At 52.0% G+C, this 143,666-nt stretch overlaps 2 protein-coding genes across 5 annotated transcripts; one reads left to right on the plus strand and one right to left on the minus strand.

The window, feature by feature from the left end:
• Positions 1 to 1,040: 1,040 nt before the first annotated feature.
• Positions 1,041 to 18,152, plus strand: LOC140197880 (uncharacterized). 4 transcript variants are annotated; one of them, XM_072258434.1, is made up of 8 exons: positions 1,041 to 1,416; positions 5,590 to 5,658; positions 8,499 to 8,570; positions 9,486 to 9,604; positions 11,840 to 11,912; positions 12,157 to 12,322; positions 12,775 to 12,972; positions 15,405 to 18,152. In XM_072258434.1, the coding sequence occupies exons 1-8, from the start codon at positions 1,399 to 1,401 to the stop codon at positions 15,533 to 15,535; spliced, it is 846 nt and encodes a 281-aa protein (XP_072114535.1). In that variant the 5' UTR covers positions 1,041 to 1,398; the 3' UTR covers positions 15,536 to 18,152. The 4 variants fall into 4 exon arrangements, with proteins under 4 accessions (XP_072114535.1, XP_072114536.1, XP_072114538.1 ...); XM_072258435.1 differs by having other exon boundaries at positions 11,840 to 11,900; XM_072258437.1 differs by lacking the exon at positions 12,157 to 12,322 and having other exon boundaries at positions 12,783 to 12,972.
• Positions 18,153 to 29,528: 11,376 nt separating this feature from the next.
• Positions 29,529 to 54,044, minus strand: LOC140197881 (low density lipoprotein receptor adapter protein 1). Its single transcript, XM_072258438.1, has 3 exons — positions 54,024 to 54,044; positions 40,643 to 41,284; positions 29,529 to 29,757 (listed from the first exon to the last, which is right to left on the minus strand). Exons 2-3 carry the CDS (start codon positions 41,220 to 41,222, stop codon positions 29,552 to 29,554), a joined length of 786 nt encoding a protein of 261 aa, XP_072114539.1. The 5' UTR covers positions 41,223 to 41,284; positions 54,024 to 54,044; the 3' UTR covers positions 29,529 to 29,551.
• Positions 54,045 to 143,666: the final 89,622 nt, after the last annotated feature.

A 143,666-nucleotide genomic window follows, 5' to 3' on the forward strand; every position in this document is an offset into this window, starting at 1 on the left:
GTTAGCATGCTTTATGGTACCAGTGACCTGGGTTCAATTCCTGTCATTGTCTGTAAGGAGTCTGTACATTCTCCCCGTGACTGTGTGGGTTTCCTCCCACAGTCCAAAGACATACTGAGCGGTAGGTTAATTGGTCATTGTAGATTGTCCTGGGATTTGGCTAGGGTTAAATCAGGGGTTGCTGGGCAGGAAGCTCGAAGGGCCAGAAGGGAGTACTCCACAGTGTATCTCAATAAATAAATACTGTTGGAATCTTGCAACCCAAAATGCCGAACATTTCCTTCACACAGAAAGCCCGGCGTGTGTTGCTAGGGGGCAGTGATGGGAACTATCAGATAGCGTCTCAATATTTGAAAGGCATTCAGACAGGCAGGGAATGGACGGATACGGACTATGCCAGATACTGCAAGAAACTGCAGAGAGGTGTGGACACAGTTCAGCTCATCACAGAAACCAGCCTCCTCCCATGGACTCTGTCTACACTTCTCACTGCTTTGGTAAAACTCAAACACCCAGCCACTCCAGACATTTCTCTCTTGCCCTGCAGCCCCCCCCCCCCCCCGCAATTAGGCAGAAGATACAGTGGCCTGAAAGTATGTACCTCCAGGCTCAAGGACAGTCTACTCTGCTGTTATAAAACTATTAAACGGTTCCCTGGTACAATCACATGGACTCTCATTATCTGCCTGCACCGCATTTTCTCTGTAATACTTTATTCTACCTTCCTCTTTTTATTTTGCCTGCAATGACTTGATCTGTATGAACAGAATGCAAGGCAAGTCTTTCACTGTACCTGGCTACATGTGACAATAATTAACCGATTTGCCAAATTACCTGCAGTTTAAATTAGCACTGTGCTCGGCAGCACTTACAAGGTTGAAAGGCTGGTCTGGAATTATATTGCCAGTGCTTCGATGTAGTCCTCCCAACCTGTAGGGGGAGATATTTCAGGCAATCGCCAGTAATTTTGGGTGTCGGCCACGCTACCATCAAGTTAGGGACATCTTGCCCACGCTGTCGCCTCCAGCCGTTGCCTCGTCGGTCCGAATGCGGTTGCTAGGAGCGACGTCATTCCTTATCGCCGGGCGGGTTACCGCTTAGCAAATAACACCCAGCAAGAATTAACGTCCAGTGCGAAACATTAGCAGGAAATTGTGTAATCCTGAGGCAAATGACAGGAAAATCACTTGCAAATATGATATATTTATAAATATTATGTGAAGGAAAGAGATTTAAATTAAAGAAAATGTCCCATTTGTAATAAGGACAACAAAAAAATCTCGATAAAGCACTCTGTTTAAAAGTAATGAAATAATGCGATAACAGATGCATTTATTCCGCTCATTCAAACTGATTGCAGTCTAATTTATTGCGTTGATTTGGGAGCCAGCGGTTAGAATGAGCTCAGCCGCAGAGGTAAGTCATTTTTAAAATTTTTGCTTTAACATGTTCTTTTTTTTTAATCTTTCCACTTTTGCGTTGAGGATTTAGTAACAAATTCCGAGGCAGCCAATGAAATTGGTCTGAAGTGCGATCGCCGTGGTAACGGAGGTTATTGTCCTTTTGGGCATAGTAAGATCCCACAGAGAGCGTGCAGGTCGTGGCATCACGAGTGGAGACCGAGGGAAGGAGGGCATGCTGTGGGCATGGCTTCGTCGGCCGGGGCATTGGGTGTAGACGTTGGGAAATTGTTTTGTGGCTGAACAAACCTTTATGAAGCCACATTTGGCATCCACTGTGTAGTGCAGCCATTGGAGGGGATGCTGCCCGAATTAGAGGGTATGTGCTATCAGGGGAAAGGTCAGATAAACTTGGGTTGCTTTCTCTGGAGTGGCAGAGGTTGAAGGAGGACTTGATAGAAATTTGTAAAATTGTGAGAGGGCTTTCTCCCAAGGCACTACATTTTATAACAACAATTAACTGAGAGTGTATCAATCATAAGTGCATTTATTTTTCTCACTGCAGGGGAAGACTAGCACAGCACATGAGCTGGTGATAGATTTGATAAAACAGACAACATAGTCAACCCTTTATACAGAAGTATAGCTTCAGTGTAAAGACATTTCTTTACGTCTGCTTAATCAGTGTACTTGAAATTCTTCCAGTAATCAAATCTGCTGGTCTGCAGTTTGTCAAGGACTTGGGTTCTATCAGTATTATGTTGCATGAACGCTATTAACAAAGCACTCTGGGACAATACAGGTTCCACTTTGTTACAGACAAAGAATGCCATTTTATTGCTACAAGTAAAGTACATTTCCACAGTAGAGATGTTCAATACTAGAAGTCATATCTTATAGCTGGATGGTGGGATGGAGATAACATCTACAAAAGTTAGATGTGAGGTGCTCCTTCCCTCCGTTAGCCTGTAGGTCACCCTTGGGGAAGGTGTAGCACCTGCTTAGCTCCCCCTGATCAGGGTCAGGTGAGGCCATGGGATCTGGTGGTGGATGGTCGTACGAGCAGCCGGTGCACATCACAAGTCCTGGTTATGCGACTATTGACACCAGGCAGACAATCTCTGAATAGTATCTCTGGGGGTCACCCGTCTTGTGAAGGCACTGCCCAGAAGAAGGCAATGGCAAACCACTTCTGTAGAAAAATTGCCAAGAACAGTCATGGCCAAAGACCACGATCGCCCATATCATATGACATGGCTCATAATGATGATGACGTCCCCATCTACATCAATGGAACTGTAGTGGAGCGTGTATCAAGCTTCAAATTCCTTGGTGTCCATATTTCCGAGGATCTCACCTGGTCCCTGAACTCCTCCATCCTGATCAAAAAGGCACAACAGCACCTTTATTTCCTGTGGAGCATCAAGAAAGCTCACCTCTGTCCCAGGATAATGACAGACTTTTACCATTGTACCATTGAGAGCATACTCACCAACTGCATCTCAGTGCGGTATGGCAATTGTCCCGTATCGGACCACAAAGCACTCCAGTGTGTGGTGAAAACTGCCCAGTGGATTATCGGCACCCAATTGCCCACCATTGAGAACATCTACCATAAATGCTGCCTGGGCAGGGCGAAAAGCATTATCAAGGATGCATCTCACCCTAACCATGGACTTTTTACTCTCCTCCCATCCGGTAGGCGCTACAGGAGCCTCTGCTCCCACAGCAGCAGGCACAGGAAGAGCTTCTTCCCTGAGGCTGTGACCCTGCTGAACCTTACATCACAGCGCTAAGCAGTATTGCATCCATATTGTACTGTCTCAGTACTTTTATATTTTTGTGTTGTATCACTTTTTTTATTCGCAGTTATTTTGTAAATCAGTGGTCCCCAACCACCGGGCCGCAAGGCATGCGCTACCGGGCCACAAGGAAACAATACGATTTGGCGATAGGAGTCAGCTGCACCTTTCCTCATTCCCTGTCATGCCCACTGTTGAGCCATTATGCACGCGAGGTCATTACCCGCGCGTCATCCATGTCAGCGCGGGAAGGAGATCAACTCCTCAAGGTTGCAAATGACGACGGGCTGAAAAGTATGTTTGACATAACATCTCTGCCCGCATTCCGGATCAAAGTCAAGGCTGAATATCCTGAGATAGCCACGAAAGCACTGAAAATGTTGCTTTCATTTCCAACATTTTTCTGCGAAGCGGAGTTTTCTGCAATGAATGCAATGAAAACTAAGTTGCGGAATAGACTGGACACAAGGTACCCCCTTCGAGTATCGCTGTCTCCCATCACCCCTCGATAGGACCGTCTCGTTGCAGGGAAACAAGGCCAGGGCTCCCACTGATTCAGCGATACTGGTGTGTTGCAATGATTTTATATGTTCATACGGGGAAAATATGTGCTGTGTGTTTAATATCCAAACGTTACTTAAAATGTTATGATGCTATTGACTTATAAGTGACCTATATAACCATGTAACAATTACAGCACGGAAACAGGCCATCTCGCCCCTTCTAGTCCGTGCCGAACGCTACTCTCACCTAGTCCCACCTACCTGCACTCAGCCCATAACCCTTCATTCCTTTCCTGTCCATATACCCATCTAATTTTTCTTTAAATGATAATATTGAACCTGCCTCTGCCACTTCTACTGGAAGTTTGTTCAACACTTACTTCAAGCTCCCCTGTCCTCCCCTGATAATTGATTTATCGCTATATTCATGCGAGGAAAATATGCACTGTGTGTTTAATATTAAATTCATTAGATAAACCCTTTTAGGAACAAAATTGAGTGTATTACCACTTATCACCTATATTCCGGTAGTGATTAACACCAACCCCCACGAACAGAATCGCCAAAAAGGATTTTCTTGGGGGCGGGGGAGGAATGGGCAGCTCACGACGCACATGCACATTGGTGCCCACGCAAGGCTTCATGGTCATTGTAGTCTTTTGGGTAAACAATGCATTTGACTGCTACTCTTGTTCGTTGGCAACCCTACCACCACCCCCCCCCCGCCCCCCGGTCGGCCGGTCCGCAAGAATATTGTCAATATTAAACCGGTCCGCAGTGCAAAAAAGGTTGGGGACTCCTGATGTAAATAACACTATTCTTTGCATTTCTGGTCAGATGCTAAATGCATTTCATTGGCTTTGTATCTGTACTTGGCACAATGGCAATAAAGTTGAATCTAATCTAATCTTTACAGATAGCCTACAAAAGGACGTTTTCACTGTACCTCGGTACACATGACAATAATAAGCCAATAACTTTTAAGGTGAGAAGAGGAAAGTTTAAAAGGTGACTTGAGGGGCAAGCCCTGGAACGGGCTGCCAGGGGTTGTGGTGGAAGCAGATAGGTTAGTGGCTATGAGGTAGATGTGTGGAACATGCTGCCAGAGGTACTGATGGGGCAGATACATTGGGAATATTTAAAATACTCTTGGTCGGGCAAAATTGAGGGGATTGTGGGACTGAAGGGTCAGATTGATTTTAAGAGTAATTTAAAAGGTAGTCACAGTATTGTGGGCTGAAGGGCCTGTTCTGTTCTATGGTATTTGAGGCTGCTGGCTAGACATGAGAATATGCAGGGAATGGAGGAGTATGGTTTATCTACAGGCAGGAGAGATTTAAGTTCGAAGTATGTGTACTATACACAGCCCTGAGATTCATCTCCTTATAGGCAGCCACAAAACAAAGAAACCCATTTAAAAAAACACCGCCTACCCCCAGCGTGCAGAGAAAAAGAAAGCAAATAGTGCAGACAATGGAAGAAAATTAATAGCATTCAGAATGGAAGCTTATAAAAGTGAGTCCACAGCTGCAGCCGATTCAGGAGCCCGTTAGCTGCAGGCCACAGCCACAGTGCAGCACAGAGACAAGTAAACCTTTCGGAACAGCAAGCTGAGCCAGCCTGAGCCCTCTCCTCTAGCCTCAGCACCCTGATCTTGCCCAGCGTCCAAACCGTGAGTCAATCCTTGCTCTCAGGCCTGGGCCCCGCTGTCTCGATTCAGGCCATGCCTGACCTTTCAGCACAGATATTGTGGGCCAAAGGGCCTGTTACCTTTTATTATCTGACCCAATGCCTGTATATGATTTTATGGTGTCCCCTGTTCACCATTGCTTCTCTGCTCCTGAGTCTAACACTGCTGACTGGGATCTTTTGTTGTCTCTCTAGGACTCAACAAAATCAGTGCAGCAACTTCAGGATTTCCTCGGAGATTTATTGATCCTGGGATCACTCCAGGTAAAGTGGGTCTGTAATTAGTGAGCTAAGCTGGTGGGGAAATAATGCTGCGCTTGTTTAAGGCCCAGGAAGGGAGTCTCCTAAGTCTCAGACATTACTGGGAATTACCTGGAAATAAAAGTTCAAGTAAATTTTATTATCAAAGTACATATGTGTCACCACATACAACCCTGAGATTCATTTTCTTGTGGGCATACTCAGCAATCTATAGAATAGTAACTGTAACAGGATCAATGAAAGATCAACCAGAGTGCAGACTGTGAAAATGCAAATATAAATAAATAGCAATAAATAATGAGAATATGAGTAAGTGAGATCATCCGTTGTGGGAGCATTTCAATGATGGGGCAAGTGAGTGTAGTTATCCCCTTTGGTTCAAGAGCCTGATGGTTGAGGGGTAATAACTGTTCTTGAACCTGGTAGTGCAAGTCCAGAGGCTGTTGTGCCTTCTACCCGTTGGCAGCAGCAAGAAAAGAACATGGCCTGGGTGGTGGTAATCTCTGATGATGGATGCTGCTTTCCTATGACAGCATTTCATGTGCTCAGCAGTTGGGAGGGCTTTGTACGTGATGTACTGGGCCAAATCCATTACCTTTAAAGGATTTATAGTTCAAAGGCATTAGTGTTCCCATAATAGGCAGTAATGCATTCAGTCAATTTTCTCTTCACTACACATCTATAGAAGTTTGTCAAAGTTTTAGTTGTCATGCCAAATCTCCACAGACTCCTAAGGAAGTAGGGGAGCTACCGTGCTTTCTTTGCAGTTGCACGCGTGCTGAAGTGGAAGGCTATGCAGGAGGGAAGGGTGAGATTGATCTTAGACTAGTTTAAAAGGATGGCACAATATTATGGGCTGAAGGGCCTGTATCATGCTGTTCCATTACTGCCATTGTGGGGGGGGGGGGGGTGCAGGAGCCAGAAGACACACTCTCAACGATTCAGGAACAGCTTCTTCCCATCTGTCGTCAGATTTCTAAACAGACCGTGAACCCATGAGCACTACCTCACTGTTCCTCTTTTAGACGATTTGTTTATTTTGTAATTTATTGTGATTTTATGTCTTTGCACACTACTGCTGTTGCAAAACACAGCTCACGTCATATAAGCTGTGGGCCTATACTGACTGGAATTCTGAAGAATGAGGGGAGACCTCATTGAAACCTATCGAATGGGGAAAGGCCTCGATAGAGTGGATGTGGAGAGGATGTTTCCTGTGGTGGGAGAGTCTTAAGACCAGAGGACACAGCCTCAGAATAGAGGGACTTCCATCTAGAATGGAGATGAGGAATTTCTTTAGCCAGAAAGTGGTGAAACTGTGGAATGCATTGCCACAGGCTGCTTTGGAGGCCAAGTCATAGGAGATATTTAAGGTGGAGGTTGATAGGTTTAGATTTAGATTATTTAGATTTAGGTTCTTGATTAGTTAGGGCATGAAGGGATATGGGAAGAAGGCAGGAGATTGGGGTTGAGAGGGAAAATCAGGACTTCGTGAAGAAATGGTGGAGCAGATTCGATGAGCCAAATGGCCTAATTCTCCTATATCTTATGGTTTTATGGTCTTAAGACAATGATAATAAAGCTGAGGCCAATTCTGACCTATTGGTAACTATTTATATTGTCAGGTGTCCCGATATACAGTGAAAAGGTTTTAGTTTGCATGCCATCCAGACAGATCATTCCGTACTTCTGGGGCGTCACGGTAGCATAGCAGTTAGCCTGACATTGTTAATATCGTCAGGTCTAATACCGCCACTGTCTGTAAGTTCTCCCCATGGTTTCCTCCCAGTGCTCTGGTTTCCTCCCAAATACCTGTGGGTTAATTGGTCACATGGGTGTCAGTGGGCAGTACGAGCCCGTTGGGCTGGATGGGCCTGCTACTGTGCTGTATCTCTAAATAAACAGAAGTGTGGGACTGACCAAAAGTCTTAGGCACATACTCTATATATAACTAGGCTGCCCTAAGACATTTGCACAATACTGTGTTTGTCAACACAGAGCGAGTTTGTAAATCTGGCGGGAGCAAAGGATGTTGGGAATGGTGATGGTGGAGAGCCACGTTAGGGGTGTGGGTCAGGTGGCAGAGGTGTGCAGGGATGGGGGGGTGCGGGTGCAGACACACCCACCCCCGAGACACCAGGCAAGATCCAAACAATTGATCTATTGATCATTACAGAATGTCTCTCTGGCGCTCCCTCCTCTCCCCTCTCGCTTCCCATTTTCCCAACCATGGTTCCCCTCTCCCTGCTCCCTTCTCACTCTCAGTGCACAACAGAGAACCAGATCAGAATCAGGTTTATCATCATTCACATATGTCTCGAAACCTGTGCCAAAGTCTTGAGCACCCCAGCTGTAAATATGTGCCTAAGACTTTTGCATGGTACTGTACATCAAGGTGGTAAAAAGGAAAACAGGAATTCAGAATTAATTGTTACAGTTACTGAGAAAGTGCAGCGCAGGCTGACACATAAAGTGTCTCGATATATAGATTGGGAGTTCAAGTCCTGAAGAAGGGTCTCGGCCCAAAATGTCAACTGTTTATTCAGTTCCATAGATGCTGCCTGACCTGCTGAGTTCCTCCTGCATTTTGTGTGTGTTACCTTGGGAGATTAAGAGTTCATCGTATGCTAGGTCCATCTTGGAGTGTGATAATGGTGGGATAAGGCAGCACAGTCGCATATCGATCGCTTTACAGAACCAATGATCACTGATCAGGGTTTAATTCTCGTGGCTGTCTGTAAGGAGTTTGTACGTCCTCCCCATGACCACGTGGGTTTCCTCCGGATTTGAATTTGACTGCTTGCATCCACCCAGCCAACTATTTTGGTTTCTTCTCTCCTCAGGGTTTCCGATACTTCCAGACCTGGCTACGTGGCCGCGAGGAACTGCTGCTGTCTGTGGTAAACAAGGATCTCGTAAGTATTCCAATGGGAGTTGCCTACTCCTCCCATCCTCCTCGCCACTGAAGTCCAGCCGGTTTCTGTAGCACCTTTTCACCACCTCAGGACAGCCCAAGGGTCCACCTGACTGCGTCCTTAAATTGCCCATCCTGTCCTTCATCCTCCTCTTGTGAAGGAGAACCTTCGGCCCATCAAGACTAGACTGAGGCAGCAGGAAGTATCGATGGAGTCCATGGAGGGGAGGATTATTTCTGTGACGTGCTGAGCTCTGCTCTCAATTCTCGGCAGTTTTTATGGTCACATGCAGAGCTATTCCTCCAAGAGGACCACAACCTTGTCGTAGGGTTTGGAGGCTTGTGCGCCTCATTGACCCGGAGCTATGTTGGCTGGGGTCAGCGCTTTATGTTTTGGCTCTTGGTAGGGTCACCCAAGCCAAACAGGTCAAAGGCTAGAGGCCAGACTAAGAGTGGTCCACCAGTCCTTCAGGTTTGGGGGTTCAGCTCAGGGCTAACAACTCTGACTGATCAAACAAAACTGTTACAGAAACAGCAATGAAGAACCCTTGTACATCTGAGTGTGAGTCTCCACCTGGGACTTGCATGACCGAGAGGAAGCTACAGTCACCATGAACACCACCAGAGATGGAGGACCTTCACTGCTGCCCCCTCACCAGTGGTGTAATGGGCAGTAAGTAAGTGAGCAGAGCAATAGGCATCCCGAGCTGGGAGGCGTCAGATAGGATGCTTCCTATGGTGCATCGATAAAAATTGCTGAGGTTCCATGGGGACTTGCCAAATTTCTTTAGCCTCCGGAGGAAGTAGGGGAGCTGGTGAGCCATGGTGCCTATGTGATTGGACCAGGACATGCTGTTGGTGCTGTGATTTCTGTCTTACTGTGAATCATAGTAACTGTCCTCCCTGTCCGTGACAGAGCTGGAAAATAGTGCATGGTGCGAGGGTCCCCATCGCCTCTCCCACCGAGAGCCATGGATTCGGACAGACGCCGCCGGGCGACCTCTCTCCGCTGATGCCCCTGCGATTGCAGAAGAGGTAACGTCAACTCCCCAGCTTCTCCCCCCCCCCCCCCACAACATTTATGCTGAGAATCTCATGAGCTGGAGGGGGGTGTGGGGGGCAAAAACAGCCCAAACCAGAAGGAGCAAACCACACCAGTGACCACCCCCCCCCCCCCCGCAATGGACTCTGGAGAACTGAGATTTTGAATGGGAGAGGTAAAGTTCAGCATCCAGAGAGAGAGAGAGTGGGAGAACAGGTTAGCAATGTATTGGGGTCTAAGAGACCATTTGGTCCCTCAAGCCTGTTCCACTGTTCTGAAAGATCTGATTGTAATTCCAACAATGAACAGGCCCTTCAGCCCACCATATCTTTGCCAGTCATGACACCAATCCAAAGTAATCCCATCAGTCTGCGTACAGTCCACATCCCTCCATTTTGTTTGTGTACCTGTCTAAGCACCTCCTACATATTGTATCTGTTGCCACAACCTCTTCCCGTTGCCTCATCTGGGCACCCAACTCTCTTTAAAAAAAAATACTCACTCCACACATCCCCTTTAAAGTTTCCCCACTTACCTTAAAGCTGTGCCCTGTGGTAATTGGTATTTCTACTCTGAGAACAAGAATCTGACTGTCAGCCCCTATCAATGCCTCTCATAGTTTTATTAAACTCCTGTCAGGCCTCTGCCGCTCCATAGAAAACAACCAAGTTGGTGCAGTCTCTCCTTTTAGCTGTTGCTCTCTAATCCAGGCAGCATCCTGGTGAGCCTCTTCTGCGTCCTCTCCAGAGCCTCCACGTCCTTCCTGTAATGGGGTGACCAGAACTGCACACAATGCACCAAGTGTGGTCTGCCTCTCGGTTTTACACTGCTACAGGATGATCTGTTTATTTTATTCTGCGATACAGCGCAGCGTTGGCCCTTCCAGGCTTCAAGCCAAGCTGCCCCAGTAATCCCGGATTAACTAGTCTCGGGACAATTTATAATGACCAATTGCCCAGTGCATCTTTGGAGTTGGGAGGAAACTGGAGCACCCAGAGGAAAATCCACGCGCTCCATGGGAGGACGTACTGACCGCGCTGCAATTGAACTCTGACCTGCGGAACCCCGCAAGTTGTAATAGCTTTGTGCTAACCGCTACGCTCCTGTGCTGCCCAGTCTGGTGCTCTGTGCCTGGAGCTGTGAAGGCACACCAGCCTTTCCATTAAACCCAGAAGACAGAGTCTGCACCACCATTTGATCAAGAGTACGCCTTGATAGTGGCCACACACATCACCGGGGTGGGAAAGGTAGAGAGGACATGACAAAGATGTTTCCAACAGTGGGAGAGTCTAAAATCAGAAGGCACAGCCCTCTAGAACAGAGGTGAGAAGGAATTTCTCAACCCCAACCTTTGATACCCTTTCCAATCAAGAACCTATCAACTTCTGTTTTAAATATAATGATTTGGCCTCCACGACTGTCTGTATCTACAAATTCCGCAGATCCACCACCCTCTGGTGAAAGGAATTCCTCCTCATCTCTAGAGGGCTGTGCCCTCAGGTCTTAAACTCTTCCACTCTTGAAAGCACCCTGTCTATGTCCCCTCTACTTTTCCCACCCAGGGGACATGTGTGGCCACTGTCAAGGCGTACTGATCCACAGCCCCCACCCCCCAGTTTGTGAAGGTCACATTTCTGCAGCCAGCTTCTCCTATGAGCATCACAGACCCCTCACCCCCACCCCCATCACGGATCCATGACTGCCTGCTCCCAAGCTCTGGTGACACAGGCCACCATGTCCTTCCTTTGACCCCCGCTTTCTCTTCCGCTGCTAAGCCATTGATTGTCCTGTCTGTGTTGAGCTAGGCAGGACGGAGGGGCACCATGAGGAGGGCACTGTGAACAGAGCGACACCATGGGCAGAGGGTACAGTGGGCAGAGACAACATGGGCAGAGGGTACTGTGGGCAGAGACGCACCATGAGAAGAATCACTCTGGGCAGAGGGGTACCATGGGAAGAAGGGCACTGCAGACAAAGGGGCATTGTGGGCAGAGAGGCACCATGAGAAGAAGCACTCTGGGCAGAGAGACAGTAGCCCTTTGCTGGCATCATTGACTCAACTGGCCACACATTCTGGTTTCAGGTCTCACGATGGTGATGGTTTAACATAATGATGGCAACCTTCCAACCCTGAGCCTTCCTGCCTCCCTCTTTTCTCCTGCTCTCCACTCTTCCTCCCCGTTCCTTCTCTCTTTCCACTGCATTAACGGTCTGTTCTCTGCTCTCAGGACCTCTGGAAATGGACAGGGGGATGTGGGTCTCCCCCCAGCCTCACCCTGTGATCATGAGGTAGTCGTCCCCGTGAGTAACTCTGTGATCCACCCACCGTATTCCAGTGTGTTTACCCATGTCCCAGTATGTTTAAAACCTCTATCCCAGTTTAACCTCAGTGTTTGCATCCTCTGTCCCAGTGCATTCACCCCGTCATGACAGTGTTTACCCCTATCACAGTGTTTACCCTGTCACCTCCCCCTGGGATGACCCATTCTCGGATCCATGGTCGGTGTCTGTGTGAAGCCCACCAGCTCCATGTTTGCCCCTGCAGGGCCCAGACTGCACCCTCTTCCTGCTGACCGGGTACACCAGATACCAGCAGCCGTTGGTCTGGCTCCGCTCTCACCACCCCCACCTGCTCAGGTCTGCAGCCGGCGATGGGGCTGACAACGACATCCCACTACGGCTGGAGTCCACTGCTGGCTGGCACCGAAATGGTAACTGCCCACTATATCTCACTCGCAGTGCCTCACGGCCATATCTCACCTCTCACCAGCCTGTCTCACACCATGTCTCTTCTGCCCCCCCATCTTGCCCCTTGCCTCTCACCTCCCGCCCCCCGTCTTGCCTTTGGCCTCTGGCCTCCCGCTCCCCCCGTCTTGCCTCCCGCCCCCCCCTTGCCTCTCACCTCCCGCCCCCCCGTCTTGCCTCCCACCCCCGGTCTTGCCTCCCGTCTTGCCTCCCACCCCCCGGTCTTGCCTCTCGCCTCCCGCCCCCCCGTCTTGCCTCCCACCCCCCGGTCTTGCCTCCCACCTCCTGCCCCCCCGTCTTGCCTCTCACCTCTCACCGCCCACCCCCCCTCGCCTCCCCCCTCCCTCGTCTTGCCTCTTGCCTCTCGCCCTGCCATCCCCCTCTCTGTGGCTCCCCTCACTCTCTTCCTTTGCCTCAGCTGTGCAGGTCTGGGAGATTGTGTCCGAGCTGGTGTCTCTCTGCACATGGCCTCCTCCCTCTAATCCATTCACCCTGGACTTGCGCCACTTGGAGTCGCTTCCTCTGACTGAGAGGTTCCTCGCTACAGGTGCCCTGACCAGCTTTCTACAGAAACTCGTGATACATGGAGATTGGGAGCAGCCGTACCACAGCAAAGGTGGGTCTGGGGAAGTCCTTGGAAATCCCTGCTTGTCCCAGTGCATGTGGTGGTGGGTGCTGATAGTGCGACTGACATAGCCCCCCACCTCTGAGACACCCATGTTACTTCAATGAATCTGCTTGCCTTTGCTCTTTTGGTGACAGATATACCAGGTTTCTCCCTGGGATTGTAGAATTATTTGAACCACAATGGAGGCCCGTTGGCACAGATACAGCACAGAACCAGACCTTTGGCCCATCTCATCCATGCTGCCTACTTGAGCTCGTCAAATATCCCTCAAAACCTTTCCTATCCTGTTCCTGTCCGAACGTCTTTTAAGTCTCATAGCATCCGCCTCAACCACGACTTCTGATCACCCATTCCACACACCCACTACCGTCTGTGCCCGTCAGATCCCCTTTTCATCTCTCCCCTCTCCCTTCTCACCTGAAGCCTATGTCCTCCAGTTTTACACTCCCCTTCCCTGGGGAAAAGACACATTATCTACTCGCCTCGTAATTTTTATTGTTTATTTATTGAGATACAGCACTGATTCGGCCTGCCTGGCCCTTTGAGCCGTACCGCCCAACAAACCCCCCGATTTAACCCAAACTTACAATGACCAATTAACCTACCAACTGGTGCGCCTTTGCACTGGGGGAGGAAACCCACGCAGTCCCGAGGAGAACGTACAAACTGCTTACAGGCAGCGATGGGAATTGAACCTGGGTCACTGGTACTGTAAAGCATTGTGCTAACCACTACGCTACTGTGCCGCCCTAATTTATAAACTTCTATCAGGTCATCCCTCAGTGTCCTTCGCTCCAGGGAAAAGAAAACTCAGCTATCTCTTCCTGTCTCTCTTTATAACTCGAGGCCTCTAATCCCAGCACCATCATGAATCTTTTAGGCACCCTTTAGATGAATGGTGGTTGAAGAATTGGTGCAAGGGGAAGGGTTTCAAATCTGGGGATCATTGGGGAAGGTATGACCTGTGGCGAGGTGGAGATACGTCTCGATCAAATGGATGTAAAGCACTCCTTCCCTCCGCTAGCCTGCAGGCCACACTTGGGCAAGGCGTAGCACCTGCTTAACTTCCCCCCACCCCGATGAGGGTCATGTGAAGCCATGGGATCAGGTGATGGATGGTGGTATGAGCAGCCGATGCAGATCACAAGTCCTGGTTATGTGACCACTGACACCAGGCAGACAATCTCTGAAGAGTATTGGTAATGACTGGGGTCACCCGTCTTGTAACGACACTACCCAGAAGAAGGCAATGGCAAACCCCTTGGAGGGCTCTGGGCTGTGTAGGAAGGAAGACGTCAGGGGTTCCTTACCCCTTGCTTAATGTGACTGGTCCATGGCATAAAATAGGCTGGGAACTCCTGAGTTAGTTGTCTTGCTGGAGGTGTATAAGATGATAAGAGGCAAACTGGGGTTCAGGTTTATGTACCACATGGACATCAGATATACAGTGAAAGGTGTAATTTGTATTAACAATCAACACACATAGTTCGAGTGGACAGCCAGATATATTTTCCCAGAGCGGAAATGGTTAATACGAGAGGGCATCATTTCAAGGTGAGTAGAAGAAAGTACAGTGGGGGGGGGGGGGGGGATGTTAGAGGTAGGTTCTTACACGTGGAATGGTGAGGAAGTGGAACTCACTGCCAGGGGTGATGGTAGGGATATTTAATGAACTCATAGATGGGATGGAGGGCTGTGCGGGAGGGAAGGGGTAGATTGGGATTAGAGTAGATGAAAAGGTTGGCACAGCACTGAGGGCCGAAAGGCCAGCACTATAAGTTCTAAAAGTATCCCTCCCAACCATTGAGCACATCTGCAGTCAGCACTGTTGTGGAAAAGCAGCATCCATCATCAAAGATCCTCACCACCCAGACCATGCTCTCTTCTCACTTCTGCCATCGGGTAGAAGGTACAAGAGCCTCAGGACTGACACCACCAGGTTCGAGAACAGTTACTACCTCCCAACCTTCAGGCTCTTGAACAAAACGGGATAATGACACTCACTTGCCCATCCATTGAGATGTTCCCACAATCAATGATCTCACTTTAACGACTCTTTATCTTGTTATCTCATGTTCTTGCTATTGCTATTATATTTGCATTTGCAGTTTTTGTTTTGTATCCACTACTTGATCTTTCATTGATCCTGTTATAGTTACTATTCTATAAATTTGCTCTGCCCACAGGGAAAAAAAATCTCAGGGTTGTATATGGTGACATATGTACTTTGATAATAAATTTACTCTGAACTTTGAAGTTTCCTGTCACAGGTGCTCGTACCAGTAGTTGACAACGCACGGCAGGTTTCTGACACTCCCCCCCTTCCATTGCTGAGGTGGGGGTGGGTGGATTCTTCTCCTGGGATTGGATGCTCCCCTGGCCACTTTGCAGCTAACTGGAGGGTGTTTGCTGCCTTTCAGTGCTGGAGGACCTGGAGACTGTAAACAGGCTTCACGTCAAGGCCCTGCTCAAGATGCAGAGGCTGAGGGAGGGAGAAGAGGAGGCAGAAGGCGAGCAGGAGAAAGACAGCATTTTACCCTGCAGCGAGTGAGCGGACAACGGCCCTCTGGCAGAAGCGTAACAGGCAGGAGTCGAAGGAGGAGGCGATAAGAACATAAGGAATGAAGATTTGCTTTATTTGTCACATGTATATTGAAACATACGGTGAAATGAGTTATTGGCATCAACAACCAACACAGTCTGATGATGTCCCTGGGGGCAGCCAATAAGTGTCGCCATGTTTCCAGCCAACTTACTAACCCTACCTGTATGTCTTCAGAGTGTGGGAGGAAACTGGGGATCCCAGGGGAAACCCACGCAGTTACAGGGAGAACATACAGACTCCTTTCCAATAGCAGCAGGAATTAAACCCCAACTGGTCGCACTACAAAGCATTATGTAAACGCTACACGACCGTTCCATGTGGTCAGCCATCCAATAAGATCGTGGCTGATCTGTCCGTGGACTCAGCTCCACCCACCTACCTGTTCCCCAGAACCCTGAATTACCCTGCTTTGTAAAAATGTATCTCACTTTGTCTTAAAATATTTGATCCATTTGCCTCTACTGCTATTCCGGGCAAAGAATTCCACAGGTACATTTCTTTCTAGGAAAAGCAGTTTCTCCTCATCTCTATTCCCCCAAATCTTGAGGCTTTGTCCCCTGGTTCTAGTCTCACCAGTTGAAATGGCTTTCCCTCCTCTCTCTTATCTAAACGTTTCATAAGTTAATGTTTCTATGAGATCCCCTCTCAATTGTCGATGATAGTGTCAGGTGACTCGATATCTCCTCACAGGCAAACCCCATGTGTGGGAGGGTACCCAGGGACCAGAGACACAATGGAAACCTGGACACTGATGAAGTCTGGAGGGAAAAGCTGAACGTTGAAGTCCAAAGCTCGGAGAGTCTGAAGATAAAGGGGCCCAAACTTTGAGTCTGCGAGTTCGGGCCAGGGACTGTAGGTTAGAGGCCCGATGTCTGAGGGTTTAAAAAGGCAAGGAATCTTCAACAGTTTTTGACTCGGAGCAAGAAGGCTGCGAGTGAACGGCTGGTTTTCGGAGCCAAGGCAGTTTTTGCCACTCGGGGTAAAAGAGAAGCAAGACTGCGCAGGCGCGTGACGTCAGCCAGTAGAGTGCGAAAGGTCTTAAAAGAAGACCGCCATATCCAGCAGGCAGTGTTCGGAGTGGGCAGAAGAATGATAGGGCTTAGGTGGTAACGGGGTGAGGCGAGGTAAGTTTGCGGAAAGGAGTAAGTATGTGTGTGAGGCCGGTTTCCTGTGCTCGGTGTCAGATGTGGGAGGTCCTGGAGTCTTCCAGCCTCCTGGACGGCCATATCTGCACCCGGTGTGTCGAGCTGCAGCTCCTGAAAGACGGAGTTAGGGAACTGGAGATGCAGCTCGATGACCTTTGCCTGGTCAGGGAGAGCGAGGAGGTGATAGAGAGGGGTTATAGGCAGGTAGTCACACCGGGGCTACGGGAGACAGACAAGTGGGTCACAGTCAGGAGGGGGAAGGGGAAGAGTCAGGTACTAGAGAGTACCCCTGTGGCTGTACCCCTTGACAACAAGTACTCCTGTTTGAGTACTGTTGGGGGAGGGGGACAGCCTACCTGGGGGAAGCGACAGTGGCCGTGCCTCTGGCACAGAGTCTGGCCCTGTGGCTCAGAAGGGTAGGGAAGGGAAGAGGAAGGCAGTAGTGAGAGGGGACGCTATAGTGAGGGGGTCAGATAGGCGATTCTGTGGATGCAGGAAAGAAACTTGGATGGTAGCTTGCCTCCCAGGTGCCAGGATCCGGGATGTTTCTGATCACATCCAAAATATCCTGCAGTGGGAGGGAGTTTAGCCAGAGGTCGTGGTACATATTGGTACTGTCATGTGTGACGCCAAGCAGAGCTACCAGACGGATGATGCTAATGAGAGAGATAACGGAAAACAATGGTGAAACATTCAAAATGCTAATAAGAGAGAAGACAGAGATTAATGAGAAAGAAACACAATTCAGATATTGACAGACCGTTTGCTTTGAACCTGAACTGTTTGAAGTTTGATGGACAGGTGATACCCCAGCAGGGGGATAAAAAGAGCAAGTTTGCTAAGGCACGGTACTCCACAAGACGCTGGAAAGAGCAGTGTGCCCCCACAAGTTGGTGGAAGTTTGAAGGACCGGTTCACGGGAATTGGTCAGAGGCTCACAGGGTGTAAAGGTACAATTGGTGAGAACCTGGGGTGTGTGTCCGCCCTTGCCTGGGTGCCGGGTTCACCACGGAGGAACGATTGTATCCGGAACGGAGGGGTCACAGTCGGTGACCACAGCGGGATCAGAAGACATCAAGAGGTCTGCCTGAAACCAACTGCATATCTCTATCTATCTATCTATCTATCTATCTATCTCTCTCTCTTTCTCTCTCTCCTACCACCCCCTCTCCCTCCCCTCCCTCCCCCAACAGTACAACAACAGCGACTACTTTGAACTGCACTAAACTGAACTGAACTCTGCTTTACTTAAGACTGATTATTTTATCCCTAGACTGCGATAGAGCTTGGTTGATTCCTATTATCCTAGTTCTGTGTATATGTGTGTATTATCATTGCTAACCTGTTACATTTATATCCTTATGATTAGTGTACTGTATTACTTATTTCTTTAATAAAACTTTATTAGTTCCTAGTGATCACAGACTCCAACGAGCATTCCATTTCTGCTGGTTTGGCAACCCAGTTACTGGGTACGTAACAGTACCAATGACATAGGTAGGAAAAGGGAGGAGGTCCTGAAAACAGACTGCAGGGAGTTAGGAAGGAAGTTGAGAAGAAGGACTGCAAAGGTAGTAATCTCGGGATTACTGCCCATGCCATGTGACAGTGAGAATAGGAATAGAATGAGGTGGAGGATAAATGCGTGGCTGAAGGATTGGAGCAGGGGGCAGAGATTCAGATTTCTGGATCACTGGGACCTCTTTTGGGGCAGGTGTGACCTGTACAAAAAGGATGGTTTGCACTTGAATCCCAGGGGGACCAATATCCTGGCGGGGAGGTTTGCTAAGGCTACTGGGGAGAGTTAAAAGTAGAATTGTTGGGGAGTGGGAACCGAACTGAAGAAACTGGGGAAGAGGAGGTTGGCTCACAAATAGAGAAAGCTTGTAGACAGTGCAAGAGGGAGGATAGGCAGGTGATAGAGAAGGGACGCGCTCAGACCGAAGGTTTGAGATGTGTCTATTTTAATGCAAGGAGTATTATGAACAAAGCCGATGAGCTTAGAGTGTGGATCAGTACTTGGAGATATGATGTGGTGGCCATGACAGAGACTTGGATGGCTCAGGGACAGGAATGGTTACTTCAAGTGCCGGGTTTTAGATGTTTCAGAAAAGTCAAGGAGGGAAGCAAAAGAGGTGGGGGCGTAGAACTGTTGATCAGAGATAGTGTCACGGCTGCTGAAAAGGTGGACATCATGGAGGGACTGTCTATGGAGTCTCTGTGGGTGGAGATTAGGAACAGGAAGTCAGTAACTTTACTGGGTGTTTTTTATAGGCTGCCCAATAGTAACAGTGATATCGAAGAACAGATAGGGAAACAGATCCTGGAAAGGTGTAGTAATAATAACTGAGTTGTCATGATGGGAGATTTTAATTTCCCAAATATCAATTGGCATCTCCCTAGAGCAAGGGGTTTAGGTGGGGTGGAGTTTATGTGTGTTCAGGAAGGTTTCTTGACACAATATGTAGATAAGTCTCCAAGAGGAGAGGCTGTACTTGATTTAGTATTGGGAAATGAACCTGGTCAGGTGTCAGATCTCTCAGTGGGTAGCATTTTGGAGACAGTGATCATAATTCTATCTCCTTTACAATATCATTGAAGAGAGATAGAAACAGACAAGTTAGAAAAGCGTTTAATTGGAATAAGGGGAATTATGAGGCTATTAGGCAGGAAATTGGAAGCTTAAATTGGAAACAGAGGTTCTCAGGGAAAAGTACGGAAGAAATGTGGCAAACGTTCAGGTGATATTTGTGTGGATTCTGCATAGGTACGTTCCAATGAGACAGGGAAGTTATGGTAGGGTACTGGAACCGTGGTGTACAAAGGCTAATAAATCTAGTCAAGAAGAAAGAAAAGCTTACAAAAGTTCAGAGAGCTAGGTAGTGTTAGAGATCTAGAAGATTATAAGGCTAATAGAAGAAAATTAGGAGAGCCAGAAGGGGCCATGAGAAGACCCTGGCGGGCAGGATTAAGGAAAACCCCAAGGCATCTACAAGTACGTGAAGAGCAAGAGGATAAAATGTGAAAGAATAGGACCTATCAAGTGTGACAGTGGGAAAGTGTGTTTGGAATCGGAGGAAATAGCAGAGTTACTTAATGAATACTGTACTGTGGAAAAGGATCTTGGTGATTGTAGTGATGACTTACAGTGGACTGAAAAGCTTGAGCATGTAGATATTAAGAAAGAGGTTGTGCTGGAGCTTTTGGAAAGCATCAAGTTGGATAAGTTGCTGGGACCGGATGAGATGTACCCCAGGCTACTGTGGGAGGCAAGGGAGGAGATTGCTGAGCCTCTGGTAATGATCTTTGCATCATCAATGGGGACGGGAGAGGTTCTGGAGGATTGGAGGGTTGCAGATGTTGTTCTGTTATTCAAGAAAGGGAGTAGAGATAGCCCTGGAAATTATAGACCAGTGAGTCCTACCTCAGTGGTTGATAAGTTGATGGAGAAGATCCTGAGAGGCAGGATTTATGAACATTTGGAGAGGGATATGATTAGGAATAATTAGCATGGCTTTGTCAAGGGCAGGTCGTGCCTTACGAGCCTGGTTGAATTTTTTGAGGATCTGACTAAACACATTGATGAAGGAAGAGCAGTAGATGTAGTGTATATGGATTTCAGCAAGGCATTTGATAAGGTACCCCACAAGGCTTATTGAGAAAGTAAGGAGGCATGGAATCCAAGGAGACATTGCTTTGTGGATCCAGAACTGGCTTGCCCACAGAAGGCAAAGAGTGGTTGTAGATGGGTCATATTCTGCATGGAGGTCGGTCACCAGTGGAGTGCCTCAGGGATCTGTTCTGGGACCCCTACTCTTAGTGATTTTTATAAATGAATCTGGATGAGGAAGTGGAGGGATAGGTTAGTAAGTTTGCTGATGACACAAAGGTTGGAGGTGTTGTGGATAGTGTGGAGGGCTGTTAAGAGGTTACATTGGGACATTGATAGGATGCTAAACTGGGCTGAGAAGTGGCAGATGGAGTTCAACCCAGATAACTGTGAAGTGGTTCATTTTGGTAGGTCAAATATGATGGCAGAATATTGTATTAATGGTAACACTCTTGGCAGTGTGGAGGATCAGAGGGATCTTGGGGTCCAAGTCCATAGGATGCTCAAAGCAGCTGCGCAGGTTGACTCTGTGGTTAAGAAGGCGTACAGTGTAATGGGCTTCATCAATCGTGGAATTGAATTTAGGAGCCGAGAGGTAATGTTGCAGCTGTATAGGACCCTGGTCAGATCCCACTTGGAGTACTGTGCTCAGTTCTGGTCGCCTCACCACAGGAAGGGTGTGGAAGCCATAGAAAGGGTGCAGAGGAGATTTACAAGGATGTTGCCTGGATTGGGGAGCATACCTTATAGGTTGAGTGAACTTGGCCTTTTCTCCTTGGAGTGACGGAGGATGAGAGGTGACCTGGTAGAGGTGTATAAGATGATGAGAGGCATTGATCATGTGGATAGTCGGAGGCTTTTTCCCAGGGCTTAAATGGTTGCCACAAGAGGGCACAGGTTTAAGGTGCTGGGGAGTAGGTACAGAGGAGACGTCAGGGGTAAACTTTTTACTCATAGAGTGGTGAGTGCATGGAATGGGTGCCGGTAACGGTGGTGGAGGCGGATACGATAGGGTCTTTAAAGAGACTTTTGGATAGGTACATGAAGCTTAGGAAAATAGAGGGCTATAGGTAAGCCTAGTAATTTCTAAGGTAGGGACGTGTTGGGCACAACTTTGGGTTGTGCTGTAGGTTTTCTATGTTTCTATGAGTCTGGGACCGAGGCCTGGAGGTGGCCTGGTCTAGGGTTAGACCGCAAGACATAGAAGCAGAATTAGGCCATTCAGCCCATCGAGTCCGCTCCATCATTCCATCATGGCTGACTTATTATCCCTCTCAGCCCCATTCTCCTGCCTTCTCCCCATAACCTTTGATGCCCTGACTAATCAAGAACCTATCAACCACCGCTTTAAATATACGCAATGACTTGGCCTCCACAATCAGCCGTGGCAATGAATTCCACAGATTCACCACACTCTGGCTAAAGAAATTCCTCCTCATCTCTGTTGTAAATGGATGTTCCTCTAGGAGGCTGTGTCCTAGGCTTCCCCACTATTGGAAATTTTGATATTTGATAGGTTTCAATGAGATGCTGCCTTTCTTTGGACTGTGTGTATAGGGTGGGTGGGAAGGTGGTTTGTTCGTTGCTGTTGATGCTGCTTCTCCTGTTGTGCTGAACACTGTGAGCCAGCAATGTTGGCTCCACAATGTGTGGTGACACTTGAGAACTGCCCCCAGCGCACCCTTCGGTCGTGTTGGTCATTAACGCAAACCATGCTTTTCACCGTATGTGACGAATAAATTTAAATCCGAGTCTGAAATCTGAATGTAAGTATGGTCAAAGGGTGAGAGCAGCGGTGGGCCGTGGAGGGTTCTCCCCATGCCAGTGGCCTGCCTGTCTTCCAGGCTCGCGGCCATGCCTGCGGGTGGTCCCTGGAGAAGGACCACATGGCACGATGGGAGATTTTCAGAGGCTTGAGCGCATTCTGTATGGCGGTGAGCCTGTGAGATTTTCAGAATGTAAGTACAATGCATCATGAAGTACTGCACCGTTGTGTTCCTGTGCTACAGTAGACACTGAATAAACAGTCTTTTCAGAGGTACAGATATAAGGGATCTGTGCACTCGCTAACCTTCAGAACTGTCAATGTATTGGATGAGTTACTCTTCGAGGCTTGTCCTGGGAGCACGTTACAGAGGGGCTGGAGGGAGCTGCAAACTGTAAAGAGATAGGGAAACATAGAAACATAGAAAATAGGTGCAGGAGTAGGCCATTCGGCCCTTCGAGCCTGCACCGCCATTTATTATGATCATGGCTGATCATCCAACTCAGAACCCCGCCCCAGCCTTCCCTCCATACCTCCTGACCCCCATAGCCACAAGGGCCATATCTAACTCCCTCTTAAATATAGCCAATGAACTGGCCTCAACTGCTTCGTGTGGCAGAGAATTCCACAGATTCACCACTCTCTGTGTGAAGAAGTTTTTCCTAATCTCGGTCCTAAAAGGCTTCCCCTCTATCCTCAAACTGTGGCCCCTCGTTCTGGACTTCCCCAACATCGGGAACAATCTTCCTGCATCTAGCCTGTCCAATCCCTTTAGGATCATATACGTTTCGATCAGATCCCCCCTCAATCTTCTAAATTCCAACGAGTACAAGCCCAGTTCATCCAGTCTTTCTTCATATGAAAGTCCTGCCATCCCAGGAATCAATCTGGTGAACCTTCTTTGTACTCCCTCTATGGCAAGGATGTCTTTCCTCAGATTAGGGGACCAAAACTGCACACAGTACTCCAGGAGTGGTCTCACCAAGGCCTTGTACAACTGCAGTAGTACCTCCCTGCTCCTGTACTCGAATCCTCTCGCTATAAATGCCAGCATACCATTCGCCTTTTTCACCGCCTGCTGTACCTGCATGCCCACTTTCAATGACTGGTGTACAATGACACCCAGGTCTCGTTGCACCTCCCCTTTTCCTAATCGGCCACCATTCAGATAATAATCTGTTTTCCTATTTTTGCCACCAAAGTGGATTACTTCACATTTATCCACATTAAGTTGCATCTGCCATGAATTTGCCCACTCACCCAACCTATCCAAGTCACCCTGCATCCTCTTAGCATCCTCCTCACAGCTAACACTGCCACCCAGCTTCGTGTCATCCGCAAACTTGGAGATGCTGCATTTAATTCCCTCATCCAAGTCATTAATATATATTGTAAACAACTGGGGTCCCAGCACTGAGCCTTGCGGTACCCCACTAGTCACCGCCTGCCATTCTGAGAAGGTCCCTTTTATTCCCAATCTTTGCTTCCTGTCTGCTAACCAACTCTCCACCCACACCAATACCTTACCCCCAATACCGTGTGCTTTAAGTTTGCACACTAATCTCCTGTGTGGGACCTTGTCAAAAGCCTTCTGCAAATCCAAATATACCACATCCACAGGTTCTCCCCTATCCACTCTACTAGTTACATCCTCAAAAAATTCTGAGATTCGTCAGACATGATTTTCCTTTCACAAATCCATGCTGACTTTGTCCGATGATTTCACCGCTTTCCAAATGTGCTGTTATCACATCCTTGATAACTGACTCCAGCAGTTTCCCCACCACTGACGTTAGGCTAACCGGTCTATAATTCCCCGGTTTCTCTCTCCCTCCTTTTTTAAAAAGTGGAGTTACATTAGCCACCCTCCAATCCTCAGGAACTAGTCCAGAATCTAACGAGTTTTGAAAAATTATCACTAATGCATCCACTATTTCTTGGGCTACTTACTTAAGCACTCTGGGATGCAGACCATCTGGCCCTGGGGATTTATCTGCCTTTAATCCCTTCAATTTACCTAACACCACTTCCCTACTAACATGTATTTCGCTCAGTTCCTCCATCTCACTGGACCCTCCATCCCCTACTATTTCTGGAAGATTATTCATGTCCTCCTTAGTGAAGACAGAACCAAAGTAATTATTCAATTGGTCTGCCATGTCCTTGCTCCCCATAATCAATTCACCTGTTTCTGTCTGCAGGGGACCTACATTTGTCTTTACCAGTCTTCCTTTTTACATATCTATAAAAGCTTTTACAGTCCATTTTTATGTTCCCTGCCAGTTTTCTCTCATAATCTTTTTTCCCCTTCCTAATTCAGGCCTTTGTTCTCCTCTGCTGAACTCTGAATTTCTCCCAGTCCTCAGGTGAGCCACTTTCTCTGGCTAATTTGTATGCTTCTTCTTTGGAATTGATACTATCCCTAATTTCTCTTGTTAGCCACGGGTGCACTACCTTCCTTGATTTATTCTTTTGCCAAACTGGGATGAACAATTGTTGTAGTTCATCCATGCAATCCTTAAATGCTTGCCATTGCATATCCACCGTCAATCCTTTAAGTGTCATTTGCCAGTCTACCTTAGCTAATTCACGTCTCTACCTTCAAAGTTACCCCTCTTTAAGTTCAGAACCTTTGTTTCTGAATTAACTCTGTCACTCTCCATCTTAATGAAGAATTCCACCATAATATGGTCACTCTTACCCAAGGGGCCTCTCACGCCAAGATTGCTAATTAACCCTTCCTCATTGCACAAAACCCAGTCCAGAATAGCCTGCTCTCTAGTTGGTTCCTCGACATGTTGGTTCAAAAAACCATCCCGCATACATTCCAAGAAATCCTCTTCCTCAGCACCTTTACCAATTTGGTTCACTCAATCTACATGTAGATTGAAGTCACCCATTATAACTGCTGTTCCTTTATTGCACACATTTCTAATTTCCTGTTTAATACCATCTCCGACCTCACTACTACTGTTAGGTGGCCTGTACACAACTCCCACCAGCGTCTTCTAAGGAAGGAAGATATGTGCGTGATTTATGGAGAGGTATAGGAAGAAAAGGAAAATGAAAGGGTAGGGAGAGAGAGGAGAGGAACGAGGGATAGAGGAGGGGAAGGAGAGGAGGAGGTAAGAGTGAAAAAGGGAGGGGCATTGAGAAGGGAGAACTGCACTTTGTGTGGGCCGGCGAGGAGGGGGACTGTGCTGTGTATGGGCCAGCGAGGAGGGGGCACTGTGTGTGTGGGCCGGCGAGGGGGGGGGGGGGCCATTGTGTGTGTGTGTGGGCTGCGAGGAGGGGACACGTGTGTGTGGGCCGACGAGGAGGGGGCACTGTGCTGTGTGGGCGGGCTGGCAAGGTGGGGGCAGTGTGTGTGTGGACCAGCGGGGGGGTCACTGTGTGTGTGTGTGTGTGTGTGTGTGTGTGTGTCGGCGAGGGGGGGGCACTGTGCTGTGTGTGTGGGCCGGCGGGGGGGGGGAGGGGGCACTGTGTGTGTGTGTGTGTGTGTGTTGGTGAGGAGGGGGCACTGTGTGTGTGTGTTGGCGAGGGGGGGGCGCTGTGCTGTGTGTGTGGGCCAGCGGGGGGTGGGCACTGTGTGTGTGTGTGTGTGTGGGCCGGCGAGGAGGGGGCACTGTGTGTGTGTGTGTGTGTGTGTGTGTGTGTTGGCGAGGGGGGGGGCGCTGTGCTGTGTGTGTGGGCCGGCGGGGGGGGCACTGTGTGTGTGTGTGTGGGCCGGCGAGGAGGGGGCACTGTGCTGTGTGTGTTGGCGAGGAGGGGGCACTCTGTGTGTGTTGGCGAGGAGGGGGCACTGTGTGTGTGTGTGGGCCGGCGAGGAGGGGGCACTGTGTGTGTGTGAGTGGGCCGGCGAGGAGGGGGCACTGTGTGTGTGTGTGTGTTGGCGAGGAGGGGGCACTGTGTGTGTGTGTGTGTGTGTTGGCGAGGAGGGGGCACTGTGTGTGTGTGTGTGTTGGCGAGGAGGGGGCACTGTGTGTGTGTGTGTGTGTGGGCGAGGAGGGGGCACTGTGTGTGTGTGTTGGCGAGGGGGGGCGCTGTGCTGTGTGTGTGGGCCGGCGGGGGGGGGGGGCACTGTGTGTGTGTGGGCCGGCGAGGAGGGTGCACTGTGTGTGTGTGTGTGTGTGTGTGTGTGTGTGTGTGTTGGCGAGGAGGGGGCACTGTGTGTGTGTGTGTGTGTGTGTGTGTGTGTGTGTGTGTGTGTGTTGGCGAGGAGGGGGCACTGTGTGTGTGTGTGTGTGTTGGCAAGGGGGGGGGCGCTGTGCTGTGTGTGTGGGCCGGCGGGGGGGGCACTGTGTGTGTGTGTGTGTGTGGGCCGGCGAGGAGGGGGCACTGTGCTGTGTGTGTTGGCGAGGAGGGGGCACTCTGTGTGTGTGTGTGTGTGTGTGTTGGCGAGGAGGGGGCACTCTGTGTGTGTGTGTGTATGTGTTGGCGAGGAGGGGGCACTGTGTGTGTGTGGGCCGGTGAGGAGGGGGCACTGTGTGTGTGTGTGTATGGGTGTGTGGGCCGGCGAGGAGGGGGCACTGTGTGTATGTGGGGACCGGCGGGGGGGGGCACTGTGTGTGTGTGTGTGTGTGGGCCGGCGAGGAGGGGGCACTGTGCTGTGTGTGTTGGCGAGGAGGGGGCACTCTGTGTGTGTGTGTGTGTGTGTTGGCGAGGAGGGGGCACTCTGTGTGTGTGTGTATGTGTTGGCGAGGAGGGGGCACTGTGTGTGTGTGGGCCGGTGAGGAGGGGGCACTGTGTGTGTGTGTGTGTATGGGTGTGTGGGCCGGCGAGGAGGGGGCACTGTGTGTATGTGGGGACCGGCAGGGGGGGGGCACTGTGTGTGTGTGTGTGTGTGTGTGTGTGTGTGTGTGTGTGTCGGTCGGCGAGGGGGGGCGCTGTGCTGTGTGTTGGCGAGGAGGGGGCACTGTGTGTGTGTGTGTTGGCGAGGAGGGGGCACTGTGTGTGTGTGTGTTGGCGAGGAGGGGGCACTGTGCTGTGTGTGTTGGCGAGGAGGGGGCACTCTGTGTGTGTGTGTTGGCGAGGAGGGGGCACTGTGTGTGTGTGTGGGCCGGCGAGGAGGGGGCACTGTGTGTGTGTGTGTGTGGGCCGGCAAGGAGGGGGCACTGTGTGTGTGTGTGTGTGTGTGTGTTGGCGAGGAGGGGGCACTGTGTGTGTGTGTGTGTGTGTGTGTGTGTGTGTGTGTGTGTTGGCGAGGAGGGGGCACTGTGTGTGCGTGGGCCGGCGAGGAGGGGGCACTGTGTGTGTGTGTGTTGGTGAGGAGGGGGCACTGTGTGTGTGTGTGGGCCGGCGAGGAGGGGGCACTGTGTGTGTGTGTGTTGGCGAGGAGGGGGCACTGTGTGTGTGTGGGCCGGCGAGGAGGGGGCACTGTGTGTGTGTGTGTATGGGTGTGTGGGCCGGCGAGGAGGGGGCACTGTGTGTATGTGGGGGCCGGCAGGGGGGGGCACTGTGTGTGTGTGTGTGTGTGTGTGTGTGTGTCGGTTGGCCAGGGGGGGGCGCTGTGCTGTGTGTTGGCGAGGAGGGGGCACTGTGTGTGTGTGTGTTGGCGAGGAGGGGGCACTGTGTGTGTGTGTGTGTGTGTGTGTGTGTTGGCGAGGAGGGGGCACTGTGTGTGTGTGTGTTGGCGAGGAGGGGGCACTGTGTGTGTGTGGGCTGGCGAGAAGGGGGCACTGTGTGTGTGTTGGCGAGGAGGGGGCACTGTGTGTGTGTGGGCCGGCGAGGAGGGGGCACTGTGTGTGTGTGTGTGTTGGCAAGGAGGGGGCACTGTGTGTGTGTGTGTTGGCGAGGAGGGGGCACTGTGTGTGTGTGGGCTGGCGAGGAGGGGGCACTGTGTGTGTGTGTGTGAACTGACAAGAGAGAACCGTGCTGAGGGAGAACATGGGTTCCTGGTGCCAAAAGCTAATTTTCATGGTATTTATTGCTGTGTCAATAAATTTGAACTTGAAAGAGTGAGAGTCCTAACAAAGGATCTCAGCCTGAAATGTCGAGTGTCCATTTCCTTCTATAAATTCTCCCTGACCTACTTGAGCTCCTCCACAGTTTAGTTCTTGAATTAAAAAATGTACTGGCAAGTAACATCCTACTGTCTGGAAAAGCCCGCAGCCTGACACCATCCAGGTTGCCGAATGATCAGAATTCTGCCACAACTTTACCTTCTCTCTACTGGGAATGGCAGGGTGCCTAAGACTTTTGCACAGTACTGCTTTTCTCAACGTGCAGCAGACAGCAAGTTTATAGATCTGCCAGGAGCACAGGATGTGGGGAATGGTGAGGGTGGATCGCCATGGGAGGGGCATGGGGCAGGTGGCAGAGGAGTTTCGGAGCAGGGAGCTGGCATGTGTGCAGACACACCCAGCTCTGAGACACCAGGCAAGGTCATTTGATTCCAAACAAATGGTTTATTGATCATTACAGAATGTCTCTCTGGTGCTTCCCGCTCCCTTCCCCTTTTCCCAACCATGTTTCCCCTCTCCCTGACCCCTTCTCACTCTCAGTCCACAATAGAAACTCTGATCAGAATCAGGTTTATCATCACTCACGTCATGAAATTTGATTTTTTTTTGCGGCAGCAGTACAAGGTGATATATAAAATTACTACAATACTGTGCAAATGTCTTAGGCACACTAGCTATACATGTGCCTAAGACTGTTGCACAGTACTGTATGTGACAAATAGAGCTAAGCTTTCATAATCTTTCAACATCTAAAAAACACACTAAGGATTGAAGCGATACAGGCCAATGGGAGTAGCTTAGACTCGTCTGCGTGATTTTGGCCAAAGGGCCTGTTTGTGTGCTGTTTGGCCCCAGGACTCAATTCCCCTGTCACGTCCTTCTCATCCTTCCCAGCAAGATCACTTATAGCACCCCGATTACATCCAGGCTGGGATCCATTCTGAGGTTGGGCAGTGCCAGTCACTGGGTACTATTGGCTCAGACAGTTGTGTATTTTTCAAAGGAGCCACTGCCACACATTGGAGCACAGAAGGTTTATTTGAAAACTGGGCTTTAAAAATCCCAGAGCTTAAAAACGTCTTGCAAGTACACTAAATCCTATATCTCAGACATCAGCGTGGAAGCCTCCTTAACCAGCTTGATCTCCTGTTCGAGACATTTGGGGTGTAGTGTAATGGTTTGCATAATGCTTTACAGCACCTGTGATCTGGGTTCAATTCCTGATACTGACTGTAATGAGTTTGTACGTTCTCCCCATGGCCAAGTGGGTTTCCTCTGGGTGCTCTGGTTTCCTCCCACAGTCCACAGATGCAGGGTTTATAGTTTATAAGCTGTGGGCATGCTATGTTGGTACTGGAATTGTACTGATATTTGCAGACATATCACAGCACATTTTCGGACTGTGTTGGTCATTGCCAGAAACAAATATTTCACTGTATGTTTCGATGTACATGTGTCAAATAAAGTTAATCTTTATTGTTAATCTTCTTGCTGCTCGTCCTCAACCAGTTCCTGCACCAGCGAGACAGCCGTCAGGTCCTCCAGGTCGCTGTAGCCCGTGTCCAGCCGCTCGGGAGCACGGAACGAGGTGGCCCTGCGCAGGAACTCCTGGTGCATCCTCTGCTCCACCTCCTCATCGCTGTCAAGTGCACGGTCTTCCTCCCCTTCTCCACACTGCGGACTCCCTGCCAAAGTGAGAGATCATGAGCATTTCCCGAGGTGGTCTCACTCATTCTGCATCTGCACATTGGCCCCTGCTCTGGGCCATTTCACTGTCTGCTCTGTTGCCTTTGGACTGGGGCAGATCAGGGGGAGTTACATACAGGGGTATGCAAAATTTTGGGCACCCCGGTCAAAATTTCTGTTACTATGAATAGTTAAATGAGTAGATAGAGGATGAACTGACCTCCAAAAGTCAAAGTTAAAGATGAAACATTCTTTTCAACATTTTAAACAAGATTAGTGTATTATTTTTGTTTTGTACAATTTTAGAGTGGAAAAAAGGAAAGGAGCACCACGCAAAAGTTTGGGCACCCCAAGAGATTTGAGCTCTCAGATAACTTTTACCTTGGTCTCAGACCTTAATTAGCTTGTCAGGGCTATGGCTTGTTCACGGTCATCATTAAGAAAGGCCAGGTGATGCAAATTTCAAAGCTTTATAAATACCCTGACTCCAACAAACAGCAGCCATGGGCTTCTCTAAGCAGCTGCCTAGCACTCTGGAAGGAAAAAGGAAATTGCCTTTTAAACTCACGGGAGAGCATAGGCCACCAGCTTTTTGCTGCTGATGTTCCTGTAGCAGGCAATTTCTTTTTTACGAGGTCAAGTTGCTCGCTCAACACTCAACCCAGCACAGATGGAAAGCGTGCCAGGGGAGCCAGCTGGATTCTAACTCGGGAGCCTTTGCTCCAAAGTTCGGCACTGATGCCACTACGCCACCAGCCGGCCCCTAGCACTCTGAAAATTAAAATAAATGATGCCCACAAAGCAGGAAAAGGCTATAGGATAGCAAAGCGTTTTCAGTTAACAGGAACGGTGGAGGTCAAGTTGAGGTCTGGAAGACCAAGAAAACTTTCCGAGAAAACTGCTCATAGGATTTCTAGAAAGGCAAATCGAAACTTCTGTTTGACTGCAAGAGACCTTCAGGAAGATTTAGCAGACTCTGGAGTGGTGATGCACTGTTCTTGTGGAAGAGTCATCAGAAGAAAACCTTTCCTGCGTCCTCATCACAAAATTCGGCGTCAGAAGTCCTGTGGACTGATGAAGTTAAAATAGAACTTTTTGGCCGCAATGAGCAAAGGTATGTTTGGAGAAAAAAAAAGGTGCAGAATTTCATGAAAAGAACCCCTCTCCAACTGTTAAGCACGGGGGTGGATCGATCATGCTTTGAGCTTGTGTTGCAGCCAGTGGCACAGGGAGCATTCACTGAAGAATGAATTCAATTAAATACCAGCAAATTCTGGAAGCAAACATCACACTGTCTGTAAAAAAGCCGAAGATGAAAAGAGGATGGCTTCTACAACAGGATAAAGAACCTAAACACACCTCAAATTCCACAATGGACTACCTCAAGAGCCGCAAGCTGAAGGTTTTGCCATGGCCCTCACAGTCCCCTGACCTAAACATCATCGAGAATCTGTGGATAGACCTCAAAAGAGCAGTGCATGCAAGACGGTCCAAGAATCTCACAGAACTAGAAGCCTTTTGCAAGGAAGAATGGGTAAAAATCCCCCAAACAAGAATTGAAGGACTGTCAGCTGGCTACAGAAAGCGTTTACAAGCTGTGATACTTGCCAAAGGGGTTGTTAATAAGTACTGAACATGCAGGGTGCCCAAACTTTTGCTTCCGGCCATTTTCCTTCTTTGTTATTTTAAAACTGTAAAAGATGGAAATGAAAAAGTAATCTTGCTTAAAATATTAAAGAAATGTGTCATCTTTAACTTCATGCTTTTCGGAAATCAGGCCATCTTTTACTCGTTCAGCTATTCACAGTAACAGAAATGTTGACCAGCGGTGTTCAAACTTTTGCACGCCACTGTATAGACGGGGCAGAATGGGGGGCGGGGTGTGGAGCCACATATAGATTGTGGCAGATCAGGGGGAGTTACACGTAGATGGCGGCACATCGGGGGGAGTTGCACGTAGACGGGGCCAGATCGGGGGGAGTTGCACGTAGACGGGGCCAGATCGGGGGGAGTTGCACGTAGACGGGGCCAGATCGGGGGGAGTTGCACGTAGACGGGGCCAGATCGGGGGGAGTTGCACGTAGACGGGGCCAGATCGGGGGGAGTTGCACGTAGACGGGGCCAGATCGGGGGGAGTTGCACGTAGACGGGGCCAGATCGGGGGGAGTTGCACGTAGACGGGGCCAGATCGGGGGGAGTTGCACGTAGACGGGGCCAGATCGGGGGGAGTTGCACGTAGACGGGGCCAGATCGGGGGGAGTTGCACGTAGACGGGGCCAGATCGGGGGGAGTTGCACGTAGACGGGGCCAGATCGGGGGGAGTTGCACGTAGACGGGGCCAGATCGGGGGGAGTTGCACGTAGACGGGGCCAGATCGGGGGGAGTTGCACGTAGACGGGGCCAGATCGGGGGGAGTTGCACGTAGACGGGGCCAGATCGGGGGGAGTTGCACGTAGACGGGGCCAGATCGGGGGGAGTTGCACGTAGACGGGGCCAGATCGGGGGGAGTTGCACGTAGACGGGGCCAGATCGGGGGGAGTTGCACGTAGACGGGGCCAGATCGGGGGGAGTTGCACGTAGACGGGGCCAGATCGGGGGGAGTTGCACGTAGACGGGGCCAGATCGGGGGGAGTTGCACGTAGACGGGGCCAGATCGGGGGGAGTTGCACGTAGACGGGGCCAGATCGGGGGGAGTTGCACGTAGACGGGGCCAGATCGGGGGGAGTTGCACGTAGACGGGGCCAGATCGGGGGGAGTTGCACGTAGACGGGGCCAGATCGGGGGGAGTTGCACGTAGACGGGGCCAGATCGGGGGGAGTTGCACGTAGACGGGGCCAGATCGGGGGGAGTTGCACGTAGACGGGGCCAGATCGGGGGGAGTTGCACGTAGACGGGGCCAGATCGGGGGGAGTTGCACGTAGACGGGGGCAGATCGGGGGGAGTTGCACGTAGACGGGGGCAGATCGGGGGGAGTTGCACGTAGTCAAGGGCAGATCGGGGGGAGTTGCACGTAGTCAAGGGCAGATCGGGGGGAGTTACACGTGTCCAAGATATCCTGAAGTGGGAGGGTGAGGAGCCAGAGGTCGTGGTACATTTCAGTACCAATGACGTAGGTAGGAAAAGGGAAGAGGTCCTGAAAGGAGAATATAGGGAGCTAGGAAGGGAGTTGAGAAAAAGGACCGCAAAGGTAGTAATCTCGGGATTACTGCCTGTGCCACGCGACAGTGAGAGTAGGAATGCAATGAGGTGGAGGAAAAATGCGTGGCTGAGGGATTGGAGCAGGAGGCAGGAATTCAAGTTTTTGGATCATTGGGACCTCTTTTGGCGCAGGCGTGACCTGTACAAAAAGGACGGGTTGCACTTGAATCCTAGGGGGACCAATATCCTGGCAGGGAGATTAGCAAGGGCTACTGAGGTGACTTTAAACTAGAATGGTTGGGGGGTGGGAATCAAATTGAAGAGGCTAGGCGAGAGGAGGTTAGTTCACAACATGGGGATGGGAACAAGTGCAGAGAGACGGAGGGGTGTAAAATGAGGGTAGAAGCAAAAAGTAGTAAGGTGAAAAGTAAAAGTGGCAGGCCAACAAATCCAGGGCAAGCATCAAAAAGGGCCACTTTTCAACGTAATTGTATAAGGGCTAAGACAGTTGTAAAAGAGCGCCTGAAGGCTTTGTGTGTCAATGCAAGGAGCATTCGTAACAAGGTGGATGAATTGAATGTGCAGATTGTTATTAATGATTATGATATAGTTGGGATCACAGAGACATGGCTCCAGGGTGACCAAGGATGGGAGCTCAACGTTCAGGGATATTCAATATTCAGGAGGGATAGACATGAAAGAAAAGGAGGTGGGGTGGTGTTGCTGGTTAAAGAGGAGATTAACGCAATAGAAAGGAAGGACATAAGCCGGGAGGATGTGGAATCGATATAGGTAGAGCTGCATAACACTAAGGGGCAGAAAACGCTGGTGGGAGTTGTGTACAGGCCACCTAACAGTAGTAGTGAGGTTGAGGATGGTATTAAACAGGAAATTAGAAATGTGTGCAATAAAGGAACAGCAGTTATAATGGGTGACTTCAATTTACATGTAGATTGGGTGAACCAAATTGGTAAAGGTGCTGAGGAAGAGGATTTCTTGGAATGTATGCGGGATGGTTTTTTGAACCAACATGTCGAGGAACCAACTAGAGAGCAGGCTATTCTAGACTGGGTATTGAGCAATGGGGAAGGGTTAATTAGCAATCTTGTCGTAAGAGGCCCCTTGGGTAAGAGTGACCATAATATGGTGGAGTTCTTCATTAAGATGGAGAGTGACAGAGTTAATTCAGAAACAAAGGTTCTGAACTTAAAGAGGGGTAACTTTGAAGGTATGAGACGTGAATTAGCTAAGATAGACTGGCAAATGACACTTAAAGGGTTGACAGTGGATATGCAATGGCAAGCATTTAAAGGTTGCATGGATGAACTACAACAATTGTTCATCCCAGTTTGGCAAAAGAATAAATCAAGGAAGGTAGTGCACCCGTGGCTGACAAGAGAAATTAGGGATAGTATCAATTCCAAAGAAGAAGCATACAAATTAGCCAGAAAAAGTGGCTCACCTGAGGACTGGGAGAAATTCAGAGTTCAGCAGAGGAGGACAAAGGGCTTAATTAGGAAGGGGAAAAAAGATTATGAGAGAAATTGGCAGGGAACATAAAAACTGACTGTAAAAGCTTTTATAGATATGTGAAAAGAAAAAGATTGGTTAAGACAAATGTAGGTCCCCTACAGACAGAAACAGGTGAATTGATTATGGGGAGCAAGGACATGGCAGACCAACTGAATAATTACTTTGGTTCTGTCTTCACTAAGGAGGACATAAATAATCTTCCGGAAATAGTAGGGGACAGAGGGTCCAGTGAGATGGAGGAACTGAGCGAAATACATGTTAGTTGGGAAGTGGTGTTAGGTCAATTGAAGGGATTAAAGGCAGATAAATCCCCAGGGCCAGATGGTCTGCATCCCAGAGTGCTTAAGGAAGTAGCCCAAGAAATAGTGGATGCATTAGTGATAATTTTTCAAAACTCGTTAGATTCTGGACTAGTTCCTGAGGATTGGAGGGTGGCTAATATAACCCCACTTTTTAAAAAAGCAGGGAGAGAGAAACCAGGGAATTATAGACTGGTTAGCCTAACATCGGTGGTGGGGAAACTGCTAGAGTCAGTTATCAAAGATGTGATAACAGCACATTTGGAAAGCGGTGAAATCATCGGACAAAGTCAGCATGGATTTGTGAAAGGAAAATCATGTCTGACGAATCTCATAGAATTTTTTGAGGATGTAACTATTAGAGTGGATAGGGGAGAACCAGTGGATGTGGTATAGTTGGATTTTCAAAAGCTTTTGACAAGGTCCCACACAGGAGATTAGTGTGCAAACTTAAAGCACTCGGTATTGGGGGTAAGGTATTGATGTGGATAGAGAATTGGTTGGCAGACAGGAAGCAAAGAGTGGGAATAAACGGGACCTTTTCAGAATGGCAGGCGGTGACTAGTGGGGTACCGCAAGGCTCAGTGCTGGGACCCCAGTTGTTTACAATATATATTAATGACTTGGATGAGGGAATTAAATGCAGCATCTCCAAGTTTGCGGATGACACGAAGCTGGGCAGCAGTGTTAGCTGTGAGGAGGATGCTAAGAGGATGCAGGGTGACTTGGATAGGTTGGGTGAGTGGGCAAATTCATGGCAGATGCAATTTAATGTGGATAAATGTGAAGTTATCCACTTTGGTGGCAAAAACAGGAAAACAGATTATTATCTGAATACGCAAACAACAGGAGTTCTGCAGATGCTGGAAATTCAAGCAACGCACATCAAAGTTGCTGGTGAACGCAGCAGGTCAGGCAGCATCTGTAGGAAGAGGTGCAGTCGACGTTTCAGGCCGAGACCCTTTGTCAGGACTAACTGAAGGAAGAGTGAGTAAGGGATTTGAAAGTTGGAGGGGGAGGGGGAGATCCAAAATGATGGGAGAAGACAGGAGGCGGAGGGATGGAGCCAAGAGCTGGACAGGTGATTGGCAAAAGGCATACGAGAGGATCATGAGACAGGAGGTTCGGGAAGAAAGACGGGGGGGGGGGAACCCAGAGGATGGGCAAGGGGTATATTCAGAGGGACAGAGGGAGAAAAAGGAGAGTGAGAGAAAGAATGTGTGTATAAAAGTAAGTAACAGATGGGGGAGGTGGGGCATTAGCGGAAGTTTGAGAAGTCGATGTTCATGCCATCAGGTTGGAGGCTACCCAGACGGAATATAAGGTGTTGTTCCTCCAACCTGAGTGTGGCTTCATCTTTACAGTAGAGGAGGCCATGGATAGACATGTCAGAATGGGAATGGGATGTGGAATTATAATGTGTAGCCACTGGGAGATCCTGCTTTCTCTGGCGGACAGAGCGTAGGTGTTCAGCAAAGCGGTCTCCCAGTCTGCGTCAGGTCTCACCAATATATAGAAGGCCGCATCGGGAGCACCGGACGCAGTATATCACCCCGCCGACTCACAGGTGAAATGTCACCTCACCTGGAAGGGCTATTTGGGGCCCTGAATGGTAGTAAGGGAGGAAGTGTAAGGCCATGTGTAGCACTTGTTCCGCTTACACGGATAAGTGCCAGGAGGGAGATCAGTGGGGAGGGATGGGGGGGGACGAATGGACAAGGGAGTCACGTAGGGAACAGTGGATCTCCCATCCACTGCTACCAACCTTATAGTTCTGACACCTCGCACTTCCCGTTTCTACCTCCTACCCAAGATCCACAAACCTGCTTGTCCTGGCTGACCTATTGTCTCAGCTTGCTCCTGCCCCACCGAACTCGTTTCTGCATACCTTGACACGATTTGATCCCCCCTTGTTCAATCCCTTCGTATGTTCGTGACACTTCTCACGCTCTTAAACTTTTCGATAATTTTAAGTTCCCTGGCCCCCACTGCTTTATTTTTACCATGGATGTCCAGTCCCTATATACTTCCATCCCCCATCAGGAAGGTCTCAAAGCTCTACGCTTCTTTTTGGATTCCAAACCTAATCAGTTCCCCTCTACCACCACTCTGCTCCATCTAGCGGAATTAGTCCTTACCTTAATAATTTCTCCTTTGGCTCCTCCCACTTCCTCCAAACTAAAGGTGTAGCTATGGGCGCCCGTATGGGTCCTAGCTATGCCTGCCATTTTGCTGGCTTTGTGGAACAATCTATGTTCCGTGCCTATTCTGGTATCTGTCCCCCACTTTTCCTTCGCTACATCGACGACTGCATTGGTGCTGCTTCCTGCACGCATGCAGAGCTCATTGACTTTATTACCTTTGCCTCCAACTTTCACCCTGCCCTCAAGTTTACCTGGTCCATTTCTGACACCTCCCTCCCCTTTCTAGATCATTCTGTCTCTGTCTCTGGAGACAGCTTATCTACTGATGTCTACTATAAGCCTACTGACTCTCACAGCTATCTGGACTATTCCTCTTCTCACCCTGTCTCTTGCAAAAACACCATCTCCTTCTCGCAATTCCTCCGTCTCCGCCGCATCTGCTCTCAGGATGAGGCTTTTCATTCTTGGGTGAGGGAGATGTCCTCCTTTTTTAAAGAAAGGGGCTTCCCTTCCTCCACTATCAACTCTGCTCTCAAACGCATCTCCCCCATTTCACGTACATCTGCTCTCACTCCATCCTCCCGCCACCCCACTAGGAATAGGGTGCCCCTGGTCCTCACCTACCACCCCACCAGCCTCTAGGTCCAACATATTATTCTCCGTAACTTCCACCACCTCCAACGGGATCCCACCACTAAGCACATCTTTCCCTCCCCGCCCCTCTGCTTTCCACAGGGATCGCTCCCTACACGACTCCCTTGTCCATTCATCCCCCGCATCCCTCCCCACTGATCTCCCTCCTGGCATTTATCCGTGTAAGTGGAACAAGTGCTACACATGCCCTTACACTTCCTCCCTTACCACCATTCAGGGCCCCAAACAGTCCTTCCAGGTGAGGCAACACTTCACCTGTGAGTCGGCTGGGGTGATATACTGCGTCCGTTGCTCCCGATGTGGCCTTCTATATATTGGTGAGACCCGACGCAGACTGGGAGACTGCTTTGCTGAACACCTACGCTCTGTCCGCCAGAGAAAGCAGGATCTCCCAGTGGCCACACATTTTAATTCCACATCCCATTCCCATTCTGACATGTCTATCCATGGCCTCCTCTACTGTAAAGATGAAGCCACACTCAGGTTGGAGGAACAACACCTTATATTCCATCTGGGTAGCCTCCAACCTGATGGCATGAACATTGACTTCTCTAACTTCCGCTAATGCCCCACCTCCCCCTCGTACCCCATCTGTTACTTACTTTTATACACACATTCTTTCTCTCACTCTCCTTTTTCTCCCTCTGTCCCTCTGAATATACCCCTTGCCCATCCTCTGGGTTATCCCCCCCCCCAACTTGTCTTTCTTCCCGGACCTCCTGTCTCATGATCCTCTCGTATCCCTTTTGCCAATCACCTGTCCAGCTCTTGGCTCCATCCCTCCCCCTCCTGTCTTCTCCTATCATTTTGGATCTCCCCCTCCCCCTCCAACTTTCAAATCTCTTACTCACTCTTCCTTCAGTCAGTCCTGACGAAGGGTCTCGGCCTGAAACGTCGACTGCACCTCTTCCTAGAGATGCTGCCTGGCCTGCTGCGTTCACCAGCAACTTTGATGTGTGTTGCTTATTATCTGAATGGTGGCCGATTAGGAAAAGGGGAGGTGCAACGAGACCTGGGTGTCATTATACACAAGTCATTGAAAGTGGGCATGCAGGTACAGCAGGCTGTGAAAAAGGCGAATGGTATGCTGGCATTCATAGCAAGAGGATTTGAGTACAGGAGCAGGGAGATACTACTGCAGTTGTACAAGGCCTTGGTGAGACCACACCTGGAGTATTGTGTGCAGTTTTGGTCCCCTAATCTGAGGAAAGACATCCTTGCCATAGAGGGAGTACAAAGAAGGTTCACCAGATTGATTCCTGGGATGGCAGGACTTTCATATGATGAAAGACTGGATCGACTAGGCTTATACTCGTTGGAATTTAGAAGATTGAGGGGGGATCTGATTGAAACGTATAAAATCCTAAAGGGATTGGACAGGCTAGATGCAGGAAGATTGTTCCCGATGTTGGGGAAGTCCAGAACGAGGGGTCACAGTTTGAGGATAAAGGGGAACCCTTTTCGGACCAAGATTGGTAAAAACTTCTTCACACAGAGAGTGGTGAATCTGTGGAATTCTCTGCCACAGGAAACAGTTGAGACCAGTTCATTGGCTATATTTAAGAGGGAGTTAGATATGGCCCTTGGGGCTAAAGGGATCAGGGGGTATGGGGGGGAAGGCTGGTACAGGGTTCTGAGTTGGATGATCAGCCATGATTGTACTGAATGGCCGTGCAGGCTCCAAGGGCCGAATGGCCTACTCCTGCACCTATTTTCTATGTTTCTAGACGGGGGCAGATTGGAGTGAGTTACACGTAGACGGGAGCAGATCGGGGGGGGGGGGAGTTACACGTAGACGGGAGCAGATCAGGGGGAGTTACACGTAGACGGCGGCAGATCGGGGACAGTTACATACAGACAGGGCAGTTCAGGGGGAGAGTTACATATAGACGGTGGCAGATCAGTGGAGCTACATATAGACGAGGGCAGATTGGGGGGATTACATATAAACTCATATCTACACTTCTTGATGCCTTATTAAAGCATCCCATATAATGGAAGACCCGAACCACTCCAATCATTCACTCTTTTCTCCTTGCCCATCAGGAAGATACAAAAACCCTAAAGTATGTAAACCCAGGCTCAGAGACAGCTTCTATTAACTATTTCTCTATTGCAAAGAGATGGGTCTTGACCTTACAATCTACCTCGTTATGATTTTGTACCCTATTGTCTCTCTGCAAGGCACTTCCCCTGAGCAGTTACACTTTATTCTGCGTTGTTGCACTGTGTAATGATATGATCTGTATGAACAGTGTGCTGTTCACTGTACATGTGACCATAATAAACCAATTCCAGTACATAGACCGGGTCAGATGGTGTTGGTATTGGTTTACCAGGTGAGTTCACCTTATCGTATCAGGGAAAGATTCAATGTCTCTGAGCCTGGTGCTATGTACTTTCAGGCTTTTATATCTCCTGTCTGATGGGAGGGAGGGGAACAGAGAACGTCTGGGGTGGGGTCCCCCATTATACTGGCAGTTTTACTGAGGCTGTGAGAAGCATGAACAGTGCACGGAGGGGAGGCTGGCTCCAGTGATGTGTCCACAACTGGCTGCCATTTCCCATGGTCACCTGCAGAGCCGGTGCATTCAGACAGGCTGGTAAAAATAGGTGAGGGTCAAATGGATTTCATCAGCCTCCTGAGGAAGCAGGGGCACTGGTGAGCTTTCTTGGTCGTGACACCAATGTGGATGGACCAGGACAGGCTGTTGGTGATGTTTACTCTCGGCATGTGTGACTCTCAATCCTTTCAACCTCTGCACTGTTGATATGTACAGGAGCACCTACACCACCCCTCCGAAGTCTGAGAGAGAGTCCTAGTGCGGAGGTCACATGGACCAATCCTGCCTCAAGTTACCTGTGAAGACGAAGTCTGAAGATAAAGGAGGAAAGGGGCTGAGGATTCACTCCTGAGGGGAGAGGTGGGGATAGAGAGATAGGAGGGAGAGAGGGGGTAAGAGGGAAGGGGTGAGTTTAGAAAGAGAGGGAGAGGAAAGAATAGTGGGGCTCCCAATGCTGGCCTGGCAAGAATGCAATTGTGTCCCATCCCCACGGGCGCCACCCGACCTGCCGAGCATTTGCAGGGTCTCCCCGCCGGCTTCCCTCTGACTCACCTGTGCCCAGGGCTGCGGTCCCTGGTTCAGGCTGGGCGCCCGGGGGGAGGGCTGGCAGCGGCGGAGGCGGCGGTTCCTCGCTGCAGGCAGCCCGCCACTGGCAGAAGGCTGCCTCGAAGACCTGCGCCAGGCAGACAGTGATGGCCCGCACCTTCTGCTCGCGGTTGCAGCGGAACACCCGGCACTGCAGCTGCTTCCTGTGCTTGCAGATGTAGAGGAAGACGGTGGGCTGCTGTCGGTCTGGGCCGCAGTAGGCCACGTCGTGCAGGTAGGTCTTGGTGAGCTGCCGCCCGCTAGCTATATCCTTCACCTCCAGGTAGCGTGGCCTGACCACTAGCATGTGGTCCTTGCAGGCCCGGCCCACCACCGCAGGGCCCGGTCCGGGCCCAACCAGCCTCTGCACCACCTCGGACGCCTGCTCCAACCCCAGCGAGTAGATCTGCTCCGTGCCGGCATAGTGCACCGTGAAGGCCGGGTCCCCGTGCGACAGGCTCCGTGCGCGGCCCCGCTGCAGCCTCTGGCGGAGGATGGCAGGGGAGTTCCTCAGGGTGTCGAGGAAAGGCAGGTTGCTGAGTGCCATGCTGTCTCTCCCCTCCCACCGAGGGACTCCCTGCTGCAGGCTACCTTCCCCCCAGCTTCTTCCTGGATCGAAGTGGAGAGGGAAAGGTCTGAGGTTAGTACAGGAATGGCGCTGTTCAGCCCATCCAGTCAATGCAAGCCACTCCCATAGGACCGTCCCATTTCTTCATTTCCCTTTTGAAGGCCAGTCTGCATGGCCCATCTCGCTCTCTCTCTTCCCACCCCTCCATCTCTCCCTCTCACCACGCGCGCTGCCCAACGTGGTGAGTATTTCCAGCATTTTCAGTCAGTTCTCCTCTCGGGAAGAACGGGCCTGTCTCTTCCCAGCCAACGCTGGAGGTGAGATCTCTTGTACCCGAATCTCCTCCCCTCCTCTCTGTAAGACTCCCCCCTCACCTCTCACTGAATCGTGGAGCCACACAGCAGGAAAACAAGCCTTTCAGCCTATTGTCCTTTGCTGACCATCACACCCATCCCCATCTCATTCTCCCTACTCCCCCACCCTCAGATTCTACCCCCACCTCCCCCCCACAGAGTCCTGAAGTAGGGTCTCCACCAGAACATCAGCTGTTTATTCAGTTCCGTGGATGCTGCCTGACATGCCGAATTCCTCCAGTATTTTGGTGTGTTGCTCAGGGGTAATTTACAGCAGCCAATTATCTCACTGACCCCACGTCAGACAAACTGACCTCAGACAATGAACCCAGGTCTCTGGCGTTGAGAAGCAGCGGCTCTACCTACTGTGTTAAGTGCAGTGACTGTAGTTGGTGACAATACTCCTGCTACAGGTTAACCAGCTCCAACATGTATTCCATGGGACAGGCCACTCAGCCCACAATATTGTGCCTATCTGCTGCCAACTTATACTAAATGTCCTCCTCCTCCTCCTGTGTACCAAAGTTCAAAGTACATTCATTATCAAATTATGTGTACATTATACAACCTTGAGATTCGTTTCCTTACACCACAAAACAATGAACCCCAGAAGAACCCATTAAAGAGAAAGACAGTCAAATAGCCAACGTACAGACAGATTTTAAAAAACAAATCATGCAGACGATAAAAGTTAGCAAGTAGCTTTCAGAGCGGAAGCGGGTCCACAGACACGAAGCCCGGAGCAGGCCACAGCCTCAGCTCAGTACCTAGCGGAGTAAATGCCACAGAGCGCCAAACAGAACTGGCACGACCCTCGCCTCTGGTCCTGACACCCTGCCTCTTCAATCCGTCTGGCCTAACATTTAAATCAACCAAGCCCCAGGTCGTTCCTCACTCTTAAGACCCGGGCCACGTCGCCTCGATACATTGCCTCCATATTCCTGCGTACATCTAAAAGCTTCTTAAGCTCCCTGCTTCCAGCAGCATCCATGCTTATCCATTCCAAACACCTACCACCCTCTACGTTTAAAAAAAAGCTTGTCTCTCTCCTTGTCCTTACCCACTCCTCCCCCAGCCTTAAGCATGTCCTCTGGTTTTTGGCCTTCTCACCCTCCCGGATGATTTAAATGTGCACGACGCAGAAAAATAACTCGCAGGAAGGTAAAGTGCAGAGATCACAAAGAAAGACAGATTTGGTGTTAGCCAGGCATAGACAGCCCTTTGGACAGAGACGGTCTTCGGCCAGGCTCTGTGACTAAGGCTGATCCCAGTGGAAGAAGATTTTTAATCCCAGAGTTCACACACAACAGCTCACCGCCTAATTAAACCCTAAATTATTAACTCACTTTCCACTAATTTGTAGAGGTTAATCTCTCCCTAGCAACTGTGTTACCAATGGAGATGGGCCCTGGGGTCAGTGCCATGGCAACAGGGAACTACCCACCCCCCCAGGGGTTTTATCTGGTGCACCGGGGAAGCTATCTTGTCTTCCAATGATGTTACCGTATTGGTGGCACACACAAAATGCTGGAGGAACTAAGCAGGTCGGGCAGCATCTCTGGAAAAGGATCAAGAGTTGACGATTTGGGTTCTGATGAAGGGCCTCAGCCCAGAATATTAACCCTTTATTTCTTTCCATGGATGTTGCCCAACCTGCTGAGTTCCTCCAGTATTTTGTGTGTGTTACTCTGGATTTCCAGCATATGCAGACTCTCGTGTTACCATCTCAGGAACTTTTTGTCTTGTCTGACTATTCCCAATTTGGAATTGGTTAATCATTGTACATGTCCCAAGATACATTGAAAATCTTGTGTTGTAGGCTGTTCATACAGATCAAATCATTACACAGAGTATTGAGGTAGAGCAAGGTAAAACAATAACAGGATTCAGAATGAAGTGTAACAGCTACAGAGAAAGTGCAATGCAGAGGTAAATGATAAAGGGCCAGATCATAACAGGGTGGATTGTGAGGCCAAGAGTCCATCTTATCATACAAGAGGTCCATTGAAGAGTCTGGTAACAGTGGGATGGAAGGTATCCCTGAGTATGGTGGTACGTGCTTTCAGGCTTTTGTAGGGGATGGCAGCAGGGAGAAGAAAGAATATCTAGGATGGGTGGGGTTAGAAACGCACACAGTAACAGCAGAGTGGTGGACTCTGCCCAATACATCCCTCCCCACCATCGGTCATACCTCCAGGACACACTGCCTCAGGGTGGCAGCATCCATCAACACAGATCCCCATCATCCGGGCCACGCCATCTTCTCACAGACACTATCGGGCAGGAGGTACAGAAGCCTGAAGTCCCACACCACCAGGTTCAGGAGCAGCTACTTCCCTTCAAGCATTCAGTTGTTGAACCAACTGGCACAACCCAAATCACCACCTCCGTACAGCAACACTTCGATCACTTCGCACTAGAACAGACTTTGTTTTCATTTTGTTCTGACTGAGTTCTTTTTAACATTTATGAATAACATTTATTTCATTTGGTTTTTTCTTGTGAATGCTGCTGATCAGATGTGACGATGCTACAAGTCATTCATTGCACCTGTGTACTGTTGCAGATGGCAAAAACCCGACTTTGAGATGAAACAAAGCAACCAGAGCTAAGGCGAGTGAGTGTTCAGTGCCATTGGTCTGCGTTTGAACGGTCTCCCTCTCCCCTCCCTCGTTGCTGCTGGAGTCAGGCAAGGTTTAATCGATGCAGGTTGAGGATTGCACTCTATAGTTCACGTTATGATGTGTTTCTGGGTTCTGGTCACTCCTCTTTTTAAATTTTGATCAGGGCACTGCTCTGCGGACAACAAGCGACACAGTGCTAAATTGAACTGGACTAAACTGAACATTCCTGGATTGTTTCAGGGACTCTGTGGTTTGATATTTAATATTCTGTGTGTCATTGGCTGGTTTGTTGCTGTTTGCGCGATTTGTTTTTGTGCATTAGGTGTTTGATGTTTTCTTTGAATGGGTTCCACGGTTTTGTGGCTGTCTGCAGGAAGTCGAACTTTGGCGTTGTATACTGCATGCATACTTCGATAATAACAAATATACTTTTGAATGATACAGTGGCACAGTAGGTCGAGCTGCCGCTTCACAAGAGCACCAGGCACCTAGGTTCATTCCGACGGGGGGTGTACGTGTGTAGAGTTTGTATGCTCCCCCACTACCACTCGCCCAGTGCTCCTACGTCCCAAGGGTATTACTTCCGGCTGTCATTTGCCCTTTGGTTTGAATAGGTGGCAGAAGAACAAAAGTGAATGGCATTCTGGGAGAGTACCGAGAGAATTTATCAGGATGCTGCCGGGTTTAATAGTTTAGGAATTATTCCTTGGAATGTAAAAGACTGAGAGGGAGATTTGATAGAGTTATACAAAGTTATGAGCAGTATTGATCGGGTAAATGCAAGCAGGCTTTTTCCACGGAAGCTAGGTGAGACTACAACTCGAGGTCAAGGTCAAGGGTGAAAGGTGAAATGCTTCAGGAGAATATGCAGGGGAACTTCGCTCAGAGAGGTGAGAGTGTGGAATGAGCTGCCAGCAGGAAAGGGGGGTGTGGGTTTGATTTCAACATTTAAGGGAAATTTGGATAGGTACCTAGCGTCACTTCATGTACATTTAATCAATCTATGTACAGTATATGAGCTATCTTATGTATTTGTATTTATTGTGTTTTTAAATTATTGCATTCTTTATCTTAGTCTGTTTTTTTTATGTACAGAATTGGATCCAGAGTCACAATTATTTCATTCTCCTTTACACTACCATACTGGAAATGACATTAAACCATTCTGAATCTTGAGTGGGTTTGGAGGGCTAGGAAATGGGTGTGGGTTGATGGAACTAGGCAGATTTATTTATTTTTATTGAGATACACCACAGAAAGGACCTTCCAGCCTTTCAAGCCATACCACCCAGTAATCACCCGACGTAACCTTAGCCTAATCATGAGACAATCTACAAAGACCAACTGCCTTACCAACCGGTACGTCTTTGGACTGTGGGGGGAAACCAGAGCACCCGGAGGAAACCCACGCGGTCACGAGAGAACAGACAAACTCTTCTCAGGCAGTGACGGGAATTGAACCTGGGTCACCTGCACTGTAAAGCGTTGTGCTAACCACTACGTCACTGTGCCGCCCCAATTCAGCACAGACTAGATGGGCTGAAGGGCCTGATTCTGAGATCTATGTTTAGGGGAGAATAAGTTGTGAGGAGAGTGGGGCTGAAGGAAATGATCTGCTGGGAGCTAGAACAGACCCATAGATCTAATTATCTCGGTCTCAAATCAGTAGGTAGAATAGAGACACTCCCTCACTTCTGTCTGCCACTGTACGAACAACTAACTAGTATCAGCCTGTTGTATTATGAGAGATCTCAAGATAAGATCAAACAAAATATAAACATACATTGTGTTAAAGAGTAAAACTCCTTCCTATGTCACCACTCCACATGTTGCATCCAGTCTGCCCCAGTGGCAAGTTCCAGATTTGAAATTAGGAATCGGCTGACCTGCTAAAGAATATGTGTGTGTTTAAACAAAAAAAAGCAGAGGGTGGTGAATCTGTAGAATTCACTGCCACAGACAGCTGAGGTGATAATGTCATTGGGTATATTTAAAATGGAGGTTGATAGTTTCTTAATTCATCAGGGTGTCAAAGATTACGGGGAGAAGGCAGGAGAATGGGGTTGAGAGGGATAATAAATCAGCTATGATGGAATGACACAGCAGACTCAATGGGCCGAATGGCCTGACTGCTCCTATGTCTTATGGTCTTATTCTTTGACTGAGTTTGGGTGAGACTAGAACTAGAAGTCATGGGCTAAGGGCAAAAGGTGAAATGTTTAAGGGGAACTTCTTCACTCAGACAGTGTTGAGTGTGTAGAACAAGCTGCCAGTGGAATTGGTGGATACAATTTTGATTTCAATGTTTGAGAGAAGTTTTAGGTAGGTACGTGGATGAGGGGTATGGGGGGCTATGGTTGGGGTGCAGGGTGAGAGGGGTAACAAATTGGCCATGATTGAATGGCAGAGCAGATTTGATAGACCAAATGGTCACACACAAAATACTGGAGGGACTCTGCAGGTTCCCCACTTCCCCACTGATAAAATCATGGCTGTTTTTGACCTCAGGATGTTCCTTCCTATTCGTCTCAGAATCCTCCCCGCACCAACTTGTCTCCACATCTTCAAAGTAAAGAACTTCAAAGGTTCTTGTCCCTCTGGAGAAGAAATTCCACCTGCAGGAACCTCTAATTTTTCAGTTATTGGGTTAAGGAAAGATTTAAGGATGAAGACATTCACAGAATAGCTCACTAGCCATGAGACTAAAACGTTTGCCGAGATCAATTCAGTCAACCTCACCCAGTCTGAACATGGGCATGATTTCAAACCCCAGCAGCATGGTGCACTCTAAATTGCCTTCGACGCACACCAAGTGCTGGAGGAACTCAACGGGTCAGGCAGGTGAGTGGGTGAGCGAGGGGGATGCAGTAAGAAGCTGGCAGGTGAGTGGGTGAGCGAGGGGGATGCAGTAAGACACTGGCAGGTGAGTGGGTGAGCGAGGGGGATGCAGTAAGACGCTGGCAGGTGAGTGGGTGAGCGAGGGGGATGCAGTAAGAAGCTGGCAGGTGAGTGGGTGAGCGAGGGGGATGCAGTAAGACACTGGCAGGTGAGTGGGTGAGCGAGGGGGATGCAGTAAGAAGCTGGCAGGTGAGTGGGTGAGCGAGGGGGATGCAGTAAGAAGCTGGCAGGTGAGTGGGTGAGCGAGGGGGATGCAGTAAGAAGCTGGCAGGTGAGTGGGTGAGCGAGGGGGATACAGTAAGAAGCTGGCAGGTGAGTGGGTGAGCGAGGGGGATGCAGTAAGAAGCTGGCAGGTGAGTGGGTGAGCGAGGGGGATGCAGTAAGAAGCTGGCAGGTGAGTGGGTGAGCGAGGGGGATGCAGTAAGAAGCTGGCAGGTGAGTGGGTGAGCGAGGGGCATGCAGTAAGACGCTGGCAGGTGAGTGGGTGAGCGAGGGGGATGCAGTAAGACGCTGGCAGGTGAGTGGGTGAGCGAGGGGGATGCAGTAAGAAGCTGGCAGGTGAGTGGGTGAGCGAGGGGGATGCAGTAAGACACTGGCAGGTGAGTGGGTGAGTGAGGGGGATGCAGTAAGACACTGGCAGGTGAGTGGGTGAGCGAGGGGGATACAGTAAGAAGCTGGCAGGTGAGTGGGTGAGCGAGGGGGATGCAGTAAGACACTGGCAGGTGAGTGGGTGAGCGAGGGGGATACAGTAAGAAGCTGGCAGGTGAGTGGGTGAGCGAGGGGGATGCAGTAAGACACTGGCAGGTGAGTGGGTGAGCGAGGGGGATGCAGTAAGACACTGGCAGGTGAGTGGGTGAGCGAGGGGGATACAGTAAGAAGCTGGCAGGTGAGTGGGTGAGCGAGGGGGATGCAGTAAGACACTGGCAGGTGAGTGGGTGAGCGAGGGGGATACAGTAAGAAGCTGGCAGGTGAGTGGGTGAGCGAGGGGGATGCAGTAAGAAGCTGGCAGGTGAGTGGGTGAGCGAGGGGGATGCAGTAAGACGCTGGCAGGTGAGTGGGTGAGTGAGGGGGATGCAGTAAGACACTGGCAGGTGAGTGGGTGAGCGAGGGGGATACAGTAAGAAGCTGGCAGGTGAGTGGGTGAGCGAGGGGGATACAGTAAGACGCTGGCAGGTGAGTGGGTGAGCGAGGGGGATGCAGTACGACACTGGCAGGTGAGTGGGTGAGCGAGGGGGATGCAGTACGACACTGGCAGGTGAGTGGGTGAGCGAGGGGGATACAGTAAGAAGCTGGCAGGTGAGTGGGTGAGCGAGGGGGATGCAGTAAGAAGCTGGCAGGTGAGTGGGTGAGCGAGGGGGATACAGTAAGAAGCTGGCAGGTGAGCGGGTGAGCGAGGGGGATGCAGTAAGACACTGGCAGGTGAGTGGGTGAGCGAGGGGGATGCAGTAAGACACTGGCAGGTGAGTGGGTGAGCGAGGGGGATGCAGTAAGAAGCTGGCAGGTGAGTGGGTGAGCGAGGGGGATACAGTAAGAAGCTGGCAGGTGATAGGTGGAAGAGGCAAAGGGCTGAAGGAGGAAGAATCTGGTAGAAGAAGGGACTAGACCAGTAACATTGACTGTTTATTTCCCTTCATAGATGCTGCCTGACCTGCTGTGTTTTAATTTTATTGAGATACAGCATAGGTGAGCCACACCACCCCGCAGTCCCCTGGGATTTAATCCTAGCCTAATCACGGGACAACTTACAATGAACAATTCACCTACCGACTGGTATGTCTTTGGACTATGGGAGGAAACCGGAGCACCCGGAGGAAACCCACATGGTCAACAGGGAGAACGTACAAACTCCTTACAGGCAGAAGCACTGGTACTGTAAAGCGTTATGCTAACGTGCCACACTATTTTCCATTCTGTGAGTGTGGCTCATGCTAGGCTTATTTGCCTGTATCGTGCCATCATTTTCTTATGCCTTGCTATCCACGTACCTGGCCAAGTGCCTTTTAAACGTTGTAACACTTCACAGCACCAGCGATCGGGGTTCAATTCTCACCGCTGCCCGTAAGGAGTTTGTTTGTTCTCCCTGTGACCGCGTGGGTTTCCTCCGACAGTCCAAAAATGTATACGTTAGGGCTCCTGACACACTAAAAGCATGGCGACACTTGCCGGCTGCCCTGCACAATTCTTGTTGATTGGCTTTGACGCAGACTACACACTTCACTGTATATTTTGAGGTACATGTGACAAATAAAGGCAGTCTTCTGAAAATCTTCATTACCAGTGGAAGCTGGCCGGCTAAGGATATGTGACAGGGGAGACCCAGGGGTATAAAGTAGTGACTGGAATAGGAAGGGTCCTTCACACCACACCCCACCATCCGACAGAGCAGGATGTGATGAAGGATTTAAGGGGGTTTGTGAGGCTTAAGTGGAAGGGAGGGGTCCCCACCCCCACCCAGACCTGAAGAAGGGTCTCAACCCGAAACGTCGGCTGTTCGTTCTTTCCCATGGATGCTGCCTGACCTGCTGAGTTCCTCCACAATTCTGCGCACAACCTGAATGAGGTGACGGTGGGACTGAGCTCTGCTGCAGACGACCATGGTCAAGCCAGTCTGAGCAGCCCAGGTTCTGCGCAGGATGGGGTGGGGAAGATCAGGAAAGGGAATTGCCAACGTGGAGTGCTGGGGACATCTGGTTTGTTTCTGTGCCCGAGGGCTATCAGCAGATTAATTTGCAGATTGTTCTCTCAGGTACAGCAATTAGCTGTCAGCTCTGATGATTTGTTTAAACCAATGTTGGTTTAATGTGAATTAGCAGTGATCAGGAACAGCCTGAGGAAAATAGCTGTGGTTTGTGCTTCCAGCAGATTTGCTCCCTCTGCACTGACAGCATAACGCTCCCTTGCTCCCGCCTTTCCATGGCACTCCCCCCACCCCAAAGCGTGGCGCTCCCTCCTCACCGCTACTCCCAGAGCACAGCATTCCCTCATCACCACCCATTTGCTGCTTGGCACTCCCTCCTCACCGCCCCTCCAACAATGAGAAACTCCCTCACCGCCCTTCCCACAGTGTGGAGCTCCCTCACCGCCCCTCCCACAGAATGGAGCTCCCTCACCGCCCCTCCCACAGCGTGGAGCTCTCTCACCGCCCCTCCCACAGCGTGGAGCTCCCTCACCGCCCCTCCCACAGAGCAGTGCTCCTTCCTCACAGCCCGTCCCACAGTTCTCCCACCTCACCATCCCAGAGGTAATATTCGAGATCTCAGTCTATGTCTAGTAGGTAAGATGGCTGGGTCATAGTTACAGAGAGTCAGTCCAGTCTGGGTTGTTTATAATCTGGAACAATTTCCAGTCTGCTTGAGGAACACTGGCTCTGCATGTGGGTGTTAGAGAGGGTGCAGAAGAGGTTGACCAGGATGCTGCCTAGATTAGAGGGCACGTGCTATAAGGAGAGGTTGGACAAACTCGAGCTGTTTTTTTCCTGGAGGCTGAGGGGAGACCTGATAGAGGTTTATACGGTTATGAGAGGCATTGATAGATATCTTCTTCCTCAGATTAAAATGTCTGATACTAGAAGACTTGAGGTGGAGACTAAGATATAAGAGTAGAAATAGGCCATTTGGCCCATCGATTCTTCTGCACCATTTCGTCATTGCTGATCCATTTTCCACTCAACCTCATCCTCCAGGCTTCCCCCCATAATCTTTCACACCTTGGCTAATCAAGAATCTATCAATCTCCACCTTAAAAACACCCAATTACCTGGCCTCCACAGGTGCCAGTGGCAACAAATTCCACAGATTCACCACCACCTGTTTAAAGAAATTTTTACTCATCTCCATTCTAAAGAGACTGCCCTCTATTCTAGAGCTATGCCTTATGGTCCCCACAGGAAACATCCTCTTCACATGCACTCTATCAAAGCTTTTCAACCTTCAACAGGTTTCCATGAGATCCCCCTCATTCTCCTGAACCCCAGTGAGTACAGGCCCAGAGCCAGCAAATGCTCCTCAAAGATCAGCATTTCATTCCCATATTGCTTAAAGGGGGGGACAGGGAAATGTAGGGAGAGAGGAGTGAGGAGAGTGAGCGGGGGAGGGAGGGAGTGAGGGAATGAAATACAGAGAGGGACAGAGATGAGAGGGGTTTCAGTTTGGAGACAGGTGAGTGGAGGGGAGAAATAGAGACAGGGAAAGGAGAGAGGAAAATACAGATAGGGAAAGGAGAGGAGGAGGGGGAAAATGCCGAGACCGAGAAGGGGGGAGAGGAGAGAGGGAGGGAATTACAAATGGAGAGACGGGGAGGGAAGATAGAGAGGGAGGAGAGAAATACAGGGAGAGAGAGAGCACGAGCGTGTGTGTGAGGGGGATAAGAGAGATGAAAAATATAGGGAGAGAGGGGGAGAAACAAAAATCCAGGAGGAGAAATAAGGGGAGAGGGAGGGAGAAAATAAATAAAGGAGAGTATACAGTTTCGTGAGCTAATCCCACCACATCTCTTCATCCAGCCCATCCCACTGAACCACCCAATCCACTGGACCTCCTTCGCACACCCCCTGCATTTCAGCAATTATAAACCCAAGAGGGACAGAGACATTGATTGATTGTTCCAGATCCCTCTCGGACAGTGTTCCCGACTCCACTCAAAAACACAGCACCAGCCCAGTGCAACCCTGTTGCCCACCACTGGTTGACTGTGTAGCCTCACCCTTCCTCCTTCCCCACCTTTTCATTTTCTTTTTCTCTTCCTTTCCTTCTCTGTAAATTACTCCCTCACCTTCCCTCACTCACTCTTCCTGTTATTCTCCCTTTCTCTGGAGTTCTGCCTCTCACACTTCCCATCTCTCCTTGTGTACTTCACTCTCTGTATTTCTCCCTCTCCCTGCGTTTCACTGTTTTTCTCCCCCTCCCAACCCTCTCTCTCTCTCTGCATATTTTTATATATTTTTCCTCTTCCTGTATGTTTCCCTCTCCTCAATACGGTGGTGCTAGAAACTTTGTGAACCCGTAAAAAATAAATACTTGCTCATTTATTTATTGAGAAAAATGATTCAATGCTACATGTCTTTGTTGGAAAAAGTATGTGAACCTTTGCTTCTAGTAACCAGTGTGGCCCCCTGTACAGCAATAACTTCAACCGAACGTTTCCAGTTGATCAGTCCTGCACATCGGCTTGGAGGAAGTTCAGGCCATTCCTCCTTATAAAACTGCTTCAACTTTGGGATGTTGCTGGGCTTGTTTGCATGAATTGCTTGCTTCAAGTATTTCCATAATATTTCTATAGGATTATGGTCAGGACTTTGACTCGGCAATTCAAAACACAAATCTTTTTTTTTTAAACCATTCTGCTGTTGATTTACTCCTGTCTTTCAGATCGTTGTCTTGTAGCATTATCCAACTTCTGTTAAGCTTCAGGTGATGGACTGCTACTCTGACATTCTCCTGTAAAGTAGCTTGATACAATTTTGAATTCATTGTTCCCTCACCGACTGCAAGCTGTCCAGGCCCAGAGGCAGCAAAGCAGCCCCAAACCATGATGCTCCTTCCACCACACTTCACAGTTAGGATGAGGTTTTGCTGTTGTGCTGTAACCTCCTTCCTCCAGACAAACCAGTGTGCATTTCTGCCCAAAATGTTCAACTTTTGTCTCAAATGTCCACAGAACATGGTCTCAGAAGCATTGTAGACCATCCAGGTGGTCTTTTGCAGACTTGAGATGTACAACAACGTTCTCATTTCGGAGAGCAATAGATTCTTCCATGAACACCATTCTTGTTCAGTGTTTTTCTTACAGTGAACACACGAACAGAGACTTTATCAAGTTCTAGAGATTTCTGCTGGTCCTTTGCTGCTACCCTTGGGTTCGTTCCTCCTTCAGCATTGCACGTTGTGCTCTTAGTGTGATCTTGCCAGGATGCTCACTCCTAGGGAGAGTAGCAACAGTACTGAGTTTTCTCCAGCTGGAGATAATTTCTCTTACTGTGGACTGATGAACAGTCTGGTATTTAGAAATGCTTTTGTAGCCTTTTCCAGTTTCATGCACCTCTACAATTCTTCTTCTAAGGTCTTCTGAAAGTTTGTTTTGATCGAGGCACAGTGCACATAGATAGATCTTTCTTGAGAAGAGTAGGCTCTGTCAGTAACCTAACTTTGTCTGTCAAAGTTTTTTACATAAGGGCAGGGCATCTCTGCAACCCGCACCTCAATCTCATCTCATTGACTGGAACCACCTGACTTTTGTAGAAGGGATTGCCCAGAGGTTCACATACTTTTTCCAACAAAGACATGTAATATTGGATCAATTTCCTCAATAAATAAATGAACAAGTATAATGTTTTTGTGGTACTTATTTAATTGGGCTCTCCTTACGTAGTTTTAGGACTTACATGAAGATACGATCACATTTTAGATATTTATGCAGAAACAGAAAATTCATTGGGGTTCATAAACTTTCTAGCACCACTATGTGTCTGTCTGTCTGTCTGTCTCTCTCTCTCCCTCTCTTCCCTCCCCCTTCCCCCTTTCCTACCCCTGTCCTGCCCCCTCCCTCTCTACCTCTTCCCACTCTCATTTTCTTTTTCTGTTCCTGTCCTTCACCCTCTCCTCCATAAATCACTTACTTATCTTCCCTCTCACTCTTCCTGTTATTCTTCCTTTGTTTGTTCCTCTCTCCCGCTCCCTCTCTATTCCTCTCCCCCCTCCTCCTCTGGCACACCTCCAGACCTGCCTGTGTTGCCCTACAGCACAAGGTGAAGATAACAACCCGGCTCCATTCTGTGCGAGGAAAAACAACCCGTATCAGACTGCACCTGAAGTTACACAAACAGGTCCGTGTGGACGAGGGGGGAGGGGAGGGGGAAGAGGGGGTAAGTGGAGGGGAGAGTTGATAAAACAGTTCGGAGGGGCAGTTACCGTAGGCTTCGGGAGTTCTCACGATGTCTCACGTGTGGTCACGGCGACAAGACCTTCCCAGGTGTGGGGTGGGGATCCTCCCGGGACAGCCCCTCCCTCCAGAAGGTCAGACGTTGATGGTTAACCAACACCCCACAGTTAACCCGACACCTCCCTCGGTAAAGCCAGGGACCCTTTAGTAACACCGGTAACCCTTAAATGAACCCTCACAACACTAGATTTACCCCAGTTATCTTCAACAAGACGTCACAGAACCCCGGCTAACTAACCGGCGATCTTTGTAGTTAACCCACAGATAAACACCCTAGTCCCGACGGGTGAATGACAGCCCCCTAATTATCGAGTTACCGACTGAGCCCCGGAATTAACCCTCCAGACTCCTGGTTACCCCGGTCAACCTACCTTCTGCACACGCCCTTCGCCCAGGTGACTACATTGGAAGGGGCGATTCCACACGCCAAGGCTCGGCAAGCAACCACCTCGCTCCAGCCGCGACTGACGAGTACTCCGATTACCAGCGTGAAACTCCACCCGCCCTCCTTTAACCCTTCGCTCACCCCGCCGCTCCCAGTCCTCCGCGGCGGCGTCACGCGAGATTCCGCAGACCCTGGCAACCCAGAGCAACACGCGCAAGATGGTCTGCATCTGTGCAGGGGAATGGACTCACGACGTTTGGGCCGAGACCTTTCATCGGGGTTGGAAAGGAGGGGAGGCAGAAGATAGAATAGGAAGATAGGCAAAGGGAAGAGCTGGCAGGTGATAGGTGAGACCAGGTGAGGGGGGTGGGTGGGTAGAGTTGGATGATGTGAGAAGCTGGGAGGGGGTGGGGAGAGAGAGATAAAGGGCAGAAGAAGAAAGAATCAGATAGGAGAGGACAGCGGGCCATTGGAGAAGGGGAAAGAGGTGGGGAACCAGAGACACAAAATATCGGAGGACCTCAGCAGGTCAGGCAGCATTTATCGTTTGTTTATTCATAATGTGCCCTGTCGTATGATGTGGGTATCCATGACCATGATTGTTCTTGGCAAATTTTTCTGCAGAACTGGTTTGTCATCGCCTTCTTCTGGGCAGTGTCCTTACAAGACGGGTGACCCCGGCCATTATCAATACTCTTCAGAGATTGTCTGCCTGGTGTCAGTGGTCACATAACCAAGATTGTGATCTGCACTGGCTGCTCGTACCACCATCCACCACCCGCTCCCACGGCTTCATATGACCCTGATCGGTGGGTTGCGGGCAGGCTAAGCAGGTGCCACACCTTGCCCAAGGGTAACCTGCAGGCTGGCGGAGGGAAGGAACGTCTTAAACCTCCTTTAGTAGGTTTACATCTCCACCCTGTCACTAGCACCTGTAGGAGATAAATGTTAGATAAATAGACTTTATTTGCTTTATTTGTCACATGCACATCGAAACATGTATTGAAGTGTGCCGCTTGTTTCAACGACCAGCGCAGTCTGAGGAAATGCTGGAAGCAGCCAAAGTATCGCTACACTTCCAAAACCATGACCATCTCTTCAGTAACCCTAACCAGTAACCTTCCAGCACCAGCATAACATGACCATCCTTCAGTAACCCTAACCGGTAACCACCCTAAACCAACATAGCATGACCACCTCTTCAGTAACCCTAACTGGTAACCTCCCTAAACCAACATAGCATGACCACCCCTTCAGTAACCCTAACCGATAACCTTCCTAAACCAACATAACATGACCACCTCTTCAGTAACCCTAACCGGTAACCTTTGGACTGTAGGAGGAAACCAGAGCACCCGGAGGAAACCCACGCGGTCACGGGGAGAATGAACAAACTCCTTACAGACAGCAGTGGATTGAACCCAGGTCGCTGGTATGGTAAAGTGCAGCGTTAACCACTGTGCTACCATGCCATTCATTAGCTTTTCCTCGGTAGACGCTGCCTGACCTGCTGAGTTCTTCCAGCATTTTGCGTGTGTTGCTGTGGACTGCCAGCATTTGCAGAATCTCTTGAGACGGAAGTCATGAGGGTTGGGGAGGGGTGGCTAGAAGGGATGAGTGAGCCATGAGAATGAAGGAAAACTAAACGTGTATGGAGGGGGTCACGGCAGAGTGAGAGGTTACAGGAAGTTGGAGAAATCCACATCCATGCCTCAGAAAGCTTCACAATCCGGCTGAAATATGTGGGTGGGGGGTAGAATTTTACTGGCAATGGTGGTGGGGTGGGGGTTGATGGAATGTGGGGTTTGGTGTAGAATTGTCCCAGAAATTCCTCTCCCGCTCCTTTACGATGGTTCCTTATCTCCTCCCTCTCTGACCAAGCTTAGGAATAACTGCCATGTTTCTCCATAAGTAATCGGCTCTAAATTCTCCCAGATTTCCTGTTACGTTAGGGTCTGAAGCCTGGACACGTTCCTGTGTGTTGTTGGGAGAAGTTCCCTCAGCGTGAGCTGTCGATAAGTGCTCTGGGACCTTGGTGAGCTGGTCATATTGACAGCTTGGTGAGGTCAGAGGGTCAGAAGAAGCCTCATTGAAGAGTTATATATAACTCTAGCCTTTCACGTGGAAGTTGGTTCAAACCACGGGGTTGGGGTCTACTTAGAGGCCGGGTCCTACCTCATACCACCATTTCCGAGGTGTTTATTTTTGTTAGCAGTCACCTTTACAGTCCTCGACCTCCAGGTCGAAGTTTTTGGATGACATATCAGATACCTAACAGCGTGGCCCTCCCACAGCATAGCGCTCCCTCCACAGCACCCCTCCTCACCCCCATCCCATAGTATGGCACTCCCTCCTCACCCCCATCTCACAGCACCTCCTTGCCACCCGTCTCACAGCATGGAGCTCCCTCACCACATTTTCTACGGTGTGGAGCTCCCTCACCACCCCTCCCACAGTGTAGAGCGTCCTCACCACCCCTCCCACAGTGTAGAGCTCCCTCACATCCCCTCCCACAGTGAGTATCTCCCTCACCACCCCTCCCACAGTGTAGAGCTCCCTCACATCCCCTCCCACAGTGAATATCTCCCTCAGCAGCCTCTGCGTGTGTTGGCCTAGCTGAGCGTTTGGTCTCCGCTACGGAGCTTGAACCTGCGACCTTTTGCTTCTGAGACAATAGATAATCATTATGGGGGTCGCTGTGTGGGGGGAAGGTAGCGGGAGATCTGTGGAGGAATGATAAAGAACTATAATAATGCTTCCTGTGGAGTTTACGGCCAGGCGGTCGAGAGGAAACCAGCTTTAATCAATCATCAACACAGGATGTTCCTTTTGTAACTCTCCTGACCCCACAGTTATTTGTTGTTTAGTAACTGGCTGGTTGTTTAGCAACTGCACCAGGATGTTGCCTGGATTAGAGGACTTCAGTTATAGGGAGGCTTCTCTCTGGAGTGTTGTAGACCATCAGACTCAGGAATAGAATTAGTCCAAGCAGCCCATCAAGTTTGCTCTGTCATTCCATCATGACTGATTTATTTTCCCTCTCAACCGCATTTTCCTGCCTTCTCCCCGTATCATTTCATGCCATGACTAATCAAGACCCTATCAACCTCTGCCTTAAATTTCTCGAACTTCCAGTAATGGCTGCACCCCCCTTCACCGTTCCCCATCCCCATTTCTGTCTCTCACCTTATCTCCTTGCCTGCCCATCTCCTCCCTCTGGTGCTCCTCCCCCTTTTCTTTCTCCCATGGCCTTCTGTTCTCTCCTATCAGATTCCCCCTTCTGCACCCCGTATCTCTTTCACCAATCAACTTCCCAGCTCTCTACTTCACCCTTCCCTCCTGGTTTCACCTCTCACCTCATGTTCCTCCCTCCCCTCCCCCCACCTTTTAAATCCACTCCTCATCTTCTTGTCTCCAATCCTGATGAAGGTTCTCAGCGCAAGACGTCGACTGTACTCTTTTCCCTAGGTGCTGCCTGACCTACTGAGTTCCTCCAGAACTTTGTGTGTGTTGCTTGGATTTCCAGCGTTTTCTCTTGTTTGCCTTAAATATACTCAAAGACTTGGCCTCCACAGCCACCTGAGGAAGCAAATTCCACAGATTTACAATTCTCTGGCTAAACAAATTCCTCCTCATTTCTGTTCTAAAATCAAGGGTTTTATGCCATGGACCAACACCATTAAGCAAGGGGTCTGTGGAACCCAGGTTCAGGACCCCTGTTAAGGACATCCTTGTATTCTTGACCAGACTCCCCCACCATAGGAAACATCCTCTCCACCTCCACTCTCTTGATGTTCAGTCGATGTTTTGGGCCAAAACGTCAATTGTACCTCTTCCTAGAGATGCTGCCTGGCCTGCTGTGTTCACCAGCAACTTTTGTGTGTGTTGCTTGAAATTCCAGCATCTGCAGATTTCCTCGTGTTTGCCTTTCAATGTTCGATAGGTTTCAATGAGATCCTCCCTCATTCTTCTGAACTCCAGTGCGTACAGGCCCAGAGCCATCAAACACTCCTCGTTCATTAACCCTTGGGTGAACTGAGAGAGGTGTATAAAATTATGAGCCATATAGACAGGGGTAGATAAAGTCTTTGTCGCAATGTAGGTGGTGGCAGAAAAAGAGGGCACAGGTATAATGCAGAGCGTAGAATGATACAGCTAATAATAGTAATCCCATTTTAGTACAAAACCAAATTAAACTAAATCTCTCCTGCCTGCACATGGCCCATCTCCCTGCATTCCCTGTACACTCATCAGCCTCTTAAACATCACGATCGGATCTGCCTCCACAACCAGCCCTGGCAACATACTCCAGGAACCATCCACTCTCTGTGTAAGAGAAATTGCCCTGTACATCTCCCTTAAATGTTCCCTTTCTACCTTAAATGTCCTCTATTATCAGACATTTTGAACCTGGGGAGAAAGATTCCAACTCTCTACCCCATCCATGCCTCTCATAGTCTTTCAAGCTTCTATCAGGTCTCCCCAGCAGCTTCCAACACTCCAGAGGAAACAACCCAACTTTGTCCAACCTCTCCTTGCATCTCATGCTCTCTAATCCAGGCAGCATCCTGGTGAACCTCTTCTGCGCCCTCTCCAAATCCTCCGCATCCTTCCTGTAATGGGGCAAGCAGAACTGTACACAGTGCGGTCTAACCAAAGTTTCATACATGATTTCCTGACCCTTCTACTCAACACCCCACTCATGATGAGGGCATGCCATGCACCTTCCTGACCTCCCTGTCCACTTGTGTGTGCACATTTTCAGGGAGCTTTGGACGTGGGCCCCAAGATCCCTCGGTACATTGATGGTGTTAAGGGTCCTGCCATTAACTGTGTACCGCCCATTTACACTTGATCTCAAAAAGCACAGCCCCCCCCCACACTTGTCTGTTGAGGAGAGTTTTAACAGGGATCCATGGGAGTCTGTATTTTCTTTTTTTTGGTAATTTATTTTTTATTGAATTTCATCATCAAACAAACATTTCCATAAGATGTATTTCAGATACTGTACATATATATCATATAATCATATTTGTCACAAATCCCCACATAATATTGATCTGAGGTATACACTTATAGAAAGGAGAGGAAAGAAAGAACAATTGAAAGAAGAAAACTATGTACAGAGTAGGGAGTGATTTTTTTTTACAAGATATTCATTGACTTGTGAGAATAAAATCAGGCCTATGAGGTGTTATGTAGTTAAACCATTTTTTTCCAGTATGAATAAAATTGTTGCAACTTATGATTAACAGATACTGTTATCTTCTCCATTAATGTAAATGTCCATTGTAATTTCCATCCATACATTTACAAGTTGGGCTCTCCTGTGATAACCATTTCCTGGTAAGGGTCTTTTTACCAGCCACCAGCAGTACATTCATTAAATATTTATCTCTTTTTAACCATTCTTGAGGTGTATACCCAAAATATATGGTCTTACTCTCTAAGGGTATTTCACATTTAAAGATGTCTTGTAGGGCATTATGTGTCCTACTCCAATAGTCTTTGATAATGGAGCATTCCCAGAAAATATGATAATGGTTTGCATTTCGATTTCCACAATTTCTCCAGCAAACAGGGGGTTACTATCATGATGGGATTTCTGAGACGGTGTAATAAAATATCTTATCAAGTTGGCAATGTGTATTTTCAATGGCACCAAACAGGGACTCCTTTGCTGCATCTTCAGAAACAGCTCTACTTCTATCTTTAATATCTCTATTTTTCCCTTTCAGGGTTCTTTTGAAGACTCTGACCTGGAGTTACATGCTGACTACGGTTCTTTGCTGGTTCTTCTCTCAGGGTTTCACAACTGGCTGTTATTCAGCACGCCAAGGACGCAGCCTAAGGGCTTCGCTCACCTTCAGAGGTCCGAGATTTCGTGACGGGGGGATCGGAGGTCAGTGTTCGGGCAGGAGATCGGTGTGTCATGGGAGTCAGAAGATCTAAGGCAGAGACCTGAGATCTTTGGGCACAGAGCTTGGAAAAAAACGACACAACAGATTTTTAACATTGTAAACTAGCGAGCTATTTGTTATGTCTCCCCTCTCGCTGTGAAAGGGAGACAGCTTTTTCTCCCTTATTAGGGAGAGAGAGAGCCTATGGTTTGTCGAATACTGGGTGAATGAGTAGTCTTTGGAGTACTGCAAGTCTGTGTCTTTGCCATTGCTTTGCTGCACTCCTGAGTGCATGCAGGTGGGTGCCGATGCTCTTTTTGCTGGGGGGGGGGTCGTTGCTTGCTGTTGCTTATGCGCAGGAGGGAGGGGAGCTGGGGGAGACTTTGGGGTTCTAACATTTAACTGTCATTCATTCTTTGGAGTATTGCTTTTTTTTGTGGATGGTTGTGAAGAAAAAGCATTTCAGGATGTATATTGTATACATTTCTCTGACATTAAATGTACCTTTGAAACCTTTGCTATCTGGAATGTGCTGCCAGAGGCGATGGTGCAATCGGGTACATTTCCTATGTTGGACGGGTATTGTCCTAATGGGATAAAGTCTCTCGGACTTGTTGGGCTGCCTTCTGTGCTGTACAAAAGTATGATTCCATAATTGCTGCAAAATCCATCTCAGGCTTCCCCAGGGATCTCCAAGTTGCTTATTTCCAAATCATCTTCAGGCTGAATCTGGAGTATTGTGTTCAGTTTTGGTCACCAAATTACAGGAAGGATATAAATAAGGTTGAAAGAGTGCAGAGAAGGTTTACAAGGATGTTGCTGGGACTTGAGAAACTCAGTTACAGAGAAAGGTTGAATAGGTTAGGACTTTATTCCCTGGAGCGTAGAAGAATGAGGGGAGATTTGATAGAGGTATATAAAATTATGATGGGTATAGATAGAGTGAATGCAAGCAGGCTTTTTCCACTGAGGCAAGGGGAGAAAAAAACCAGAGGACATGGGTTAAGGGTGAGGGGGGAAAAGTTTAAAGGGACCATTAGGGGGGGCTTCTTCACATAGAGAGTGGTGGGAGTATGGAATGAGCTGCCAGATGAGGTGGTAAATGCAGGTTCTTTTTTAACATTTAAGAATGAATTGGACAGATACATGGATGGGAGGTGTATGGAGGGATATGGTCCGTGTGCAGGTCAGTGGGACTAGGCAGAAAATGGTTTGGCACAGCCAAGAAGGGCCAAAAGGCCTGTTTCTGTGCTGTAGTTTCTATGGTTTCTATAGTTTGAGTCTCTGGGCAGGTCCCTTGGAACAGACAGGGCCTGGCGCCATAGAGTGATAAGAGTACTGCAGCCCGTTAAACATTCTCAGCCACCTTTTGAGTGAAGAAGTTCCTCTTCAGATTCCCGGTAAACGTTTCGTCTTTCACCCTTAACCCATGACCTCTAGTTCTAGCCTCACCCAACCTCAGTGGAAAAAGTCTGCTTGCATATACCCTAACTATACCCCTCATAATTTTGTATACCTCTATCAAATCTCTTCTCATTCTCTCATGCTCTAGGGAATACAGTTCTAACCTATTCAAAATTTCCCTGTGACTGAGATCCTCAAATCTGGCAACATTCTTGTAATTGTTTTCTGAACTCTTTCATCTTTCCTGTAGGTAGGTGACAAAACGACACACAATACTCCAAATTAGGACTCAACAACATCTTCAACATAGCATCCCAACTCCTGCATTCAGTACTTTGATGTACGAAGGCCAATGTGCAAAAAGCTCTCTTTCTGGCCCTATCTACTTGTGACGCCACTTTCAAGGAATTATGGACCTGTATTGCCAGATCCTCCTTCTACTGTACAAAATGTGGAACCAGATAATATTACCTGAATTAATCTGAAAGTACCCTAACTGGTTGCATCACAGTCTTGCATGGCAAGTTGAATGTGCAGGAACAGAAGAAGCTGCAGAACCCAAAATATCTCAGGCACACCCCTCCCCACCGTCTGTTGTACCTACAGGAAGAGCTGTCTCAAGAAGCGAACATCCATCATCAAATGTCTCCACCCTCTGGGCCAGGCCATCTTCTCACAGTACGAGGTACAGAAAAGTTCCAGGTAAATTTTATTATCAAAGTACACATACGTCATCACATACAACCCTGAGATTCATTTTCCTGTGAACATAGTCAGCAAATCTACAGAATAGTAACTATAACAGGATCGATGAAAGATCAGCCAGCGTGCAGACGACAACAAACTGTACAAATGAAAATATAAATAAATAGCAATAAATAATGAGAACATGAGATAAGGCAAACACGAGGAATTTTGCAGATGCTGGAAATTCAAGCAACACACATCCAAGTTGCTGGTGAATGCAGCAGGCCAGGCAGCATCTCTAGGAAGAGGTACGTCAACGTTTCAGGCCGAGACCCTTCGTCAGGACTTACTGAAGGAAGATTTTAGTAAGAGATTTGAAAGAGCCATTAAAAGCACTCTACATACATTCAATGACCACTTTTTAGGTACACCTGTACACCTGAGGCTACCGAATTCCCTGCCACCATCCAGACTTGTCACGTATGAAGCACCACTGGCGTTCCACTGTCTACTTTGTAACTTCTGTTGTAAATACACATTATGATTTGTTAATTTATTTGTGATAATATTATTCTGTGTGTTGTGCATGAGTAGAATGTACAGTATTGTGCACCTTGGTCCAGAGGGACACTGTTTCGTTTGGTGGGGGGGGGGGGGTGGAATTCAACCGTGTACAGTTAAAATTACAATAAACTTCAACTTAATTCAAATATCACATCAGCCAATCACATAGCAGCAACTCAATGCAGAAAAGCATGAGGACATGGTCAAGAGGTTCAGTTGCTGTTCAGGCCAAACATCAGACTGGGAAAGGAATGTGATCTAAGTGACTTTGACCGTGGAATGCTGTTGGTGCCAGATGGGGTGGTTTGAGTATCTCAGAAACTGATGATCTCCTGGGATTTTCATGAACAATACTCTCTAGAGTTAACAGAGGGTATTCTGAAAAACAAAAGAAAATCAATGAGCAACAGTTCTGTGGGTAAGAATCAGGTCCCAGGGAGTGTGTCAGGATACACCGGGATTCCACACTGGGGATAGGGGCCCAGGGTGTGTGTCACTATACACCGGGGTTCCAGACTAGGGATAGGGGCCTAGGGAGTGTGTCAGGATACACCAGGGTTCCAGACTAGGGATAGGGGCCCAGGGAGTGTGTCAGTATACACCAGGGTTCCAGACTAGGGATAGGGGCCCAGGGAGTGTGTCAGGATACTCCGGGGTTCCACACTGGGGATAGGGGCCCAGGGTGTGTGTCAGTATACACCAGGGTTCCAGACTAGGGATAGGGGCCCAGGGTGTGTGTCAATATACACCGGGGTTCCAGAATAGGGATAGGGGCCTAGGGAGTGTGTCAGGATGCACCAGGGTTCCAGACTAGGGATAGGGGCCCAGTGAGTGTGTCAGTATACACCAGAGTTCCAGACTAGGGATAGGGGCCCAGGGAGTGTGTCAGTATACACCAGGGTTCCAGACTAGGGATATAGGCCCAGGGAGTGTGTCAGTATACACCAGGGTTCCAGACTAGGGATAGGGGCCCAGGGTGTGTGTCAATATACACCGGGGTTCCAGACTAGGGATAGGGGCCTAGGGAGTGTGTCAGGATACACCAGGGTTCCAGACTAGGGATAGGGGCCCAGGGAGTGTGTCAGTATACACCAGAGTTCCAGACTAGGGATAGGGGCCCAGGGAGTGTGTCAGTATACACCAGGGTTCCAGACTAGGGATATAGGCCCAGGGAGTGTGTCAGTATACACCATTGTTCCAGACTAGGGATAGAGGCCCAGGGAGTCTGTCAATATACACCGGGGTTCCAGACTAGGGATAGGGGCCCAGGGAGCGTGTCAGTATCACCAGGGTTCCAGACTAGCGATAGGGGCCCAGGGAGTGTGTCAGTATACACCGGGGTTCCAGACTAGGGATAGGGGCCCACGGAGTGTGTCAATATACACCAGGGTTCCAGACTAGGGATATGGGCCCAGGGAATGTGTCAGTATACACTGGAGTTCCAGACTAGGGATAGAGGCCCAGGGAGTGTGTCAATATACACCGGAGTTCCAGACTAGGGATAGGGGCCCAGGGAGCGTGTCAGTATACACCAGGGCACCAGACTAGGGATAGGGTCCCAGTGAGCGTGTCAGTATCACCGGGGTTCCAGACTTGGGATAGGGGCCCTGGGAGTGTGTCAGTATACACCAGGGTTCCAGACTTGGGATAGGGGCTCAGGGAGCGTGTCAGTATCACTGGGGTTCCAGACGAGGGATAGGGGCCCCGGGAGTGTGTCAGTATCACCGGGGTTCCAGACTAGGGATAGGGGCCCCGGGAGTGTGTCAGTATACACCGGGGTTCCAGACTTGGGAAAGGCGTCCAGAGTGTGTGTCAGTACACACCAGGGTTCCAGACTAGGGATATAGGCCCAGGGAATGTGTCAGTACACACCTGGGTTCCAGACTAGGGATATAGGCCCAGGAAGTGTGTCAGTATACACCAGGGTTCCAGACTAGGGATAGAGGCCCAGGAAGTGTGTCAGTATACACCAGGGTTCCAGACTAGGGATATGGGCCCAGGGAGTGTGTCAGTATACACCAGGGTTCCAGACTAGGAATAGAGGCCCAGGGAGTATGTCAGTATACACCAGGGTTCCAGACTAGGGATAGGGGCCCAGGGAGTGTGTCAGTATACACCAGGTTTCCAGTCTAGGGATAGAGGCCCAGGAAGTGTGTCAGTATACACCAGGGTTCCAGACTAGGGATATGGGCCCAGGGAATGTGTCAGTATACACTGGAGTTCCAGACTAGGGATAGAGGCCCAGGGAGTGTGTCAGTATACACCGGGGTTCTAGACTAGGGATAGAGGCCCAAGGAGTGTGTCAGTATACACTGGCATTCCAGACTAGGGATAGGGGCCCATGGAATGTGTCAGTATACACCAGGGTTCCAGACAAGGGATAGGGGCCCAGGGAGTGTGTCAGTATACACCAGGGTTCCAGACTAGGGATAGAGGCCCAGGGAGTGTGTCAGTGTACACCAGGGTTCCAGACTAGGGATAAAGGCCAGGGTGTGTGTCAGTATACACCAGGGTTCCAGACTAGGGATAGGGGACCAGGGAGTGTGTCAGCATACACCGGGGTTCCACACTGGGGTTAGGGGCCCAGGGTGTGTGTCAGTATACACCGGGGTTCCAGACTAGGGATAGGGGCCCAGCGTGTGTGTCAATATACACCGGGGTTCCAGACTAGGGATAGGGGCCTAGGGAGTGTGTCAGCACACACCAGGGTTCCAGACTAGGGATAGGGGCCCAGGGAGTGTGTCAGTATACACCAGGGTTCCAGACTAGGGATATAGGCCCAGGGAGTGTGTCAGTATACACCATTGTTCCAGACTAGGGATAGAGGCCCAGGGAGTGTGTCAATATACACCGGGGTTCCAGACTAGGGATAGGGGCCCAGGGTGTGTGTCAGTATACACCGGGGTTCCAGACTAGGGATAGGGGCCCAGGGTGTGTGTCAATATACACCGGGGTTCCAGACTAGGGATAGGGGCCTAGGGAGTGTGTCAGGATACACCAGGGTTCCAGACTAGGGATAGGGGCCCAGGGAGTGTGTCAGTATACACCAGGGTTCCAGACTAGGGATAGGGGCCCAGGGAGTGTGTCAGTAAACACCAGGGTTCCAGACTAGGGATATAGGCCCAGGGAGTGTGTCAGTATACAACATTGTTCCAGACTAGGGATAGAGGCCCACGGAGTGTGTCAATATACACCGGAGTTCCAGACTAGGGATAGGGGCCCAGGGAGCGTGTCAGTATACACCAGGGCACCAGACTAGGGATAGGGTCCCAGTGAGCGTGTCAGTATCACCGGGGTTACAGACTTGGGATAGGGGCCCTGGGAGTGTGTCAGTATACACCAGGGTTCCAGACTAGGGATAGGGGCTCAGGGAGCGTGTCAGTATCACTGGGGTTCCAGACTAGGGATAGGGGCCCCGGGAGTGTGTCAGTATCACCGGGGTTCCAGACTAGGGATAGGGGCCCACGGAGTGTGTCAATATACACCAGGGTTCCAGACTAGGGATAGGGGCTCAGGGAGCGTGTCAGTATCACTGGGGTTCCAGACTAGGGATAGGGGCCCCGGGAGTGTGTCAGTATCACTGGGGTTCCAGACTAGGGATAGGGGCCCCGGGAGTGTGTCAGTATCACCGGGGTTCCAGACTAGGGATAGGGGCCCCGGGAGTGTGTCAGTATACACCAGGGTTCCAGACTAGGGATAGGGGCCCCGGGAGTGTGTCAGTATCACCGGGGTTCCAGACTAGGGATAGGGGCCCCGGGAGTGTGTCAGTATACACCAGGGTTCCAGACTAGGGATAGGGGCCCCGGGAGTGTGTCAGTATCACTGGGGTTCCAGACTAGGGATAGGGGCCCCGGGAGTGTGTCAGTATCACCGGGGTTCCAGACTAGGGATAGGGGCCCCGGGAGTGTGTCAATATACACCAGGGTTCCAGACTAGGGATATGGGCCCAGGGAGTGTGTCAGTATACACTGGAGTTCCAGACTAGGGATAGGGGCCCAGGGAGTGTGTCAGTATACACCTGGGTTCCAGACTAGGGATATAGGCCCAGGAAGTGTGTCAGTATACACCTGGGTTCCAGACTAGGGATAGAGGCCCAGGAAGTGTGTGTCAGTATCACTGGGGTTCCAGACTAGGGATATGGGCCCAGGGAGTGTGTCAGTATACACCGGGGTTCCAGACTAGGGATATGGGCCCAGGGAGTGTGTCAGTATACACCAGGGTTCCAGACTAGGGATAAAGGCCAGAATGTGTGTCAGTATACACCAGGGTTCCAGACTAGGGATAGGGGCCCAGGGAGTGTGTCAGTATACACCAGGGTTCCAGACTAGGGATATAGGCCCAGGAAGTGTGTCAGTATACACCAGGGTTCCAGACTAGGGATAGAGGCCCAGGGAGTGTGTCAGTATACACCAGGGTTCCAGACTAGGAATAGAGGCCCAGGGAGTGTGTCAGTATACACCAGGGTTCCAGACTAGGGATATAGTCCCAGGGAGTGTGTCAGTATACACCAGGGTTCCAGACCAGGGATAGAGGCCCAGGGAAGTGTGTCAGTATACACCAGGGTTCCAGAATAGGGATAGGGGCCCAGGGAGTGTGTCAGTATACACCGGGGTTCTAGACTAGGGATAGAGGCCCAAGGAGTGTGTCAGTATACACTGGCATTCCAGACTAGGGATAGGGGCCAGGGAATGTGTCAGTATACACCAGAGTTCCAGACTAGGGATAGGGGCCCAGGGAGTGTGTCAGTATACACCAGGTTTCCAGACTAGGGATAGAGGCCCAGGGAGTGTGTCAGTGTACACCAGGGTTCCAGACTAGGGATAAAGTCCAGGGTGTGTGTCAGTATACACCAGGGTTCCAGACTAGGGATAGAGGCCCAGTGAGTGTGTCTGTATCACCGGGGTTCCAGACTAGGGCTAGAGGCCCAGGGAGTGTGTCAGTATACACCAGGGTTCCAGACTAGGGATATGGGCCCAGGGAGTGTGTCAGTATACACTGGGGTTCCAGACTATGGATAGAGGCCCAGGGAGTGTGTCAGTATACACCGGGGTTCCAGACTAGGGATAGGCGTCCAGAGTGTGTGTCAGTACACACCTGGGTTCCAGACTAGGGATATAGGCCCAGGGAGTGTGTCAGTATACACCAGGGTTCCAGACTAGGGATATAGGCCCAGGGAGTGTGATGGTATACACCAGGGTTCCAGACTAGGGATATGGGCCCAGGGAATGTGTCAGTATACACTGGGGTTCCAGACTAGGGATAGAGGCCCAGGGAGTGTGTCAGTATACACCGGGGTTCCAGACTAGGGATAGAGGCCCAGGGAGTGTGTCAGTATACACCAGGTTTCCAGACTAGGGATAGGGGCCCAGGGAGTGTGTCAGTATACACCAGGGTTCCAGACTAGGGATAGGGGCCTAGGGAGTGTGTCAGTATACACCAGGTTTCCAGACTAGGGATAGGGGCCCAGCGAGTGTGTCAGTATACACCGGGGTTCCAGACTAGGGATAGGGGCCCAGGGAGTGTGTCAGTATACACCAGGGTTCCAGACTAGGGATAGAGGCCCAGGGAGTGTGTCAGTACACACCAGGGTTCCAGACTAGGGATAGGGGCCCAGGGAGTGTGTCAGTATATACCAGGGTTCCAGGCTAGGGATAGAGGCCCAGGAAGTGTGTCAGTATACACCAGGGTTCCAGACTAGGGATAGAGGCCCAGGGAATGTGTCAGTATACACTGGAGTTCCAGACTAGGGATAGAGGCCCAGGGTGTGTGTGAGTATACACCGGGGTTCCAGACCAGGGATAGAGGCCCAAGGAGTGTTTCAGTATACACTGGCATTCCAGACTAGGAATACGGGCCCATGGAATGTGTCAGTATACACCAGGGTTCCAGACTAGGGATAGGGGCTCAGGGAGCGTGTCAGTATCACCGGGGTTCCAGACTAGGGATAGGGGCCCCGGGAGTGTGTCAGTATACACCAGGGTTCCAGACTAGGGATAGAGGCCCAGGGAGTGTGTCAGTATACACCGGGGTTCCAGACTAGGGATAGGCGTCCAGAGTGTGTGTCAGTACACACCAGGGTTCCAGACTAGGGATATAGGCCCAGGAAGTGTGTCAGTATACACCAGGGTTCCAGACTAGGGATAGAGGCCCAGGGAGTGTGTCAGTATACACCAGGGTTCCAGACTAGGGATAAAGGCCAGGGTGTGTGTCAGTATACACCAGGGTTCCAGACTAGGGATAGGGGCCCAGCAAGTGTGTCAGTATACACCAGGGTTCCAGACTAGGGATAGAGGCCCAGTGAGTGTGTCTGTATCACCGGGGTTCCAGACTAGGGCTAGAGGCCCAGGGAGTGTGTCAGTATACACCAGGGTCCCAGACTAGGGATATGGGCCCAGGGAATGTGTCAGTATACACTGGGGTTCCAGACTATGGATAGAGGCCCAGGGAGTGTGTCAGTATACACCGGGGTTCCAGACTAGGGATAGGCGTCCAGAGTGTGTGTCAGTACACACCTGGGTTCCAGACTAGGGATATAGGCCCAGGGAGTGTGTCAGTATACACCAGGGTTCCAGACTAGGGATATAGGCCCATGGAGTGTGATGGTATACACAAGGGTTCCAGACTAGGGATAGAGGCCCAGGAAGTGTGTCAGTATACACTGGCATTTCAGACTAGGGATAGGGGCCCAGGGAGTGTGTCAGTATACACCGGGGTTCCAGACTAGGGATAGAGGCCCAGGGAGTGTGTCAGTATACAGCAGGGTTCCAGACTAGGGATATGGGCCCAGGGAATGTGTCAGTATACACTGGAGTTCCAGACTAGGGATAGAGGCCCAGAGAGTGTGTCAGTATACACCGGGGTTCCAGACTAGGGATAGGAGCCCATGGAATGTGTCAGTATACACCAGGGTTCCAGACTAGGGATAGAGGCCCAAGGAGTGTGTCAGTATACACCGGGGTTCCAGACTAGGGATAGAGGCCCAGGGAGTGTGTCAGTATACACCGGGGTTCCAGACTAGGGATAGGAGCCCATGGAATGTGTCAGTATACACCAGGGTTCCAGACTAGGGATAGGGGCCCAGGGAGTGTGTCAGTATACACCAGGGTTCCAGACTAGGGATAGAGGCCCAGGGAGTGTGTCAGTATCACCGGGGTTCCAGACTTGGGATAGAGGCCCAGGGAGTGTGTCAGTATACACCAGGGTTCCAGACTAGGGATAGAGGCCCAGGGAGTGTGTCAGTATCACCGGGGTTCCAGACTTGGGATAGAGGCCCAGGGAGTGTGTCAGTATACACCAGGGTTCCAGACTAGGGATATGGGCCCAGGGAATGTGTCAGTATACACTGGGGTTCCAGACTAGGGATAGAGGCCCAGGGAGTGTGTCAGTATACACCAGGGTTCCAGACTAGGGATATGGGCCCAGGGAATGTGTCAGTATACAATGGGGTTCCAGACTAGGGATAGAGGCCCAGGAAGTGTGTCAGTATACACCAGGGTTCCAGACTAGGGATAGGGGCCCAGGGAGTGTGTCAGGATACACCGGGGTTCCACACTGGGGATAGGGGCCCAGGGTGTGTGTCAGTATACACCGGGGTTCCAGACTAGGGATACGGGCCCAGCGTGTGTGTCAATATACACCGGGGTTCCAGACTAGGGATAGGGGCCTAGGGAGTGTGTCAGCACACACCAGGGTTCCAGACTAGGGATAGGGGCCTAGAGAGTGTGTCAGTATACACCAGGGTTCCAGACTAGGGATACGGGCCCAGGAAGTGTGTCAGTATACACCAGGGTTCCAGACTAGGGATAGAGGCCCAGGGAGTGTGTCAGTATCACCGGGGTTCCAGACTAGGGATAGGGGCCCTGGGAGTGTGTCAGTATACACCAGGGTTCCAGACTAGGGATATAGGCCCAGGGAGTGTGTCAGTATACACCAGGGTTCCAGACTAGGGATAGAGGCCCAGGGAGTGTGTCAGTATACACCAGGGTTCCAGACAAGGGATATAGGCCCAGGGAGTGTGTCAGTATACACCAGGGTTCCAGACTAGGGATAAAGGCCAGGGTGTGTGTCAGTATACACCAGGGTTCCAGACTAGGGATAGGGGCCCAGCGAGTGTGTCAGTATACACCAGGGTTCCAGACTAGGGATAGAGGCCCAGGGAGTGTGTCTGTATCACCGGGGTTCCAGACTAGGGATAGAGGCCCAGGGAGTGTGTCAGTATACACCAGGGTTCCAGACTAGGGATAGGGGCCCAGCGAGTGTGTCAGTATACACCAGGGTTCCAGACTAGGGATAGAGGCCCAGGGAGTGTGTCAGTACACACCAGGGTTCCAGACTGGGGATAGAGGCCCAGGGAGTGTGTCAGTATACAATGGGGTTCCAGACTAGGGATAGGGGCCCAGCGAGTGTGTCAGTATACACCAGGGTTCCAGACTAGGGATAGAGGCCCAGGGAGTGTGTCTGTATCACCGGGGTTCCAGACTAGGGATAGAGGCCCAGGGAGTGTGTCAGTATACACCAGGGTTCCAGACTAGAGATATGGGCCCAGGGAATGTGTCAGTATACACCGGGGTTTCAGACTAGGGATAAAGGCCCAGGGAGTGTGTCAGTATACACCGGGGTTCCAGACTAGGGATAGGGGCCCAGGGAGTGTGTCAGTATACACCAGGTTTCCAGTCTAGGGATAGAGGCCCAGGGAGTGTGTCAGTATACACCAGGGTTCCAGACTAGGGATATGGGCCCAGGGAATGTGTCAGTATACACTGGGGTTCCAGACTATGGATAGAGGCCCAGGGAGTGTGTCAGTATACACCGGGGTTCCAGACTAGGGATAGGCGTCCAGAGTGTGTGTCAGTATACACCAGGGTTCCAGACTAGGGATATAGTCCCAGGGAATGTGTCAGTATACACCAGGGTTCCAGACTAGGGATATAGGCCCAGGGAGTGTGATGGTATACACCAGGGTTCCAGACCAGGGATAGAGGCCCAGGGAGCGTGTCAGTATCACCGGGGTTCCAGACTTGGGATAGGGGCCCCGGGAGTGTGTCAGTATACACCAGGGTTCCAGACTAGGGATAGGGGCTCAGGGAGCGTGTCAGTATCACCGGGGTTCCAGACTAGGGATAGGGGCCCCGGGAGTGTGTCAGTATACACCAGGGTTCCAGACTAGGGATAGAGGCCCAGGGAGTGTGTCAGTATCACCGGGGTTCCAGACTAGGGATATGGGCCCAGGAAGTGTGTCAGTATACACCAGGGTTCCAGACTAGGGATAGAGGCCCAGGGAGTGTGTCAGTATACACCAGGGTTCCAGACTAGGGATAGAGGCCCAGGAAGTGTGTCAGTATACACCAGGGTTCCAGACTAGGGATAGAGGCCCAGGGAGTGTGTCAGTATACACCAGGGTTCCAGACTAGGGATAGAGGCCCAGGGAGTGTGTCAGTACACACCAGGGTTCCAGACTAGGGATAGGGGCCCAGGGAGTGTGTCAGTATACACCAGGGTTCCAGACTAGGGATAGAGGCCCAGGAAGTGTGTCAGTGTACACCAGGGTTCCAGACTAGGGATAGGGGCCCAGGGAGTGTGTCAGTATACACCAGGGTTCCAGACTAGGGATAGAGGCCCAGAGAGTGTGTCAGTATACACCGGGGTTCCAGACTAGGGATATGGGCCCAGGGAATGTGTCAGTATACACTGGCATTCCAGACTAGGAATAGGGGCCCATGGAATGTGTCAGTATACACCAGGGTTCCAGACTAGGGATAGGGGCCCAGGGAGTGTGTCAGTATACACCAGGGTTCCAGACTAGGGATAAAGGCCAGAATGTGTGTCAGTATACACCGGGGTTCCAGACTAGGGATAGGGGCCCACGGAGTGTGTCAATATACACCAGGGTTCCAGACTAGGGATATGGGCCCAGGGAATGTGTCAGTATACACTGGAGTTCCAGACTAGGGATAGAGGCCCAGGGAGTGTGTCAATATACACCGGAGTTCCAGACTAGGGATAGGGGCCCAGGGAGCGTGTCAGTATACACCAGGGCACCAGACTAGGGATAGGGTCCCAGTGAGCGTGTCAGTATCACCGGGGTTCCAGACTTGGGATAGGGGCCCTGGGAGTGTGTCAGTATCACTGGGGTTCCAGACTTGGGATAGGGGCTCAGGGAGCGTGTCAGTATCACTGGGGTTCCAGACGAGGGATAGGGGCCCCGGGAGTGTGTCAGTATCACCGGGGTTCCAGACTAGGGATAGAGGCCCCGGGAGTGTGTCAGTATACACCGGGGTTCCAGACTTGGGAAAGGCGTCCAGAGTGTGTGTCAGTACACACCAGGGTTCCAGACTAGGGATATAGGCCCAGGGAATGTGTCAGTATACACCTGGGTTCCAGACTAGGGATATAGGCCCAGGAAGTGTGTCAGTATACACCAGGGTTCCAGACTAGGGATAGAGGCCCAGGAAGTGTGTCAGTATACACCAGGGTTCCAGACTAGGGATAGAGGCCCAGCGAGTGTGTCAGTATACACCAGGGTTCCAGACTAGGGATATGGGCCCAGGGAGTGTGTCAGTATCACCGGGGTTCCAGACTAGGGATATAGGCCCAGGGAGTGTGTCAGGATACACCAGGGTTCCAGACTAGCGATAGGGGCCCAGGGAGTGTGTCAGTATACACTGGAGTTCCAGACTAGGGATAGAGGCCCATGGAATGTGTCAGTATCACCGGGGTTCCAGACTAGGGATAGGGGCCCAGGGAGTGTGTCAGTATACACCAGGGTTCCAGACTAGGAATAGAGGCCCAGGGAGTGTGTCAGTATACACCAGGGTTCCAGACTAGGGATAGGGGCCCAGGGAGTGTGTCAGTATACACCAGGTTTCCAGTCTAGGGATAGAGGCCCAGGAAGTGTGTCAGTATACACCAGGGTTCCAGACTAGGGATATGGGCCCAGGGAATGTGTCAGTATACACTGGAGTTCCAGACTAGGGATAGAGGCCCAGGGAGTGTGTCAGTATACACCGGGGTTCTAGACTAGGGATAGAGGCCCAAGGAGTGTGTCAGTATACACTGGCATTCCAGACTAGGGATAGGGGCCCATGGAATGTGTCAGTATACACCAGGGTTCCAGACAAGGGATAGGGGCCCAGGGAGTGTGTCAGTATACACCAGGGTTCCAGACTAGGGATAGAGGCCCAGGGAGTGTGTCAGTGTACACCAGGGTTCCAGACTAGGGATAAAGGCCAGGGTGTGTGTCAGTATACACCAGGGTTCCAGACTAGGGATAGGGGACCAGGGAGTGTGTCAGCATACACCGGGGTTCCACACTGGGGTTAGGGGCCCAGGGTGTGTGTCAGTATACACCGGGGTTCCAGACTAGGGATAGGGGCCCAGCGTGTGTGTCAATATACACCGGGGTTCCAGACTAGGGATAGGGGCCTAGGGAGTGTGTCAGCACACACCAGGGTTCCAGACTAGGGATAGGGGCCCAGGGAGTGTGTCAGTATACACCAGGGTTCCAGACTAGGGATATAGGCCCAGGGAGTGTGTCAGTATACACCATTGTTCCAGACTAGGGATAGAGGCCCAGGGAGTGTGTCAGTATACACCAGGGTTCCAGACTAGGGATAGGGGCCCAGGGAGTGTGTCAGTATACACCAGGGTTCCAGACTAGGGATAGAGGCCCAGGGAGTGTGTCAGTATACACCAGGGTTCCAGACTAGGGATAGGGGCCCAGGGTGTGTGTCAGTATACACCATTGTTCCAGACTAGGGATAGGGGCCCAGGGTGTGTGTCAATATACACCGGGGTTCCAGACTAGGGATAGGGGCCTAGGGAGTGTGTCAGGATACACCAGGGTTCCAGACTAGGGATAGGGGCCCAGGGAGTGTGTCAGTATACACCAGGGTTCCAGACTAGGGATAGGGGCCCAGGGAGTGTGTCAGTAAACACCAGGGTTCCAGACTAGGGATATAGGCCCAGGGTGTGTGTCAGTATACAACATTGTTCCAGACTAGGGATAGAGGCCCACGGAGTGTGTCAATATACACCGGAGTTCCAGACTAGGGATAGGGGCCCAGGGAGCGTGTCAGTATACACCAGGGCACCAGACTAGGGATAGGGTCCCAGTGAGCGTGTCAGTATCACCGGGGTTACAGACTTGGGATAGGGGCCCTGGGAGTGTGTCAGTATACACCAGGGTTCCAGACTAGGGATAGGGGCTCAGGGAGTGTGTCAGTATACACCAGGGTTCCAGACTAGGGATAGAGGCCCAGGGAGTGTGTCAGTATACACCAGGGTTCCAGACTAGGGATATGGGCCCAGGGAGTGTGTCAGTATCACTGGGGTTCCAGACTAGGGATAGGGGCCCCGGGAGTGTGTCAGTATCACCGGGGTTCCAGACTAGGGATAGGGGCCCCGGGAGTCTGTCAGTATACACCGGGGTTCCAGACTTGGGAAAGGCGTCCAGAGTGTGTGTCAGTACACACCTGGGTTCCAGACTAGGGATAGAGGCCCAGGAAGTGTGTGTCAGTATCACTGGGGTTCCAGACTAGGGATAGGGGCCCAGGGAGTGTGTCAGTATACACCAGGGTTCCAGACTAGGGATATGGGCCCAGGGAATGTGTCAGTATACACCAGGGTTCCAGACTAGGGATAGAGGCCCAGGGAGTGTGTCAGTATACACCGGGGTTCCAGACTAGGGATAGAGGCCCAGGGAGTGTGTCAGTATACACCAGGGTTCCAGACTAGGGATAAAGGCCAGAATGTGTGTCAGTATACACCAGGGTTCCAGACTAGGGATAGGGGCCCAGGGAGTGTGTCAGTATACACCAGGGTTCCAGACTAGGGATATAGGCCCAGGAAGTGTGTCAGTATACACCAGGGTTCCAGACTAGGGATATGGGCCCAGGGAGTGTGTCAGTATACACCAGGGTTCCAGACTAGGAATAGAGGCCCAGGGAGTATGTCAGTAGACACCAGGGTTCCAGACTAGGGATAGGGGCCCAGGGAGTGTGTCAGTATACACCAGGGTTCCAGACTAGGGATATGGGCCCAGGGAGTGTGTCAGTATACACCAGGGTTCCAGACTAGGAATAGAGGCCCAGGGAGTATGTCAGTAGACACCAGGGTTCCAGACTAGGGATAGAGGCCCAGGGAGTGTGTCAGTATCACCGGGGTTCCAGACTAGGAATAGAGGCCCAGGGAGTATGTCAGTAGACACCAGGGTTCCAGACTAGGGATAGGGGCCCAGGGAGTGTGTCAGTATACACCAGGGTTCCAGACTAGGGATAGGGGCCCAGGGAGTGTGTCAGTATACACCGGGGTTCCAGACTAGGGAGAGAGGCCCAAGGAGTGTGTCAGTATACACCAGGTTTCCAGACTAGGGATAGGGGCCCAGGGAGTGTGTCAGTATACACCAGAGTTCCAGACTAGGGATAGGGGCCCAGGGAGTGTGTCAGTATACACCAGGTTTCCAGACTAGGGATAGAGGCCCAGGGAGTGTGTCAGTGTACACCAGGGTTCCAGACTAGGGATAAAGGCCAGGGTGTGTGTCAGTATACACCAGGGTTCCAGACTAGGGATAGAGGCCCAGTGAGTGTGTCTGTATCACCGGGGTTCCAGACTAGGGCTAGAGGCCCAGGGAGTGTGTCAGTATACACCAGGGTTCCAGACTAGGGATATGGGCCCAGGGAGTGTGTCAGTATACACTGGGGTTCCAGACTATGGATAGAGGCCCAGGGAGTGTGTCAGTATACACCGGGGTTCCAGACTAGGGATCGGCGTCCAGAGTGTGTGTCAGTACACACCTGGGTTCCAGACTAGGGATATAGGCCCAGGGAGTGTGTCAGTATACACCAGGGTTCCAGACTAGGGATATAGGCCCAGGGAGTGTGATGGTATACACCAGGGTTCCAGACTAGGGATATGGGCCCAGGGAATGTGTCAGTATACACTGGAGTTCCAGACTAGGGATAGAGGCCCAGGGAGTGTGTCAGTATACACCGGGGTTCCAGACTAGGGATAGAGGCCCAGGGAGTGTGTCAGTATACACCAGGTTTCCAGACTAGGGATAGGGGCCCAGGGAGTGTGTCAGTATACACCAGGGTTCCAGACTAGGGATAGGGGCCTAGGGAGTGTGTCAGTATACACCAGGTTTCCAGACTAGGGATAGGGGCCCAGCGAGTGTGTCAGTATACACCGGGGTTCCAGACTAGGGATAGGGGCCCAGGGAGTGTGTCAGTATACACCAGGGTTCCAGACTAGGGATAGAGGCCCAGGGAGTGTGTCAGTACACACCAGGGTTCCAGACTAGGGATAGGGGCCCAGGGAGTGTGTCAGTATATACCAGGGTTCCAGGCTAGGGATAGAGGCCCAGGAAGTGTGTCAGTATACACCAGGGTTCCAGACTAGGGATAGAGGCCCAGGGAGTGTGTCAGTATACACCAGGGTTCCAGACTAGGGATAGAGGCCCAGGGAATGTGTCAGTATACACTGGAGTTCCAGACTAGGGATAGAGGCCCAGGGTGTGTGTGAGTATACACCGGGGTTCCAGACCAGGGATAGAGGCCCAAGGAGTGTTTCAGTATACACTGGCATTCCAGACTAGGAATACGGGCCCATGGAATGTGTCAGTATACACCAGGGTTCCAGACTAGGGATAGGGGCTCAGGGAGCGTGTCAGTATCACCGGGGTTCCAGACTAGGGATAGGGGCACCGGGAGTGTGTCAGTATACACCAGGGTTCCAGACTAGGGATAGAGGCCCAGAGTGTGTGTCAGTACACACCAGGGTTCCAGACTAGGGATATAGGCCCAGGAAGTGTGTCAGTATACACCAGGGTTCCAGACTAGGGATAGAGGCCCAGGGAGTGTGTCAGTATACACCAGGGTTCCAGACTAGGGATAGAGGCCCAGGGAGTGTGTCAGTATACAGCAGGGTTCCAGACTAGGGATAGGGGCCCAGGGAGTGTGTCAGTATACACCAGGGTTCCAGACTAGGGATAGAGACCCAGGGAGTGTGTCAGTATACACTGGAGTTCCAGACTAGGGATATGGGCCCAGGGAGTGTGTCAGTATACACCAGGGTTCCAGACTAGGGATAAAGGCCAGGGTGTGTGTCAGTATACACCAGGGTTCCAGACTAGGGATAGGGGCCCAGCAAGTGTGTCAGTATACACCAGGGTTCCAGACTAGGGATAGAGGCCCAGTGAGTGTGTCTGTATCACCGGGGTTCCAGACTAGGGCTAGAGGCCCAGGGAATGTGTCAGTATACACTGGGGTTCCAGACTATGGATAGAGGCCCAGGGAGTGTGTCAGTATACACCGGGGTTCCAGACTAGGGATAGGGGCCCAGGGAGTGTGTCAGTATACACCAGGGTTCCAGACTAGGGATAGAGACCCAGGGAGTGTGTCAGTATACACTGGAGTTCCAGACTAGGGATATGGGCCCAGGGAGTGTGTCAGTATACACCAGGGTTCCAGACTAGGGATAAAGGCCAGGGTGTGTGTCAGTATACACCAGGGTTCCAGACTAGGGATAGGGGCCCAGCAAGTGTGTCAGTATACACCAGGGTTCCAGACTAGGGCTAGAGGCCCAGGGAGTGTGTCAGTATACACCAGGGTCCCAGACTAGGGATATGGGCCCAGGGAATGTGTCAGTATACACTGGGGTTCCAGACTATGGATAGAGGCCCAGGGAGTGTGTCAGTATACACCGGGGTTCCAGACTAGGGATAGGCGTCCAGAGTGTGTGTCAGTACACACCTGGGTTCCAGACTAGGGATATAGGCCCAGGGAGTGTGTCAGTATACACCAGGGTTCCAGACTAGGGATATAGGCCCATGGAGTGTGATGGTATACACCAGGGTTCCAGACTAGGGATAGAGGCCCAGGAAGTGTGTCAGTATACACTGGCATTTCAGACTAGGGATAGGGGCCCAGGGAGTGTGTCAGTATACACCGGGGTTCCAGACTAGGGATAGAGGCCCAGGGAGTGTGTCAGTATACAGCAGGGTTCCAGACTAGGGATATGGGCCCAGGGAATATGTCAGTATACACTGGAGTTCCAGACTAGGGATAGAGGCCCAGGGAGTGTGTCAGTATACACCGGGGTTCCAGACTAGGGATAGAGGCCCAGGGAGTGTGTCAGTATACACCGGGGTTCCAGACTAGGGATAGGGGCCCATGGAATGTGTCAGTATACACCAGGTTTCCAGACTAGGGATAGGGGCCCGGGGAGTGTGTCAGTATACACCGGGGTTCCAGACTAGGGATGTGGGCCCAGGGAATGTGTCAGTATACACTGGGGTTCCAGACTAGGGATAGAGGCCCAGGGAGTGTGTCAGTATACACCAGGGTTCCAGACTAGCGTTAGGGGCCCAGGGAGTGTCAATATACACCGGGGTTCCAGACTAGGGATAGGCGTCCAGAGTGTGTGTCAGTATACACCAGGGTTCCAGACTAGGGATAGAGGCCCAGGGAGTGTGTCAGTATACACCAGGGTTCCAGACTAGGGATAGGGGCCCAGGGAGTGTGTCAGTATACACCAGGGTTCCAGACTAGGGATAGAGGCCCAGGAAGTGTGTCAGTATACACCAGGGTTCCAGACTAGGGATATGGGCCCAGGGAATGTGTCAGTATACACTGGAGTTCTAGACTAGGGATAGAGGCCCAGGGTGTGTGTCAGTATACACCGGGGTTCCAGACTACGGTTAGAGGCCCAAGGAGTGTGTCAGTATACACTGGCATTCCACACTAGGAATAGGGGCCCATGGAATCTGTCAGTATACACCAGGGTTCCAGACTAGGGATAGGGGCCCAGGGAGTGTGTCAGTATACACCAGGGTTCCAGACTAGGGATAGAGGCCCAGGGTGTGTGTCAGTATACAATGGGGTTCCAGACTAGGGATAGAGGCCCAGGGAGTGTGTCAGTATACACCAGGGTTCCAGACTAGGGATAGGGGCCCAGGGAGTGTGTCAGGATACACCGGGGTTCCACACTGGGGATAGGGGCCCAGGGTGTGTGTCAGTATACACCGGGGTTCCAGACTAGGGATACGGGCCCAGCGTGTGTGTCAATATACACCGGGGTTCCAGACTAGGGATAGGGGCCTAGGGAGTGTGTCAGGATACACCAGGGTTCCAGACTAGGGATAGGGGCCCAGGGAGTGTGTCAGTATACACCGGGGTTCCAGACTAGGGATAGAGGCCCAGGGAGTGTGTCAGTATACAGCAGGGTTCCAGACTAGGGATATGGGCCCAGGGAATGTGTCAGTATACACTGGAGTTCCAGACTAGGGATAGAGGCCCAGAGAGTGTGTCAGTATACACCGGGGTTCCAGACTAGGGATAGGAGCCCATGGAATGTGTCAGTATACACCAGGGTTCCAGACTAGGGATAGAGGCCCAAGGAGTGTGTCAGTATACACCGGGGTTCCAGACTAGGGATAGAGGCCCAGGGAGTGTGTCAGTATACACCGGGGTTCCAGACTAGGGATAGGAGCCCATGGAATGTGTCAGTATACACCAGGGTTCCAGACTAGGGATAGGGGCCCAGGGAGTGTGTCAGTATACACCAGGGTTCCAGACTAGGGATAGAGGCCCAGGGAGTGTGTCAGTATACACCAGGGTTCCAGACTAGGGATAAAGGCCAGAATGTGTGTCAGTATACACCAGGGTTCCAGACTAGGGATAGGGGCCCAGCGAGTGTGTCAGTATACACCAGGGTTCCAGACTAGGGATAGAGGCCCAGGGAGTGTGTCAGTATCACCGGGGTTCCAGACTAGGGATATGGGCCCAGGGAATGTGTCAGTATACACTGGGGTTCCAGACTAGGGATAGAGGCCCAGGGAGTGTGTCAGTATACACCAGGGTTCCAGACTAGGGATATGGGCCCAGGGAATGTGTCAGTATACAATGGGGTTCCAGACTAGGGATAGAGGCCCAGGAAGTGTGTCAGTATACACCAGGGTTCCAGACTAGGGATAGGGGCCCAGGGAGTGTGTCAGGATACACCGGGGTTCCACACTGGGGATAGGGGCCCAGGGTGTGTGTCAGTATACACCGGGGTTCCAGACTAGGGATACGGGCCCAGCGTGTGTGTCAATATACACCGGGGTTCCAGACTAGGGATAGGGGCCTAGGGAGTGTGTCAGCACACACCAGGGTTCCAGACTAGGGATAGGGGCCTAGAGAGTGTGTCAGGATACACCAGGGTTCCAGACTAGGGATAGGGGCCCAGGGAATGTGTCAGTATACACTGGAGTTCCAGACTAGGGATACGGGCCCAGGAAGTGTGTCAGTATACACCAGGGTTCCAGACTAGGGATAGAGGCCCAGGGAGTGTGTCAGTATCACCGGGGTTCCAGACTAGGGATAGGGGCCCTGGGAGTGTGTCAGTATACACCAGGGTTCCAGACTAGGGATATAGGCCCAGGGAGTGTGTCAGTATACACCAGGGTTCCAGACTAGGGATAGAGGCCCAGGGAGTGTGTCAGTATACACCAGGGTTCCAGACAAGGGATATAGGCCCAGGGAGTGTGTCAGTATACACCAGGGTTCCAGACTAGGGATAAAGGCCAGGGTGTGTGTCAGTATACACCAGGGTTCCAGACTAGGGATAGGGGCCCAGCGAGTGTGTCAGTATACACCAGGGTTCCAGACTAGGGATAGAGGCCCAGGGAGTGTGTCTGTATCACCGGGGTTCCAGACTAGGGATAGAGGCCCAGGGAGTGTGTCAGTATACACCAGGGTTCCAGACTAGGGATAGGGGCCCAGCGAGTGTGTCAGTATACACCAGGGTTCCAGACTAGGGATAGAGGCCCAGGGAGTGTGTCAGTACACACCAGGGTTCCAGACTGGGGATAGAGGCCCAGGGAGTGTGTCAGTATACAATGGGGTTCCAGACTAGGGATAGGGGCCCAGCGAGTGTGTCAGTATACACCAGGGTTCCAGACTAGGGATAGAGGCCCAGGGAGTGTGTCTGTATCACCGGGGTTCCAGACTAGGGATAGAGGCCCAGGGAGTGTGTCAGTATACACCAGGGTTCCAGACTAGAGATATGGGCCCAGGGAATGTGTCAGTATACACCGGGGTTTCAGACTAGGGATAAAGGCCCAGGGAGTGTGTCAGTATACACCGGGGTTCCAGACTAGGGATAGGGGCCCAGGGAGTGTGTCAGTATACACCAGGTTTCCAGTCTAGGGATAGAGGCCCAGGAAGTGTGTCAGTATACACCAGGGTTCCAGACTAGGGATAGAGGCCCAGGAAGTGTGATGGTATACACCAGGGTTCCAGACCAGGGATAGAGGCCCAGGGAGTGTGTCAGTATACACCGGGGTTCCAGACTAGGGATAGGCGTCCAGAGTGTGTGTCAGTACACACCTGGGTTCCAGACTAGGGATAGGGGCCCAGGGAGTGTGTCAATATACACCAGGGTTCCAGACTAGGGATATAGGCCCAGGGAGTGTGTCAGTATACACCAGGGTTCCAGACTAGGGATATAGGCCCAGGGAGTGTGATGGTATACACCAGGGTTCCAGACCAGGGATAGAGGCCCAGGGAGCGTGTCAGTATCACCGGGGTTCCAGACTTGGGATAGGGGCCCCGGGAGTGTGTCAGTATACACCAGGGTTCCAGACTAGGGATAGGGGCTCAGGGAGCGTGTCAGTATCACCGGGGTTCCAGACTAGGGATAGGGGCCCCGGGAGTGTGTCAGTATACACCAGGGTTCCAGACTAGGGATAGAGGCCCAGGGAGTGTGTCAGTATCACCGGGGTTCCAGACTAGGGATATGGGCCCAGGAAGTGTGTCAGTATACACCAGGGTTCCAGACTAGGGATAGAGGCCCAGGGAGTGTGTCAGTATACACCAGGGTTCCAGACTAGGGATAGAGGCCCAGGAAGTGTGTCAGTATACACCAGGGTTCCAGACTAGGGATAGAGGCCCAGGGAGTGTGTCAGTATACACCAGGGTTCCAGACTAGGGATAGGGGCCCAGGGAGTGTGTCAGTATACACCAGGGTTCCAGACTAGGGATAGAGGCCCAGGAAGTGTGTCAGTATACACCAGGGTTCCAGACTAGGGATAGGGGCCCAGGGAGTGTGTCAGTATACACCAGGGTTCCAGACTAGGGATAGAGGCCCAGGGAGTGTGTCAGTACACACCAGGGTTCCAGACTAGGGATAGGGGCCCAGGGAGTGTGTCAGGATACACCAGGGTTCCAGACTAGGGATAGAGGCCCAGGAAGTGTGTCAGTGTACACCAGGGTTCCAGACTAGGGATAGGGGCCCAGGGAGTGTGTCAGTATACACCAGGGTTCCAGACTAGGGATAGAGGCCCAGAGAGTGTGTCAGTATACACCGGGGTTCCAGACTAGGGATATGGGCCCAGGGAATGTGTCAGTATACACTGGCATTCCAGACTAGGAATAGGGGCCCATGGAATGTGTCAGTATACACCAGGGTTCCAGACTAGGGATAGGGGCCCAGGGAGTGTGTCAGTATACACCAGGGTTCCAGACTAGGGATAAAGGCCAGAATGTGTGTCAGTATACACCAGGGTTCCAGACCAGGGATAGAGGCCCAGTGAGTGTGTCAGTATACACCAGGGTTCCAGACTAGGGATATGGGCCCAGGAAGTGTGTCAGTATACACCAGGGTTCCAGACTAGGGATAAAGGCCAGGGTGTGTGTCAGTATACACCAGGGTTCCAGACTAGGGATAGAGGCCCAGGGAATGTGTCAGAATACACTAGGTTTGCAGACTGGGGATAGAGGCCCAGGGAGTGTGTCAGTATACACCAGGGTTCCAGACTAGGGATATGGGCCCAGGGAATGTGTCAGTATACACTGGGGTTCCAGACTAGGGATAGAGGCCCAGGGAGTGTGTCAGTATACACCAGGGTTCCAGACTAGGGATATGGGCCCAGGGAATGTGTCAGTATACAATGGGGTTCCAGACTAGGGATAGAGGCCCAGGGAGTGTGTCAGTATACACCAGGGTTCCAGACTAGCGATAGGGGCCCAGGGAGTGTGTCAGTATACACCAGGGTTCCAGACTAGGGATAAAGGCCAGGGTGTGTGTCAGTATCACCGGGGTTCCAGAATAGGGATAGGGGCCCAGGGAGTGTGTCAGTATACACCAGGGTTCCAGAGCAGGGATAGGGGACCAGGGAGTGTGTCAGGATACACCGGGGTTCCACACTGGGGTTAGGGGCCCAGGGTGTGTGTCAGTATACACCGGGGTTCCAGACTGGGGATAGGGGCCCAGCGTGTGTGTCAATATACACCGGGGTTCCAGACTAGGGATAGGGGCCGAGGGAGTGTGTCAGCACACACCAGGGTTCCAGACTAGGGATAGGGGCCCAGGGAGTGTGTCAGTATACACCAGGGTTCCAGACTAGGGATATAGGCCCAGGGAGTGTGTCAGTATACACCATTGTTCCAGACTAGGGATAGAGGCCCAGGGAGTGTGTCAGTATACACCAGGGTTCCAGACTAGGGATAGGGGCCCAGGGAGTGTGTCAGTATACACCAGGGTTCCAGACTAGGGATATAGGCCCAGGGAGTGTGTCAGTATACACCATTGTTCCAGACTAGGGATATAGGCCCAGGGAGTGTGTCAGTATACAACATTGTTCCAGACTAGGGATAGAGGCCCAGGGAGTGTGTCAATATACACCGGAGTTCCAGACTAGGGATAGGGGCCCAGGGAGCGTGTCAGTATACACCAGGGCACCAGACTAGGGATAGGGTCCCAGTGAGCGTGTCAGTATCACCGGGGTTCCAGACTTGGGATAGGGGCCCTGGGAGTGTGTCAGTATACACCAGGGTTCCAGACTAGGGATAGGGGCTCAGGGAGCGTGTCAGTATCACTGGGGTTCCAGACTAGGGATAGGGGCCCCGGGAGTGTGTCAGTATCACCGGGGTTCCAGACTAGGGATAGGGGCCCCGGGAGTGTGTCAGTATACACCGGGGTTCCAGACCTGTGAAAGGCGTCCAGAGTGTGTGTCAGTACACACCTGGGTTCCAGACTAGGGATATAGGCCCAGGAAGTGTGTCAGTATACACCAGGGTTCCAGACTAGGGATATAGGCCCAGGGAGTGTGATGGTATACACCGGGGTTCCAGACTTGGGATAGGGGCCCTGGGAGTGTGTCAGTATACACCAGGGTTCCAGACTAGGGATAGGGGCTCAGGGAGCGTGTCAGTATCACTGGGGTTCCAGACTAGGGATAGGGGCCCCGGGAGTGTGTCAGTATCACCGGGGTTCCAGACTAGGGATAGGGGCCCCGGGAGTGTGTCAGTATACACCGGGGTTCCAGACCTGTGAAAGGCGTCCAGAGTGTGTGTCAGTATACACCAGGGTTCCAGACTAGGGATAGAGGCCCAGGAAGTGTGTCAGTATACACCAGGGTTCCAGACTAGGGATATAGTCCCAGGGAGTGTGTCAGTATACACCAGGGTTCCAGACTAGGGATAGAGGCCCAGGGAGTGTGTCAGTATACACCAGGGTTCCAGACTAGGGATAGAGGCCCAGGAAGTGTGTCAGTATACACCAGGGTTCCAGACTAGGGATATGGGCCCAGGGAGTGTGTCAGTATACACCAGGGTTCCAGACTAGGAATAGAGGCCCAGGGAGTATGTCAGTATACACCAGGGTTCCAGACTAGGGATAGGGGCCCAGGGAGTGTGTCAGTATACACCAGGTTTCCAGTCTAGGGATAGAGGCCCAGGAAGTGTGTCAGTATACACCAGGGTTCCAGACTAGGGATAGGGGCCAGGGAATGTGTCAGTATACACTGGAGTTCCAGACTAGGGATAGAGGCCCAGGGAGTGTGTCTGTATACACCAGGGTTCCAGACTAGGGATAGAGGCCCAGGAAGTGTGTCAGTATACACCGGGGTTCCAGACTAGGGATAGAGGCCCAGGGAGTGTGTCAGTATACAGCAGGGTTCCAGACTAGGGATATGGGCCCAGGGAATGTGTCAGTATACACTGGAGTTCCAGACCAGGGATAGAGGCCCAGGGAGTGTGTCAGTATACACCGGGGTTCCAGACTAGGGATAGAGGCCCAGGGAGTGTGTCAGTATACACCGGGGTTCCAGACTAGGGATAGGGGCCCATGGAATGTGTCAGTATACACCAGGTTTCCAGACCAGGGATAGGGGCCCAGGGAGTGTGTCAGTATACACCGGGGTTCCAGACTAGGGATATAGGCCCAGGGAGTGTGTCAGTTTACAACATTGTTCCAGACTAGGGATAGAGGCCCAGGGAGTGTGTCAATATACACCGGGGTTCCAGACTAGGGATATGGGCCCAGGGAGCGTGTCAGTATACAACATTGTTCCAGACTAGGGATAGAGGCCCAGGGAGTGTGTCAATATACACCGGAGTTCCAGACTAGGGATAGGGGCCCAGGGAGCGTGTCAGTATACACCAGGGTTCCAGACTAGGGATAGGGTCCCAGTGAGCGTGTCAGTATCACCGGGGTTCCAGACTAGGGATAGGGGCCCAGGAAGTGTGTCAGTATTCACCAGGGTTCCAGACTAGGGATAGGGTCCCAGTGAGCGTGTCAGTATCACTGGGGTTCCAGACTAGGGATAGGGGCCCCGGGAGTGTGTCAGTATCACCGGGGTTCCAGACTAGGGATAGGGGCCCCGGGAGTGTGTCAGTATACACCGGGGTTCCAGACCTGTGAAAGGCGTCCAGAGTGTGTGTCAGTACACACCTGGGTTCCAGACTAGGGATATAGGCCCAGGGAATGTGTCAGTATACACCAGGGTTCCAGACTAGGGATATGGGCCCAGGGAGTGTGTCAGTATACACTGGGGTTCCAGACTATGGATAGAGGCCCAGGGAGTGTGTCAGTATACACCGGGGTTCCAGACTAGGGATAGGCGTCCAGAGTGTGTGTCAGTACACACCTGGGTTCCAGACTAGGGATATAGGCCCAGGGAATGTGTCAGTATACACCTGGGTTCCAGACTAGGGATAGGGGCCCAGGGAGTGTGTCAGTATACACCAGGGTTCCAGACTAGGGATAGAGGCCCAGGAAGTGTGTCAGTATACACCAGGGTTCCAGACTAGGGATAGGGGCCCAGGGAGTGTGTCAGTATACACCAGGTTTCCAGTCTAGGGATAGAGGCCCAGGGAGTGTGTCAGTATACACCAGGGTTCCAGACTAGGGATAGAGGCCCAGGAAGTGTGTCAGTACACACCAGGGTTCCAGACTTGGGATAGGGGCCCTGGGAGTGTGTCAGTATACACCAGGGTTCCAGACTAGGGATATAGGCCCAGGGAGTGTGTCAGTATACAACATTGTTCCAGACTAGGGATAGAGGCCCAGGGAGTGTGTCAATATACACCGGGCTTCCAGACTAGGGATAGGGGCCCAGGGAGCGTGTCAGTATACACCAGGGCACCAGACTAGGGATAGGGTCCCAGTGAGCGTGTCAGTATCACCGGGGTTCCAGACTTGGGATAGGGGCCCTGGGAGTGTGTCAGTATACACCAGGGTTCCAGACTAGGGATAGGGGCTCAGGGAGCGTGTCAGTATACACCAGGGTTCCAGACTTGGGATAGGGGCCCTGGGAGTGTGTCAGTATACACCGGGGTTCCAGACCTGTGAAAGGCGTCCAGAGTGTGTGTCAGTACACACCTGGGTTCCAGACTAGGGATAGAGGCCCAGGAAGTGTGTCAGTATACACCAGGGTTCCAGACTAGGGATAGAGGCCCAGGAAGTGTGTCAGTATACACCAGGGTTCCAGACTAGGGATATGCGCCCAGGGAGTGTGTCAGTATACACCAGGGTTCCAGACTAGGAATAGAGGCCCAGGGAGTATGTCAGTATACACCAGGGTTCCAGACTAGGGATAGGGGCCCAGGGAGTGTGTCAGTATACACCAGGTTTCCAGTCTAGGGATAGAGGCCCAGGAAGTGTGTCAGTATACACCAGGGTTCCAGACCAGGGATATGGGTCCAGGGAATGTGTCAGTATACACTGGAGTTCCAGACTAGGGATAGGGGCCCAGGGAGTGTGTCAGTATACACCAGGGTTCCAGACTAGGGATAGGGGCCCAGGGAGTGTGTCAGTATACACCAGGGTTCCAGACTAGGGATAGAGGCCCAGGGAGTGTGTCAGTTTACACCAGGGTTCCAGACTAGGCATAAAGGCCAGGGTGTGTGTCAGTATACACCAGGGTTCCAGACTAGGGATTGGGGCCCAGCAAGTGTGTCAGTATACACCAAGGTTCCAGACTAGGGATAGAGGCCCAGTGAGTGTGTCTGTATCACCGGGGTTCCAGACTAGGGCTAGAGGCCCAGGGAGTGTGTCAGTATACACTGGGGTTCCAGACTAGGGATAGAGGCCCAGGAAGTGTGTCAGTGTACAGCAGGGTCCCAGACTAGGGATATAGGCCCAGGGAGTGTGTCAGTATACACTGGGGTTCCAGACTATGGATAGAGGCCCAGGGAGTGTGTCAGTATACACCGGGGTTCCAGACTAGGGATAGGGGCCCAGGGAGCGTGTCAGTATACACCAGGGCACCAGACTAGGGATAGGGTCCCAGTGAGCGTGTCAGTATCACCGGGGTTCCAGACTTGGGATAGGGGCCCTGGGAGTGTGTCAGTATACACCAGGGTTCCAGACTAGGGATAGGGGCTCAGGGAGCGTGTCAGTATCACTGGGGTTCCAGACTAGGGATAGGGGCCCCGGGAGTGTGTCAGTATCACCGGGGTTCCAGACTAGGGATAGGGGCCCCGGGAGTGTGTCAGTATACACCGGGGTTCCAGACCTGTGAAAGGCGTCCAGAGTGTGTGTCAGTACACACCTGGGTTCCAGACTAGGGATATAGGCCCAGGAAGTGTGTCAGTATACACCAGGGTTCCAGACTAGGGATATAGGCCCAGGGAGTGTGATGGTATACACCGGGGTTCCAGACTTGGGATAGGGGCCCTGGGAGTGTGTCAGTATACACCAGGGTTCCAGACTAGGGATAGGGGCTCAGGGAGCGTGTCAGTATCACTGGGGTTCCAGACTAGGGATAGGGGCCCCGGGAGTGTGTCAGTATCACCGGGGTTCCAGACTAGGGATAGGGGCCCCGGGAGTGTGTCAGTATACACCGGGGTTCCAGACCTGTGAAAGGCGTCCAGAGTGTGTGTCAGTACACACCTGGGTTCCAGACTAGGGATAGAGGCCCAGGAAGTGTGTCAGTATACACCAGGGTTCCAGACTAGGGATATAGTCCCAGGGAGTGTGTCAGTATACACCAGGGTTCCAGACTAGGGATAGAGGCCCAGGGAGTGTGTCAGTATACACCAGGGTTCCAGACTAGGGATAGAGGCCCAGGAAGTGTGTCAGTATACACCAGGGTTCCAGACTAGGGATATGGGCCCAGGGAGTGTGTCAGTATACACCAGGGTTCCAGACTAGGAATAGAGGCCCAGGGAGTATGTCAGTATACACCAGGGTTCCAGACTAGGGATAGGGGCCCAGGGAGTGTGTCAGTATACACCAGGTTTCCAGTCTAGGGATAGAGGCCCAGGAAGTGTGTCAGTATACACCAGGGTTCCAGACTAGGGATAGGGGCCAGGGAATGTGTCAGTATACACTGGAGTTCCAGACTAGGGATAGAGGCCCAGGGAGTGTGTCTGTATACACCAGGGTTCCAGACTAGGGATATAGGCCCAGGGAGTGTGATGGTATACACCAGGGTTCCAGACTAGGGATAGAGGCCCAGGAAGTGTGTCAGTATACACCGGGGTTCCAGACTAGGGATAGAGGCCCAGGGAGTGTGTCAGTATACAGCAGGGTTCCAGACTAGGGATATGGGCCCAGGGAATGTGTCAGTATACACTGGAGTTCCAGACCAGGGATAGAGGCCCAGGGAGTGTGTCAGTATACACCGGGGTTCCAGACTAGGGATAGAGGCCCAGGGAGTGTGTCAGTATACACCGGGGTTCCAGACTAGGGATAGGGGCCCATGGAATGTGTCAGTATACACCAGGTTTCCAGACCAGGGATAGGGGCCCAGGGAGTGTGTCAGTATACACCGGGGTTCCAGACTAGGGATATAGGCCCAGGGAGTGTGTCAGTTTACAACATTGTTCCAGACTAGGGATAGAGGCCCAGGGAGTGTGTCAATATACACCGGGGTTCCAGACTAGGGATATGGGCCCAGGGAGCGTGTCAGTATACAACATTGTTCCAGACTAGGGATAGAGGCCCAGGGAGTGTGTCAATATACACCGGAGTTCCAGACTAGGGATAGGGGCCCAGGGAGCGTGTCAGTATACACCAGGGTTCCAGACTAGGGATAGGGTCCCAGTGAGCGTGTCAGTATCACCGGGGTTCCAGACTAGGGATAGGGGCCCAGGAAGTGTGTCAGTATTCACCAGGGTTCCAGACTAGGGATAGGGTCCCAGTGAGCGTGTCAGTATCACTGGGGTTCCAGACTAGGGATAGGGGCCCCGGGAGTGTGTCAGTATCACCGGGGTTCCAGACTAGGGATAGGGGCCCCGGGAGTGTGTCAGTATACACCGGGGTTCCAGACCTGTGAAAGGCGTCCAGAGTGTGTGTCAGTACACACCTGGGTTCCAGACTAGGGATATAGGCCCAGGGAATGTGTCAGTATACACCTGGGTTCCAGACTAGGGATAGGGGCCCAGGGAGTGTGTCAGTATACACCAGGGTTCCAGACTAGGGATAGAGGCCCAGGAAGTGTGTCAGTATACACCAGGGTTCCAGACTAGGGATAGGGGCCCAGGGAGTGTGTCAGTATACACCAGGTTTCCAGTCTAGGGATAGAGGCCCAGGGAGTGTGTCAGTATACACCAGGGTTCCAGACTAGGGATAGAGGCCCAGGAAGTGTGTCAGTACACACCAGGGTTCCAGACTTGGGATAGGGGCCCTGGGAGTGTGTCAGTATACACCAGGGTTCCAGACTAGGGATATAGGCCCAGGGAGTGTGTCAGTATACAACATTGTTCCAGACTAGGGATAGAGGCCCAGGGAGTGTGTCAATATACACCGGGCTTCCAGACTAGGGATAGGGGCCCAGGGAGCGTGTCAGTATACACCAGGGCACCAGACTAGGGATAGGGTCCCAGTGAGCGTGTCAGTATCACCGGGGTTCCAGACTTGGGATAGGGGCCCTGGGAGTGTGTCAGTATACACCAGGGTTCCAGACTAGGGATAGGGGCTCAGGGAGCGTGTCAGTATACACCAGGGTTCCAGACTTGGGATAGGGGCCCTGGGAGTGTGTCAGTATACACCGGGGTTCCAGACCTGTGAAAGGCGTCCAGAGTGTGTGTCAGTACACACCTGGGTTCCAGACTAGGGATAGAGGCCCAGGAAGTGTGTCAGTATACACCAGGGTTCCAGACTAGGGATAGAGGCCCAGGAAGTGTGTCAGTATACACCAGGGTTCCAGACTAGGGATATGCGCCCAGGGAGTGTGTCAGTATACACCAGGGTTCCAGACTAGGAATAGAGGCCCAGGGAGTATGTCAGTATACACCAGGGTTCCAGACTAGGGATAGGGGCCCAGGGAGTGTGTCAGTATACACCAGGTTTCCAGTCTAGGGATAGAGGCCCAGGAAGTGTGTCAGTATACACCAGGGTTCCAGACCAGGGATATGGGTCCAGGGAATGTGTCAGTATACACTGGAGTTCCAGACTAGGGATAGGGGCCCAGGGAGTGTGTCAGTATACACCAGGGTTCCAGACTAGGGATAGGGGCCCAGGGAGTGTGTCAGTATACACCAGGGTTCCAGACTAGGGATAGAGGCCCAGGGAGTGTGTCAGTTTACACCAGGGTTCCAGACTAGGCATAAAGGCCAGGGTGTGTGTCAGTATACACCAGGGTTCCAGACTAGGGATTGGGGCCCAGCAAGTGTGTCAGTATACACCAAGGTTCCAGACTAGGGATAGAGGCCCAGTGAGTGTGTCTGTATCACCGGGGTTCCAGACTAGGGCTAGAGGCCCAGGGAGTGTGTCAGTATACACTGGGGTTCCAGACTAGGGATAGAGGCCCAGGAAGTGTGTCAGTGTACAGCAGGGTCCCAGACTAGGGATATAGGCCCAGGGAGTGTGTCAGTATACACTGGGGTTCCAGACTATGGATAGAGGCCCAGGGAGTGTGTCAGTATACACCAGGGTTCCAGACTAGGGATAGAGGCCCAGGGAGTGTGTCAGTATACACCGGGGTTCCAGACTAGGGATAGGCGTCCAGAGTGTGTGTCAGTACACACCTGGGTTCCAGACTAGGGATATAGTCCCAGGGAGTGTGTCAGTATACACCAGGGTTCCAGACTAGGGATAGAGGCCCAGGAAGTGTGTCAGTATACACTGGCATTTCAGACTAGGGATAGGGGCCCAGGGAGTGTGTCAGTATACACCAGGGTTCCAGACTAGGGCTAGAGGCCCAGGGAGTGTGTCAGTATACACCAGGGTTCCAGACTAGGGATATGGGCCCAGGGAATGTGTCAGTATACACTGGCATTTCAGACTAGGGATAGGGGCCCAGGGAGTGTGTCAGTATACACCGGGGTTCCAGACTAGGGATAGAGGCCCAGGGAGTGTGTCAGTATACAGCAGGGTTCCAGACTAGGGATATGGGCCCAGGGAATGTGTCAGTATACACCGGGGTTCCAGACTAGGGATAGAGGCCCAGGGAGTGTGTCAGTATACACCGGGGTTCCAGACTAGGGATAGGGGCCCAGGGAGTGTGTCAGTATACAGCAGGGTTCCAGACTAGGGATATGGGCCCAGGGAATGTGTCAGTATACACTGGAGTTCCAGACTAGGGATAGAGGCCCAGGGAGTGTGTCAGTATACACCGGGGTTCCAGACTAGGGATAGAGGCCCAGGGAGTGTGTCAGTATACACCAGGGTTCCAGACTAGGGCTAGAGGCCCAGGGAGTGTGTCAGTATACACCAGGGTTCCAGACTAGGGATATGGGCCCAGGGAATGTGTCAGTATACACTGGCATTTCAGACTAGGGATAGGGGCCCAGGGAGTGTGTCAGTATACACCGGGGTTCCAGACTAGGGATAGAGGCCCAGGGAGTGTGTCAGTATACAGCAGGGTTCCAGACTAGGGATATGGGCCCAGGGAATGTGTCAGTATACACTGGAGTTCCAGACTAGGGATAGAGGCCCAGGGAGTGTGTCAGTATACACCGGGGTTCCAGACTAGGGATAGAGGCCCAGGGAGTGTGTCAGTATACACCAGGGTTCCAGACTAGGGATGGAGGCCCAGGGAGTGTGTCAGTATACACCAGGGTTCCAGACTAGGGATATGGGCCCAGGGAATGTGTCAGTATACACTGGGGTTCCAGACTAGGGATAGAGGCCCAGGGAGTGTGTCAGTATACACCAGGGTTCCAGACTAGCGTTAGGGGCCCAGGGAGTGTCAATATACACCGGGGTTCCAGACTAGGGATAGGCGTCCAGAGTGTGTGTCAGTATACACCAGGGTTCCAGACTAGGGATATGGGCCCAGGGAGTGTGTCAGTATACACTGGCATTTCAGACTAGGGATAGGGGCCCAGGGAGTGTGTCAGTATACACCGGGGTTCCAGACTAGGGATAGGGGCCCAGGGAGTGTGTCAGTATACAGCAGGGTTCCAGACTAGGGATATGGGCCCAGGGAATGTGTCAGTATACACTGGAGTTCCAGACTAGGGATAGAGGCCCAGGGAGTGTGTCAGTATACACCGGGGTTCCAGACTAGGGATAGAGGCCCAGGGAGTGTGTCAGTATACACCAGGGTTCCAGACTAGGGATGGAGGCCCAGGGAGTGTGTCAGTATACACCAGGGTTCCAGACTAGCGTTAGGGGCCCAGGGAGTGTCAATATACACCGGGGTTCCAGACTAGGGATAGGCGTCCAGAGTGTGTGTCAGTATACACCAGGGTTCCAGACTAGGGATAGAGGCCCAGGGAGTGTGTCAGGATACACCAGGGTTCCAGACTAGGGATAGAGGCCCAGGGAGTGTGTCAGTGTACACCAGGGTTCCAGACTAGGGATAGAGGCCCAGGGAGTGTGTCAGTATACACCAGGGTTCCAGACTAGGCATAAAGGCCAGGGAGTGTGTCAGTGTACACCAGGGTTCCAGACTAGGGATAGGGGCCCAGCGAGTGTGTCAGTATACACCGGGGTTTCAGACTAGGGATAAAGGCCCAGGGAGTGTGTCAGTATACACCAGGGTTCCAGACTAGGGATAGAGGCCCAGGGAGTGTGTCAGTATACACCAGGGTTCCAGACTAGGGATTGGGGCCCAGCAAGTGTGTCAGTATACACCAGGGTTCCAGACTAGGGATAGAGGCCCAGTGAGTGTGTCTGTATCACCGGGGTTCCAGACTAGGGCTAGAGGCCCAGGGAGTGTGTCAGTATACACCAGGGTTCCAGACTAGAGATATGGGCCCACGAAGTGTGTCAGTATACACTGGGGTTCCAGACTATGGATAGAGGCCCAGGGAGTGTGTGTCAGTATACACCAGGGTTCCAGACTAGGGATATAGGCCCAGGGAGTGTGTCAGTATACACCAGGGTTCCAGACTAGGGATATAGGCCCAGGGAGTGTGATGGTATACACCAGGGTTCCAGACTAGGGATAGAGGCCCAGGAAGTGTGTCAGTATACACCAGGGTTCCAGACTAGGGATAGGGGCCCAGGGAGTGTGTCAGTATACACTGGCATTTCAGACTAGGGATAGGGGCCTAGGGAGTGTGTCAGGATACACCAGGGTTCCAGACTAGGGATAGAGGCCGAGGGAGTGTGTCAGTATACACCGGGGTTCCAGACTAGGGATAGAGGCCCAGGGAGTGTGTCAGTATACACCAGGTTTCCAGTCTAGGGATAGAGGCCCAGGAAGTGTGTCAGTATACAGCAGGGTTCCAGACTAGGGATATGGGCCCAGGGAATGTGTCAGTATACACTGGAGTTCCAGACTAGGGATAGAGGCCCAGGAAGTGTGTCAGTATACACCAGGGTTCCAGACTAGGGATATGGGCCCAGGGAATGTGTCAGTATACACTGGGGTTCCAGACTAGGGATAGAGGCCCAGGGAGTGTGTCAGTATACACCAGGGTTCCAGACTAGCGTTAGGGGCCCAGGGAGTGTCAATATACACCGGGGTTCCAGACTAGGGATAGGCGTCCAGAGTGTGTGTCAGTATACACCAGGGTTCCAGACTAGGGATAGAGGCCCAGGAAGTGTGTCAGTATACACCAGGGTTCCAGACTAGGGATAGGGGCCCAGGGAGTGTGTCAGTATACACCAGGGTTCCAGACTAGGGATATGGGCCCAGGGAATGTGTCAGTATACACCGGGGTTCCAGACTAGGGATAGAGGCCCAGGGAGTGTGTCAGTATGCACCAGGGTTCCAGACTAGGGATATGGGCCCAGGGAATGTGTCAGTATACACCGGGGTTCCAGACTAGGGATAGGGGCCCAGGGAGTGTGTCAGTATACACTGGCATTCCAGACTAGGGATATGGGCCCATGGAATGTGTCAGTATACACCAGGGTTCCAGACTAGGGATAGGGGCCCAGGGAGTGTGTCAGTATACACCAGGGTTCCAGACTAGGGATAGAGGCCCAGGGAGTGTGTCAGTATACACCAGGGTTCCAGACTAGGGATAGAGGCCCAGGGAGTGTGTCAGTATACACCAGGGTTCCAGACCAGGGATATGGGCCCAGGGAATGTGTCAGTATACACCAGGGTTCCAGACTAGGGATAGAGGCCCAGGAAGTGTGTCAGTATACACCGGGGTTCCAGACTAGGGATAGGGGCCCAGGGAGTGTGTCAGTATACACCGGGGTTCTAGACTAGGGATAGAGGCCAGAATGTGTATCAGTATACACCAGGGTTCCAGACTAGGGATAGGGGCCCAGCGAGTGTGTCAGTATACACCAGGGTTCCAGACTAGGGATAGAGGCCCAGGGAGTGTGTCAGTATCACCGGGGTTCCAGACTTGGGATAGAGGCCCAGGGAGTGTGTCAGTATACACCAGGGTTCCAGACTAGGGATATGGGCCCAGGGAATGTGTCAGTATACACTGGGGTTCCAGACTAGGGATAGAGGCCCAGGGAGTGTGTCAGTATACACCAGGGTTCCAGACTAGGGATATGGGCCCAGGGAATGTGTCAGTATACAATGGGGTTCCAGACTAGGGATAGAGGCCCAGGGAGTGTGTCAGTATACACCAGGGTTCCAGACTAGGAATAGAGGCCCAGGGAGTATGTCAGTATACACCAGGGTTCCAGACTAGGGATATGGGCCCAGGGAGTGTGTCAGTATACACCAGGGTTCCAGACTAGGAATAGAGGCCCAGGGAGTATGTCAGTATACACCAGGGTTCCAGAGTAGGGATAGGGGCCCAGGGAGTGTGTCAGTATACACTGGGGTTCCAGACTAGGGATAGGGGCCAGGGAATGTGTCAGTATACACTGGAGTTCCAGACTAGGGATAGAGGCCCAGGGAGTGTGTCTGTATACACCAGGGTTCCAGACTAGGGATATAGGCCCAGGGAGTGTGTCAGTATACACCAGGGTTCCAGACTAGGGATAGAGGCCCAGGAAGTGTGTCAGTATACACTGGCATTTCAGACTAGGGATAGGGGCCCAGGGAGTGTGTCAGTATACACCGGGGTTCCAGACTAGGGATAGAGGCCCAGGGAGTGTGTCAGTATACAGCAGGGTTCCAGACTAGGGATATGGGCCCAGGGAATGTGTCAGTATACACTGGAGTTCCAGACCAGGGATAGAGGCCCAGGGAGTGTGTCAGTATACACCGGGGTTCCAGACTAGGGATAGAGGCCCAGGGAGTGTGTCAGTATACACCGGGGTTCCAGACTAGGGATAGGGGCCCATGGAATGTGTCAGTATACACCAGGTTTCCAGACCAGGGATAGGGGCCCAGGGAGTGTGTCAGTATACACCGGGGTTCCAGACTAGGGATAGGGGCCCAGGGAGTGTGTCAGTATACACCAGGGTTCCAGACTAGGGATAGAGGCCCAGGGAGTGTGTCAGTATACACCAGGGTTCCAGACTAGGGATAGGGGCCCAGGGAGTGTGTCAGTATATACCAGGGTTCCAGACTAGGGATAGGGGCCCAGGGAGTGTGTCAGTAAACACCAGGGTTCCAGACTAGGGATATAGGCCCAGGGAGTGTGTCAGTTTACAACATTGTTCCAGACTAGGGATAGAGGCCCAGGGAGTGTGTCAATATACACCGGAGTTCCAGACTAGGGATAGGGGCCCAGGGAGCGTGTCAGTATACACCAGGGCACCAGACTAGGGATAGGGTCCCAGTGAGCGTGTCAGTATCACCGGGGTTCCAGATTTGGGATAGGGGCTCAGGGAGCGTGTCAGTATCACTGGGGTTCCAGACTAGGGATAGGGGCCCCGGGAGTGTGTCAGTATCACCAGGGTTCCAGACTAGGGATAGGGGCCCCGGGAGTGTGTCAGTATACACCAGGGTTCCAGACTAGGGATAGGGGCCCCGGGAGTGTGTCAGTATACACCGGGGTTCCAGACCTGTGAAAGGCGTCCAGAGTGTGTGTCAGTACACACCTGGGTTCCAGCCTAGGGATATAGGCCCAGGAAGTGTGTCAGTATACACCAGGGTTCCAGACTAGGGATAGAGGCCCAGGAAGTGTGTCAGTACACACCAGGGTTCCAGACTAGGGATATAGGCCCAGGGAGTGTGTCAGTATACAACATTGTTCCAGACTAGGGATAGAGGCCCAGGGAGTGTGTCAATATACACCGGAGTTCCAGACTAGGGATATGGGCCCAGGGAGTGTGTCAATATACACCGGGCTTCCAGACTAGGGATAGGGGCCCAGGGAGCGTGTCAGTATACACCAGGGCACCAGACTAGGGATAGGGTCCCAGTGAGCGTGTCAGTATCACCGGGGTTCCAGACTTGGGATAGGGGCCCTGGGAGTGTGTCAGTATACACCAGGGTTCCAGACTAGGGATAGGGGCTCAGGGAGCGTGTCAGTATCACTGGGGTTTCAGACTAGGGATAGGGGCCCCGGGAGTGTGTCAGTATCACCGGGGTTCCAGACTAGGGATAGGGGCCCCGGGAGTGTGTCAGTATACACCGGGGTTCCAGACCTGTGAAAGGCGTCCAGAGTGTGTGTCAGTACACACCTGGGTTCCAGACTAGGGATATAGGCCCAGGAAGTGTGTCAGTATACACCAGGGTTCCAGACTAGGGATAGGGGCCCATGGAATGTGTCAGTATACACCAGGGTTCCAGACTAGGGATAGGGGCCCAGGGAGTGTGTCAGTATACACCAGGGTTCCAGACTAGGGATAGAGGCCCAGGGAGTGTGTCAGTGTACACCAGGGTTCCAGACTAGGGATAGAGGCCCAGGGAGTGTGTCAGTATACACCAGGGTTCCAGACTAGGCATAAAGGCCAGGGTGTGTGTCAGTATACACCAGGGTTCCAGACTAGGGATTGGGGCCCAGCAAGTGTGTCAGTATACACCAGGGTTCCAGACTAGGGATAGAGGCCCAGTGAGTGTGTCTGTATCACCGGGGTTCCAGACTAGGGCTAGAGGCCCAGGGAGTGTGTCAGTATACACCAGGGTCCCAGACTAGGGATATGGGCCCAGGGAATGTGTCAGTATACACTGGGGTTCCAGACTATGGATAGAGGCCCAGGGAGTGTGTCAGTATACACCAGGGTCCCAGACTAGGGATATGGGCCCAGGGAATGTGTCAGTATACACTGGGGTTCCAGACTATGGATAGAGGCCCAGGGAGCGTGTCAGTATACACCGGGGTTCCAGACTAGGGATAGGCGTCCAGAGTGTGTGTCAGTACACACCTGGGTTCCAGACTAGGGATATAGTCCCAGGGAGTGTGTCAGTATACACCAGGGTTCCAGACTAGGGATATAGGCCCAGGGAGTGTGATGGTATACACCAGGGTTCCAGACTAGGGATAGAGGCCCAGGAAGTGTGTCAGTATACACCAGGGTTCCAGACTAGGGATAGAGGCCCAGGGAGTGTGTCAGTATCACCGGGGTTCCAGACTTGGGATAGAGGCCCAGGGAGTGTGTCAGTATACACCAGGGTTCCAGACTAGGGATATGGGCCCAGGGAATGTGTCAGTATACACTGGGGTTCCAGACTAGGGATAGAGGCCCAGGGAGTGTGTCAGTATACACCAGGGTTCCAGACTAGGGATAGGGGCCCAGGGAGTGTGTCAGTATACACCAGGGTTCCAGACTAGGGATATGGGCCCAGGGAGTGTGTCAATATACACCGGGGTTCCACACTGGGGATAGGGGCCCAGGGTGTGTGTCAGTATACACCGGGGTTCCAGACTAGGGATACGGGCCCAGCGTGTGTGTCAATATACACCGGGGTTCCAGACTAGGGATAGGGGCCTAGAGAGTGTGTCAGGATACACCAGGGTTCCAGACTAGGGATAGAGGCCCAGGGAGTGTGTCAGTATACACCAGGGTTCCAGACAAGGGATATAGGCCCAGGGAGTGTGTCAGTATACACCAGGGTTCCAGACTAGGGATAAAGGCCAGGGTGTGTGTCAGTATACACCAGGGTTCCAGACTAGGGATAGGGGCCCAGCGAGTGTGTCAGTATACACCAGGGTTCCAGACTAGGGATAGAGGCCCAGGGAGTGTGTCTGTATCACCGGGGTTCCAGACTAGGGATAGAGGCCCAGGGAGTGTGTCAGTATACACCGGGCTTCCAGACTAGGGATAGGCGTCCAGAGTGTGTGTCAGTATACACCGGGGTTCCAGACTAGGGATAGGGGCCTAGAGAGTGTGTCAGGATACACCAGGGTTCCAGACTAGGGATAGGGGCCTAGAGAGTGTGTCAGGATACACCAGGGTTCCAGACTAGGGATAGAGGCCCAGGGAGTGTGTCAGTATACACCAGGGTTCCAGACAAGGGATATAGGCCCAGGGAGTGTGTCAGTATACACCAGGGTTCCAGACTAGGGATAGAGGCCCAGGGAGTGTGTCAGTATACACCGGGGTTCCAGACTAGGAATAGAGGCCCAGGGAGTATGTCAGTATACACCAGGGTTCCAGACTAGGGATAGGGGCCCAGGGTGTGTGTCAGTATACACCAGGGTTCCAGACTAGGGATTGGGGCCCAGCAAGTGTGTCAGTATACACCAGGGTTCCAGACTAGGGATAGAGGCCCAGTGAGTGTGTCTGTATACACTGGCATTTCAGACTAGGGATAGAGGCCCAGGGTGTGTGTCAGTATACACCGGGGTTCCAGACTAGGGATAGAGGCCCAGGGAGTGTGTCAGTATACAGCAGGGTTCCAGACTAGGGATATGGGCCCAGGGAATGTGTCAGTATACACTGGAGTTCCAGACTAGGGATAGAGGCCCAGGGAGTGTGTCAGTATACACCAGGGTTCCAGACTAGGGATGGAGGCCCAGGGAGTGTGTCAGTATACACCAGGGTTCCAGACTAGGGATATGGGCCCAGGGAATGTGTCAGTATACACTGGGGTTCCAGACTAGGGATAGAGGCCCAGGGAGTGTGTCAGTATACACCAGGGTTCCAGACTAGCGTTAGGGGCCCAGGGAGTGTCAATATACACCGGGGTTCCAGACTAGGGATAGGCGTCCAGAGTGTGTGTCAGTATACACCAGGGTTCTTGACTAGGGATAGAGGCCCAGGGAGTGTGTCAGTATACACCAGGGTTCCAGACTAGGGATAGAGGCCCAGGGAGTGTGTCAGTATACACCAGGGTTCCAGACTAGGGATATGGGCCCAGGGAGTGTGTCAATATACACCGGGGTTCCACACTGGGGATAGGGGCCCAGGGTGTGTGTCAGTATACACCGGGGTTCCAGACTAGGGATACGGGCCCAGCGTGTGTGTCAATATACACCGGGGTTCCAGACTAGGGATAGGGGCCTAGAGAGTGTGTCAGGATACACCAGGGTTCCAGACTAGGCATAAAGGCCAGGGTGTGTGTCAGTATACACCAGGGTTCCAGACTAGGGATTGGGGCCCAGCAAGTGTGTCAGTATACACCGGGGTTCCAGACTAGGGATAGAGGCCCAGGAAGTGTGTCAGTATACACCAGGGTTCCAGACTAGGGATAGAGGCCCAGTGAGTGTGTCTGTATCACCGGGGTTCCAGACTAGGGCTAGAGGCCCAGGGAGTGTGTCAGTATACACCAGGGTGCCAGACTAGGGATATGGGCCCAGGGAATGTGTCAGTATACACTGGGGTTCCAGACTATGGATAGAGGCCCAGGGAGTGTGTCAGTATACACCGGGGTTCCAGACTAGGGATAGGCGTCCAGAGTGTGTGTCAGTACACACCTGGGTTCCAGACTAGGGATATAGTCCCAGGGAGTGTGTCAGTATACACCAGGGTTCCAGACTAGGGATATAGGCCCAGGGAGTGTGATGGTATACACCAGGGTTCCAGACTAGGGATAGAGGCCCAGGAAGTGTGTCAGTATACACTGGCATTTCAGACTAGGGATAGGGGCCCAGGGAGTGTGTCAGTATACACCGGGGTTCCAGACTAGGGATAGAGGCCCAGGGAGTGTGTCAGTATACAGCAGGGTTCCAGACTAGGGATATGGGCCCAGGGAATGTGTCAGTATACACTGGAGTTCCAGACTAGGGATAGAGGCCCAGGGAGTGTGTCAGTATACACCGGGGTTCCAGACTAGGGATAGAGGCCCAGGGAGTGTGTCAGTATACACCAGGGTTCCAGACTAGGGATGGAGGCCCAGGGAGTGTGTCAGTATACACCAGGGTTCCAGACTAGGGATATGGGCCCAGGGAATGTGTCAGTATACACTGGGGTTCCAGACTAGGGATAGAGGCCCAGGGAGTGTGTCAGTATACACCAGGGTTCCAGACTAGCGATAGGGGCCCAGGGAGTGTGATGGTATACACCAGGGTTCCAGACTAGGGATAGAGGCCCAGGGAGTGTGTCAGTATACACCAGGGTTCGAGACTAGGGATATGGGCCCAGGGAGTGTGTCAGTGTACACCAGGGTTCCAGACTAGGGATAGAGGCCCAGGAAGTGTGTCAGTATACACCAGGGTTCCAGACTAGGGATATGGGCCCAGGGAATGTGTCAGTATACACTGGAGTTCCAGACTAGGGATAGATGCCCAGGGTGTGTGTCAGTATACACCGGGGTTCCAGACTAGGGATAGAGGCCCAAGGAGTGTGTCAGTATACACTGGCATTCCAGACTAGGGATATGGGCCCATGGAATGTGTCAGTATACACCAGGGTTCCAGACTAGGGATAGGGGCCCAGGGAGTGTGTCAGTATACACTGGCATTCCAGACTAGGAATAGGGGCCCATGGAATGTGTCAGTATACACCAGGGTTCCAGACTAGGGATTGGGGCCCAGGGAGTGTGTCAGTATACACCAGGGTTCCAGACTAGGGATAGAGGCCCAGGGAGTGTGTCAGTATACACCAGGGTTCCAGACCAGGGATAAAGGCCAGAATGTGTATCAGTATACACCAGGGTTCCAGACTAGGGATAGGGGCCCAGCGAGTGTGTCAGTATACACCAGGGTTCCAGACTAGGGATAGAGGCCCAGGGAGTGTGTCAGTATCACCGGGGTTCCAGACTTGGGATAGAGGCCCAGGGAGTGTGTCAGTATACACCAGGGTTCCAGACTAGGGATATGGGCCCAGGGAATGTGTCAGTATACACTGGGGTTCCAGACTAGGGATAGAGGCCCAGGGAGTGTGTCAGTATACACCGGGGTTCCAGACTTGGGATAGAGGCCCAGGGAGTGTGTCAGTATACACCAGGTTTCCAGACTAGGGATATGGGCCCAGGGAATGTGTCAGTATACAATGGGGTTCCAGACTAGTGATAGAGGCCCAGGGAGTGTGTCAGTATACACCAGGGTTCCAGACTAGGGATAGGGGCCCAGGGAGTGTGTCAGTATACACCAGGGTTCCAGACTAGGGATATGGGCCCAGGGAGTGTGTCAATATACACCGGGGTTCCACACTGGGGATAGGGGCCCAGGGTGTGTGTCAGTATACACCGGGGTTCCAGACTAGGGATACGGGCCCAGCGTGTGTGTCAATATACACCGGGGTTCCAGACTAGGGATAGGGGCCTAGAGAGTGTGTCAGGATACACCAGGGTTCCAGACTAGGGATAGAGGCCCAGGGAGTGTGTCAGTATACACCAGGGTTCCAGACAAGGGATATAGGCCCAGGGAGTGTGTCAGTATACACCAGGGTTCCAGACTAGGGATAAAGGCCAGGGTGTGTGTCAGTATACACCAGGGTTCCAGACTAGGGATAGGGGCCCAGCGAGTGTGTCAGTATACACCAGGGTTCCAGACTAGGGATAGAGGCCCAGGGAGTGTGTCTGTATCACCGGGGTTCCAGACTAGGGATAGAGGCCCAGGGAGTGTGTCAGTATACACCGGGCTTCCAGACTAGGGATAGGCGTCCAGAGTGTGTGTCAGTATACACCGGGGTTCCAGACTAGGGATAGGGGCCTAGAGAGTGTGTCAGGATACACCAGGGTTCCAGACTAGGGATAGGGGCCTAGAGAGTGTGTCAGGATACACCAGGGTTCCAGACTAGGGATAGAGGCCCAGGGAGTGTGTCAGTATACACCAGGGTTCCAGACAAGGGATATAGGCCCAGGGAGTGTGTCAGTATACAATGGGGTTCCAGACTAGGGATAGAGGCCAGGGTGTGTGTCAGTATACACCAGGGTTCCAGACTAGGGATTGGGGCCCAGCAAGTGTGTCAGTATACACCAGGGTTCCAGACTAGGGATAGAGGCCCAGTGAGTGTGTCTGTATCACCGGGGTTCCAGACTAGGGCTAGAGGCCCAGGGAGTGTGTCAGTATACACCAGGGTTCCAGACTAGAGATATGGGCCCAGGGAATGTGTCAGTATACACTGGGGTTCCAGACTATGGATAGAGGCCCAGGGAGTGTGTCAGTATACACCGGGGTTCCAGACTAGGGATAGGCGTCCAGAGTGTGTGTCAGTACACACCTGGGTTCCAGACTAGGGATATAGGCCCAGGGAGTGTGTCAGTATACACCAGGGTTCCAGACTAGGGAGAGAGGCCCAGCGTGTGTGTCAGTATACACCAGGGTTCCAGACTAGGGATAGAGGCCCAGGGAGTGTGTCAGTATACACCGGGGTTCCAGACTAGGGATAGGCGTCCAGAGTGTGTGTCAGTACACACCAGGGTTCCAGACTAGGGATATAGGCCCAGGGAGTGTGATGGTATACACCAGGGTTCCAGACCAGGGATAGAGGCCCAGGGAGCGTGTCAGTATCACCGGGGTTCCAGACTTGGGATAGGGGCCCCGGGAGTGTGTCAGTATACACCAGGGTTCCAGACTAGGGATAGGGGCTCAGGGAGCGTGTCAGTATCACCGGGGTTCCAGACTAGGGATAGAGGCCCAGGGAGTGTGTCAGTATCACCGGGGTTCCAGACGATTGATAGAGGCCCAGGAAGTGTGTCAGTATACACCAGGGTTCCAGACTAGGGATAGAGGCCCAGGGAGTGTGTCAGTATACACCAGGGTTCCAGACTAGGGATAGAGGCCCAGGGAGTGTGTCAGTATACACCAGGGTTCCAGACTAGGGATATGGGCCCAGGAAGTGTGTCAGTATACACCAGGGTTCCAGACTAGGGATAGAGGCCCAGGAAGTGTGTCAGTATACACCAGGGTTCCAGACTAGGGATAGGGGCCCAGGGAGTGTGTCAGTATACACCAGGGTTCCAGACTAGGGATAGAGGCCCAGGGAGTGTGTCAGTACACACCAGGGTTCCAGACTAGGGATAGGGGCCCAGGGAGTGTGTCAGTATACACCAGGGTTCCAGACTAGGGATAGAGGCCCAGGAAGTGTGTCAGTATACACCAGGGTTCCAGACTAGGGATATGGGCCCAGGGAATGTGTCAGTATACACTGGAGTTCCAGACTAGGGATAGAGGCCCAGGGAGTGTGTCAGTATACACCGGGGTTCCAGACTAGGGATAGAGGCCCAAGGAGTGTTTCAGTATACACTGGCATTCCAGACTAGGAATAGGGGCCCATGGAATGTGTCAGTATACACCAGGGTTCCAGACTAGGGATAGGGGCCCAGGGAGTGTGTCAGTATACACCAGGGTTCCAGACTAGGGATAAAGGCCAGAATGTGTGTCAGTATACACCAGGGTTCCAGACCAGGGATAGAGGCCCAGGGAGTGTGTCAGTATACACCAGGGTTCCAGACTAGCGATATGGGCCCAGGGAATGTGTCAGTATACACTGGGGTTCCAGACTAGGGATAGAGGCCCAGGGAGTGTGTCAGTATACACCAGGGTTCCAGACTAGGGATAGGGGCCCAGGGAGTGTGTCAGTATACACCAGGGTTCCAGACTAGGGATAAAGGCCAGAATGTGTGTCAGTATACACCAGGGTTCCAGACTAGGGATATGGGCCCAGGGAATGTGTCAGTATACACTGGGGTTCCAGACTGGGGATAGAGGCCCAGGGAGTGTGTCAGTATACACCAGGGTTCCAGACTAGCGATATGGGCCCAGGGAATGTGTCAGTATACACTGGGGTTCCAGACTAGGGATAGAGGCCCAGGGAGTGTGTCAGTATACACCAGGGTTCCAGACTAGGGATAGAGGCCCAGTGAGTGTGTCTGTATCACTGGGGTTCCAGACTAGGGCTAGAGGCCCAGGGAGTGTGTCAGTATACACCAGGGTTCCAGACTAGGGATATGGGCCCAGGGAATGTGTCAGTATACAATGGGGTTCCAGACTAGGGATAGAGGCCCAGGGAGTGTGTCAGTATACACCAGGGTTCCAGACTAGCGATAGGGGCCCAGGGAGTGTGTCAGTATCACCGGGGTTCCAGACTAGGGATAGGGGCCCAGGGAGTGTGTCAATATACACCAGGTTTGCAGACTGGGGAGAGAGGCCAGGGTGTGTGTCAGTATCACCGGGGTTCCAGAATAGGGATAGGGGCCCAGGGAGTGTGTCAGTATACACCGGGGTTCCACACTGGGGTTAGGGGCCCAGGGTGTGTGTCAGTATACACCGGGGTTCCAGACTAGGGATACGGGCCCAGCGTGTGTGTCAATATACACCGGGGTTCCAGACTAGGGATAGGGGCCTAGGGAGTGTGTCAGCACACACCAGGGTTCCAGACTAGGGATAGGGGCCCAGGGAGTGTGTCAGTATACACCGGGGTTCCAGACTAGGGATAGAGGCCCAGGGAGTGTGATGGTATACACCAGGGTTCCAGACTAGGGATAGGGGCCCAGGGTGTGTGTCAGTATACACCAGGTTTCCAGACTAGGGATAGAGGCCCAGGAAGTGTGTCAGTATACACCGGGGTTCCAGACTAGGGATAGGCGTCCAGAGTGTGTGTCAGTATACACCAGGGTTCTTGACTAGGGATAGAGGCCCAGGGAGTGTGTCAGTATACACCAGGGTTCCAGACTAGGGATAGGGGCCCAGGGAGTGTGTCAGTATACACCAGGGTTCCAGACTAGGGATAGAGGCCCAGGGAGTGTGTCAGTATACACCAGGGTTCCAGACTAGGGATTGGGGCCCAGCAAGTGTGTCAGTATACACCGGGGTTCCAGACTAGGGATAGAGGCCCAGTGAGTGTGTCTGTATCACCGGGGTTCCAGACTAGGGATAGGGGCCCAGGGAGTGTGTCAGTATACACCGGGGTTCCAGACTAGGGATAGAGGCCCAGGGAGTGTGTCAGTATACACCGGGGTTCCAGACTAGGGATATAGGCCCAGGAAGTGTGTCAGTATACACTGGGGTTCCAGACTAGGGATAGAGGCCCAGGAAGTGTGTCAGTATACACCAGGGTTCCAGACTAGGGATATGGGCCCAGGGAATGTGTCAGTATACACTGGAGTTCCAGACTAGGGATAGAGGCCCAGGGAGTGTGTCAGTATACACCGGGGTTCCAGACTAGGGATAGAGGCCCAGGGAGTGTGTCAGTATACACCAGGGTTCCAGACTAGGGATGGAGGCCCAGGGAGTGTGTCAGTATACACCAGGGTTCCAGACTAGGGATATGGGCCCAGGGAATGTGTCAGTATACACTGGGGTTCCAGACTAGGGATAGAGGCCCAGGGAGTGTGTCAGTATACACCAGGGTTCCAGACTAGCGTTAGGGGCCCAGGGAGTGTCAATATACACCGGGGTTCCAGACTAGGGATAGGCGTCCAGAGTGTGTGTCAGTATACACCAGGGTTCCAGACTAGGGATAGAGGCCCAGGGAGTGTGTCAGTATACACCAGGGTTCCAGACTAGGGATATGGGCCCAGGGAGTGTGTCAGTGTACACCAGGGTTCCAGACTAGGGATAGGGGCCCAGGGAGTGTGTCAGTATACACCAGGGTTCCAGACTAGGGATAGAGGCCCAGGAAGTGTGTCAGTATACACCAGGGTTCCAGACCAGGGATAAAGGCCAGAATGTGTATCAGTATACACCAGGGTTCCAGACTAGGGATAGGGGCCCAGCGAGTGTGTCAGTATACACCAGGGTTCCAGACTAGGGATAGGGGCCCAGGGAGTGTGTCAGTATCACCGGGGTTCCAGACTTGGGATAGAGGCCCAGGGAGTGTGTCAGTATACACCAGGGTTCCAGACTAGGGATATGGGCCCAGGGAATGTGTCAGTATACACTGGGGTTCCAGACTAGGGATAGAGGCCCAGGGAGTGTGTCAGTATACACCAGGGTTCCAGACTAGGGATATGGGCCCAGGGAATGTGTCAGTATACAATGGGGTTCCAGACTAGGGATAGAGGCCCAGGGAGTGTGTCAGTATACACCAGGGTTCCAGACTAGGGATAGGGGCCCAGGGAGTGTGTCAGTATACACCAGGGTTCCAGACTAGGGATATGGGCCCAGGGAGTGTGTCAATATACACCGGGGTTCCACACTGGGGATAGGGGCCCAGGGTGTGTGTCAGTATACACCGGGGTTCCAGACTAGGGATACGGGCCCAGCGTGTGTGTCAATATACACCGGGGTTCCAGACTAGGGATAGGGGCCTAGAGAGTGTGTCAGGATACACCAGGGTTCCAGACTAGGGATAGAGGCCCAGGGAGTGTGTCAGTATACACCAGGGTTCCAGACTAGGGATAGGGGCCCAGGGTGTGTGTCAGTATACACCATTGTTCCAGACTAGGGATAAAGGCCCAGGGAATGTGTCAGTATACACTGGGGTTCCAGACTAGGGATAGAGGCCCAGGGAGTGTGTCAGTATACACCAGGGTTCCAGACTAGGGATATGGGCCCAGGGAATGTGTCAGTATACAATGGGGTTCCAGACTAGGGATAGAGGCCCAGGGAGTGTGTCAGTATACACCAGGGTTCCAGACTAGGGATAGGGGCCCAGGGAGTGTGTCAGTATACACCAGGGTTCCAGACTAGGGATATGGGCCCAGGGAGTGTGTCAATATACACCGGGGTTCCACACTGGGGATAGGGGCCCAGGGTGTGTGTCAGTATACACCGGGGTTCCAGACTAGGGATACGGGCCCAGCGTGTGTGTCAATATACACCGGGGTTCCAGACTAGGGATAGGGGCCCAGGGAGTGTGTCAGTATACACCAGGGTTCCAGACAAGGGATATAGGCCCAGGGAGTGTGTCAGTATACACCAGGGTTCCAGACTAGGGATAAAGGCCAGGGTGTGTGTCAGTATACACCAGGGTTCCAGACAAGGGATATAGGCCCAGGGAGTGTGTCAGTATACACCAGGGTTCCAGACCAGGGATATGGGTCCAGGGAGTGTGTCAGTATACACCAGGGTTCCAGACTAGGGATAGAGGCCCAGGGAGTGTGTCAGTATACAATGGGGTTCCAGACTAGGGATAGAGGCCCAGGGAATGTGTCAGTATACACCAGGGTTCCAGACTAGGGATAGAGGCCCAGGGAGTGTGTCTGTATCACCGGGGTTCCAGACTAGGGATAGAGGCCCAGGGAGTGTGTCAGTATACACCAGGGTTCCAGACTAGGGATAAAGGCCAGGGAGTGTGTCAGTATCACCGGGGTTCCAGACTAGGGATATGGGCCCAGGGAATGTGTCAGTATACACTGGGGTTCCACACTGGGGATAGGGGCCCAGGGTGTGTGTCAGTATACACCAGGGTTCCAGACTAGGGATTGGGGCCCAGCAAGTGTGTCAGTATACACCAGGGTTCCAGACTAGGGATAGAGGCCCAGTGAGTGTGTCTGTATCACCGGGGTTCCAGACTAGGGCTAGAGGCCCAGGGAATGTGTCAGTATACACTGGGGTTCCAGACTAGGGATAGGCGTCCAGAGTGTGTGTCAGTATACACCAGGGTTCCAGACTATGGATAGAGGCCCAGGGTGTGTGTCAGTATACACCGGGGTTCCAGACTAGGGATAGGCGTCCAGAGTGTGTGTCAGTACACACCTGGGTTCCAGACTAGGGATATAGGCCCAGGGAGTGTGTCAGTATACACCAGGGTTCCAGACTAGGGAAAAAGGCCCAGGGAGTGTGATGGTATACACCAGGGTTCCAGACCAGGGATAGAGGCCCAGGGAGCGTGTCAGTATCACCGGGGTTCCAGACTTGGGATAGGGGCCCCGGGAGTGTGTCAGTATACACCAGGGTTCCAGACTAGGGATAGGGGCTCAGGGAGCGTGTCAGTATCACCGGGGTTCCAGACTAGGGATAGAGGCCCAGGGAGTGTGTCAGTATCACCGGGGTTCCAGACTAGGGATATGGGCCCAGGAAGTGTGTCAGTATACACCAGGGTTCCAGACTAGGGATAGAGGCCCAGGAAGTGTGTCAGTATACACCAGGGTTCCAGACTAGGGATAGAGGCCCAGGGAGTGTGTCAGTATACACCAGGGTTCCAGACTAGGGATAGAGGCCCAGGAAGTGTGTCAGTATACACCAGGGTTCCAGACTAGGGATAGGGGCCCAGGGAGTGTGTCAGTATACACCAGGGTTCCAGACTAGGGATAGAGGCCCAGGGAGTGTGTCAGTACACACCAGGGTTCCAGACTAGGGATAGAGGCCCAGGGAGTGTGTCAGTATACACCAGGGTTCCAGACTAGGGATAGAGGCCCAGGAAGTGTGTCAGTATACACCAGGGTTCCAGACTAGGGATATGGGCCCAGGGAATGTGTCAGTATATACTGGAGTTCCAGACTAGGGATAGAGGCCCAGGGAGTGTGTCAGTATACACCGGGGTTCCAGACTAGGGATAGAGGCCCAAGGAGTGTTTCAGTATACACTGGCATTCCAGACTAGGAATAGGGGCCCATGGAATGTGTCAGTATACACCAGGGTTCCAGACTAGGGATAGGGGCCCAGGGAGTGTGTCAGTATACACCAGGGTTCCAGACTGGGGATAGAGGCCCAGGGAGTGTGTCAGTATACACCAGGGTTCCAGACTAGGGATATGGGCCCAGGGAATGTGTCAGTATACAATGGGGTTCCAGACTAGGGATAGAGGCCCAGGGAGTGTGTCAGTATACACCAGGGTTCCAGACTAGCGATAGGGGCCCAGGGAGTGTGTCAGTATACACCAGGGTTCCAGACTAGGGATAAAGGCCAGGGTGTGTGTCAGTATCACCGGGGTTCCAGAATAGGGATAGGGGCCCAGGGAGTGTGTCAGTATACACCAGGGTTCCAGACTAGGGATAGGGGACCAGGGAGTGTGTCAGGATACACCGGGGTTCCACACTGGGGTTAGGGGCCCAGGGTGTGTGTCAGTATACACCGGGGTTCCAGACTAGGGATACGGGCCCAGCGTGTGTGTCAATATACACCGGGGTTCCAGACTAGGGATAGGGGCCTAGGGAGTGTGTCAGCACACACCAGGGTTCCAGACTAGGGATAGGGGCCCAGGGAGTGTGTCAGTATACACCGGGGTTCCAGACTAGGGATAGGGGCCCAGGGTGTGTGTCAGTATACACCGGGGTTCCAGACTAGGGATAGGGGCCCAGGGTGTGTGTCAATATACACCGGGGTTCCAGACTAGGGATAGGGGCCTAGGGAGTGTGTCAGGATACACCAGGGTTCCAGACTAGGGATAGGGGCCCAGGGAGTGTGTCAGTATACACCAGGGTTCCAGACTAGGGATAGGGGCCCAGGGAGTGTGTCAGTAAACACCAGGGTTCCAGACTAGGGATATAGGCCCAGGGAGTGTGTCAGTGTACAACATTGTTCCAGACTAGGGATAGAGGCCCAGGGAGTGTGTCAATATACACCGGAGTTCCAGACTAGGGATAGGGGCCCAGGGAGCGTGTCAGTATACACCAGGGCACCAGACTAGGGATAGGGTCCCAGTGAGCGTGTCAGTATCACCGGGGTTCCAGACTTGGGATAGGGGCCCTGGGAGTGTGTCAGTATACACCAGGGTTCCAGACTAGGGATAGGGGCTCAGGGAGCGTGTCAGTATCACCGGGGTTCCAGACTAGGGATAGGGGCCCCGGGAGTGTGTCAGTATACACCGGGGTTCCAGACCTGTGAAAGGCGTCCAGAGTGTGTGTCAGTACACACCTGGGTTCCAGACTAGGGATATAGGCCCAGGAAGTGTGTCAGTATACACCAGGGTTCCAGACTAGGGATAGAGGCCCAGGAAGTGTGTCAGTATACACCGGGGTTCCAGACTAGGGATAGGGGCCTAGGGAGTGTGTCAGGATACACCAGGGTTCCAGACTAGGGATAGGGGCCCAGGGAGTGTGTCAGTATACACCAGGGTTCCAGACTAGGGATAGGGGCCCAGGGAGTGTGTCAGTAAACACCAGGGTTCCAGACTAGGGATATAGGCCCAGGGAGTGTGTCAGTGTACAACATTGTTCCAGACTAGGGATAGAGGCCCAGGGAGTGTGTCAATATACACCGGAGTTCCAGACTAGGGATAGGGGCCCAGGGAGTGTGTCAGTATACACCAGGGTTCCAGACTAGGAATAGAGGCCCAGGGAGTATGTCAGTATACACCAGGGTTCCAGACTAGGGATAGCGGCCCAGGGAGTGTGTCAGTATACACCAGGTTTCCAGTCTAGGGATAGAGGCCCAGGAAGTGTGTCAGTATACACTGGCATTCCAGACTAGGGATAGAGGCCCAGGGAGTGTGTCTGTATCACCGGGGTTCCAGACTAGGGATAGGGGCCTAGAGAGTGTGTCAGTATACACCAGGGTTCCAGACTAGGGATATGGGCCCAGGGAATGTGTCAGTATACACCGGGCTTCCAGACTAGGGATAGAGGCCCAGGAAGTGTGTCAGTATACACCAGGGTTCCAGACTAGGGATAGGGGCCCAGGGAATGTGTCAGTATACACTGGAGTTCCAGACTAGGGATAGAGGCCCAGGGAGTGTGTCAGTATACACCGGGGTTCTAGACTAGGGATAGAGGCCCAAAGAGTGTGTCAGTATACACTGGCATTCCAGACTAGGGATAGGGGCCCATGGAATGTGTCAGTATACACCAGGGTTCCAGACTAGGGATAGGGGCCCAGGGAGTGTGTCAGTATACACCAGGGTTCCAGACTAGGGATAGAGGCCCAGGGAGTGTGTCAGTGTACACCAGGGTTCCAGACTAGGGATAAAGGCCAGAGTGTGTGTCAGTACACACCTGGGTTCCAGACTAGGGATAGGGGCCCAGGGTGTGTGTCAGTATACACCAGGGTTCCAGACTAGGGATAGAGGCCCAGTGAGTGTGTCTGTATCACTGGGGTTCCAGACTAGGGCTAGAGGCCCAGGGAGTGTGTCAGTATACACCAGGGTTCCAGACTAGGGATATGGGCCCAGGGAATGTGTCAGTATACACTGGGGTTCCAGACTAGGGATAGAGGCCCAGGGAGTGTGTCAGTATATACCAGGGTTCCAGACTAGGGAGAGAGGTCTGGGGAGTGTGTCAGTAAACACCAGGGTTCCAGATTAGGAATAGGGTCCCAGGGAGTATGCCAGTACACACTAGGATTTCCTTCTAGACTAGTGATAGGGGCCCAGGGAGTGTGTCAGTATACACCAGGTTTGCAGACTAGGGAGAGAGGTCTGGGGAGAGTGTCAGTATACACCAGGGTTCCACATTGGGGATACAGGCCCAGGGAGTGTGTCAGTATACACCGGGGTTTCAGATTAGGGATAGGGGCCCAAGGAGTGTGTCAGTATACACCGGGGTTTCAGATTAAGGATAGGGGCCCAGGGAGTGTGTCAGTATACACCAGGTTTGCAGACTAGGGAGGGAGGTCTCGGGAGAGTGTCAGTGTACACCAGGGTTCCAGACTAGAGATAGGGGCCCAGGGATTGTGTCAGTATACATCAGGGTTCCAGAGTAGGGAGAGAGGCCCAGGGAGTTTGTCAGTATACACCAGGGTTCCAGACTAGGGATAGAGGCCCAGGGAGTGTGTCAGTATCACCGGGGTTCCAGATTAGGGATAGGGGCCCAGGGAGCGTGTCAGTATACATCAGGGTTCCAGACTAGGGAGAGAGGTCTGGGGAGTGTGTCAGTATACACCGGGGTTTCAGACTAGGGATAGGGGCCCAGGGAGTGTGTCAGTATACACCAGGGTTCCAGATTCGGGAGAGAGGTCTCGGGAGAGTGTGAGTATACACCAGGGTTCCAGACTAGGGAGAGAGTTCTGGGGAGTGTGTCAGTATACAGCAGGGTTCCAGACTTGGAATTGGGGCCCAGGGAGCATGTCAGTATACACCAGGTTTGCAGACTAGGGAGAGAGGTCTGGGGAGAGTGTCAGTGTACACCAGGGTTCTGGACTAGTGACAGGGGCGCAGGGAGTGTGTCAGTATACACCAGGGTTCCAGACTAGGGATAGAGGCCCAGGGAGTGTGTCAGTCTACCCCATTGTTCCAGAATAAGGATAGAGGCCCAGGGAGTGTGTCAGTATACACCGGGGTTTCAGATTAGGGATAGAGGCCCAGGGAGTGTTTCAGTATACACCAGGGTTCCAGACTAGGGATAGAGGCCCAGGGAGTGTGTCAGTATACACTGGCATTCCAGACCTGGAAAGGGGCCCAGGGAGTGTTTCACTATACACCAGGGTTCCAGACTAGGAATACGGGCCCAGGGAGTGTGTCAGTATACACTGGGGTTCCAGACTAGGGATAGAGGCCCAGGGAGTGTGTCAGTATACACCGGGGTTCCAGACGATTGATAGAGGCCCAGGGAGTGTGTCAGTATACACCGGGGTTCCAGACTAGGGATAGAGGCCTAGGGAGTGTGTCAGTATACACCAGGTTTGCAGACGAGGGAGAGAGGTCTGGGGAGAGTGTCAGTATACACTGGAGTTCCAGACTAGGGAGAGAGGTCTGGGGAGTGTGTCAGTATACAGCAGGGTTCCAGACTAGGAATACGGGCTTTGGGAGTGTGTCAGTATACACCATTGTTCCAGAATAAGGATAGAGGCCCAGGGAGTGTGTCAGTATACACCAGGGTTCCAGATTAGGGATAGGGGCCCAGGGAGTGTGTCAGTATACACCAGGTTTCCAGACTAGGGAGAGAGGTCTGGGGAGAGGGTCAGTATACACCAGGGTTCCAGACTAGGGATAGGGGCCCAGGGAGTGTGTGAGTACACACTGGGGTTCCAGACTAGGGATAGGGGCGCAGGGAGTGTGTCAGTATACACCAGGGATCCAGACTAGAGATAGAGGCCCAGGGAGTGTGTCAGTCTACCCCATTGTTCCAGAATAAGGATAGAGGCCCAGGGAGTGTGTCAGTATACACCGGGGTTTCAGATTAGGGATAGGGGCCAGGGAGTGTGTCAGTATACACCAGGGTTCCAGACCTGGAAAGGGGCCCAGGGAGTGTTTCAGTATACACCAGGGTTCCAGACTAGGAATACGGGCCCAGGGAGTGTGTCAATATACAGCGGGGTTCCAGACTAGGGATCGAGGCCCAGGGAGTGTGTCAGTATGCACAAGGGTTCCAGACTAGGGATATAGGCCCAGGGAGTGTGATGGTATACACCAGGGTTCCAGACTAGCGATAGGCGCCCAGGGAGTGTGTCAGTATACACCAGGGTTCCAGACTAGGGAGAGAGGTCTGGGGAGTGTGTCAGTATACACCAGGGTTCCAGACTAGGGAGAGAGGTCTGGGGAGTGTGTCAGTATACAGCAGGGTTCCAGACTAGGAATACGGGCTTAGGGTTTGTGTCAGTATACACCATTGTTCCAGAATAAGGATAGAGGCCCAGGGAGTGTGTCAGTATACACCGGGGTTTCAGATTAGGGATAGGGGCCCAGGGAGTGTGTCAGTATACACCAGGTTTGCAGACTAGGGAGAGAGGTCTCGGGAGAGTGTCAGTATACACCAGGGTTCCAGACTAGGGATAGAGGCCCAGAGAGTGTGTCAGTATACACCAGGGTTCCAGACTAGCGATAGGGGCCCAGGGAGTGTGTCAGTATACACCAGGGTTCCAGACTAGGGATAGAGGCCCAGGGAGTGTGTCGGTATACACCAGGTTTCCAGACTGGGGAGAGAGGGCTGGGGAGTGTGTCAGTATACACCAGGGTTGCAGACTAGGGATAGAGGCCCAGGGAGTGTGTCAGAATATACCAGGGTTCCAGACTAGGGATAGAGGCCCAGGGAGTGTGTCAGAATATACCAGGGTTCCAGACTAGGGATAGGGGCCCAGGGAGTGTGTCAGTGTACACCAGGGTTACAGAGTAGCGATAGAGGCCCAGGGTGTGTGTCAGTATAAACCAGGGTTCCAGACTAGGGATAGGGGTCCAGGGAGTGTGTCAGGATACACCAGGGTTCCAGACTAGGGATAGGGGCCCAGGGAGTGTGTCAGTATACACCAGGGTTCCAGACTAGGGATAGAGGCCCAGGGAGTGTGTCAGTGTACACCAGGGTTCCAGACTAGGGATAAAGGCCAGGGTGTGTGTCAGTATACACCAGGGTTCCAGACTAGGGATAGAGGCCCAGTGAGTGTGTCTGTATCACTGGGGTTCCAGACTAGGGCTAGAGGCCCAGGGAGTGTGTCAGTATCACCGGGGTTCCAGACTTGGGATAGAGGCCAGGGAATGTGTCAGTATACACTGGGGTTCCAGACTAGGGATAGGGGACCAGGGAGTGTGTCAGTATACACCAGGGTTCCAGACTAGGGATAGAGGCCCAGTGAGTGTGTCTGTATCACTGGGGTTCCAGACTAGGGCTAGAGGCCCAGGGAGTGTGTCAGTATACACCAGGGTTCCAGACTAGGGATATGGGCCCAGGGAATGTGTCAGTATACACTGGGGTTCCAGACTAGGGATAGAGGCCCAGGGAGTGTGTCAGTATATACCAGGGTTCCAGACTAGGGAGAGAGGTCTGGGGAGTGTGTCAGTAAACACCAGGGTTCCAGATTAGGAATAGGGTCCCAGGGAGTATGCCAGTACACACTAGGATTTCCTTCTAGACTAGTGATAGGGGCCCAGGGAGTGTGTCAGTATACACCAGGTTTGCAGACTAGGGAGAGAGGTCTGGGGAGAGTGTCAGTATACACCAGGGTTCCACATTGGGGATACAGGCCCAGGGAGTGTGTCAGTATACACCGGGGTTTCAGATTAGGGATAGGGGCCCAAGGAGTGTGTCAGTATACACCGGGGTTTCAGATTAAGGATAGGGGCCCAGGGAGTGTGTCAGTATACACCAGGTTTGCAGACTAGGGAGGGAGGTCTCGGGAGAGTGTCAGTGTACACCAGGGTTCCAGACTAGAGATAGGGGCCCAGGGATTGTGTCAGTATACATCAGGGTTCCAGAGTAGGGAGAGAGGCCCAGGGAGTTTGTCAGTATACACCAGGGTTCCAGACTAGGGATAGAGGCCCAGGGAGTGTGTCAGTATCACCGGGGTTCCAGATTAGGGATAGGGGCCCAGGGAGCGTGTCAGTATACACCAGGTTTGCAGACTAGGGAGAGAGGTCTCGGGAGAGTGTCAGTGTACACCAGGGTTCCAGACTAGAGATAGGGGCCCAGGGATTGTGTCAGTATACATCAGGGTTCCAGACTAGGGAGAGAGGTCTGGGGAGTGTGTCAGTATACACCGGGGTTTCAGACTAGGGATAGGGGCCCAGGGAGTGTGTCAGTATACACCAGGGTTCCAGATTCGGGAGAGAGGTCTCGGGAGAGTGTGAGTATACACCAGGGTTCCAGACTAGGGAGAGAGTTCTGGGGAGTGTGTCAGTATACAGCAGGGTTCCAGACTTGGAATTGGGGCCCAGGGAGCATGTCAGTATACACCAGGTTTGCAGACTAGGGAGAGAGGTCTGGGGAGAGTGTCAGTGTACACCAGGGTTCTGGACTAGTGACAGGGGCGCAGGGAGTGTGTCAGTATACACCAGGGTTCCAGACTAGGGATAGAGGCCCAGGGAGTGTGTCAGTCTACCCCATTGTTCCAGAATAAGGATAGAGGCCCAGGGAGTGTGTCAGTATACACCGGGTTTTCAGATTAGGGATAGAGGCCCAGGGAGTGTTTCAGTATACACCAGGGTTCCAGACTAGGGATAGAGGCCCAGGGAGTGTGTCAGTATACACTGGCATTCCAGACCTGGAAAGGGGCCCAGGGAGTGTTTCACTATACACCAGGGTTCCAGACTAGGAATACGGGCCCAGGGAGTGTGTCAGTATACACTGGGGTTCCAGACTAGGGATAGAGGCCCAGGGAGTGTGTCAGTATACACCGGGGTTCCAGACGATTGATAGAGGCCCAGGGAGTGTGTCAGTATACACCGGGGTTCCAGACTAGGGATAGAGGCCTAGGGAGTGTGTCAGTATACACCAGGTTTGCAGACGAGGGAGAGAGGTCTGGGGAGAGTGTCAGTGTACACCAGGGTTCCAGACTAGGGATAGGGGCCCAGGGATTGTGTCAGTATACACCAGGGTTCCAGACTAGGGAGAGAGGTCTGGGGAGTGTGTCAGTATACAGCAGGGTTCCAGACTAGGAATACGGGCTTTGGGAGTGTGTCAGTATACACCATTGTTCCAGAATAAGGATAGAGGCCCAGGGAGTGTGTCAGTATACACCAGGGTTCCAGATTAGGGATAGGGGCCCAGGGAGTGTGTCAGTATACACCAGGTTTCCAGACTAGGGAGAGAGGTCTGGGGAGAGGGTCAGTATACACCAGGGTTCCAGACTAGGGATAGGGGCCCAGGGAGTGTGTGAGTACACACTGGGGTTCCAGACTAGGGATAGGGGCCCAGGGAGTGTGTGAGGATACACCAGGGATCCAGACTAGAGATAGAGGCCCAGGGAGTGTGTCAGTCTACCCCATTGTTCCAGAATAAGGATAGAGGCCCAGGGAGTGTGTCAGTATACACCGGGGTTTCAGATTAGGGATAGGGGCCAGGGAGTGTGTCAGTATACACCAGGGTTCCAGACCTGGAAAGGGGCCCAGGGAGTGTTTCAGTATACACCAGGGTTCCAGACTAGGAATACGGGCCCAGGGAGTGTGTCAATATACAGCGGGGTTCCAGACTAGGGATCGAGGCCCAGGGAGTGTGTCAGTATGCACAAGGGTTCCAGACTAGGGATATAGGCCCAGGGAGTGTGATGGTATACACCAGGGTTCCAGACTAGCGATAGGCGCCCAGGGAGTGTGTCAGTATACACCAGGGTTCCAGACTAGGGAGAGAGGTCTGGGGAGTGTGTCAGTATACACCAGGGTTCCAGACTAGGGAGAGAGGTCTGGGGAGTGTGTCAGTATACACCAGGGTTCCAGACTAGGGATAGAGGCCCAGGGAGTGTGTCAGTCTACCCCATTGTTCCAGAATAAGGATAGAGGCCCAGGGAGTGTGTCAGTATACACCGGGGTTTCAGATTAGGGATAGAGGCCCAGGGAGTGTTTCAGTATACACCAGGGTTCCAGACTAGGGATAGAGGCCCAGGGAGTGTGTCAGTATACACTGGCATTCCAGACCTGGAAAGGGGCCCAGGGAGTGTTTCACTATACACCAGGGTTCCAGACTAGGAATACGGGCCCAGGGAGTGTGTCAGTATACACTGGGGTTCCAGACTAGGGATAGAGGCCCAGGGAGTGTGTCAGTATACACCGGGGTTCCAGACGATTGATAGAGGCCCAGGGAGTGTGTCAGTATACACCGGGGTTCCAGACTAGGGATAGAGGCCTAGGGAGTGTGTCAGTATACACCAGGTTTGCAGACGAGGGAGAGAGGTCTGGGGAGAGTGTCAGTATACACTGGAGTTCCAGACTAGGGAGAGAGGTCTGGGGAGTGTGTCAGTATACAGCAGGGTTCCAGACTAGGAATACGGGCTTTGGGAGTGTGTCAGTATACACCATTGTTCCAGAATAAGGATAGAGGCCCAGGGAGTGTGTCAGTATACACCAGGGTTCCAGATTAGGGATAGGGGCCCAGGGAGTGTGTCAGTATACACCAGGTTTCCAGACTAGGGAGAGAGGTCTGGGGAGAGGGTCAGTATACACCAGGGTTCCAGACTAGGGATAGGGGCCCAGGGAGTGTGTGAGTACACACTGGGGTTCCAGACTAGGGATAGGGGCGCAGGGAGTGTGTCAGTATACACCAGGGATCCAGACTAGAGATAGAGGCCCAGGGAGTGTGTCAGTCTACCCCATTGTTCCAGAATAAGGATAGAGGCCCAGGGAGTGTGTCAGTATACACCGGGGTTTCAGATTAGGGATAGGGGCCAGGGAGTGTGTCAGTATACACCAGGGTTCCAGACCTGGAAAGGGGCCCAGGGAGTGTTTCAGTATACACCAGGGTTCCAGACTAGGAATACGGGCCCAGGGAGTGTGTCAATATACAGCGGGGTTCCAGACTAGGGATCGAGGCCCAGGGAGTGTGTCAGTATGCACAAGGGTTCCAGACTAGGGATATAGGCCCAGGGAGTGTGATGGTATACACCAGGGTTCCAGACTAGCGATAGGCGCCCAGGGAGTGTGTCAGTATACACCAGGGTTCCAGACTAGGGAGAGAGGTCTGGGGAGTGTGTCAGTATACACCAGGGTTCCAGACTAGGGAGAGAGGTCTGGGGAGTGTGTCAGTATACAGCAGGGTTCCAGACTAGGAATACGGGCTTAGGGTTTGTGTCAGTATACACCATTGTTCCAGAATAAGGATAGAGGCCCAGGGAGTGTGTCAGTATACACCGGGGTTTCAGATTAGGGATAGGGGCCCAGGGAGTGTGTCAGTATACACCAGGTTTGCAGACTAGGGAGAGAGGTCTCGGGAGAGTGTCAGTATACACCAGGGTTCCAGACTAGGGATAGAGGCCCAGAGAGTGTGTCAGTATACACCAGGGTTCCAGACTAGCGATAGGGGCCCAGGGAGTGTGTCAGTATACACCAGGGTTCCAGACTAGGGATAGAGGCCCAGGGAGTGTGTCGGTATACACCAGGTTTCCAGACTGGGGAGAGAGGGCTGGGGAGTGTGTCAGTATACACCAGGGTTGCAGACTAGGGATAGAGGCCCAGGGAGTGTGTCAGAATATACCAGGGTTCCAGACTAGGGATAGAGGCCCAGGGAGTGTGTCAGAATATACCAGGGTTCCAGACTAGGGATAGGGGCCCAGGGAGTGTGTCAGTGTACACCAGGGTTACAGAGTAGCGATAGAGGCCCAGGGTGTGTGTCAGTATAAACCAGGGTTCCAGACTAGGGATAGGGGTCCAGGGAGTGTGTCAGGATACACCAGGGTTCCAGACTAGGGATAGGGGCCCAGGGAGTGTGTCAGTATACACCAGGGTTCCAGACTAGGGATAGAGGCCCAGGGAGTGTGTCAGTGTACACCAGGGTTCCAGACTAGGGATAAAGGCCAGGGTGTGTGTCAGTATACACCAGGGTTCCAGACTAGGGATAGAGGCCCAGTGAGTGTGTCTGTATCACTGGGGTTCCAGACTAGGGCTAGAGGCCCAGGGAGTGTGTCAGTATACACCAGGGTTCCAGACTAGGGATATGGGCCCAGGGAATGTGTCAGTATACACTGGGGTTCCAGACTAGGGATAGAGGCCCAGGGAGTGTGTCAGTATATACCAGGGTTCCAGACTAGGGAGAGAGGTCTGGGGAGTGTGTCAGTAAACACCAGGGTTCCAGATTAGGAATAGGGTCCCAGGGAGTATGCCAGTACACACTAGGATTTCCTTCTAGACTAGTGATAGGGGCCCAGGGAGTGTGTCAGTATACACCAGGTTTGCAGACTAGGGAGAGAGGTCTGGGGAGAGTGTCAGTATACACCAGGGTTCCACATTGGGGATACAGGCCCAGGGAGTGTGTCAGTATACACCGGGGTTTCAGATTAGGGATAGGGGCCCAAGGAGTGTGTCAGTATACACCGGGGTTTCAGATTAAGGATAGGGGCCCAGGGAGTGTGTCAGTATACACCAGGTTTGCAGACTAGGGAGGGAGGTCTCGGGAGAGTGTCAGTGTACACCAGGGTTCCAGACTAGAGATAGGGGCCCAGGGATTGTGTCAGTATACATCAGGGTTCCAGAGTAGGGAGAGAGGCCCAGGGAGTTTGTCAGTATACACCAGGGTTCCAGACTAGGGATAGAGGCCCAGGGAGTGTGTCAGTATCACCGGGGTTCCAGATTAGGGATAGGGGCCCAGGGAGCGTGTCAGTATACACCAGGTTTGCAGACTAGGGAGAGAGGTCTCGGGAGAGTGTCAGTGTACACCAGGGTTCCAGACTAGAGATAGGGGCCCAGGGATTGTGTCAGTATACATCAGGGTTCCAGACTAGGGAGAGAGGTCTGGGGAGTGTGTCAGTATACACCGGGGTTTCAGACTAGGGATAGGGGCCCAGGGAGTGTGTCAGTATACACCAGGGTTCCAGATTCGGGAGAGAGGTCTCGGGAGAGTGTGAGTATACACCAGGGTTCCAGACTAGGGAGAGAGTTCTGGGGAGTGTGTCAGTATACAGCAGGGTTCCAGACTTGGAATTGGGGCCCAGGGAGCATGTCAGTATACACCAGGTTTGCAGACTAGGGAGAGAGGTCTGGGGAGAGTGTCAGTGTACACCAGGGTTCTGGACTAGTGACAGGGGCGCAGGGAGTGTGTCAGTATACACCAGGGTTCCAGACTAGGGATAGAGGCCCAGGGAGTGTGTCAGTATCACCGGGGTTCCAGACTAGAGATAGAGGCCCAGGGAGTGTGTCAGTCTACCCCATTGTTCCAGAATAAGGATAGAGGCCCAGGGAGTGTGTCAGTATACACCGGGGTTTCAGATTAGGGATAGAGGCCCAGGGAGTGTTTCAGTACACACCAGGGTTCCAGACTAGGGATAGAGGCCCAGGGAGTGTGTCAGTATACACTGGCATTCCAGACCTGGAAAGGGGCCCAGGGAGTGTTTCACTATACACCAGGTTTCCAGACTAGGAATACGGGCCCAGGGAGTGTGTCAGTATACACTGGGGTTCCAGACTAGGGATAGAGGCCCAGGGAGTGTGTCAGTATACACCGGGGTTCCAGACGATTGATAGAGGCCCAGGGAGTGTGTCAGTATACACCGGGGTTCCAGACTAGGGATAGAGGCCTAGGGAGTGTGTCAGTATACACCAGGTTTGCAGACGAGGGAGAGAGGTCTGGGGAGAGTGTCAGTGTACACCAGGGTTCCAGACTAGGGATAGGGGCCCAGGGATTGTGTCAGTATACACCAGGGTTCCAGACTAGGGAGAGAGGTCTGGGGAGTGTGTCAGTAAACACCAGGGTTCCAGACTAGGAATACGGGCTTTGGGAGTGTGTCAGTATACACCATTGTTCCAGAATAAGGATAGAGGCCCAGGGAGTGTGTCAGTATACACCAGGGTTCCAGATTAGGGATAGGGGCCCAGGGAGTGTGTCAGTATACACCAGGTTTCCAGACTAGGGAGAGAGGTCTGGGGAGAGGGTCAGTATACACCAGGGTTCCAGACTAGGGATAGGGGCCCAGGGAGTGTGTGAGTACACACTGGGGTTCCAGACTAGGGATAGGGGCCCAGGGAGTGTGTGAGGATACACCAGGGATCCAGACTAGAGATAGAGGCCCAGGGAGTGTGTCAGTCTACCCCATTGTTCCAGAATAAGGATAGAGGCCCAGGGAGTGTGTCAGTATACACCGGGGTTTCAGATTAGGGATAGGGGCCAGGGAGTGTGTCAGTATACACCAGGGTTCCAGACCTGGAAAGGGGCCCAGGGAGTGTTTCAGTATACACCAGGGTTCCAGACTAGGAATACGGGCCCAGGGAGTGTGTCAATATACAGCGGGGTTCCAGACTAGGGATCGAGGCCCAGGGAGTGTGTCAGTATGCACAAGGGTTCCAGACTAGGGATATAGGCCCAGGGAGTGTGATGGTATACACCAGGGTTCCAGACTAGCGATAGGCGCCCAGGGAGTGTGTCAGTATACACCAGGGTTCCAGACTAGGGAGAGAGGTCTGGGGAGTGTGTCAGTATACACCAGGGTTCCAGACTAGGGAGAGAGGTCTGGGGAGTGTGTCAGTATACAGCAGGGTTCCAGACTAGGAATACGGGCTTAGGGTTTGTGTCAGTATACACCATTGTTCCAGAATAAGGATAGAGGCCCAGGGAGTGTGTCAGTATACACCGGGGTTTCAGATTAGGGATAGGGGCCCAGGGAGTGTGTCAGTATACACCAGGTTTGCAGACTAGGGAGAGAGGTCTCGGGAGAGTGTCAGTATACACCAGGGTTCCAGACTAGGGATAGAGGCCCAGAGAGTGTGTCAGTATACACCAGGGTTCCAGACTAGCGATAGGGGCCCAGGGAGTGTGTCAGTATACACCAGGGTTCCAGACTAGGGATAGAGGCCCAGGGAGTGTGTCGGTATACACCAGGTTTCCAGACTGGGGAGAGAGGGCTGGGGAGTGTGTCAGTATACACCAGGGTTGCAGACTAGGGATAGAGGCCCAGGGAGTGTGTCAGAATATACCAGGGTTCCAGACTAGGGATAGAGGCCCAGGGAGTGTGTCAGAATATACCAGGGTTCCAGACTAGGGATAGGGGCCCAGGGAGTGTGTCAGTGTACACCAGGGTTACAGAGTAGCGATAGAGGCCCAGGGTGTGTGTCAGTATAAACCAGGGTTCCAGACTAGGGATAGGGGTCCAGGGAGTGTGTCAGGATACACCAGGGTTCCAGACTAGGGATAGGGGCCCAGGGAGTGTGTCAGTATACACCAGGGTTCCAGACTAGGGATAGAGGCCCAGGGAGTGTGTCAGTGTACACCAGGGTTCCAGACTAGGGATAAAGGCCAGGGTGTGTGTCAGTATACACCAGGGTTCCAGACTAGGGATAGAGGCCCAGTGAGTGTGTCTGTATCACTGGGGTTCCAGACTAGGGCTAGAGGCCCAGGGAGTGTGTCAGTATACACCAGGGTTCCAGACTAGGGATATGGGCCCAGGGAATGTGTCAGTATACACTGGGGTTCCAGACTAGGGATAGAGGCCCAGGGAGTGTGTCAGTATATACCAGGGTTCCAGACTAGGGAGAGAGGTCTGGGGAGTGTGTCAGTAAACACCAGGGTTCCAGATTAGGAATAGGGTCCCAGGGAGTATGCCAGTACACACTAGGATTTCCTTCTAGACTAGTGATAGGGGCCCAGGGAGTGTGTCAGTATACACCAGGTTTGCAGACTAGGGAGAGAGGTCTGGGGAGAGTGTCAGTATACACCAGGGTTCCACATTGGGGATACAGGCCCAGGGAGTGTGTCAGTATACACCGGGGTTTCAGATTAGGGATAGGGGCCCAAGGAGTGTGTCAGTATACACCGGGGTTTCAGATTAAGGATAGGGGCCCAGGGAGTGTGTCAGTATACACCAGGTTTGCAGACTAGGGAGGGAGGTCTCGGGAGAGTGTCAGTGTACACCAGGGTTCCAGACTAGAGATAGGGGCCCAGGGATTGTGTCAGTATACATCAGGGTTCCAGAGTAGGGAGAGAGGCCCAGGGAGTTTGTCAGTATACACCAGGGTTCCAGACTAGGGATAGAGGCCCAGGGAGTGTGTCAGTATCACCGGGGTTCCAGATTAGGGATAGGGGCCCAGGGAGCGTGTCAGTATACACCAGGTTTGCAGACTAGGGAGAGAGGTCTCGGGAGAGTGTCAGTGTACACCAGGGTTCCAGACTAGAGATAGGGGCCCAGGGATTGTGTCAGTATACATCAGGGTTCCAGACTAGGGAGAGAGGTCTGGGGAGTGTGTCAGTATACACCGGGGTTTCAGACTAGGGATAGGGGCCCAGGGAGTGTGTCAGTATACACCAGGGTTCCAGATTCGGGAGAGAGGTCTCGGGAGAGTGTGAGTATACACCAGGGTTCCAGACTAGGGAGAGAGTTCTGGGGAGTGTGTCAGTATACAGCAGGGTTCCAGACTTGGAATTGGGGCCCAGGGAGCATGTCAGTATACACCAGGTTTGCAGACTAGGGAGAGAGGTCTGGGGAGAGTGTCAGTGTACACCAGGGTTCTGGACTAGTGACAGGGGCGCAGGGAGTGTGTCAGTATACACCAGGGTTCCAGACTAGGGATAGAGGCCCAGGGAGTGTGTCAGTCTACCCCATTGTTCCAGAATAAGGATAGAGGCCCAGGGAGTGTGTCAGTATACACCGGGTTTTCAGATTAGGGATAGAGGCCCAGGGAGTGTTTCAGTATACACCAGGGTTCCAGACTAGGGATAGAGGCCCAGGGAGTGTGTCAGTATACACTGGCATTCCAGACCTGGAAAGGGGCCCAGGGAGTGTTTCACTATACACCAGGGTTCCAGACTAGGAATACGGGCCCAGGGAGTGTGTCAGTATACACTGGGGTTCCAGACTAGGGATAGAGGCCCAGGGAGTGTGTCAGTATACACCGGGGTTCCAGACGATTGATAGAGGCCCAGGGAGTGTGTCAGTATACACCGGTGTTCCAGACTAGGGATAGAGGCCTAGGGAGTGTGTCAGTATACACCAGGTTTGCAGACGAGGGAGAGAGGTCTGGGGAGAGTGTCAGTGTACACCAGGGTTCCAGACTAGGGATAGGGGCCCAGGGATTGTGTCAGTATACACCAGGGTTCCAGACTAGGGAGAGAGGTCTGGGGAGTGTGTCAGTATACAGCAGGGTTCCAGACTAGGAATACGGGCTTTGGGAGTGTGTCAGTATACACCATTGTTCCAGAATAAGGATAGAGGCCCAGGGAGTGTGTCAGTATACACCAGGGTTCCAGATTAGGGATAGGGGCCCAGGGAGTGTGTCAGTATACACCAGGTTTCCAGACTAGGGAGAGAGGTCTGGGGAGAGGGTCAGTATACACCAGGGTTCCAGACTAGGGATAGGGGCCCAGGGAGTGTGTGAGTACACACTGGGGTTCCAGACTAGGGATAGGGGCCCAGGGAGTGTGTGAGGATACACCAGGGATCCAGACTAGAGATAGAGGCCCAGGGAGTGTGTCAGTCTACCCCATTGTTCCAGAATAAGGATAGAGGCCCAGGGAGTGTGTCAGTATACACCGGGGTTTCAGATTAGGGATAGGGGCCAGGGAGTGTGTCAGTATACACCAGGGTTCCAGACCTGGAAAGGGGCCCAGGGAGTGTTTCAGTATACACCAGGGTTCCAGACTAGGAATACGGGCCCAGGGAGTGTGTCAATATACAGCGGGGTTCCAGACTAGGGATCGAGGCCCAGGGAGTGTGTCAGTATGCACAAGGGTTCCAGACTAGGGATATAGGCCCAGGGAGTGTGATGGTATACACCAGGGTTCCAGACTAGCGATAGGCGCCCAGGGAGTGTGTCAGTATACACCAGGGTTCCAGACTAGGGAGAGAGGTCTGGGGAGTGTGTCAGTATACACCAGGGTTCCAGACTAGGGAGAGAGGTCTGGGGAGTGTGTCAGTATACAGCAGGGTTCCAGACTAGGAATACGGGCTTAGGGTTTGTGTCAGTATACACCATTGTTCCAGAATAAGGATAGAGGCCCAGGGAGTGTGTCAGTATACACCGGGGTTTCAGATTAGGGATAGGGGCCCAGGGAGTGTGTCAGTATACACCAGGTTTGCAGACTAGGGAGAGAGGTCTCGGGAGAGTGTCAGTATACACCAGGGTTCCAGACTAGGGATAGAGGCCCAGAGAGTGTGTCAGTATACACCAGGGTTCCAGACTAGCGATAGGGGCCCAGGGAGTGTGTCAGTATACACCAGGGTTCCAGACTAGGGATAGAGGCCCAGGGAGTGTGTCGGTATACACCAGGTTTCCAGACTGGGGAGAGAGGGCTGGGGAGTGTGTCAGTATACACCAGGGTTGCAGACTAGGGATAGAGGCCCAGGGAGTGTGTCAGAATATACCAGGGTTCCAGACTAGGGATAGAGGCCCAGGGAGTGTGTCAGAATATACCAGGGTTCCAGACTAGGGATAGGGGCCCAGGGAGTGTGTCAGTGTACACCAGGGTTACAGAGTAGCGATAGAGGCCCAGGGTGTGTGTCAGTATAAACCAGGGTTCCAGACTAGGGATAGGGGTCCAGGGAGTGTGTCAGGATACACCAGTGTTTCAGATTAGGTATAGAGGCACAGGGAGTGTGTCTGTATCACCGGGGTTCCAGACTAGGGATAGAGGCCCAGAGAGTGTGTCAGTATACACCATCGTTCCGGAATAGGGATAGGAGCCCAGGGAGTGTGTCAGAATACACTAGGTTTGCAGACTGGGGAGAGAGGGCTGGGGAGTGTGTCAGTATACACCAGGGTTCCAGACTAGGGATAGGGGCCCAGGGAGTGCTTCAGTATACACCAGGGTTCCAGTCTAGGGATAGAGACCGAGGGAATGTGTCAGTATATACCAGGGTTCCAGACTCGGGAGAGAGGTCTGGGGAGTGTGTCAGTAAACACCAGGGTTCCAGATTAGGAATGGGGTCCCAGGGAGTATGCCAGTACACACTAGGATTCCCTTCTAGACTAGTGATAGGGGCCCAGGGAGTGTGTCAGTATATACCAGGTTTGCAGACTAGGGAGAGAGGTGTGGGGAGAGTGTCAGTATACACCAGGGTTCCACATTGGGGATACAGGCCCAGGGAGTGTGTCAGTATACACCGGGGTTTCAGATTAGGGATAGGGGCCCAAGGAGTGTGTCAGTATACACCGGGGTTTCAGATTAAGGATAGGGGCCCAGGGAGCGTGTCAGTATACACCAGGTTTGCAGACTAGGGAGAGAGGTCTCGGGAGAGTGTCAGTGTACACCAGGGTTCCAGACTAGAGACAGGGGCCCAGGGATTGTGTCAGTATACATCAGGGTTCCAGAGTAGGGAGAGAGGCCCAGGGAGTTTGTCAGTATACACCAGGGTTCCAGACTAGGGATAGAGGCCCAGGGAGTGTGTCAGTATACACTGGGGTTCCAGACTTGGAATAGAGGCCCAGGGAGTGTGTCAGTATACACCAGGGTTCCAGACTAGGGTCAGGGGCCCAGGGAGTGTGTAAATATACAGCGGGGTTCCAGACTAGGGATAGAGGCCCAGGGAGTGTGTCAATATACACTGGGGTTCCAGACTAGGGATAGAGGCCTAGGGAGTGTGTCAGTATACACCGGGGTTCCAGACGATTGATAGAGGCCCAGGGAGTGTGTCAGTATACACCGGGGTTCCAGACTAGGGATAGAGGCCTTGGGAGTGTGTCAGTATACACCAGAGTTCCAGACTAGGGATAGAGGCCCAGGGAGTGTGATGGTATACACCAGGGTTCCAGACTTGGGATAGGGGCCCAGGGAGTGTGTCAGTATACACCAGGTTTGCAGACGAGGGAGTGAGGTCTGGGGAGAGTGTCAGTGTACACCAGGGTTCCAGACTAGTGATAGGGGCCCAGGGATTGTGTCAGTATACACCAGGGTTCCAGACTAGGGAGAGAGGTCTGGGGAGTGTGTCAGTATACAGCAGGGTTCCAGACTAGGAATACGGCCTTAGGGAGTGTGTCAGTATACACCATTGTTCCAGAATAAGGATAGAGGCCCAGGGAGTGTGTCAGTATACACCAGGGTTCCAGATTAGGGATAGGGGCCCAGGGAGTGTGTCAGTATACACCAGGTTTCCAGACTAGGGAGACAGGTCTGGGGAGAGTGTCAGTATACACCAGGGTTCCAGACTAGGGATAGGGGCCCAGGGAGTGTGGCAATATACACCGGGTTTTCAGATTAGGGATAGGGGCCCAGGGAGTGTGTTAGTGTTCACCAGGTTTCCAGACTAGGGAGAGAGGTCTGGGGAGAGGGTCAGTATACACCAGGGTTCCAGACTAGAGATAGAGGCCCAGGGAGTGTGTCAGTCTACCCCATTGTTCCAGAATAAGGATAGAGGCCCAGGGAGTGTGTCAGTATACACCGGGTTTTCAGATTAGGGATAGGGGCCCAGGGAGTGTGTGAGTACACACTAGGGTTCCAGACTAGGGATAGGGGCCCAGGGAGTGTGTGAGGATACACCAGGGATCCAGACTAGAGATAGAGGCCCAGGGAGTGTGTCAGTCTACCCCATTGTTCCAGAATAAGGATAGAGGCCCAGGGAGTGTGTCAGTATACACCGGGGTTTCAGATTAGGGATAGGGGCCAGGGAGTGTGTCAGTATACACCAGGGTTCCAGACCTGGAAAGGGGCCCAGGGAGTGTGTCAGTATACACCAGGGTTCCAGACTAGGGATATAGGCCCAGGGAGTGTGATGGTATACACCAGGGTTCCAGACTAGCGATAGGCGCCCAGGGAGTGTGTCAGTATACACCAGGTTTGCAGACCAGGGAGAGAGGTCTGGGGAGAGTGTCAGTATACACCAGGGTTCCAGACTAGGGAGAGAGGTCTGGGGAGTGTGTCAGTATACAGCAGGGTTCCAGACTAGGAATACGGGCTTAGGGAGTGTGTCAGTATACACCATTGTTCCAGAATAAGGATAGAGGCCCAGGGAGTGTGTCAGTATACACCGGGGTTTCAGATTAGGGATAGGGGCCCATGGAGTGTGTCAGTATACACCAGGTTTGCAGACTAGGGAGAGAGGTCTCGGGAGAGTGTCAGTATACACCAGGGTTCCAGACTAGGGATAGAGGCCCAGAGAGTGTGTCAGTATACACCAGGGTTCCAGACTAGCGATAGGGGCCCAGGGAGTGTGTCAGTATACACCAGGTTTCCAGACTGGGGAGAGAGGGCTGGGGAGTGTGTCAGTGTACACCAGGGTTACAGAGTAGCGATAGAGGCCCAGGGTGTCTGTCAGTATAAACCAGGGTTCCAGACTAGGGATAGGGGCCCAGGGAGTGTGTCAGGATACACCAGTGTTTCAGATTAGGTATAGAGGCACAGGGAGTGTGTCAGTATACACCAGGGTTCCAGACTAGGCATAGAGGCCCAGAGAGTGTGTCAGTATACACCATCGTTCCGGAATAGGGATAGGAGCCCAGGGAGTGTGTCAGAATACACTAGGTTTGCAGACTAGGGAGAGAGGGCTGGGGAGTGTGTCAGTATACACCAGGGTTCCAGACTAGGGATAGGGGCCCAGGGAGTGCTTCAGTATACACCAGGGTTCCAGACTAGGGATAGAGACCGAGGGAGTGTGTCAGTATACACCAGGGTTCCAGACTAGGGATAGAGGCCCAGGGAGTGTGTCAGTATACATCAGTGTTCCAGACTAGGGATAGAGACCGAGGGAGTGTGTCAGTATATACCAGGGTTCCAGACCAGGGAGAGAGGTCTGGGGAGTGTGTCAGTAAACACCAGGGTTCCAGATTAGGAATAGGGTCCCAGGGAGTATGCCAGTACACACTAGGATTTCCTTCTAGACTAGTGATAGGGGCCCAGGGAGTGTGTCAGTATACACCAGGTTTGCAGACTAGGGAGAGAGGTCTGGGGAGAGTGTCAGTATACACCAGGGTTCCACATTGGGGATACAGGCCCAGGGAGTGTGTCAGTATACACCGGGGTTTCAGATTAGGGATAGGGGCCCAAGGAGTGTGTCAGTATACACCGGGGTTTCAGATTAAGGATAGGGGCCCAGGGAGTGTGTCAGTACACACCAGGTTTGCAGACTAGGGAGGGAGGTCTCGGGAGAGTGTCAGTGTACACCAGGGTTCCAGACTAGAGATAGGGGCCCAGGGATTGTGTCAGTATACATCAGGGTTCCAGAGTAGGGAGAGAGGCCCAGGGAGTTTGTCAGTATACACCAGGGTTCCAGACTAGGGATAGAGGCCCAGGGAGTGTGTCAGTATCACCGGGGTTCCAGACTAGGGATAGAGGCCCAGGGAGTTTGTCAGTATACACCAGGGTTGCAGACTAGGGTCAGGGGCCCAGGGAGTGTGTTAGTATACACGGAGGTTCCAGACTATGAATAGGGGCCCAAGGGTGTGTGTCAGTATACACCGGTGTTCCAGACTAGGAATAGGGGCCCAGGGAGTTTGTCAGTATACACCAGCGTTCCAGACTAGGGATAGAGGCCCAGGAAGTGTGTCAGTATACACTGGCATTCCAGACTAGGGATAGAGGCCCAGGGAGTGTGTCAGTATACACCAGGGTTCCAGACTCGTGATATGGGCCCAGGGAATGTGTCAGTATACACCGGGGTTCCAGACTAGGGATAGAGGCCCAGAGTGTGTGTCAGTATACACCAGGGTTCCAGACTATGAATACGGGCCCAGTGAGTGTGTGAGTACACACTAGGGTTCCAGACTAGGGATAGGGGCCCAGGGAGTGTGTCAGGATACACCAGGGATCCAGACTAGAGATAGAGGCCCAGGGAGTGTGTCAGTATACACTGGCATTCCAGACCTGGAAAGGGGCCCAGGGAGTGTTTCAGTATACACTAGGGTTCCAGACTAGGAATACGGGCTCAGGGAGTGTGTCAGTATACACTGGGGTTCCAGACTAGGGATAGAGGATAGAGGCCCAGGGAGTGTGTAAATATACAGCGGGGTTCCAGACTAGGGATAGAGGCCCAGGGAGTGTGTCAATATACACTGGGGTTCCAGACTAGGGATAGAGGCCCAGGGAGTGTGTCAGTATACACCGGGGTTCCAGACTAGGGATAGAGGCCCAGGGAGTGTGTCAGTATACACCGGGGTTCCAGACTAGGGATATAGTCCCAGGGAGTGTGATGGTATACACCAGGGTTCCAGACTAGGGATAGGGGCCCAGGGAGTGTGTCAGTATACACCAGGTTTGCAGACTAGGGAGAGAGGTCTGGGGAGAGTGTCAGTATACACTGGGGTTCCAGACTAGGGATAGAAGCCCAGGGAGTGTGTCAGTATACACTAGGGCTCCAGACTAGGGATTGAGGCCCAGGGAGTGTGTCAGTATACACCGGGGTTCCAGACTAGGGATAGGGGCCCAGGGAGTGTGTCAGTATACAGCAGGGTTCCAGACTAGGGATAGAGGCCCAGGAAGTGTGTCAGTATACACTGGCATTTCAGACTAGGGATAGGGGCCCAGGGAGTGTGTCAGTATACACCAGGGTTCCAGACTAGGGCTAGAGGCCCAGGGAGTGTGTCAGTATACACCAGGGTTCCAGACTAGGGATATGGGCCCAGGGAATGTGTCAGTATACACTGGCATTTCAGACTAGGGATAGAGGCCCAGGGAATGTGTCAGTATACACCAGGGTTCCAGACTAGGGATAGAGGCCCAGAGTGTGTGTCAGTATACACCAGGGTTCCAGACTAGGGAGAGAGGTCTGGGGAGTGTGTCAGTATACAACAGGATTCCAGACTAGGGATAGGGGTCCAGGGAGTGTGTCAGTATACACTGGCATTCCAGACTAGGAATAGGGGCCCAAGGAGTATGTCAGTACACACTAGGGTTCCCTTCCAGACTAGGGAAGGGGCCCAGGGAGTGTGTCAGTATACACTGGCATTCCAGACTAGGGATAGGGGCCGAGGGAGTGTGTCAGTATACACAGGGTTTCCAGACTAGGGAGAGAGGTCTGGGGAGTGTGTCAGTATACACCAGGGTTCCAGACTAGGAATACGGGCCCAGGGAGTGTGTCAATATACAGCGGGGTTCCAGACTAGGGATCGAGGCCCAGGGAGTGTGTCAGTATACACCGGGGTTCCAGACTAGGGATAGAGGCCTAGTGAGTGTGTCAGTATACACCAGGGTTCCAGACTAGGGATATAGGCCCAGGGAGTGTGATGGTATACACCAGGGTTCCAGACTAGCGATAGGGGCCCAGGGAGTGTGTCAGTATACACCAGGGTTCCAGACTAGGGAGAGAGGTCTGGGGAGAGTGTCAGTATACACCAGGGTTCCAGACTAGGGAGAGAGGTCTGGGGAGTGTGTCAGTATACAGCAGGGTTCCAGACTAGGAATATGGGCTTAGGGAGTGTGTCAGTATACACCATTGTTCCAGAATAAGGATAGAGGCCCAGGGAGTGTGTCAGTATACACCAGGGTTTCAGATTAGGGATAGGGGCCCATGGAGTGTGTCAGTATACACCAGGTTTGCAGACTAGGGAGAGAGGTCTCGGGAGAGTGTCAGTATACACCAGGGTTCCAGACTAGGGATAGAGGCCCAGAGAGTGTGTCAGTATACACCAGGGTTCCAGACTAGCGATAGGGGCCCAGGGAGTGTGTCAGTATACACCAGGGTTCCAGACTAGGGATAGAGGCCCAGGGAGTGTGTCAGTATACACCAGGTTTCCAGACTGGGGAGAGAGGGCTGGGGAGTGTGTCAGTATACACCAGCGTTCCAGACTTGGGATAGAGGCCCAGGGAGTTTGTCAGTATACACCAGGTTTCCAGACTAGGGATAGAGGCCCAGGGAGTGTGTCAGAATATACCAGGGTTCCAGACTAGGGATAGAGGCCCAGGGAGTGTGTCAGAATATACCAGGGTTCCAGACTAGGGATAGGGGCCCAGGGAGTGTGTCAGGATACACCAGTGTTTCAGATTAGGTATAGAGGCACAGGGAGTGTGTCAGTATACACCATCGTTCCGGAATAGGGATAGGAGCCCAGGGAGTGTGTCAGAATACACCAGGGTTCCAGACTAGGGATAGAGGCCCAGGGAGTGTGTCAGTATCACCGGGGTTCCAGACTAGGGATAGGGGCCCAGGGAGTGTGTCAGTATATACCAGGGTTCCAGACTAGGGATAGAGACCGAGGGAGTGTGTCAGTATATACCAGGGTTCCAGACTAGGGAGAGAGGTCTGGGGAGTGTGTCAGTAAACACCAGGGTTCCAGATTAGGAATAGGGTCCCAGGGAGTATGCCAGTACACACTAGGATTTCCTTCTAGATTAGTGATAGGGGCCCAGGGTGTGTGTCAGTATACACCAGGGTTCCAGACTAGGGATAGAGGCCCAGTGAGTGTGTCTGTATCACTGGGGTTCCAGACTAGGGCTAGAGGCCCAGGGAGTGTGTCAGTATACACCAGGGTTCCAGACTAGGGATATGGGCCCAGGGAATGTGTCAGTATACACTGGGGTTCCAGACTAGGGATAGAGGCCCAGGGAGTGTGTCAGTATATACCAGGGTTCCAGACTAGGGAGAGAGGTCTGGGGAGTGTGTCAGTAAACACCAGGGTTCCAGATTAGGAATAGGGTCCCAGGGAGTATGCCAGTACACACTAGGATTTCCTTCTAGACTAGTGATAGGGGCCCAGGGAGTGTGTCAGTATACACCAGGTTTGCAGACTAGGGAGAGAGGTCTGGGGAGAGTGTCAGTATACACCAGGGTTCCACATTGGGGATACAGGCCCAGGGAGTGTGTCAGTATACACCGGGGTTTCAGATTAGGGATAGGGGCCCAAGGAGTGTGTCAGTATACACCGGGGTTTCAGATTAAGGATAGGGGCCCAGGGAGTGTGTCAGTATACACCAGGTTTGCAGACTAGGGAGGGAGGTCTCGGGAGAGTGTCAGTGTACACCAGGGTTCCAGACTAGAGATAGGGGCCCAGGGATTGTGTCAGTATACATCAGGGTTCCAGAGTAGGGAGAGAGGCCCAGGGAGTTTGTCAGTATACACCAGGGTTCCAGACTAGGGATAGAGGCCCAGGGAGTGTGTCAGTATCACCGGGGTTCCAGACTAGGGATAGAGGCCCAGGGAGTTTGTCAGTATACACCAGGGTTGCAGACTAGGGTCAGGGGCCCAGGGAGTGTGTTAGTATACACGGAGGTTCCAGACTATGAATAGGGGCCCAAGGGTGTGTGTCAGTATACACCGGTGTTCCAGACTAGGAATAGGGGCCCAGGGAGTTTGTCAGTATACACCAGCGTTCCAGACTGGGGATAGAGGCCCAGGAAGTGTGTCAGTATACACTGGCATTCCAGACTAGGGATAGAGGCCCAGGGAGTGTGTCAGTATACACCAGGGTTCCAGACTAGGGATATGGGCCCAGGGAATGTGTCAGTATACACCGGGGTTCCAGACTAGGGATAGAGGCCCAGAGTGTGTGTCAGTATACACCAGGGTTCCAGACTATGAATACGGGCCCAGTGAGTGTGTGAGTACACACTAGGGTTCCAGACTAGGGATAGGGGCCCAGGGAGTGTGTCAGGATACACCAGGGATCCAGACTAGAGATAGAGGCCCAGGGAGTGTGTCAGTATACACTGGCATTCCAGACCTGGAAAGGGGCCCAGGGAGTGTTTCAGTATACACTAGGGTTCCAGACTAGGAATACGGGCCCAGGGAGTGTGTCAGTATACACTGGGGTTCCAGACTAGGGATAGAGGATAGAGGCCCAGGGAGTGTGTAAATATACAGCGGGGTTCCAGACTAGGGATAGAGGCCCAGGGAGTGTGTCAATATACACTGGGGTTCCAGACTAGGGATAGAGGCCCAGGGAGTGTGTCAGTATACACCGGGGTTCCAGACTAGGGATAGAGGCCCAGGGAGTGTGTCAGTATACACCGGGGTTCCAGACTAGGGATATAGTCCCAGGGAGTGTGATGGTATACACCAGGGTTCCAGACTAGGGATAGGGGCCCAGGGAGTGTGTCAGTATACACCAGGTTTGCAGACTAGGGAGAGAGGTCTGGGGAGAGTGTCAGTATACACTGGGGTTCCAGACTAGGGATAGAAGCCCAGGGAGTGTGTCAGTATACACTAGGGCTCCAGACTAGGGATTGAGGCCCAGGGAGTGTGTCAGTATACACCGGGGTTCCAGACTAGGGATAGGGGCCCAGGGAGTGTGTCAGTATACACCGGGCTTCCAGACTAGGGAGAGAGGTCTGGGGAGTGTGTCAGTATACAACAGGATTCCAGACTAGGGATAGGGGCCCAGGGAGTGTGTCAGTATACACTGGCATTCCAGACTAGGAATAGGGGCCCAAGGAGTATGTCAGTACACACTAGGGTTCCCTTCCAGACTAGGGAAGAGGCCCAGGGAGTGTGTCAGTATACACTGGCATTCCAGACTAGGGATAGGGGCCGAGGGAGTGTGTCAGTATACACAGGGTTTCCAGACTAGGGATAGAGGTCTGGGAAGTGTGTCAGTGTACACCAGGGTTCCAGACTAGGGATACAGACCCAGGGAGTGTGTCAGTATACACCAGGGTTCCAGACTATGGAGAAAGGTCTGGGGAGTGTGTCAGTATACACCGGGGTTCCAGACTATGGAGAAAGGTCTGGGGAGTGTGTCAGTATACACCGGGGTTCCAGACTAGGGATAGAGGCCCTGGGAGTGTGTCAGTATACACCAGGTTTCCGGACTAGGTATAGGGGCCCAGGGAGTGTGTCAGTATACAGCAGGGTTCCAGACTAGGAATAGGGGCCCAGGGAGTGTGTCAGTATACACCGGGGTTCCAGACTAGGGAGAGAGGTCTGGGGAGTGTGTCAGTATACACCAGGTTTCCGGACTAGGTATAGGGGCCCAGGGAGTGTGTCAGTATACACCGGGGTTCCAGACTATGGAGAAAGGTCTGGGGAGTGTGTCAGTATACAACAGGATTCCAGACTAGGGATAGGGGCCCAGGGAGTGTGTCAGTATACACTGGCATTCCAGACTAGGAATAGGGGCCCAAGGAGTATGTCAGTACACACTAGGGTTCCCTTCCAGACTAGGGAAGAGGCCCAGGGAGTGTGTCAGTATACACTGGCATTCCAGACTAGGGATAGGGGCCGAGGGAGTGTGTCAGTATACACAGGGTTTCCAGACTAGGGATAGAGGTCTGGGAAGTGTGTCAGTGTACACCAGGGTTCCAGACTAGGGATACAGACCCAGGGAGTGTGTCAGTATACACCAGGGTTCCAGACTATGGAGAAAGGTCTGGGGAGTGTGTCAGTATACACCGGGGTTCCAGACTATGGAGAAAGGTCTGGGGAGTGTGTCAGTATACACCGGGGTTCCAGACTAGGGATAGAGGCCCTGGGAGTGTGTCAGTATACACCAGGTTTCCGGACTAGGTATAGGGGCCCAGGGAGTGTGTCAGTATACAGCAGGGTTCCAGACTAGGAATAGGGGCCCAGGGAGTGTGTCAGTATACACCGGGGTTCCAGACTAGGGAGAGAGGTCTGGGGAGTGTGTCAGTATACACCAGGTTTCCGGACTAGGTATAGGGGCCCAGGGAGTGTGTCAGTATACACCGGGGTTCCAGACTATGGAGAAAGGTCTGGGGAGTGTGTCAGTATACACCGGGGTTCCAGACTAGGTATAGGGGCCCAGGGAGTGTGTCAGTATACAGCAGGGTTCCAGACTAGGAATAGGGGCCCAGGGAGTGTGTCAGTACACACTAGGGTTTCCTTGCAGACTAGGAATAGGGGCCCAGGGAGTGTGTCAGTACACACTAGGGTTCCCTTCCAGACTAGGGATAGGGGCCCATGGAGTGTGTCAGTATACACTGGTGTTCCAGACGAGGGATAGGTTCCTGGGGAGTGTTTCAGTATACACACGGGTTCCAGATTAGGGTTAGGGATCCCAGACGATGTGTCAATATTTCCAGGTGATCCCAGGAAGTGTGTCTGTACTTGAAGGAGTTCCAGACAAGGTATATGGGCCCAGCGAGTGTGTTGGTATTTATACTGAGTCCCAGTCAGTATTTATGGTTGTTCCAGACTAGGTGCGGGGGTGCCAGGGAGGGTGTCAGAATACACAGGGGTTCAAGACTAGGAACAGGAGTCCCGAGTAGTGTGTCAGTATTTACAGAGGGTCCCAGGGTGTGTGTCAGTATCTACAGAGGGTCCCAGGGTGTGTGTCAGTATCTACAGAGGGTCCTAGTGAGTGTGTCAGTATCCACAGGTGGTCCAGATTAAGTACGGGAGTCCCAGACTGTGTGTGTGTATTTACAGGACTAAAGACCAAAAGAGATCCGAGCAGAATTAGGCCATTCAGCCCATCGAGTCTGCTCTGCCATTCCATCATGGCTGATCCTGGATTCCACTCAACCTCATACATCTGCCTTCTGCTTTGATGCGCTGACCAATCAGGAAACTATGAACTACCACTTTAAATATACCCATGGACTTGGATATAACATTCCACAGATTCACCACTCTCAGGCTAAAAAAAAATTCATCCTTACCTCTATTCTAAAAGGTCGCCCCTCAATTTTGAGGCTGTGCCCTTTAGTCTCAATACCCTCACCAGAGGAAACAGCCTCTCCACATCAACCCTAATCTAGTCCTTTCAACATTTGGTGGATTTCAATGAGATCCTCACGCATTCTTCTAAATTCCAGTGAGTACAGGCACAAAGCTGCCAAACCCTTGTTAACCCCTTCATTCCTGGAACCATCCTTGTGACCCTTCCCTGGACTCTCTCCATCCTTTCTGAGATAAGGGCCCAAGACTGTTGACAATACTCCAAGCGTGGCCTGACTAGTGTCTTATAAAACCTTTGCATTATCCCCTTGCTTTTATATTCTATTCCCTTTAAAATAAATGCCAACATTGCGTTTCCCTTTTTACCACAGACTCAACCTGTGAATTAATCTTCTTAGAGAATTGAGCAAGGACTCCAAAGTCCCTCTGCATCTCCGATGTTTGAACCTTCTCCCCATTTAGATAATAGTCTGCCCTATTGTTCCTTTTACCAAAATGCATTGTCGTACATTTCCCAACACTGTATTCCATCTGCCTCTTTTTTGCCTGTTCTTCCAATTTGTCTTAGTCCTGTTGCAGTCGCATTGCTTCCTCATCATTTCCTACCCCTCCACCTATCTTCGTATCATCTACAAACTTTGCCACAAAGCCATCAATTCCATTGTCCAAATCATTGACAAATAATGTGAAAAGTAGTGGTCCCAATACTGACCCCTGAGGAACACCACTTGTCACCAGCAGCCTACTAGAAAAGGCCCCTTTATTCCCACTCGCTGCCTCCTGCCTGTCAGCCATTCCTCTGTCCATGCCAGTATCTTTCCTGTAACGCCATGGGATTTTATCTTGTTAAGCAGCCTCATGTGTGGCACCTTATCAAACACCTTCTGAAAATCCAAGTAAATGACATCCACTGCCTCGCCTTTGTCCACCATGCTTGTTACTTCTTTGAAGAACTCTAACAGATTTGTCAGGCAAGATTTCCCCTCACAGAAACCATGCTGACTTTGACTTACGTTATCATTAGTCCTCAATTACCTCGAAACCTCATCCTTATTAATGGACTCCAACACTTTCCCAACCACTGAGGTTGGGCTAACTGGCCGATAGTGTCCTTTCTTTTGCCTTCCTCCCTCCTTAAAGAGTGAAGTGACATGGTCTTCGGGGACCATGTCAGAATCAAGTGATTCTTGAAAGATCATGACCAATGCATCTGTTATCTCTTCAGCAACCTCTCCCAGGACTCTGGGATGTTGTCCATCTGGTCCAGGTGACCTGTTCACCTTAAGACCTTTCAGTTTGCCGAGCACTTTTTCCAATGGCACTCACTCCTGCTCACAGACCTCTGGCACACTGCCAGTGTCTTCCACGGTGAAGACAGATTCAAAGTATCCATTAAGTTCATTTGCCATTACTTTGCCCCATTACTACCTCACCAGCATCATTTTCCAGTGGTCCAGTATCAACTATCACCTCCCTTTTATTCTTTATGAAACAAAAAAACTTTTAGTATCCTGCTTAACACCCAGAAGACCAAGGAGATCATTGTGGACTTCAGGCATGCTAGGAGCCACACTCACGTCCCCATCTACATCAATGGAACTGTAGTGGAGCGTGTATCATGCTTCAGATTCCTTGGTGTCCATATTTCCGAGGATCTCACCTGGTCCCTGAACTCCTCCATCCTGATCAAAAAGGTGCAACAGCACCTTTATTTCCTGCAGAACATGAAGAAAGCTCATCTCTGTCCCAGGATACTGACGGACTTTTACCGCTGTACCATTGAGAGCATACTCACCAACTGCATCTCAGTGCGGTATGGCAATTGTCCCGTATCGGACCACAAAGCACTCCAGCGTGTGGTGAAAACTGCCCAGTGGATTATCGGCACCCAATTGCCCACCATTGAGAACACCTACCATAACCACTGCCTGGGCAGAGCGAAAAACATTATCAAGGATGCATCTCACCCTAACTATGGACTTTTTACTCTCCTCCCATCCAGTAGGCGCTACAGGAGCCTCCACTCCCACACCAGCAGACACAGGAAGAGCTTCTTCCCTGAGGGTGTGACCCTGCTGAACCTCTCATCACAGTGCTAAGCAGTATTGCACCCATATTGTACCGTCTCAGTACTTTTATATTTGTGTGCTGTAGCACTTTTTTTATTCGCAGAATCTTTGGATTTCTGGTCAGATGCTAAATGCATTTTATTGACTTTGTATCTGTACTCGGCACAATGACAATAAAGTTGAATCTAATCTATATTATTGGCTAGTTTTTCCATCATATTTCATCTTTTCCCTACTTATATCTTTTTTAGTTGCCTTTTGTTGAATTGTAAAAACTTCTTAATTATCCAACTTCCCACTCACTTTTGCTACCTTATATGCCCTTTCCTTGGCTTTTATGCAGTCCTTAACTTCCTTTGTCAGTCACAGTTGTCCATCCCTGCCATTTGAGAACAACTTCTTCAGTGGGACATATCTATCCCGCGCCTTGTGAACTATTCCCAGAAACTTCAGCCATCTCTGCTCTGCCGTCATCCCCACCAGTATCCTCCTCCAATCCACCTGAGCAAGCTCCTCTCTCATGCCTCTGTAATTCCCTTTATTCCATTGCAATACTAATACGTGTGAGTTATGCTTCTCCCTCTCAAATTGCAGTATGAATTTAATCATATTGTGATCACTGTCTCCTGGAGTTCCTTTACATTAAACTCCCTAATAAGATCTGGGTTATTACACAACACCCAATCTGAGATGGGCTTTCCCTGAGTAGGCTCAAGCACAAGCTGCTCTAAAAACCCATCTCATAGGCATTCAACAAATTCCCTCTCTTGCGATCCGACACCAACCTGATTTTCCCAATCCCCTTGTATATTGAAGTCCCCCATTACAATTGTGTCTTTACCTTATTACATGCCTTTTCCAGCTCCCTTTACAATCGCAAATTCACATCTAGACTACTATTTGGAAGCCTATATATGATCCCCATAATCGTTATTTTACTCTTCCAGTTTCTTAATTCCACCCACAAAGATTGAACATTCTCTGACCCTATGTCACCTCTTTCTAAAGATGTAAATCCATCTCTTACCAACAGAGCCACACCATCACCAATGCCTTCCTGCCTGTTAGTATACACAGACTTGGTATATATATCCCCGGGAGTGTGTCATTATTTAAAGGGGTCCCGGGGAGTGTGTCAGTGTTTACAGGGGGTCCCGGGGAGTGTGTCAGTATTTACAGGGGGTCTCGGGGAAAGTGTCAATATTTACAGGGGGTCCCGGGGAGTGTGTCAGTATTTACAGGGGGTCACAGGGAGTGTGTCATTATTTAAAGGGGTCCCGGGGAGTGTGTCAGTATTTACAGGGGGTCCCGGGGAGTGTGTCAGTGTTTACAGGGGGTCCCGGGGAGTGTGTCAGTATTTACAGGGGGTCCCGGGGAGTGAGTCAGTATTTACAGGGGGTCCCGGGGAGTGTGTCAGTATTTACAGGGGGTCCCGGGGAGTGTGTCAGTATTTACAGGGGGTCCCAGGGAGTGTGTCAGTATTTAGAGGGGGTCCCAGGGAGTGTGTCAGTATTTACAGGGGGTCCCGGGGAAAGTGTCAATATTTACAGGGGGTCCCGGGGAGTGTGTCAGTATTTACAGGGGGTCCTGGGGAGTGTGTCAGTATTTACAGGGGGTCACAGGGAGTGTGTCATTATTTAAAGGGGTCCCGGGGAGTGTGTCAGTATTTACAGGGGGTCCCGGGGAGTGTGTCAGTATTTACAGGGGGTCCCGGGGAGTGTGTCAGTATTTAGAGGGGGTCCCAGGGAGTGTGTCAGTATTTACAGGGGGTCCCGGGGAAAGTGTCAATATTTACAGGGGGTCCCGGGGAGTGTGTCAGTATTTACAGGGGGTCCTGGGGAGTGTGTCAGTATTTACAGGGGGTCACAGGGAGTGTGTCATTATTTAAAGGGGTCCCGGGGAGTGTGTCAGTATTTACAGGGGGTCACAGGGAGTGTGTTAGTATTTACAGGGGGTCCCGGGGAGTGTGTCAGTGTTTACAGGAGGTCTCGGGGAGTGTGTCAGTATTTACAGGGGGTCTTGGGGAAAGTGTCAGTATTTACAGGGTTCCCGGGGAGTTTGTCAGTATTTAGAGGGGGTCCCAGGGAGTGTGTCAGTATTTACAGGGGGTCCCGGGGAGTGAGTCAGTATTTACAGGGGGTCTCGGGGAGTGAGTCAGTATTTACAGGGGGTCTCGGGGAAAGTGTCAGTATTTACAGGGGGTCCCGGGGAGTGTGTCAGTATTTACAGGGGGTCACAGGGAGTGTGTCATTATTTAAAGGGGTCCCGGGGAGTGTGTCAGTATTTACAGGGGGTCCTGGGGAGTGTGTCAGTGTTTACAGGGGGTCGCGGGGAGTGTGTCAGTATTTACAGGGGGTCCCGGGGAGTGTGTCGGTATTTACAGGGGTCCTGGGGAGTGTGTCAGTGTTTACAGGGGGTCGCGGGGAGTGTTTCAGTATTTACAGGGGGTCCTGGGGAGTGTGTCAGTATTTACAGGGGGGTCTCAGGGAGTGTGTCAGTATTTACAGGGGGTCACAGGGAGTGTGTCATTATTTAAAGGGGTCCCGGGGAATGTGTCAGTATTTACAGGGTGTCCTGGGGAGTGTGTCTGTATTTACAAGGGGTCCTGGGGAGCGTGTCACTATTTGTGGGGGTCCTGGGGAGTGTGTCAGTATTTACAAGTGGTTTTGGGGAATGTGTGATTATTTACAAGGAGTCTCAGAGAGTGTGTCAGTATTTACAGGGGTCCCGAGGAGTGTATTTGTATTTACAGGTGGTCCCGTGGAGTTTGTCAGAATCTAGCGGGGTCCCGGCGAGTGTGTCAGTATTTACAGGGCATCCCAGGCAGTGTGTCAGTATTTACAGGGGGTCCCGGGGGGGAGTGTCAGTATTTACAGCAGGTCCCAGTGGATGTGTCACTGTTTACAGGGAGTTCTGGGGAGAGTGTCAGTGTTTACAGGGAGTTCTGGGGAGAGTGTCAGTAGTCACATGGGGTCCCAGAGTATGTGAATATTGACATCCGCCAGAGTTTACTTTGCTTCCAGCTGCCTTACCACAATCGGTCTGAGTGTGGCAGTGGTGAGCTGGCATTTGCTTGTCTGTCAACTGCACAGTCTGCATATTATTTGTTAATTGTTCAAATTAATATGTGAATGATTCCGCTGGTTAGATCACAAAGTTCAAATTAAGTTTATTCTTAATGTAAATATAATAATAACAAAAAAGTTATTAAAAGTACTTA

Source organism: Mobula birostris, chromosome 5, assembly GCF_030028105.1.
Source record: "Mobula birostris isolate sMobBir1 chromosome 5, sMobBir1.hap1, whole genome shotgun sequence".
NCBI classification, from domain to species: Eukaryota; Metazoa; Chordata; class Chondrichthyes; order Myliobatiformes; family Myliobatidae; genus Mobula; species Mobula birostris.

Bases quoted from the DNA above. Each gene is read 5' to 3' on its own strand.
- LOC140197880 (XM_072258434.1), top strand. The intron at 5,659-8,498 runs GTAAAGTGGGTC...TTCTCTCCTCAG, and splicing joins TGATCCTGGGATCACTCCAG to GGTTTCCGATACTTCCAGAC. The intron at 9,605-11,839 runs GTAACGTCAACT...CTCTGCTCTCAG, and splicing joins CCCCTGCGATTGCAGAAGAG to GACCTCTGGAAATGGACAGG.
- LOC140197881 (XM_072258438.1), bottom strand. From the start codon at position 41,222: ATGGCACTCAGCAACCTGCCTTTCCTCGACACCCTGAGGAACTCCCCT. The intron at 29,758-40,642 runs GTGAGTCAGAGG...TCACTTTGGCAG, and splicing joins GACCGCAGCCCTGGGCACAG to GGAGTCCGCAGTGTGGAGAA.